Source organism: Camelus ferus, chromosome 23, assembly GCF_009834535.1.
Source record: "Camelus ferus isolate YT-003-E chromosome 23, BCGSAC_Cfer_1.0, whole genome shotgun sequence".
NCBI classification, from domain to species: Eukaryota; Metazoa; Chordata; class Mammalia; order Artiodactyla; family Camelidae; genus Camelus; species Camelus ferus.
Window position 1 is genome coordinate 29508478 of NC_045718.1, and position 109639 is coordinate 29618116.

Sequence of the window (109639 nt, forward strand, 5' to 3'; positions counted from 1 at the left end):
CATCAACGAGGCTCGATGGAGGGGTGGAAAATGGATCGTATATCTTTAACCCGCAAAAGTTAAAAGGCTTTTTTTTTGTTGTTAGCTAACAATGGAAACTTTTTTTTTAAAGTGTTTCCCTCCTTCGGTCTTGCCAAGCAATAGAAAAAAAAAAAAAAAAAAAAGAAGAAAAGAAAAACTTGTTCCGCTGAGTTCAACCCCAGACGGGCTCACAACTTCCTTCCTGCTTTCCTCCCCCAAGCCCCCGCCTTTCTCTCTCCTCCCTCCTCCCCCGCCCCCCCCCCCCTTTTAATCGCACATTGAGCAAACAGTGAAGTAGCCAGGAGCAGACACTGACAGGGGTAGTATCTCCACGGCCCAGAAGGGTGTGCAGGGCCGGCCGGCGTCGCCACCGCCGGGATCGCCGGGATCCACTGCCGAGGAGCTCGCCCCCATCTTTCCCACTCCCCTTTTTTGTCTTCCATCGCTTGGTGAGGAAACCCTTTCTGAGCTTTTTTACTTTTAAAGCCATCTTTCTCCTACGAAGTCTGCGTCCCTGGGCCATGTAGTCTGTACAGGACCCGGGAATCTGAGAAACTGCAGGTAAGTTTGGCGGCTTTTTAATGGCTCTCGCCTCCGAACCCTCTCTCCCCTCACTCTGCTCTGTAGCGAATCTGAGGGTTCCGGCTTCTGAAAAAGCGCCGAGAGGTGGGCCGGAGAGACTGGCAAGGGGGATTTGATTTGGGAGGGTGGCGGGGAGTAGGGGTGCGGGGAGAGGAGGGAGAGACGAGTTTTCGGCGTTTCTGCGGCTCGCCTTCCGGGCCGCTGGCTCCCCGACGCCTCCCCCGGCGCGCTGCAGGCGTCCCCCCGCCTGGGTTGGCGCCGGGCGAGGCTACCCAGGATGCGGAGAAGCTTTGCACTCGGCCGCGCCGCCCCGGGGCTTAGAGCGCGGCGCCGGGAGGTTTGCAGAGCCGGGGTTCCCGCTGGCTGCAGTCACGCACGCCCTGGAGTTACTCGGAGTGGGCGCGGATCCCGAAGCCCACAGAGGCAGTGGCGTCCTCGGGCACAGGGTGTGCGGAGGGTGGACTCGCTGTACGCGTGTGTATACACAAACACACACGCAGTTCTCCGCGCGCGCGCACACACACATACACTCCCATACACACACACACACCCCTCCGCGAGGGGCGACAGCAGGGGGCGGCGAGTATTGGTTCCGGTACAGGGGACGCGCAGCGCCTCGGCCCCGGGCGCGCGCAGGCGCGCCCACACTCACAAAACACACTTGTTTGGGGACCGGCGACAAGGCCAGTGCTGAAAAATGCCTCGGCTGCAGCCCCGCCGCGCTCCCTGGCCATCATAGGCCGAGGGACACAGCCCCACGGCCAGGGTCAAGAAGGTAAACGGCAGGCATGCAGGGGTCCTTCCCAGATCCCGGCGCAGGCAGCGGCCCGGAAAGGCAGGTCCCACTCAGGTTCCTCCGAGTCAGTCCTTGGTGGTCAGAGAGGGTGGAGCGGGGAGATCCTGAGCCCCAAGGGCGGGGGCTGCCCCATCATACCCGATATAACCAGTGTTTGCAAAGCCGAGGGAACCCAGAGTCGGTGGAGCGGGTGTCCTCGCTCTCAGAGAGCTCGGAATCAGCCGCGCCCCGCGCACGGCACGCTTAGGAATCGAGTAGTTGTACATCGTCCCCCGCCCGTCCGCGTGGCTCTGGAGACGAATCTCAGAATTTGGAATTCGAAGGGACTTCCAAGCGCGTCACCATCTGGGGTGAGGGGTGGGAATGCACTCGGAAAACGCATACCCACAGCCGCGCTGGCGACCGACGTCCCCAGGGCTTATGTCCTCGCCGTGCCGCACAGTCCCTGTAGGTGAGACGTCCAGTGCACCCGATCCCCGACAGATTGGGGTCCCGCGGACCGGGGCCGTCCTAGTCCCCTAGCGGTCCCCTGCACTGGCCCTCTGGGGTCCTGACTTTTCTCCTTGTGTCTCCACAGAGGCGCTGTTGTTTATGGAGCTCTGGGCGGGGGCTGAGCCCGTGGTCTTCCCCCCCGCCCCGCGCCCAGGCCATGCCATCCCATCTGCGCGCGGAGCCGCGCCTGCCGGGCCTCCGGGGCTGAGCCGGGAGCCGCGGGAGGAAGAGGCGCCGGCGGCGGAGCCGGAACGGGAGCCGCGGCGGCGGGCAGCGCGGCAGACCCAGTACTATGGCTATGTACTGCTATGCACTTAACAGCCTGGTGATCATGAATAGCGCCAACCAGGTGAAGAGCGGCGGCGGCCCTCGGCCCAGTAGCAGCGAGACGCCCCCGCCGCCGCGGAGGGTCGCGTTGAGCCCTGGCAGCGGCAGCGTTTTCAGCCCCGGGACTGGCACCTCTTTCCTCTTCCCCCCAGCCGAGTCGTTGTCGCCCGAAGAGCCCGGGAGTCCCCCGGGCTGGCGCAGTGGTCGGCGCAGGCTGAATAGTAGCAGCGGCAGCGGCAGCGGCAGCGGCAGCGGCAGCAGCGTGGGCAGCCCGAGTTGGGCGGGTCGCCTGAGAAGAGAAGGGCAGCAGGTGGTGACCACCGGTACCCTTTCCCCTCCCGGGCCAGAGGAGGCCAAGAGGAAGCTTCGAATCCTGCAGCGCGAGTTGCAGAACGTACAGGTGAACCAGAAAGTGGGCATGTTTGAGGCGCACATCCAGGCGCAGAGCTCCGCGGCTCAAGCGCCCCGCAGCCCGCGTCTGGGCAGAGCTCGTTCGCCCTCGCCGTGTCCCTTCCGCAGCATCAGTCAGCCCCCAGGACGGGTCCTGGCCCAGAGCGAGGAGCGGAGGACAAAGTCCTGGGGGGAACAATGTCCAGAGACTTCAGGGGCCGACTCGGGGAGGAGAGGAGGGGCGCCCAGCCTGTGCCTCTCGAAGGACAAGGAGGGAGTGACACCCATGCCCTGCCCGGCCGCCCGGTCAGGATCAGGTGCTCAGGGTCCAGCCGCTTCGGTGAGAATGGAGAAGGGGGTACCTGCCAGATCCCACTGTGGCTCACCCATTGCTGTGGAAGTTGACAAGAGTTTCTCTCCTCCTTTGGGAACTCAGAGCTGCCAGGCTCCCTTGTTAGGGTTGGACCGAGTGAACTTAGCAATGGCCACAGAAGTGGCAGTGAGAGCCACATCCGCTGGGCCACACCATCCTCACGACCCTGCCCTCCTTGAGCAGTCTGAGAGGGCCCAGGAGCTCGGGGGTGTGCACCCCCGGAAGGCCCTGGCTGAGAGTCAGGGGCAGTTTCCGGGCGGTGAGACAAGCCCAGCCCCAGAGAGAGGCGGGCCCCACAGTGGAGACCCCCCAGGGAAGGTGGGGAAAGGAAATCTGCCCTGTGGCCTGCTGGGTTCTGGGGCGCTGGAAACGGACAAAAGGCCAGAGAGGACTGTGGACGTGCAAAGGCTGGAGGAGCCCTCTGAGGCCCAGAGCTGGTTCAGGCAGTCTGGACACCTGGGCTCCATAGGCCCCAAGGGGACCCAGAGTGGGGACGTAGTGGTCAGGGAGTCTCTGCTGCCCTCCAGCAGAGTGGATGAAGGGTCTCAGATGCTGGATTTGCTTGGAGGCAGTGGCTCAGCACAGCCAGGGACTTGGGAGGTGGAGGCGGGGATTGCTTCTGGTGAAATGCTGGAACCTTTGCCCTGTTGGGAAGCAGCAAAAGATCTGAAAGAACCTCAGTGCCTTCCTGGGGACAAGGTGGGTGTGCAGCCTGGGAGCTCCAGGGTTTGGCTGGGCCCCATGGAAGAAGCCAGGCTGGCCTGGACGTGTGGCACAAGGGTGCAATCAGAGGGGACTTGGGGAAGTCTGCCACAGGACAGAGATGTCCACCCCAGCCCAGAGCGGCTTTCGCCAGATCAGAAGGACAAGCCTTCCCTGAGAGAGGCCTGCAGCCGAAGCAATATACCTGCCGTCATAATTACAGACATGGGTGCCCAGGAGGATGGGGCCTTGGAGGAGGCGCAGGGAAGCCCTCAGGGCAGCTTGCCACTGAGGAAACTGTCCTCTTCCTCTGCCTCCTCCACTGGCTTCTCCTCCTCCTATGAAGATTCAGAGGAGGACATCTCCAGTGACCCTGAGCGCTGCCTGGACCCCAACTCTGCCTTCCTACATACTCTAGACCAGCAGAAGCCCAGAGTGGTAAGTCTTGCCCTGAGATTTTTCTAGAACTTGTGGTGCTTTCATACCCCATGTGTCCCCCTCTTTTTTTTTTTTACTTTCTGATTCATGAAGACTCTGATCAGGACCCTGGGGCAGTCACAACCCATAATTCTCTCCAGGTGTGTTTGCTAGGGTTGAGGGGATGTGCCTAGGCACTGGCACTGTATTTTGTAGCTTGGACAGTGAATTCGAGTCACTTCTGTTGCTATTTCCATGTACATTTTTAAAAAAGCATTTTTTTAAAGGTACCTCTGGTAAGTCATCACTCATTTCTTGGGAAGATAATATTTACGAGTATTACCCAAAACTTCCTGATTAATCTCCAAAGATAGTGAACAGAGCTGCTGAGTGTGGCTTTGTCTGCTCAGGTGAAACACTTAATTCTGTGATTCATTTAGGCAGAGGAAAACTGACAACGATGTCATCGAATCAACTCAGCCTCTACTCATAGGCCAGGAAAATGAGTGATGTGATTCTGTGACAGGGCCCTGAAACCTGTAGATGTGGTTGTGGCCGGTCTGTAGGGTAAAGAACCACCTAGCCTCAGTAAATTTTCAGGACGTTGCAATATTTCTGGGGCCAGTTTAACGTATGAATTACAGTGAAAACCATGCTTTGAGCTAATCAGATGTTTCTTTAATAACAGAATGTTATATTAGGTTGAATTACCTGAGATAAGCATCTGGGTGATATCTCTAGGGTAGATACCTCCTAATGAATATGCTTGTTGGCTAGTACAGGTACATTTCAGGTATGTTTTCAAGTGCATCTCTTGTGATTCAGCATCCTGACATCTTGTTCTGGCTATGGCAGTCGATAGGGGTTTACTTCTGTACATGGTTAGTCTCAGTCCTAGGCTGTTTTCACTCTTACGAGGATCAGAGTAGCTTACGGAAGACGTAAGCATTGAAGCTCGTACTTCTGAAAAGGTCTGGACTTTCTCTTAGCTTTTCCAGAGTATGGGGAATTTCCTAGTTCAGTGTATGAGGGGTTCCTGTGCTACCTTGGGGGAAAGTCTGCATTTTATTGTAGTAGGTAGTCTTCTGATTTAATCTTGAATATCAAGTACTGTTCACAGTACCTCAATAACTTATACCACTGAGAACTTTGTATTTCTACTCTACATTCTTCTATGAGGTATTTTGGACTCCAAAGCATGTTTCTGTCAGACGCCCACTTCAGAAATCACATTCTGAATTTTTGAAGACCAGGCATTTCTTTTCACTAGACTGTCCTTTCTGCCGATGATTGGGAGGCAAATGTGTATGCAAAATCTGGCCCCAATCAGCTTGGTATCTTGTGGCTAGCACAGGGCATCTGGCTTGGGCACACCACCTTGAGAGGAGGGATGATCGACCTGGAAGGGGACAATGGTAAAGGGCAGGTGGAAAATGCTTCTCACTGAAGGCATAGCCCAGATTTCTCTGCCTTCTGGCTGGCTGTGAAAGGCCTGGTGAACGAGATGGTCCTCTGTTCCACTCCTCCCATTGGCTTTTTAAACCCTGAAGCAAGCTGCTGCAGCCAAGTTGCTTTAACTTGTTCTCCAACTTTCCATTTGCCCTTTCTAGTGGTGGATTAGCAACTCCTATTAGCTGGTTCTCAAAGCAGTTTGTGTGTCCCACTGTTTGAAAAGGGCTCTTGTCTGGAAGTGAGTTAAAGGGGAGATGAAAAATGACAGGTGATAATATTTTTTTTTTCCATCGGCCAGAGGGATGCCAGCTGAGAAACCAGAGGGTTGAGTGGTGTTCTCAAGTCAGCAGACAGGTCCAGCGGTGGGAACGAGGCCTGTCGGTTGTCCAGCCAACCTCCCTCCTCTAAACAGGGTTTCAGACACCCACAGAGCTGGGCCAGGGAAAAGTCCCCTGCCAGCCTCACTCTGCATCACGTGACACTGATTGGGAGTTTGTATGTGGGGGAAGGGTGGGTAACCAACTGGAAATTATGGGATCCTAGGGACTTTTGAGCTTATGGTTGAGTGCTTGCATGATCAGCCAAATTTTCTTTTTCTTGCACAGATTGTTGCAGTGGAGTCTTGTCTGTGACACCGAAACATCTGCCCATTGGGTCAAAAGTCACTTGATTACCTGAGATTGATATTTTGTCTACAGAAGGCCAGACGTCTTGATCGACTGGGCCTTTTGGCTAGGCTTTTCGGTGTTTTATAGATAAAACTTGAGCTAGTGCTGTCTGAGACTCTAGGACTGGTGCTCTGTTCTCTTCTCTGGATTGTACTGCTCTGTCTACCCGGCTGCACTGCACTAAGGTGCACACGACCTCACACACACTCACCCTCACCGCCCCACGTGCCAATGCACACTCCTAACACAGGTTTGAAATTGCACGTTCAGCCTCACAGTCACACAACTAACCCCTGACCCCCAGACCCACATGGAGGAATATTTCTGTGCTGCTCTGTCTTTCCGCAGGGTTAAACCCTTCATGCCTGGAGTGATAGTTCGTGGAGCAGCGACCCTGTGTGTGATGTGTGCACAGGTGGAGGTGACGGCCTGCAGCCTGGCTGCTCTGTTGGCTCTCCTGATGTCTGGCCTCCCTGCCTGCTTAGTAAGTCCCAGAGCCAGTATAGGGGATGTGAAAACTTCCTTCTAGTTAAAAACTAAGTGAGAAGCAAGTTGTTTGGAAATGCATTCTGAAACTTATTTAGCCACTTAGATTATAGAAAGTAGCAAAGGCCTTTTTTTTACTGAAGGGGTGTGAGAAGGCTGGCCTGCTCTTTTGCTCATTTGTTTCTGTGGGGAGGAGCTGTAAAGACATCCTCAGAAACAGGCAAAGTGCTTCAGGCCTTTCCTACCGCTTCAGGCTTCAGATGAGCTGGACAGATATGCCTGTCCCTGAAATTGAAGGTTGCAAGTTTTTGCACTTGCCTGTCTGTTTATAAAGGATCAGATGCTTGAAGTTTGCTCAGAAGTGGTTGTAGTACACGCCTTGTGTTCAAGGGCTGAAATTCAGGCACGTTCACACTTACTGTTTTCTGAAATTGAACAGAAGTGAATTGCGCTGAGCAAAGATGATGTTCTGTCATTTGTGTTTTGAGACAACTTGAAATTCATCAGCTGTTCTTTACCTCCCCCTGTTATTCCATTTAAGAGTAACAGGGCTTTGAAACACCAGGTTTAGAGTATTAAATTAAAATAAGCATGGACCTTACTTTAAAGAGGAGATTTTATTGAGTGATTCCAAAATTGTAGTATCAATTATGTGTGTAAAAACCAAAACAAAATGCTGGCCTAATTACCTCGGGGACATAAAAAGAAATATAACACAGAATCTTCTTGATTCTACTTTTTAAGGGCCATTAGAGTTTCGTTTCTTTTAATTTTTCTTTTTGTATTGACTAGTTTTGTTGTCTTTTTTTTAAAGTAAAAAACTAATTCTTATGCACAGTAAAAAAAAGAAATTCAAACAGTTTAAAGTGGCTTTCTGTGATTTTTTTTTAAGTGTGAAATTTTTATTTGGTGGTAAACCTAATTAAAATTTAAAAGCCTTAGGATACTTAAAAGAAATGTATCTGGTGGTAAGTACTTAGAAGTGGAAAATTCTTTTCTGGAAGAGAATATTGAAGGCCCAGATTTATGGGGTTATGAGTTTAGGTATGCTGTTTTTTTTAAGATGGCACACCTTCCCCCTCAGGTGTGTGGAGAGGATCTTTCTGGCAAGGCCTCAGTACCTTTCAGATCTGGGAGGACACCTCGTCATTTATGTGAGGTTCTGGGTGTTACCCTGATCTGTTCAGGGAGGAGGAAACTGAGACTCAGGCAAAGGGCTCCAAAGGCTGTGGCTCTGGCTCAAGATTCCTCCTTTTAGAATGTCCATTCTGCATGAGGATGATCTCATAGGGGCCTGTCAAGTTCTAACTCTCGGCGACTATATAATTCCAGACATTTGATTGAAGACCTGGTGTATGTGAAGTGTGTATCAGGGTGTCCAGTAATGTGACAAGATTTCTTTGGGGTGGACCTTGGGCAGTTGAGGCCAAAACTGGTTACATTTAATTGTGTCCTTTTACGTAAGACCCATTAACCAATCTGCCTCTGTTCTCTTTACTGGAAGAACGGTTCTTTGCGATTTCCCATCGAAAAAGCATCATCAAAATAAATCAGGACAAGACCCAAGATTTTCATGAGTAATTAGACTGATATTAGAGGCTGTGCTGGCAGGATGCTGGAACATTAACCTGAAAAATGAAAAATGCATTTTGTTATCTGAGGGCTTTGGCTCCCTCAGCTAGTTCAGTTTGGAAACCAATGCAGAGCCAAAACATCACTTCAAAGACCTTGTTTTATCAAAGATAAAAACAATTCATCCAGCTTAAAATCCTTTCAAATAAAAGGTGGCCTATAGAGAAAAAAGAATGTTTAGGCATTACAAAAACACGGCTCAAGATTTACCTAGCTTTTAGGTTTAGCAAGAAAAAAACGTGTTAAACTGGTGGGCTGCTGCTTTTAGAGAAATGTATTTCTGGTGTTACATAAATCATTTTCAGAACTTTTGCTTTTAGCGAGAGTCACTTTTCTGATTTTGTTGGCACATACCTGTTAAATGTAGCTACAGATTAGATTAGTTCTCTGTAGTTTATTTGTATTCCTGGGAAGGTTGATAACATTGTTTAGGCTTATTTTATTTTGTCAGGTTTCAACTTAGTTATCTAAAGGTAGAATTTTAAAATATTTAATGGAAAGAATTTTATATCCTGGTTGAAAAAACTTTGTAGTTTGCAAGTGATCAGTGATTCTGAATTAACTCAGGAACTCTTCTAAATTGTGTTGTGGACATACCCTCAGTGTGGAAGGTTCTCTGGGTTTTGATAAGAGATGAGATCTTGGCATTGTAGGTTATGCACGTGGTGCCCTCCAATCCGTGATGAGGGTGCCTTGCAATGATTTTTTTTCTGACTAGGTGGAATTGGCATTGTGAATAATATATTTTTCATGAATTGAGGAAGCTCATGTTTACAAAATCACAGCAAACCCAGGCGTGAACTCTTTGGTAACATGAAAAGCCATGTAGAGTGCCAACTGCCATTTTCTCATTGGGATATTTGGGATTTTGTGATTCCCCACCAGACTCCTGGTCATTCATTTTTCCAAGGGTGAAAGACACTATAAATATAAACATGATCTCATTAGGAAGTTAGGCCTCTGTTCTTAGAATTTAAAAAACAAAATCTTTTCTATAGTTTACATAATTATCATAATGCAAATCTCGGTCTGGGAGAGGATTTAGAGCTCATTTCCTCCAAAATCCACCTTTTACAGGTGAGGAAAGTGAGGCCAGAGGGTATTCGATAGAATCACAGGACCTGTGTTTATATTTTTCTTTTAACTTAAAAAACATTAGTGGATAAACTTCTTACTCACCTGGGGAGATCCACCTTGGCTTTAAACATAGGACATGTTTTTAAAACGTTTGTTATAGGAATGGGTGAATGAATGAATGAATGAATGAATGAATGAGACAATATCTCTGCTGCATTGTCTGCACATAAAAAAACTGTTGCGTCATCTGGAAAAGAAGGAACAAAGAAAGGGAAAAAAGAAACAGTCAAGATAAGCTCATTGCTTATTCCTGGCCTTTCTGCCATAGGGTAGGGGTGCCAGACCTGGGTTTAGGAGACCTGGGTAGAATCCCAGTCTGTATGTGGCCTGCAAGCCCTCTGAAAAATGGGGAGAGGAGGCACGACCTTACGGGGTGGGGGATTAAAGTTCAGGGATGCAGTGTTTATAAAAGTGCTTCGACAGGCTCCTAGCACATAGTAGAGGCTCAGTTAACAGTGGAGGTGGAGTTAGGAGACATCTCAAGTACTGGTGAGGCATGTCTTTAGATAATTCATTGGGCCCCTTGGAAGAAATGCTCTGTAGCAACTCTAGGCTTTTGTTTGCATGCCACTTTCATCTCAGTATAATCCCAGAAAACGATGCTGCAACAGCCAAGATGGCTGGAGTGAAATTAATTTATCCAAGACTGATATTCATAGGCTACCTGTGAATTCACCTGCTATTGTGGGACCACAACAGTTTCCTGAGGTGTAGTTCATGGAATATTGAGAAAAAGGCCAGCCTTGCCTTCTGTCTCTGTTTTCTAGTATGGTTTCCTTTGGTTCAGTTGTGGGGCTGGAGATCAGAGACACAGAGGGGACTAGCTTGGTGGCAGAAATACACACCGTTACAGGCCCAAGGAACAAGGTTGTGATGACACCTTCTTGCTGAGTGTTTGTGCTGGGAAGGCCACTCATATTTTCACTTGAAGGTGAGGCCCTTCGGGCTGTCTCTGATGGGGAATGATTCCTGGTCATCATTTCACTGGGAAGCAACACGCAGGCTTTTAGCCACCTTGTCTGGCATGTTTCTCAACAGTTCCATTAAGAATTCACTATTACAGATCCGATCTTTCCCCTCTGTAGAGCTTCACTTGGGCATTTTTTTATTGACTTGTTGGAAACCCATTCAGCAAAAGGTATCTCTTCTGGCCACTAGTCAATACTGCATTTTTTATTTCCTGAATTTTTTACTTCTTTTTGGCTCCAAACCAGCTGATAAGTTGAATAAGTAACCGAAAAGCAGGAGCTTCAGACAGTAAGCGAGCAGAGTGGACCTCTGCAGTTCATAGTTGTGTATGATTTAATGGGGGGGAGTGGAAAGTGTGGAAGGGGAGGATATGTTTTTATTTTTCCATCTCAGGAGAAGTAGAAAAAACTTCTCACTCAACCTGGGGCGGAGGGGTTGGGGCTGGTGAATATTCAGTGGAAGAGAATCCTCCCTCTTGAAGGTCACTGTTATCCTAGCATTTTACCTTTGCAGTAAGATCCTGGGTGGAAAGGGAAAAATAAAATGAGACAGCATCTCAGACAAAGGCCTTGAGATTATTTCCATTGACCCTGGTGACTAAGATTAGGGTTTATCTGACCCAGAGACATGATTGATACGTGAATGACGCAGGGTCAGGCCCTGGCCTTGGCCAAGCAGAACTCGCTGAAAGGGGAGTCGGGTCCATTTGCTCAGGTTTATAAAGTTGGTCTTAATGCATCCGGAGGGCAGGCATGAGGTACTTTTTGCCTTGGGCTTTTGGGGCTTTGACAGCAGTTTTCTTTCTTTACCCCTCTTAATGAGTCCTCGACATCCTGCCCGCCCCCACCAAATCCATTTAATCAGAATGAATAAACTGTACTGTTTCCCAAGAAGCTGTGATATGTTTTATATTAGCAGTGCTTAGTACTTTCATACCCTACAGGGAGTATTCAGCCTGCGGCAGGACAAGGGATTTGGTGCTCCCGTGACCGGCCATCCCCCAGCTCAGTCCGCAATCGCTCTTGGTATGCTGCGAGTTGGTGGGACCCCAGCAGTTACGGGCTGTTGGGGGAGGTCACTGCACCCCCAGGCAGTTCCCAGCAAGTGTTTTTCCAGTTTCGCTGACATTCTTTCCAGGCTCAGCTCAATTTGTTTTCTTCTTCTCTATGGCAATTGATGACTGAGTCGTAAAATGTGTAATTCAGCCAGATCTCGTGTTAAGTGCGTCTTCCACAGTCGTGTAGGAGCTGGTGTTTGGCTAATCCTCTGCTATGCATGGACGTGTAGGATTTTCTTTTTGCAAGTTAGCTATCTGAGGAGTAGGTTTAGTAAAATATACCTCATAAAGATGGGAAGGAATGGGGAGGGACTCAGGAGTATCACTTCTGTAATCCTTATCTAACCTGAACCTATTAGCAGGAAACTGAAAAGGCCTGTGGATGACAATGAGATAAACAGTTTAATCTCTTAACAATGCCAAGTGGAAAATCCAGCTGCAGCCAGGAGTTTAAGACATGGCCAGGTTTTTGTTAGGACAGCAAATCCTGAGACTCAGGTTGCTAAGCCAAGGGTAGGAAATTTGGTTGCTGTGTGTTAAAGCTGGAAGGTTGGGAAGACACTGGTTTGAGAAACTACTGAAAAATCCTTGCAGATATAAAATGTGCTAACGTCAGGGACATTTGAAATGCGTTATAATTGATATTTTAGTCTGTATGAGACCATTGAAACCTTTCCCTCCCTTTCTCCATCATCATCATAGTCAGAGCATTAAGCGCTCATTGGTATCCAGCATCTCACTAATTCCAAGTAAGTTAGGAGACTCAGGGCCTTCTCTGAGAACTTTACTGGGCACGCTCTGGGAGTGCAGTGTGCTGGAAAGACTAGGACTCTCAGATTTGGCACTTGGCCTCTTTGGGTTTTGGTATCCTTATCTGTAAAATGGGTATACTGATAGTCTCCCTACATCATGTGGTCTTTGTGAGTCTCAAATGAGATAGTGTTTGTAGAGTCATTTTGAGAGTATATTCTTTCCTGTCTAAATTTATTATAAGTACTGTGATTTTGCTCCCTCCCATTTTCTCTTTATTTCTTTAGTACCCATTTATTTGTTTCTGTCATGCACACTCTAAGTGTATACGTTGTGTTTTTTATAAACAATAATCTATTTTTTTATTGACTACAGTTGCCTTAGAGCATTATATTTCAAGTGTACAGCTATGACATTGTTTTTAAAGCTTTTCAAAAAGAGGATGGATGGACAAAGGCAGGCACTGCAGCAGTGTGAGATATTCCCACGTCAGTGTTGCTGAAAGCAAAATTACTAAGGATTATGTCAAAAACAACCTTTATGTCCACAGAAGAGTCAGTTCTGACGCAGACATTGCAGCATAGGTCGGGGAGCAGGGATGAGTAGACAGTCTGGATTACATTCCTAGTTCAGCTGCTCAGAGAGTCTTCTCCTGCCTGAGTGACCTGCGCGGGCAGGGTGGACTGTGCATGAAACTTCATGCTCTTGTGGTTTGCTCACTCCCATGTGGGGATGCGAAGGTGATGGACATAAGGAAAGGCTGTCAGCTCCTGAATAATCAAGAGGAGACTACACTCCATCTAGAGTCCAAGGATGCTTAATGGGCACATTGATTTTTCTCTAGTACCATGTCGTGGTTTTCTCTACTATGTCCTGGAAAGTGGAAGAGGGGAACTCAGCAAAGTCTTGAGTTTTTAAAGCAGACATCACGTTCAGCGGATATATACCAGGCACTTCCTAAGCATGGCCGGGCCCTGGGCTAAATCCTGAAATCTGTGCACAGAGCTGGCCTTCCCTTCTGGTGGCCACCCATGTTGAGAGGTGGACGTTGTGCCCCAGTGGCTGCCCAGACAGCAGGCATTCATCTGTCTGCAGGTGCCTGTGCTGAGGAGAATGGCTTAGTTGATGCTGTCCCCGTCCTTGGGGATGTGCCCTCTAAGGCAAAGCTGATGCCAACAGACATACTTGAGATTTGTGAAACTCAAGAACAAGTTGTATAGCCATTAAACAAGCACATTCATTAAATATGAGTTAATAAATAATGAATTGGTGTTGGCGTGGGAAAGGCAGGAAGCTTCAGTGTGTGTTGTGCAACATGTGAATTTGGGCAGCGGCCACTGAAGACAGTAAAGGCCTTGAGGGGTTTGCTATCTGTCTTGGAAGTGGTTAAGCGAAGGGGTTATTCTGGATCCGAAGGCTCTGGGAGATTGGGAAGGAAGATGGCACCCCCCCACCCCTGTAAGCCTTAACATTGTGCATTGAACGCTACACAGATTGGCGCTTAGTGGGTTAAAGATGTGCTTGGACAGCTACACTGTAAATGTGCTCTTTTGAGGGTAAAATGGGGCCTTAGGAGAACCACCCCCCCCCCATTCCCACCTCAACTGATCATTGGGACATGGTCAGGAAAACTTGGGAGGGACTTCTGCTCAGTGAGTGTCTACTGAGACTGCAGCTTTGGAAGAGCCCTGGGAGAGGCTGGGCTAGGGGGTGTATAGAACCCTCCAGGGAGAGAGCCCTGGTGTGGAGTCAGGACAGTCCTGGGTTTGAGACTAAGCTCTGCCATTTCTTGACCGTGTGACCCTAGAGAAATGTCCTACCTTTCCATTCCTCAGTTTCAACAGCTGTGAAATGGGGCTGACAATGCCACCCTTAAGGTTATGAGTCTGAAACAAGGTCCTGCGTGAAGTGCCTGGAATAGTGCCTGGACACACTAAACGCTCAACACACAGCAACCGCGTGGACTTCGAGGCAGCCGCGGTCTCCTTCCTGAGTTGAGCCCGCGCTGTCCTTCCTTTTCTTCAGGTGAAAGTGAGGCGGGTACCTGAGGGAGTGTTGCTTGCTGGTGCCCTTCTTACTCTAGAAGCAGAAATGGGGCCTGGGGGCTCTTTGATGCTGAGGTTAGTAGGAGGTATGTGCTGGAGGAGGAAAGAAGTAAGAAGGTCTGCTGGAGACGGGGTCTCGGGTAGCTACACCTGGAGTCACACCTTCACTCCGTCCCAGACCTTGGTGGGGACCTCACTTCTCTGAGCCTCAGTTCCTTCATGTCCGGTGTGGGGATAATATAATGACCCTCTCTCGCGGGCTGTTGTGAAGATGAACTGAGATCATGGGGCTCAAGGACCTGGCATAGAACAGGCGGGGATAGAGGTGGCCCCTCTTCTGGCCCCTCCTCCCCCAGTTGTTAGGCTGACTTGCCTTCACCAAGTGGCCGGAGTCACCTCGTCCCAAAGTGCAGTGAGTTGTCGAGGATGATGGCAAAACAGGCAGCAGGATTTATTTTTCCAAGAAGGTTTCTCAGTTGCAGGAAAGGCTTCACTTTGTTACCAGGGTTCACAACTTGAAGTTTAAAAAACAATCCACTATATTCAGCTGCTGGCAAGAGGTGTCAGGTTACTCACCTGGGACCAGCCTCTTTTTATTCTGTTTTGGAGGTGGAAACTGGCTGAGGTCAAGCAGGGACAGGAGGCCTAGCATTTGGGGGTGTGGAAGGCTCCATGTCTTCTCTCCCTTCCCCTGGCTCCTCTCCTTTCTTAATGTGTCTTTTAGAGTCACCATCTCTCATAAGGGAGAGAATGAAATTTGCATATGCATATGTAAGAAACACCACCACTTTGTACAGCTGTGGCTCTTCTGGCCAGGGAGGTCTCTGAACACGTGTCTGATTTGATTGGCCGTCATCCCTTCCCTGTGATGTGTCTGGTGGTGGGCTGGGCACCTGCTTATTAAAACAGGATCTGTCTTGGATTAAAGAGATGCTTTCTTCCGCTGAAAGACCCTCCCTGAGGCCTTGAGGACCAGGCCAGTGGTCTTTGTAGCCCGCTTTGCCACAGAGAGTAAGCCACGGAGGGCCTGCCCGGCACTTCCCAGCCACACGGCTGCTTCTGCTGTTGCCCTGAGCAGACCTCGCTTGTCGTACAGTTCTAGGGCTGGGAGAGTGGATGGTGGTGTGGAGGGAGAACCCAGTCAGGTGGCCAGGCTGAGCTGGATTGACCCGGGCATACCCAGTCACTTTGGAGTTCCAGAAAGGCCTGTGGGAGCCTGTGCAGCTCCGGCAGGAGCTGGGCTCTGTGGCAACAAGTCCCACCAGAGCAGCACAGACTGTTCCTGGGCCAGACATCAGCACAGTCTTGGGCACCTAACCTGCCAAACACGGGCTTCTACTTTGCTGCACAGTTGGTGTGTGGTATGGAAATCCCTCTTGGTTGTAATGCAGGGCAGCTGCTTGCAGTGTGAACCCTTGGGGTTTGCATCTTTCCTGACTGCCACTGGTCCACACATCCCAAGATGGCCGTTAGGAGTCTGGGCAGAGTTTCTAGGCCCTGAACTGTTGGCTCCTTCCTGTGACGTTTCTGGGCCACAAAGTTTTCTGAAAAGAAGGGTCTCAGGCCTGGCCGGCACTAACATCTCCCCAACCCCAGGCTCCATTTGCACTTTGCAAGCACAGAGGGGCTGACGTCTGGGAGGAGTAAAACCACGAAAAGAACTTGTTAGTATGCGGCAGCCTTTACCTCAGAGGCGGTCTGGATGGTGAGTGCGTTGGACAGTGACTCCTTTATTGCCCCAACCTGGAAATATACACAGGACGGTAATCAGTTTCGATCTCAGGCTAAGGCCATATGGAGCAGCGTCTGGAATGCTGTTTACATTGTGGTATCACACTGTACATTCAAATCAGCCTGCTCTCTCCGGAGAGCCGCCTCCCGCCTCACTTCAGGCCGCTGGTTCACACTGAGAAGCTGAACAAAGTCTTGCAGGTCACAGGTTCTTCCTGGCATCCTTTCTCTGGCATTAAAGACTGGCCTAGATTTTTTTGGTCTGTCACTATTGGCCTCAAATACCACATTCCCAGGGAAAGGCAGGAGCATCTCTCCCAGAGATATAGCGGCAAAGAGCAGGCCCTAAGGGTCGATGTGGGTTACCCTGGAAGGAAGTGCCCTGAATGTCCCAGGTGGCTCGTTGCTGCAGACCATTTGCCTGGTCTCCGACTATGGTTTGCAGACATGTGACACTGACTTTGGAAAGAAGATTTCAAGAACTTCGGAAAATAGTTTTGTATGACCCCATGACCAGCTATTGTAAAAGAGAAAGTAAGTCCTGAATAGAGGTTTTAAAAAGTCAGTTGCATGAGGAATGGGATGGAGGGGACCTGGCTCAGCAATATTTCTTATGAAATTCACTGGGAGTTAAAATGTTAACAAAATTTCAGCATGAATTAAGTGGTGGTGCAGCTGTTACAAATGCCGAGCAATCTTAGGCTTCACGATAAAAATAAAGTAACAGTGGCTATGATTTCTGAAGTATCTATTATATGCCTGGCACATTCCATAAATTATTTAATTTTTGCAAGGCATATGTATTATTTTCCCCTTTTTACAGTGAGCAGACTGAGGACCAGGCAGATGAGGTTGCCAGTCCCAGGTGCACAGCTAGTCAGTGGCAGAGCTGGGATTTGAACTCATCCATGTCTCCCAAGTCCTTGCCCCTTCCATCATCTGTCACCTGGAGAAGAGTGGAGCCCTGTGCAGAGGGGTGCTGAGTTTAGTTCTGGGCCCTGTGCTTTAGGAAGATGGGACTGTTTGTACTGAGTGTAGAGGAAGATGCTTGGCTGATGAGGGGCCTTGGAGATGGTTGAGGGAACCAGGACTGCTTGTTGCCTCGGACGTATTACATCTGGGAGGCAAGAGAGTTGTCTTCGAATGGTTGCTCTGGAGTAGCATTTAGTCTGGTGGAAGATCAGATTTCTGTTCACAGAGGTGGAACTAAGAGAGGATTCTTTTCCTTCTAAATGAATGGGCCTTTGTACAAAAACACAGACTCAGGAGATGGAATTGCAGCAGAAGTGAGCTTCTGGAGCTGCCTCGCAGCTCCCCAGCCTGGTGGAGAGCAAAGTGGAGAACTCCTAACCCAAAAGGGTAATAAAAAGTGAGGGCTCCTCACTGCTGTGGATGGAGCTGGGCAGGGAGCCCCTGACAGTGGGGGAAGGAGCAGGCATCGGGCATTCGTTCTGAAGCCCGGGCCCTGGGGACTTGCCTGCCTCCTCCTGTAGGAGACAGGGCAGTGCTGCCTGCAGGACATGGGTCTCCGCAGGTACAGAGCAGAGATCTGTACGTGTCCTGTTTCCTCAGTCCACCCAGAGGGAGTGTTACGGGCTCCTGGATTCAGTTATACTGTGCAGCCCCAGGCATTCTGGCCCCTTTTAAATGGCACAGGGAGGAACCTGTACTGGGTTTGTATTTCAAACACAACATTAGCACCTAAATTGAAATTGGGTGCATCAGGTTGCATTACTTGCCTACAGACTTGAGTTCAGTTAGGAGACACCAGACAAGAAAAGGGAGGAAGTTTATTCCAAAGGGGCAGGTGGACGGGAGGCCCAGGCTTTCCAGAGATGATTGCCTTGGGGTTTCTGACCTAAAGGAAGCGACTTTCTCTGTGTGGCCTCAGTGGGCAGAGCTGAGGCTGGAGGGTGTAAGCCCCGAAGATGCCATATGCCTCCTTAGAGAGGAGCACAGCAGTGGCACCACATGAAAGTGCCCTCTGATGAGCACTGTGCAAGTGCCTGGGGAGGGCGGTGAGTCAGGGCTGGAGGGATCCCCCCGGGCTCTCAGGGGTCCCTTAGCCTGGACGTCGGAGGACTCAGCCTCAGCTTTGCCTTTGGAGTCTCTGATTAAACTATTTTAGGAGGGGACATCTGGGTAGTTGCCAGTATTTGGCTATTTAGATAGAGCTGCTGTGAACATTCGTGTACAAGTTTTGGTGTGACCATAAGCTTTCATTTCTCTGGGCTGAACGTCCAGATGTCCAGTTGCTGGGTCATAGGCTTTTGTATATTTATTTAGTGTTTTTTGCTTTTTATTAATTAATTTTTTATTGAGGTATAGTCAGTTTACAATGCTGTGTCAATTTCTGGTGTACAGAATAATGTTTTAGTCATACATATATATACATATATTTCTTTTCATACTCTTTTTCATTATAGGTTATTACAAGATATTGAATAGGGTCCCTGTGCTGTATAGTAGAAACTTGTTGTTTATTGATTTTATATATAGTAGTTAATATCTGCAAATCTCGAACTCCCAGTTTATCCCTCCATACCCACACTTCCCCCCTGGTAACCATGTTTGTTTGTGTTCTATGTTTGTGAGTCTGTTTCTGTTTTGTAAATAAGTTCATTTATGTCTTTTATTTAGATTCCACATGTAAGTGTATTTAGTATTTTAAGAAACTGCCAAACTGTTTCCAGAGTGTCTGCACCATTGTACATTCCCTCCAGCGATGTATGAGTGGTCCACTTTCTCTGCATTCTTACCAGCAAGTGATGGTGTTACTATTTTTTATTTTAGCCACTCTGATAGCAATGTGGACCGTTTCGCTGGGGTTTTATTTGTTTTTCCGAATGGTGTTGAACATCTTTCCATGTGCTTATTTGCTATCTGTATATCTTCTCCCGTGAAATGATCTGGCTTAGGAAAAAAAATTCCACAGGGGTACTGTGAAAACATGGACAGGGTCAAAATCCTTGGGCGTCGATTCCCCCTCCCTTGTGTGAGATTCCCCTTGCAGGGCTTCAGGTGAGGTTGCTTGGTCATCTCTGAGGTCCCTTCCTGCCCCCAAATTGTGTGGTGACCCAGAGCAGCCACCTTCCCGGTGGGACCGTGGTGTGCAGGAGGCCCGGGGCGCCCCCACCCACACTCATCCCTCTCCCAGCTCTGTCTCGTCAGGATCCCACCGAGGCTGACTCATGGGTGCTGTATTTAAGGAAAGGTGTTGTTGGGCCTGGAAGTAAAAGGAAAAACAAAGGAAGAGATGTTGGGTGTCTCCATGCCCCCTCCTCCCCTGGTCTCCCTCTGGGCCTCCTGGAAGGCCCATGGCCCAGCAGGGCCTGTGCTGTGTGGTTTAGTTTTGCAATATGGTCATACTGAAGGTCCCAGAAATGCTTCCCTTTTTATGTTAATTCAACAACAGAAAAAGAAAAGTGTGTGTGTATAATTTAAAACTGCTAAAAACAGTGGCGACGGGAAGTAATTTTTCTCCTTAAAACCAGCCTGCACCGCACCCTTTCACCCTAGGCTGCTTGGCAGTGTTGTTGATTTGTTTGCTTTTTGCCTCCTGTGTCAGGCAGGAAGTGGTCCTGACTGTTGATGGGACTGCCACCCATTTGAGGACCTGCTGGAAAGTTTGGCGTCCACTGGGAAGCAGGGTAGATGACATCTGCTTGAGAATGTATTTATTTTTGTTTTTCTGCCTAATGATGTATGTGGGAATTCACAGCGCATAAGATAAGCATCCTTTGGCCTTCAATTTCAATTTCAAGGCCTGGTTGTTTTCTCCCTTGGTATAATGAAGTATATACTATTTGCAGAATCTCCTTTGGTGCGTTTGTACAATCTGTCACAAAGAAGGAATTGTTTTCCATGTGGGCTTAGAGGACTTTGGGAAAATGAACAGAGGAGTTTTACATGGGTCCTTTGAGCCCGGGCAGTAGAGACAGTCTCCTGAAGGTAGATGGTCACAGGCTTTCCACATGATTCCATGGCCCACTAGAATATTCCAGCACATTTTCGTGGTCATTTGATTGGGCCCAAGACCAAAGATAGAGCTGAATCACATAATGGTTTGGTTCAGAATACTTTTCTGCTTCGGTACTTTTTGAAAACCTAGATTTATTTCTGGTTTGAACTTGTTCAATAGAGTTGAAAGAAAGAAACCTCTTGTTACATTCCTGGTTCAAATTAAAATTTGATATTTGCACTTGGTTTCACGTTGAATAAATAAAATGTATTATGGCTATTGGTGAGTAGTTCATTTTGATTCAGTCACTTCTCCAGATAGCATCACTGTTATAAAATTTATTTCCCATGAACTTGCATTCTTCCAGGATGGTGTGTGTGTTGATCTCATTTCCTAAATATTCTGGTCAATGAGTGATATTATATTTGCATTAATACATTGCAGTGAACTAGAAGTAATAAAATAGTTGACACTAAAACCAGTAGAGGTTTTGCTAAGTGCACAGACTTTGTCTTCTTGGGACCAGGCAGAAGGTTTTGGCTACTATTTGCGACTAGCTAACTTTCAAGGAAGGGTGAACTAACTTTTCTCATACAATCTGGAAACATTTTTTGTGTGCTGACTGTATCAAAGTTATGCTGGCAGGCAGGGATCTGTATATTAGTAAAGCTTAGTCCCCACCCTCTAGAAATTTTCAGTTCAATTGAGGAGGCAAATTGCAATAACCTGACATCTATTATACGTTATGTGTTAGGCACTGAATGAGGAGTTAAGTGATGTGCCTCAAACCATAGTAATATAGGAGTCAGAGTATGAGTCCAGACATTATTACTCTAGAATAGATTTTCTCAACTTTGGCACTATTGACATTTTAGGCCAGATATTTTTTTTTGTTTGTTTGGGGGACTGTTATGTGCACTGCAGGGTGTTTAACAGCATTCGTGACCAGTAGCACCTCCCCCAGGTTGTGACAACCAAAAATGTCTTCAAACATTGCCAATGTCCCCTGAGGGTCAGATTACCTCTGGTTGAAGACCACTGCTGTAAAGCTTGTCCTGGTGACCACAACTCTATACTGCCTTCCCAGGTAATAGGTGCTGAGCACAGTATCCATGTGTTTAGAGGATAAGTCCATTCAGAGTCCTGTTGGAAGCAGAGGACAAATGCCACTCTACCTGGGGTTGTTGGGAAGAGAAATCTTCCAGGTGATGCTGTTTTGAGTTCAATTTTGGAGGGATTCACTTAGGCAGAGAAAGTGAAAGGATGTTCAGAGTAGAAGGACCCACATGCACAAAAGCATGAGAAAACAGTGCAGGTTTAAGGATGACAGACAGTTCACTCTGGACCCTTCACTTCCCTCTCTATTGCCATTTTCTTGTTTCCTTAGCAGCAAAGTGGGTTCACAGCAGTTATGTAATACTTACTTTCAATCAAAGATGTTGTATTAGGATAAGCTAGGTTTTGTTGCAGTAACAAACAGCCCCACAGTCAGCAGCTTAAAACAACGAAGGTTTGTTTCTTGCTCCTGCTACATACCTGAGATTGGTCAGCTGTGGGCTCTGCTATGTGTTGTCCTTCCTCTGTGACCCAGGCTGATGGTGCAGTCACCATCTGGAGCACTGCTGGTCACCAGGGCAGAGGGACTGAGAAAGTGGTGCATCATGTACTGGCTCATAAAGCTTCAGCCCAGAGCTGCATGTATCACTTCTGCTCATTTTTAATTGGCCAAGCAAGTCTTGTCCTCACTTAATTTTAAGGGGGCAGGGGATTCAAGTCCTACCATGTGCCCTAGAGAAGAACTGGAGATGTTTGGGAGAAAGCACTGATGTCTGCCACAGATGTCAAAGGCCCACACCTGGGATGTGTGGTCTATGGGCCTAGAGTCTGGACCGTGATGGACCAGGATGGAGAACTCATCGTCTCTTTGAGGGTCTCCTAGCTTGGCTTTAAAAAAATGGCTTATTGTCAAACCTTGTGTGAAATTGCTGAGCAAAAAGAGAAAATTAGATTATCAAGATTCCAAAAGATTTTAATTCTCTGAATAAGTCAGAGAGGTCCTTGTAGGTTAGGACCAGGTCAAAGGCCCTCATTTTAGAGTTAGGATGTTGTGGGTGGGAGTGGGAGAAAGGATTCAAGTGAATATGGCCTGGATGCAGTGGGTTGTGTGATGGAGGTGGGAGTAGTTGTTCAGGACCCTGGTAGTTACCTTGACACCTGGAATGCCCTCTCTGGCTGTTCCTGTAGTAAAGAGAACGGCTTTTAAGCCCAAGCCAAGTAGCAAGATGGCAGCCCTCGTGAACTATAAACTTACGGGGCTTTTCTGAGAGGGAAGGAAGCACTGGACGTGAGCAGGAGCCACTGAGAGCATTTGGGATGCTTTTAGAAAGCAAGCTCCTTATAAATAACCCAGGAGCATTTTCCTTGTTGGAAACTCACTCAGACCGCCGCCCCGTTCCAGGCCCTGGGGCGAGGAGATAGAGACAGAGGCCGACTGCCATGGATCTAAAATGGGATAAAACCGGAAACCTGTGGGGAGGATGCAGTCCTTGTCACCCCTCAGCAGAGGGGGCACAGAGGTCTTAGAAAAATAGAAATAAAAATAGCAGTTGTTGGCCACTTCCCTCCCCAGTGAATCGCTCTCTCCAAACTTGGTTTCTACTCTGTTTCTGAACTGTTCTCACCATGTAGTGTGGGAGCCAGGGCAAGTGAGGTGGGCAGAAATTGGGGGGTGGGAGTGTGGGGGACACAGGCATCGACTCACAGGGAGACTGATTTAGTCACAGTCTGGGAACTTGGGAGTAGGGGCTCCAGCAGCCAGAAGAGCTGAGAACAACCAGCCAGGCCCAGAGTCTCCTCATCTCTGGGGTCTTGCTGGAGTACCTGTGTGTACGAGTGTATACATGTGTACAGGTGGCCATAGGTGGGCGTGGGCATGCTGTGCCTGAAGGAGGGCTGCAGTGGAGGGTGTGCGGTGAGGGGGTGTAGTGGGCCACCCTGTGGTCTGCTGACAGCTGCCTAACCTAGGTTGTGTGGGTTTCCTCCCTCGGCAGATAGCCCAGGGCGCTCTGTGATGCACCGTGACATTGCCTCCCTGACATTGTCACCCCCCCTCAGCTGGCACTGTTCTTTCTTACTTTGAAGGTATCAGGGCCAGCAGTGTCCTTCAAGCAGGCTATGCAGGACCAGACAGTGTAAGCCCAGAAGGAGCCCTACAGCTCCTGGGCCTGGCAGGCAGGTGGGCCTGCTGAGTGCGGGGCCAGGGCCAGGCCAGCTCTCCCTCTTCCCAGGCTAGTACTCCCTCCACTGTCCCTTCAGCACCTTTTTCTCAGCTGTAAAATGGGTGTGTTGCGGGCTGCTGAGCAGGACCTGTTTACAAATGCACAGGCTCAGGGACTCTGTTTGGGCAGAGGGCTCAGCTGCCTTCACCTTCTTCCTCAGTTGCCCATGTGGTTTTGGAGGCTGTGAACACCTGCTCACCCTTCATTCATCCTGGGACTGGCACTGTGCCCACGGTGACCAGCAGGGCTGGGGACCCAGACTGCTGTAGGCCTCACAAGGGCCCCACAAGGGCTCCACAGTTCCCAGCAGGGCTCTGAGAAAGGCTGCTTCCCATTGAGCTCTGCCCACCCCTAGGGTGGTGGAAGGTGGTGAAACCTGCTCTTACCCGCTCTGAGGTCTCCGGAAGACACAGGTGCTATATATAAAACCCGGCGATTATCTCACTCTTGCTAAGTTTCCACCCTGGAGGCTCACGGTAGCCACCGCAGGGAGATTTCCTGAAGCCCTCCTCCCAGCCCCTGGTGGCCACGGGACCTACTCCCAGGGCGGCCTGTTGTGGGGCTTGCTGGGGAGGGAGGAGGGGAATGAAGGACGTCTAGAAGAATGACCAGCCTCACACTCCAGCGCTCCCTCACTGAGGTGGGGACCAACATGGCCCCAGCCTGCAGTGAAACCCCTGTTTCTTTTTCTTGCCTTTAACGTGGGGCCTCAGGGCCAGGGATGGGACTGGTAGGTGAGGGATGCTAAGTACTGGCAGACACTCCAGTAGGTTCAGCTCAGACCTGAGACAACGGGCAGGACTCTTGAGGGATTTCTGTTGTTGCCTCTGTGACAAAGGAGAGGAGGACCGGATGGGCAGGTTTCCACTGAAGCTGCGGTGACTCGAAATTTCCTTGCGTGGTTTTTCTAAATGGGGCATGACTGGCTTGCTGGGTAGGATTGGTCTCATCGTTTGGAGCTGCCCAGCACACTGTGGGTCACCTAGTATCTTTGGCCCGTGGGCACTATTTGCCAGTAGTTGCCCCTCCCGCCCACGGTGCACCCCTCCCCCCTTGCAGACACCCCCCCCCCCCAGGGCCGGGGCAGGTGCCGTTTCTGGTTAGGAACCACTGCACAGAGTTATTTACTTTGGCAGAATCTCAAGAGGACAGCAAGTGGAGCCAAAGGATTTTGGAGGAGGGAGAAGATGGGTGGGTGGGGTGTTAGGCTGAGAAATCTCTTACTAGCTTGGGCAGGGTGTGAGCCTAATTTCTTGTGAAGTGATAAAGTTTAATTTTTCATCCTATTTGTGAGCATCGGGCACCCTCAGCTAGTTGGAGACTCTTTTGTGTCTGTTTTCCTTTGTTTCATTCCTTCTCTTAATCAGCACTATTACCTCAGAGCTGGCTTCAGGGGTGTGTGACCAGTGCAGTTACACAGGGACTCCCACGCTCCCTCCATGGGCCCCACCCTTGGGTTTAATGCTCTGCAGTCACTGTCTTGAACTTCTTAATAATTCTATCTCTGAGTCGTGATTTGTAAATGAAATTCAGTGAGATAATGGAGCGTGAGTCCCCCACCCCCACCTCTTCTCCCCACCCCCGGCAATTGCTGACGTCCCATCAAGGGCCTAGGGGAGGGCTCAGGGAGGGCCAGGATCTGTGCTAGTGGTGTTGCAAGGTGGGGCATGGTGGCTATCCCCACCCCGGGCTATCAGGGCCACAAAGCAGGCAGCTCAGTGGGCCCAGCCTTGCACTCACTCCCCATCCGGGCATCAAGCATGTCTCACATGGAGGTTGTCATCCCTTGGGGTGTTCCCATCCTGGGGCAGACGGGCCTGTGGGAAGAGGAGAATCCCTGCCCATGACCTGGTGACTGGTGGGAGGGGACCTGGCAGCCCCCTCGGATGGCCAGAGTCCCAGGACAAGGCCCCTGGGCCCCTTGAGGGTCTGGACCAGCCCAGAGATGTTAAACAGCAAAGAATCAACACTACATCAGGTAGAGAGAGATTGTGGAAAAAAGAAAAAAAAGTTTATATTTTACTACCTTTCGTGGCCCCTCCCACTTGTTGAACAAGAAGTGCTGCCCTTTTCACTTTGCACTGGGTCCTGAAAATTACATAGTATTTTTACTTGTAATTTCTGTTTAGTTTTCCTTCCTGTTTCTGGAAAGGAAAAAGATAAGTAATTAAGAGAGATCACAGTGAATGTAGGAGATTCCATGTTTTCTCTCCCTTCTGTCCTTCTGAAGGTCATAGTCACTAGCCCCAGACTTCTCCAATGATACCTGTTGGCACAGCACCTTCTACAGGAGAGAGCAAACCAGGGAAAAGGGGAGATGGGGGGTGGGGAAGGGAAATCTTATCTGTCGCTGGAACGTGGCTGGAGTTTTTAGCTAGATGGTTGCATCTTCCTTAGTCAGTGAGCTGTTACTTAGTACGTACTAGTTCTGGGCCAGTGCTGGCCCTGGGCAGGACCCTGTAGGGATACAAGGCAGGCACCATAAAGCCTGGTTCCAGGAAACGAGGCTCCGCTGCCATCGGCAAACTTTATTAAGGGACTGTTGTGAGCAGCTGTAGCTAGTGCCACACCAAGCAAATTAAACAGACCTTGTCCTTGGCCCTGGAGGACTGTGCTGTAAGACATGGCCTCCTGGAGAAAGACTGCAGCCGACGTGACCACAGATAAGGGAAGTCTATAGACCGTGGACGGGCCAGAGTCAGGGGGGTCATACTTGGACAGGGTAGGCTCAGAGAGATACCATCTTTTTTCCTTCATTGAAGAAGTGCTTCTTGGGGGAAGTTGGACGTCAGGAGTCACTGTGCCCCCTCAGCTGCTCCCACAGTCTGCTGCATAGTTTCCAAACCTCCCAGGACCACAGTGATGCCTGCCCCACCCATACGTTTTAAGTGTCAGCCACGTTTTGTCTGTTACTATGAAGAGCACATCAGACTTTCCTAGACTCATCGGAGACTTCGTGAGGCCAGACACTGGCCATCCTCCTACCTTGGAGGCCAGTGGGCTGGGGGTGGCTACATGGGGCCAGCTGCCAGCTACCTAACCACCCAGCCACCAGCTTTCCACCAAACTGCTTCCTGAGAGTTCAAAAAGGGATTTTCAAAAAAATCTCAGTCTTTACGGGATGAGGCAAAGTTCAGTCCTCTAAAGACCCATCTCAAGGGTTGGCTGCATAATAAAAATTATTAAATACCATTGCCCTCAAGTACCAGGTGGTCCTATTTCCAGGCCAGGACAATTAAGAACAGTTTCACAAGGGGGAAGAAAAGGATCTATTAGACTAAGTCAGAATGAAACGCTGTTGCAAAATAAAGCATGATTTTAAGAGAAAACCACAGCAGTCCAGACAATGGGCAGGGGGTGGGGAGGTCAGTTCCACTTCCAGCGTGCAAACCTTTGTTTCTAGTCTGGTGCCTGGCAGAGACGTGAGAGAGCTGGAGCAGAGGCACGGAGGCCTCACATACGGGACGTGCTTATACTAGAAAGGTACTTAGTCTTGATCTGACTTAAACTTAATGGGGCATCCTGTAATTTTTCTGGCAGCCCTACTCCAGAGGACAGTTTTGTCCAGAGGGCAGTTTTGCCTTTGTGACATGTGTGAATCCAGAAATGTGAGCTGGAGCAGGAAGCCTCTAGAGGTCCCCTCTAAAGGGGCCAGACATGGGGGGCTCTGCTGCCCAGGGCTGTCACTTGCTTGCTGTGCCATCTGGAGTTGTCCTTAAGCCTCTTTTGTACGATGGGGATGGAAAAGCAGGGCCTGTTCTTCTTCCACCTCCCTAGGGCTCGCTCCCCAGATGGGCTACGGTGAGGCGTCCTGGCAGAATCCACGGGGCCCAGGGCTTTGAGGGGCCTGCCAGGCTCTGTCAAAAGGCTGCTCAGGCTCCCAGCCACATTGGTTAGGATGTACTTGCTGCCTGTAACATCAAACTGCAGCTCTGCTGGCTTGAACAATAAGGAAAATATCTTATTTCACCTTAATTAATAAGTCCCAGCAGAGCTGCAGCGTTGGGTAATTCATTACAGCATTAGAGTCACTCAAGTCCTTTGCATCTCTCCGCCCCGTCCTCACAGCAGGTTCTTGCCTCTCTCCTCCGGTGGCAGGACAGCTGCTGCAAGTCCAGGTGTCCCACATGGACACGATAACATCCTGTGGAGGGAAGAGGGGGATGACTCTTCCTTATGTCTCAGCATCTTGCTCAGAAGACAGCCAGCAGATATCCCCTGCGTTTCATTGATCAGAATGTCTCACAAGTCTGTACCCCAGTCAGCCTCTGGAGGGGGAGTGACTTAAAGCAATGAGTAAGATGTTTACTCCTGGAATACACACATTTTCCTGGGTTCCTTAGGGGCAAACAATATTAGGTCCCTCGCTGTGTTCCTTAGCTCATCCTATGAAGCGTTTGAGGCAGTGTTCTTTGTTCTTTTTAAAAGTTATTCATTTATTTTGGGTGGGAGGTTATTTATTTTTAGAGGAGGCACTGGGGATCGAAGGCCTTTGTGCTTGCTAAGCTTGAGCTCTACCACTTGAGCTCTACCTTCCCCCTCTCTTTGTTCTTTTTGATTTTTAACATAAACATTCCAGGGGAAGAATCTAATGATAACTATGACCAAATGAATGATTTATAACTCTTTCCAAGTGTACTTTGATAAACTGCATAACTTTGTTTTACGTAATTGTAATCTGATTATATTCATTTTATCTATTGATTTTATCATTTTAACATCATCTCACATTTTCATTTTCATGAATTGACATGGGGTCATCTGCTTGTCATTTTAAGTGAATATATAATAATAATAGCACCTACCTTTTATCTAGTACGTACTATATGCCAGGCAGTGTTTTAAGTGTTTTCCATGGATGACTTTACTTAATAGCAACCCATTTTCAGGTGAGGAAACTGAGGCACAGATTATCTGGAAATATTCTGCAGCCTGACTCCTGAGCCTGAGCTGTCAACCACTGCGTCATTTACATGGTTAATGCCTTTTCTGTAGCTGTTGCTATATGTAGCAATGAGCATTTTCGTAAAAATTACCCTTTCTCTACTCCCTTTGGTTACTAACTTGGGAAATGTTTGTCTCAGTGGTATTGTCGGTCAGAGCCCAAGAAGAACGAATGGCCGTGTCATCTTCCCACCTTACCTTCTGGAAAGACTGACCCAGTCGCATGGTCATCTGCAAGATCTGGGCACTCCGGCTTCTCTCCCACCATTGGGGTTTCCTTCTAGTTTGGTATTGTTTCATTGCCTCATAAGGTTCTAATTTGTGATCTTTAGTTTTAAAGTGAGACTCTACGTGTTTCCCTGTGATGATGGCCTTTAATCACTCGTGTGCAAACTGCCTGCTTATCCCCATTGAGCAACGGGTAACTGAATTGCAGTATCAATGGCCCATGTTGATAGCATTTTTATATAGTAAGCACTCAGTGATGTTACTTACAAATATTTTTCTATTCTGTGGTTTTCTCTTAAAATCATGCTTTATTTTGCAACAGCGTTTCATTCTGACTTAGTCTAATAGATCCTTTTCTTCCCCCTTGTGAAACTGTTCTTAATTGTCCTGGCCTGGAAATAGGACCACCTGGTACTTGAGGGCAATGGTATTTAATAATTTTTATTATGCAGCCAACCCTTGAGATGGGTCTTTAGAGGACTGAACTTTGCCTCATCCCGTAAAGACTGAGATTTTTTTGAAAATCCCTTTTTGAACTCTCAGGAAGCAGTTTGGTGGAAAGCTGGTGGCTGGGTGGTTAGGTAGCTGGCAGCTGGCCCCATGTAGCCACCCCCAGCCCACTGGCCATCTGTACACCTTGGCAACAGAGTAGTGACCGACACACGCAGGCCCAGAAAGCCAGACAGAGTGGCGGCGGGAGACTTCATGGAATCCTTGTAATTAGAAAGGGGAAAGAGCCTGTTAGCACATGCGGTGTCTTCCTCCCCTCCCACGGGCCCAGCCAGCTTTAGAAGGTGGCATGTAATTTGCTCTGTCACCCAGAACACTCAGTTGAGTTTCTGGGCCTCATCTCTGAAATCCAAGAGTTGGACCAGATCAGTGGTTTTAACCCCTTTTGAGTCTTAGTGCCTTTTGGAAGGTGGCTGAAAGCAGTCCACTCTCTCCCTGAAGAAGTGCACATTTCACAAACCATTTTGCATGCTCTTTCAGAACATTTATAGCTAGAAAGCCGTCTCACCTTCAGTGCACAGTCTACAGGTTTAGAACCCAAAGATTTATTGATCTCTAAGGTCCCTTTTTAGCTCAGAAAGCCCAAGTTTTAGAAAGTTTCCAATCAAGAACTTGGGATTGGAAATGGGCAAAAGGGAGCCTCTTGTAGTTACTGGGAGGAAGCGACTGTCCAGCCCAAAAGATTTCACTATCAGGTTTTTTCTGGTTTTGTTTTGTGTTGTGTTGTTATTTTCCAGGGTTGAGTTCGTGATTTCTTTTCCTGTATCTTATTTTTTAAAAATGTTACGCTGTCTCTGAAACTACTGAAATTTTTCAGGTTTGTGGGGTGGAGGTGGGTTCCTAATGCTGTTTGATATTTACATTACAGGAACAGGGAGAGTGGAACATCTGCCCAGATGTTCCTGGCAACCCCCAGCAGCTGTTAGACTTTGCCTGTTGACCGTTAGCCTTTAGCAGCTTGCAACATGAGAGAATCGGCCGGTTGCGTTTATGTTTTTGTGAGCAGATGGGTCCTTGGGAGTTGGAAGAGAGGGAGAAAAATTTCTTCTGGTTGGTCAGAGAGTGCTTTCCCAGCACCTCTGGGCTTGCTTGGTTAAGAGGCTTTGCTTCAGTTCCCAGGGACTTTTCTAATTCCTCAAATGACCTGTCTGAAAGGAAGCTCAGGCCTCAAAGATCTGTTCTCAGGGGTCAAGCGAAAACTCCCAGGGTAATTTGTTATTAGCTGGAGGGGAGATGCCCACAGCCTCCAGCTGTCCCAGCCAGCCCAGCCTTCTGCAGTGGGATGGGGGCATTCACAGATCCAAGTCTTTCTGGTTGGAGGTTGGAGGCCTTTGCGCTCATATGTGCACACAGCTGCTTCTTAGTGTTTGGATTCAGTCCAGGAAGTTGACAGGGCTTGGGGCAAGAGGGAGCGAATCAGAATCTTTAACCCTGATTTTATGTCTCTAGAATCTCTTCCCTCCCTCTGGCCACCAGAACCTTTCTGTAAAATGTGGGGCAAATGATAAAAGAATTAGGCCATAAATATTTCACAACATTTTAGGGTGATTTTGCTGTGTGGGAGAGTGGCCTGAGTGTGGGGTACCTATGGATCTGGTTCTCCCATAGTTACTGGTGCTCTTCTAGTTTCCTGCCGATTCTGGAACTCACCTCTGAACGTGTAGCATCGCTAACCAAGCAGAAGCAATGCTGTGTTTCTTCTTAAAAGCAAACAAACAATTTTGCCAGTAGTTCTCCCTTCCAGTTCTAAGTTTCATGAGTTCTTTTCACAGTGCAAAGGAGCCTACAACTTTAAGAAAGTTCATTCCAGCTCAAGATTTCAAATAAAGTTGACGTTATGTGAAGTCACAGGTTTTCCCGTATCAGCTGCAGGGTGCAAGCCTCTTACTCCTAGATTGGGCACTGCATTTGTTGAATGTCCATCACTTACTGTTTAAGTAGCCAGTGATCCCTGAAAAAAGCCTGGCTGTAAAGTTGCCAGAACGATGCACTGCTTTGTTTCAAGCCGCTGTAAACTCTCTTTCTCCATGTCATTTTTATCTCCAGTGCTTTTGTCAAGGTCTTTCGTTTGTTTCTCCAGAGTGAGAAAATGTTACATTCCCCAGAAAATCCCCCAAAGACAATTTTCACTGTTGCCTGTTCAGTTCAATTCTTCATAATGACCCAGGAAAGAAACTAGCTGGGTCTTCTTCAGTCTCATACATTTTCATCATCACACACAAATTTAATACAGGAAATTCTCAAAACTTTGACCAGTTGCGGGGTGTGGTGGGAGGTGCCTAGTCTAGGTAATGATTTTTAAAAAGATAAGTCATTTTATTACTTTCTTGGTCATGTGCAATTACACTGAGGATCTAACTTAATAATAGTTAATAATTTGTAACTGATATTTTATGGCATGCTAAATAGATTTTTCTTAAGAGCTTGTACTGTTAATGTTTATTCCACTCTAAACTTAGCTAAGCAGCCTCTGTTTTTTATACTCCAAAGTCTACTGAATTCAGCCTAAGATTGAACTATCAAAAGTTTTGAGGTCTGAGCAAATAGTGTTAGAGTCTGACCCCCCTCAGTGTTTGAGGTCTAGGGAAATAAAGCTCAGGTCTGATGGTTTGGGATACAAACCCTTCACAAACTGTCCGTGGAGTTGGGCACAGTGTTTTCTGAAGAAATTAAGGTTTTTGTTTGTTTTTCGGGTATCAGTCCTTGCACAAAGTTAACTAATAGTGAGACCGAAAGCTGTTGCTCCTGAGGGGTGAGAGGGATGGGGGAAGACATTAGAGCAGGTTAAGTTTGATTAATTCAGCCTAGGCTGAACTCAACATACTTGGCGGTGTGAAAAACCAGGGCTGTTTGACTAATGAGTAGTATAAATACAAACACTTCAGAAATATCTGGCATGCCATAAAATACCAATTACAAGTTATTGCTAACTCTTAATAAATTAGGTCAGCAGACCTAGCTAGTCCTTTTCGGTTCTCACAAAATCCCTACAAAAGAGCTATTCTACCGGTTTTACAAATGCAGAAACCGAGACTTCGATAAATTCTCCCAAGACCACGGAGCTGGCAAATGGGTGCGCTGGGATTCCTTCCGAAACAAGGTGCCGCGGGGGCCCCCGGTCTTCCCCACCAAACAAGCCCGCGGGAGAGGGTCTCCGACCACCTTCCCCGCGGCGGCTGCGGGGAGAAGCGCGGGCCGGCCCCCCCGTCACGTGACCGCCGCGGGCGCGCGCCCCGCCGCCGAGCATGCCGGGAGGCGGCGCCCCCTTCCCGGCCGCGAGCTTCCGCGCGTGGGCGGCGGGAGGGGCGCGCGGGAGGCGCCCGAGCTGTGGGGGTCGGGGGCCGCGGCGCGGGGGGGAAACCGCGGGCAGGCCAGGCCCTTCAGAGAGCCGGCTCTCCTGCGACCTCCCTGACAGGGCCGATAGTGCCGGAGCGGAGGGCGGAAGGCCCGCCGCTCTGTCGGTTAATTGTGAACAGGTCGAGTGAGAAATGAAGTCAGGCGGGTCCCCCGAGTCCCCTGGGTACCCCTTGCAGGCTTCGCTGTTTCTGGGGAGGCTCAGCCCTTCACACCCAGGGTGCTAGCCCTCGCTTTTTCTCATGCTTAGGCCATAGGACTTTGTGTGCAATCTCATTTTCCTAGCAGTATCTGCACCTCTTTCCCCTTCACCTACTCAGACACTCTCATTTATCTTAATGATCACGTTCTCCTACTTAAACATACACACTTAGCCCTTGGCAAGCGAAGTGGAATCTCGGGTCCTTGTCAGACCTCAGTGTTTAAGCTGCTGAAACACAGGGCATATTTGGTTTAGATATTTTACTGTTGTGAAAATAAACCACCTCCTGCAGTTACACCAGCTCAGATTTTCCCTTGATAGGGTCAATGTAGATTATCTACTGGAGAAAAAATGTTTAATTAGGAATAAAATTATTCTAAGTCCTGTTTTCTTGAGATTGGGGGAAGCTGGGGCAAGGAACAGTTATATAAATAAGTACAAAAAAATACCCAGGGCTAAAGAAACCCCTTTGAAATACAATATTTGTTGGCCCCTGGTGACAGATTTTCCTTGAATTTACTTTCTTGCCCTTAACGCTGGGCTCCAGGTTTCCCTGGCTCTGGATTTCCCTGTTCTTACCCCACTCTAGTCTTAGAGAGTTCTAGACTGATGAGCTGGAAAGGCACCCTGTTAATGGATCCACATTACCAGCTGCCCAGTAAAGAGACTGTTGTATGGGCTTCTTAGAGCCAAATGATTGAATTAAATCCATGCTCTTAACTGGGCAAGTGTAGTCACCTCAGCTCACCTCTCTCCAGGCACAGTGCCATTGTTTCCTGCCTTTTTAGCTGAGGTACAGTGAGGCCCTAGGAAGAGCACGGGCAGCCCAGCAGAAGGTAATTCTTTCTCAGGACCTAGCTGTAATGAGACAGGGGAGAGGGGGAGCCTCAAGCCGATCTTTCTGTTGGGGAAATAGTTGCCCTGCTCAAAAAATACCTGATGCAGTTTTCTTGTCTCTGTTCTTTGGTATTTTCTCTGGTCTTAGGCAAGCATTTCCTGCCTTTTCTGATCCTCTCTGTGTGCATGGGTGTTAGAGGAAGGAGGAGGAAGATTTCTGATAAGGGAGCAATTGGTGAGCAGGAAATGGCTATTTGGTACTGGTTGTTCTGCAGAATTAAAGGTTGTTCATGACGCTGATGCATGGTCAGTGAGAAGGATTCAGTTCCTGACAGGGAGTCCTATCATCGTAACCAGGTGGGCTAGTGAGTTCCCCTGAAGTGTGCTCACTTCGGGCCCAGGCAGCAGTGGGAAAACCCCCTCTCCTCTCCCTGCCATGCTGTCAGCTTACTGAGCAGGTCTCCACCTGTCTGTGTCGCTTAAGAGATGAGGTCCTTGGAGAAAACAGGGAGCATCAATTTTTTTAGGACTGTTGTTAAAAGAAATTAGAGCCCTCAGAGCCTAACAGGAATTCTCCTGTTGGGATTGCACTTTATGTTCTGTAGAAATGGTCCTTCCAAAAGCAGGAGTTCCAGCTGATTGAGCAGGGAGCCTCCTCACCTGCAGCTCACAGACCCTGCGTGGCTGGCTTCTGATTAGAGCACCAAGAGCATCTGAAGTTCTTGGAAGTGTGTTCATATGAAGAACTGATGCCGCTGTGTCCGGCCCTGTGTAATCTAACATCCAGAGTCAAAGGGAAAGCTGCAAATGATGACAAACCTAGGCCCAGAAAAAGACACAGGCCTTTACAAGATAGTGAGTTTCTTCTGAGGTCCCCAGCGTCTCTTTTTGTATTCTCTACCTCTCTCTTGCTTGACTTCTGTTTGGGCTTCTGCTCCCTGCTGTCTGGCTCTGTACAGAGAAGGTGGTGTTCAGCAGTCAGGCAGTGTAGCTTGTGGGAAGAACAGGCAGGCTCTGGAGTCAGAGGCTGAGTTTCAATCCCAGCCTGGCCAGTTACTGGTATCATGTTAGGCAAGATACTTATCTTCTGTGAAAATCCTTTCTGGATTGGGTTTATGAGGGGACTGAGCGATGTGAGTCCCTGTGATGCCTACCTGGTAAATGGTACTAATTGTTTTTGGTTTTGTTGTAAACGGACGAGGCTGTGCTGTCCTGGAAGCGAATGGGGAACATCTGAGTAAGGACTGCTCTCAGAAAGCTGATGCTAAGGATGATAATGACTACCTATTGAGGGCTTAATATGTGCCAGGCATTGTTCTAGATGCTTAAAATAGCTTGGCTTATTTAATCCTCATAATGGCCCTGTGTGGTCAGGCTGTTAATATATCTATTTTGCAGATGACGAAACCGAGACACAGGTTAAGTAACTCCTCAGGTGTCAGAGAAAATTCTAGTATATGAGCACAGGCAGAGCCTGACTCCTCGAGTCTGGGCTCTTAACCGCTCTGCTCCACCCTGCCTCTCAGTACGGGCTGTTAGACCAGGGAGTCGGTGTTGTCAGCAGAGGTCATCCTCCAAGAGTCCCATCCGTGTACTTTCCATACTTTGTCACAGAGCCACTGTGACCAAGAGGCCACTTATTCAGCTTTCCTACTGAAGAAACAGCTCACTGAACACTTTCCTTTTGGCTGAGACCTTTCCCTCTCTCTTGGTCTTATTATCTATGTGTTAGATAGGTCCTTATTATATCAATGTGTTAGAAAGCCAAGGCTGTTCTTTATGGGAGATGGTGGGAGTGAGAGGAGGCCAGAGGGCCACGGAGAGTTCAAGGAACCCGAGGAAAACATAAGGCATTGTCCTTGCCCATCAGCTCCTCCCTGAACCCTCCCCAGCAGTTTTTTTAGAGTTTCCAGATGACCCTGGTTTGATACTGGTTTTCCAGCTCTTTCTTGAGCTGCCAGGTTCAACCATCTTAATTTGAGGCAAATAAGTGCACCAGGCTGGAGAGGGCACCAGCCTGAGAAATGACCAGAATAGCAGAGCTGGTGCTGCCCAGGGTTCTTCCTGGAGACCATCAGCAGACCTGCGAGTTCTGAGTCAGCAGGAGGAAAAGCGAGGTGCAGGGCTGAACTCTAGCTCAGTGGCCTGGCAGGGAGAGGGATGCCCCACGGGGATGCAGCCTTCCATTACCTGCTGCAGATGCTGCCTCTCCTCTTCCTACATGCTTAGGATTGGCCTCCTGCAGGAGGAGTCTTTCTTTTCTGTTCTTCTCCAGCTGCTGGAGATAGGGAGTTACGACCCATTCAAATGTCAGTGAACAGTACCTGTTCCCTGGCCTCTGTCCTGCCCGGCGTGGTTTCACTGGGCCCTGATCAGGGTCTGGGGAGAGGCAAAATGAAATGAAAAGGCATACACTTTCCAGCCTTATAAGTCTGAAAGGCGCTCATCCTCTGATTGGCTCAGAGCATCCACACTCTGGGTTGAGAGAGGCTTCTCATCACCCATGCATTCAGTGTCACTCATCCTGCTCCTCTGCCTTAAGGTCAGCCCTGTTCGGTCTAGAAATGAGCTGTATCTGCCGCTTTAGAGGCCTTAGCAAGTCAGTGACCTTTCTCATCTTTGACATCAACAGAGATTTCCAGAACATCCGCCCTATGCCAGGCACTGTGCTAGGTTCTGTGGAAACAGAGAGAAATCCAACAGAGCTGCTGCTGCCCTTAGGAAACTGTCCAATGTGGGTAATTCCCCTTGGCCCCTTGACAGTCACACCTGTGACATTTAGGGGACAGAAAACGAAATTTGAACCAGTTGGACAGACAAACCCAAAGCTGCCTTGCAGCCTGCGGTGCTGTCCTGTCACGGGGCCGTGCTTCATCATCTGTCTGGAGAGCACAGTGCGACAGACCTGCCTGTGGGTCTGGTGGCTGTGACTAGTGCTGCCCTGAGAGGGTGTTCACTCCTCTCTGGGGCCCTTACATCCGGAAGTAAAGGCACCTGTGTTGCTGGCTTCTCTTGGCCCCCCTGCCTGGACCCTTTCCTGGAATGATCTCTGAGCAGACGCTTCAGCCTTTGTGCATGTGGAAAGCCACCTCAGGGGATAATGTGCAGCAGAGGACTGGCTACATCACCTAATTCTGCCTTCCCTTTGTGACTGGATTTTGGCAGTTATTTTTCCCCTTGAGTGCTTGGCTTGGAGAAGGGAGGCTTGGGAGCCTATGGCCCCTGGGTCCTAATCCCTCCGACCTACACCCATCTCTGTGAGGTCTCCCAGGAGACACCAGCTAACCCTAGCTGAGGGCCCTGGCCTGGGGCACGAGTAGGGAAGCTGTCTCTGGGAGAGTCCAGGGTTCTGTGCGGAGGAACCGAGATCTCTGTATCTTTCACTCATGCCATCTGGGCTGGGCTGCCTGTGTCTTCCCCCGTAATCACCCCCATCTCTAGCCCCACAAGTTGACTGAGTGCTGGTCAGATTGCTGGTCAGAAGCCCATTTTCTTGTGGGATGTATTCGATTTCAGCTTCTCCCTCGGCATGGAAATGGTCAGCTCTTTGTAGAGTTTGCTGTTTGCAGAGTTGGAGAATCCGGCACAAAGAGATCTCCCACCTGACGTCCGGGCAGCGGGGGTGCCGAGAAGAGGAGCCAGGGCCCTTCCTGGCTGGTGCCAGAGCTCTGTTTGCTGTGCTGAGCTCGCTCGTCTCCAAGGGGGAGATTCCATTTCTCATGTTTTCTGCACTGTGTGTTTGTGATATTTTCAGATTTACTTATTGGTGGAGAAAGGGGAAAGAAACTTAACCTTTGTTGAATATTTGCCAAACACCGCACCGTGCCCTTACATGCGTCACGCCTCCATCAAGCCTCACAACAATTATTTCCGCCATCTCTCAGACAAGGAAACAGATGCCGAAAGGTTAACCAAGTTGCGACAGGCACGTAGCCTGAATCAGTGGATTTCCTCATGGACCTACCAACTTGTAGTCGACGCTTGCCTGTGTTTTCTGGTCTGGTGAACCACATGGTATTATTCTCAGATAGTTACAGCTCTGCATTAAAGTGAACTAGTTTGTTTCATGGTTGCTGGTATGATTTGTTCCCAAGACGGCTGGATGAATGAACACCAGGGCATGTCCTCTTTTTCATTAGGGCCACCGTATCTGTTCTTCTGGTAGGAAGCTGGCATCCCTGAGTGTGACCCGTGCTGGGGACGTCTCCTGAGAGTGGGAATGGGTTGCATGGAGCCCCCTGCCATCCCTGCAAGGGGGACCACATCCTCTCTGCAGTGTCTCAGTTCTGAGATTCTGTGGCCTTATTAAATGTGATGAAGCACTTAGAAAATATGCAGAGCCCTTGCTGGATGTTAAGGTATTGCGTTGTTGTTTTTCTCATTGCTCATGCCAGCAGTGACTTCTCTGCAGAAAGTCAGTCATCTTAGTGGCCATTTTGTCTCTGAAGGGACCAGGAGAAACAAGGGCAGTTCATACTTCAACTGGAAGACGGTGTCCTCAGGAAACAGATGAGGAAGTACAGGGCCTGGCCTGCCACCGTTTCCTCTCCTAGCTGTGGCCTCGTCAGAGATAGGAGCTGGCATTCAGGGCAGTAGAATAAGGTTACTAGTTATCCTTCAGGGTTGTCAGTTACATGTAATTCTAGCTACCGAGAGCTCTTTCTGTGTGCCAGTTTAATTCTCATTTAATCCTATAGCAGAATTGTGAGCAAAACTATTACCCCATTTCACAGATATGGAGACTGAGGCTTAGAGGGATTAAATAAATGGCCCAAATCACAAAGCTAGAAATTGGTAAACCAGGATTTTAACCAAGTGTATTGAATTCCAAAGACTCCCAAGTAGGGGCATTAGTGAGTGAGTAATGGTCAAAGCTGGGCATCCTGGGTGAGGGGCAGGCAGGAGCTGGAGGGACGAGGAAGAATGAAAGTGGGAATGACAGAAGGAGGGCTGAGGAGGAGCCTGGGGGACATCAGTCTTTCCCTCGCTCTGCTTTTTTCTCTTCCCTTCTCCCTGTTCCTGGGCCTCTGTCCCTTTCTCCCTCTCCCCCCTCCCTCTCTTCTGCCTCATCCTCCTGTGATGCTCCCGTATCACAGCAGGGGTTCACAGGGGTGGTGAGGGCCTTGCTGTGGTTTCTCCGTTCTCTTCCTCCTCTTCTCCTTCCCATCCTCTCACTTTCTTTCCTTCTTGCCATCTTGACTGCACACTGGGCTCCTCAGAAGAGCTGGGAAAGGTTGGGGTGGAGGCGGGTTCTCCAGGGAAGTTTGGGGCTCTGCAGTGTCTCAGGGTTCACTATGGTGGGTGAGGAGGGGAGAGAGGATGGCAGGGCTTGGTGGAGAGTGGGAGACGCATGCACTGCTGCTCACAAGCTTGTGAGCCTGGTCCCCAGTCTGCCAGATATACCTGCTCTTAAACCAGCACCAGCCTCACTGCACAGTGGATGTCTTTTACCCCAAAATATGGACCTTCGTTCTCTTTTATGATTGATTTTGGCCTAGCATTTCATTCAAGATAATTCTGACACTTGATTTCTGTGATTGATCATATTCACTATCCCTCCCAGCTTTTTGAGAGGGTAGGAAGAATGAGGAGACTTCAATTCAAATACAGACCTGGCAACATTTTAACTCTGGAGCTAGAGACATTTTTGTCTGTCACAGCTCTAAGGGGGGACAATAGTTGTGTTTTGTGGGCAGAGGTCAGCAATCGGCTCAACATCCTACAGTGCACAGCAGAGCAAAGAATTACTCCATCCAGAATGTCAGCATGGCAGCAGTTGAGAAACCCCAATGACTGAGTCTGAGTTTCTTCAACTACAAAATGAGTGTCGTGATGCCAGGCTCCCTGACTTGGAAGACTCAAACGAGGCGAGGTGTGTAAAAGTACTTGATGAAGCTATGATGTGCACGGTGAGTATCCAGCTCATCCATTTCTCAGTTATGTTTGAGGGCACTCCAGACCAATCAGTCCTGGTGTAGTCACCAACTAAAGAAGTCGTTGTCTAGGATTAGCCTCAGGAAGAAACCCTCTGGGCTCCTAATAGAAGCCTCCCTCAGGGTTCCTAAAGATCTGTGGTCAATAACCTCCAGGATGTAGTTCAGACAGCTTCAAAACTATTCAGCCGCACTCTGGTGCAGATTTGATATCCCTGGCTTTTCATGCAGCTTGATGAGATCCCAACACATTCTCTGTGGCATTCTTCCACGAGAATCAGCATCAAAAGAAGAAATGAGAGTGACTGGTTGAAATTTTTTTCCTCCTGAACCCATTAGACTGTTAGCAGTTTCTACTTTTCTCTGTAAATGTTCACAAATCACTTGTTCTATAATCCAGCCCTATGTTTGCCAGTCGGAAGCTTCCAGAATCCAAGTTGGCAAAACATTAGGCAAATATTGACCTGTCTTTAGTCCTCTGAACCTTCTCATATTCTCTGTGCTGTCTTAAAGGTTACGAGCAACGGTTCTGTGAACACATAGTTGAGTTCTTTTAGGCCTGTCCCTGAAGACAGGGATAGTAAGCAGAGTGTGCTTGGAGAACCCTCTGTGGTGGGGGCTCTTGAATAACTTGAATTCTCTTAAAAGCACCAGCGTGAGGCTCTATGGGGAAATTTGAGCTACCCAGGAAAGGAGAATAAGATACAAATCAACCCCCTGAAGTATACTTTCTGTGTGATCCATGGTGTCAGCCTGTGATGTTCACGTAGAAGGGTAGGACTGCCTCCTACAAACTACAGTGGTTTTAAAACTACAGATCGTCATCCTGAAGGAGGTCAGTATAGATGGTCACACCCAACATGTTTTAATGAAATAGAATATAATAGACTAGAATAGAAACACCAGAGTGCATCATACAAAGCCATAGTAAGTACTGTTTTGTGAAACTTCTGTTTTCAGTTGTGTGTGTATGTGTGTGTGTGTGATATATATATATACTGGGACATGCTGTAAATTCAGTTGCTCACAAAGGGTCACAATTTAAAAGGTTGGGTGAGCAGCAGGCAGTGGTCTCTAGACCCATATAGGAAGTGGTTCTAAAATCTAGAAATTAAGTTCAAAACCATGACTCTTAGACAAGGGTTTCCCAAATCTCTGTGTGTAAAGAGGTTCTCAGCATTGCTTGATGGGGTTCGGTTTAGACTAGCCAGGAAAAGGAAGGGGGTGATGGAGGTGCGCAACTGCTTCCAGAAGCCCGAGGCAATCTTAGCTCAGTGTCTTCCATGCTCTGCTTTTGGGCTTCTGGTCCTCCCTATTTTCAGCGGTAACTTTCGTGCAGCTTCTGGGAAAGCAGGGTTCTGCATTGTCTGCTCACAGCGGTTAATCAGAGGGTCTGTTGTAACAGTGCTGCCTTGAAGGGCCCCTTGGTCCCTGGACAAAAGCAGTAAATTGGATTGAAGTGCCTGCTTTGTTCCCTGACCAGTGAGCTCTGTGACAGTTGGGACTGAAGCAGCTCCCAGGGCCGAGGGTCTAAAGCCATGGTCTTAGGGCCAGATGTTGAGATTTTATTGCCTGCTGGTTGTTGGTGCATGTTAGGAATAGAAGAAAAGGAGAGATGAGAAACAGCGTTCACATTGGCAGAAATAACTTCCACAAAGTAGTATTGTTGCATGAGAGTTGGCCTTTCTCCTCTTTCTTTCTTTTTTTTAATGGAGGTACTGGGGATTGAACCCAGGACCTCGTGCATGCTAAGAATGCTCTCTACCACTGAGCTATACCCTCCTCACTTTCTTTTTCTTAAAGAAGCTGGCATGCTCCTAGAAGTATTTATCTTCTGGGCATTAACAGTTCTGCATGTGGAGGCTAAGATTCTGAAACGCCATGCACCCTCCAGCTCTTTCTTCGGTGTAAGCCGGGTGGTGGTTTGATATGACTTTCCCTTACAGTGGTGGCTCAGAAACAGCCCACACGCATATGGCCCAGACCCCCAGGCTCTCTGGAGGAGGGCGTGGGCCTTGAAGGCCATGGTCAGCCTCAGCTCCTCTGTGGCAGGGTTGGGTGAGGGTCAGCCCTGCTTTCTGGTGAGATTCCAGGATTGTGGGATGGGGGTGCTTTCTTTAGAAGCTTACCCCTTTAAAAATGGTTTCCACTTTCCTATTTATTTAAAGAGGCTTTTGGACTTGTGTTTATGAACTCTCTTCCTGCCATTTCATGTGACTTGGGACATAGCAGCTGGGATGATGTTCTTTTTACTCAAATGGAAAGTTGGGCTGGACTGGGGCCTACAGAAAATGGGAAAGTTTAGAAGCCAAGCAAGTGAGATTAAAAAAAGAAGAAGGAGGAGGAGAAGGAGAAGAAAAAGTCATTCTGAGAGGCAGCCTAGTGTGATGGAAAGAGAGTAAACTTGGAGTCAGATGACTTAGAGTTGAATTCTAGCTCTGCTCCTGAGTGTTGAATTTCTTCTTTATTAAACTGGACAACTGTAGTGTTGTGAAGGCTCATGAAAAATGAGTCAGTACCTTGCACACAGTAGGCCCTTGATAATTACTGATTCCCTCCCAGGCTTTTATTCATGTTTTCCTCGAGCTGTTATGTTTCATTACTGGCCCTTCATAGGTCACCCATTTGGGCTTCAGCTGGTACCTGGGAGCTGAGAATAGAGAGTTCTTGCTGTGGACTCAGGGAGGGGGGTCTAGGGGGCCTCTGAGAACCCACTGAAACCTTCGGGATTAAGGCTGATACAATCTGGTGCTGCTCCCAGAGCTCTTTTGTGTTTTTAGCTTCGAGTCATTTACAATTGAACCCATCACGTACAATGACTCGATGGGGAGAGGTGGAGGCCACACAGAAGGAAAAATTGGAAGCATCGTGCACAGCTGTTGCAGTGACAGGACAGACTCTTGGGCACTGCAGCAGTATTATTTATAGGAAAAGTTGAAATTGGTCAGAGAACAAAGTTTTCCTTAAGGTATCAATTTTATTACCAGAAGTGTCTCTTCATTGTTCCTGCATTAAAATTATTTGCTCTGCTCTATTTTGGGCAAATGCATGAGCCAAAACACTGTTTTGCAAATTGGGGGGGAGTGTGTGTCTGCTAATTCTGTGTCTTCCCTTTCCTCCCGTTTATTCAGGCTCGGGCTAAGGCATTTATATGTATTTGGGGGAATTTGCTAAGGCTGATTTTAGAGTGTCTTCTTACTGTATTTGGCCACCGCCTGCCTCCTGCCACGGTCATTGGAAGACGTATGGCCTCAGGTTGGGAAGAGAATAGAAGAAACTGATCTTATGAACGCATCTATGGTTAGTTTGAGGAAAAGAATATGTATCCTTACCCCCAAAGAGAATAAACTGGTTTTTAAAAAAATTGCAGTATGTAATAACCTATAATGAAAAAGAATATGAAAAAGAATATATATATGTGTGTGTATGTGTATATATATATGTGTGTGTGTGTGTGTATTTGTGTATATATATATATATAAAACTGAGTCACTTTACTGTATACCTAAAACTAGCACAACACTGTAAATCAACTATACTTCAATAAAAGTTTTTTAAATTGTAAAATATACATAACATAAAATTTACGATTTTAACCATTTTTAAGTGTGTTTTTCTGTGGCCTTAAGTACATTCACATTGTTGTGTAACCAACACCACCATCCACCTCCAAAAGTTACTCATCTTCCCAAACTGAAACTCTGTACCATTAAATACTAACTCCCCATTTCTCCCTCCCAGCCCCCAGCCACCTCCATTCTACTGTCTGTCTACATGAATTGGACCACCCTAGGTCCCTCACATCAGTGGAATCATGTAGCATTTGTCTTTTTGTGACTGACTTATTTCACTTAGCAGCATGTCTTCAAAGTTCATCCACGTGTCAGATTTCCTTCCTTTTTACAGCTGAATAATATTCCATTGTCTGTGTATAGCACATCTTGTTCATGCATTCATCCATCGATGGACACTTGGGTTGTTTCCACCTTTTGGCTGTTGTAAGAAACTAGTTTTGACATGTTGAGATGAAGGCTTGTGTTCTCTGCCGCCTTGTGAGGTAGACAAGTAGCATGGTTCTCTGTATGAGCAAGCGAAGCATGTCTGAGTGTGTCTGAGTGTCCGTCTGTCTGTCTACACTTATGTAAACAGTTAGGGTATAAAGGTCCTGTTTTATATCTGGAGAAACTCTCCCTGCCCACCTGGCTTGTCAAAAACTCCTGATGAAAGGATAAACAGTAGGCGTGTGCGAGGCCAGTTCTTGACGCAAGAGGAGACACACGTGGCAGGCTCCTCCCCTGGGTCCTGGGCACCCAGATCGGGTTTCACTGCTCTGAGCAGCTGCTCCAACCAGCCCCACCTCACCTCCTGTCCGAGGATGACCTGTTTACTGCTGCAGTGGTGAGGGGTCCATCCCGGGATCCCTGGAGCCAGGCAGCCCCGGGGCCAGCACCTGTCCTGTAATTCCTGGGTCGTGTGACTTTGGCTCAATCATTGAACCTCTGAGTCTCAGTCTTTGCATTTAAGATGATTAATTTCTTGGTGGGGGTGGGGTGAGGGTGCGTATTAAAGGCAACACATCAAAAAACTGTTAGCCCAGTCCCTGGTTTATGGTATGCATCCCCCTAAAAATCTTTGTTCCCCTTCTCCTCCCTTCTCCACCAGATAGTGAGCACTTGGCTGGGAGAGGCCTTGTTTTATTTACCTGTATGGCCCTCAGGGCCTAAACAGTGCCTGGCTCAGAGCAGCGGAGGGAGGCTAGTTCAGTGCTCCTTAACATTATACTGGGCCGTATGCGAAACAAAGGCTGTTCTACAACAGGACTTTCCGAAAGTGTTCTGAACAAACACAGCACCAGTGGAATGAAGGCAGGGCCTCCTAAAGAGACCACTTCAAAGAAAATAGTTTTTATTTGGATGAGGAGATTCTGGCTTGACGGAAAGACCGAGAGTCTAATCGTGGTCTCATTGCTTTTTTGGTCGCCTCCTCGTCTGTGTGTAGAGTGCGTTTCAAAGATTATTGGTTGGGACTTTAAAAATAGGCCAGTTGTCAGGTGTCTTGGCAAGAAAACATATCCCAATGGCTTTAGGTATTTTCCTAAAGCTAAACATCTCTCCTTGGAGAGAGCTGTTTGGATCAAGAGTCACTAAATACCCTGAAGAGGCTGGAGAACAAACTCAGTCCGTCCCCAGCTGGTGGCATGGAAGCCGGATGTCAGTACAGTGGGTAGGCTTGTGTGTTGGGGGCAGGGACTGAAGGGTTGGTGACAGAAGCAAAGAGGGTTCAAGTCATTCTTTTCAGACCCCCACCCAAGGGTGTCTGTCTTTAGTTTGACCAGTGAATCATAGCAGCCTCTGTGCGTAGTTTGTGGCTCGGGCAGGGAGGAGGGTGCAAGGATTGTTAGTGGGGTTCCCAATGCTGGATGGAAGGCAGAAGAGAAAGTTCTAGCAGAAAAGCTCTGTCCTGGCCTGGACAGGCTGCTCCCACACCTGGGAATGTTTGCCCCAGCCCTGAGGTCAGGTGGCCCCAAGCAGCCTGCAAATTGTGATGGGCTCTGTTGGCACTGGGCCAAGTGGCATGGCTTTGCCATCAGGGTTGCTTTGATGATGGAGACCTCCTTTGCTCTTTTCTCCTCATGGCCTTGCTGTTACCTGATGCCAAATACAGCAGGATGGGGGTGGCTCTTCTTTTTGTCTTATAGGAGACCCGAAACAGATGGCACTGCCCTGGCAGAGTCGGGGGTTTACATTCTGGGTCTCCAGGAGTAACTCTGCTCAGCACACCACCTGTCACCTCGGGGGCTTTGGTAACAAGATGCGAGCTACACTTTTTCTCTGGGACCCTCAGAGCAGCAGGGATCTTCTTTACGGTAATACCCCCAGCCCGTTTTGTCATTTCAGAGTGACTCAGAATTGGTGCTCAGCCTATCAGAAGGGTTAAGCCCAGTTTTGTTTTGTTTTGTTTTGTTTTTTCTCCTTGCCTTGGACTTGGCATGCTTCCAATTTTGATCTATTTATCCTAAGGAAAACTTGGGGAGATTGGGTGCTTGCTCCTAATTCTTGTTGGAAAAAAACAAAAACAAAAACGGGGGAAAGGCTGTGGCAGATACCCTTGTCTGGTCCTGGTTCACAGGAGCAGCTCTCCCCGCTCCCCAGATGCCTGTGGGAGCCAGTCAGCTCCTTGAGGACCTGTGGGATGATGTCTTTTGACCTGAGCCTCCATTGCCTCGAGCAGAGGGCTGCATATAAGGGGCCCTTCAAAGTGAGGAGCAATCATGGTGCCCAAGCCTGGTTGGTGTCTGCTGGGCCATCTCTGCTCCAGGTGGGGCTGCAGGAGGGTGAGAGGCACTGTGTCTCCAGGTGAGCAGAGCTACTGGGACCAGGATTTCAGGGAACTCCTCAGTGTCACTGCCTTTAAGTTGGCAAGGCCAGCAGCGGGCTTTGTCTCAAAGCTCGCTCACGTTCCTTTACAATGAAGGAAGCTGTTCCCGGGGACAGATGGCAGAGTCTGTTTCCCAGGCTGGCCCCTGAACTGGAGAACAGAAACCAGGGAGCTGGGGGGACATGGGCCATGGCCGATGGCAGCTAACACCCTCGGTGGCCCTTTTTGAGGCCTACTTTTGGCAGCTCAATGTGGGCAGTGGGTGAGGTTTTTGTTTCCATCCAAGGATAGGACCTGTAGACTCATGACTCTGAAAGAGTTCTCTTCACAATAATTTATGGCTCTGTATGTCATGGGCTAAATATTTGGCAGCATTCCTATTTCCTATTCCTATGCCCCTATTTCTGCCTTCCCGTCTTGACCAGTGTTTACTTTGCTCCACCCTGCACTTACTTCAGCCCACGTGTAAATGACGCTATAGTAAGATGCCTTTTTTAGGTATTCCTTTTCGCTCACCTACTACAAAACTGGAAACCCAAGGCAGCAGATGACCAGTGAGGCGAGAGTCGGTCCAAGGTTTCAGCACTCCCTGGAGGTCCAGGCCACAACCAGCCAGGCTGGCCCTCCAGGGGGATTTTGTTGTCACGCGGCCAGAGCCTCCTGAGCAGCACCTTTTCTTTCCCCACGAGCACTTCTGCACATCGAGCTCTGCTCCAGCCCCTCCCATTGCCATAAACCAGCCACAAGTAGCCCCTGGGCATGGCGGCCAGTCCATATTTCCCACACAGAACAATCCTTAGGAAGACTGGAATACACCCTTTGGGTGCCCTTTTCCAACATCGTTCATCGCTAATACTACCTTTCAGAAAGAAACCCTGTGTGGGCAGGAGACACGTGGCCGGGAGTGCCCTTTTAGTGCTGGGTTGGTCTGTGCTGGGTGCAGGGCGTTCACAGCACAGGCTGGAGGAGGCTGGGCCCCTCAGGGGCTGGGGAGAGCCAGTTCTGGAGCTTTGTGTTTTCCCACTGGGCTCAAGGAGGCTTGAATGATCTGATCCTTTTTGAATTTCCCCCATTTTCCCAAAGCCCAAGGTGGACCCCCAGCTCTGGGCTGCAGAATGCTGGAGGGGACCCAAGTCCAAGAAGGGTATCTCTGTGAACCCGAGGGACTCTTTCCCCATCCGTTGGTAACTAACCATGACCTCCTCATCAGTCAATACTAGGAATGCCCAGCAGTGAAATTAGGCCCACTGGGTGGCTAAGGAATTGGAGACATTCTCCAACCAGCCAGAGCCTTGCTGCTGATCCAACGGCAGGTGCATCTGTGGCCTACCCCTTGCTCACCCACCACCAGCTGCCTCATTACAGCAGACAAAACCTGTTGGGAAGCCTTCTGGCCCACATGGCTTTCCCTTGGGTTCTCCTGAAGTTCCCTGGGAGTCCTGCACTTGGGCCTTATTTGCCATGCTGGACGAGCTATTCTCTTCCCTGTGCCTGCTTGCCCTGTTAATCTGGGATGGGTATCTTTATCCTCCCCTGACTCTTTGCCCAGCTGCCCGCACCCATCATCAGCTCCCACGTTGCTCCACATTTATTTGCAGGGGAAAGCCTCTTCCTGAATACTGCCCATCAGTCCACTGCCCTCCTTGCACTTAGAAGCAAGCCACTTCACTTCCCCAGATCTAGAGCTTTATAATCAAGAAGGGGCATTTTTTCCCCTCTGCGGTGTGTTTGGACTTTTCATTAGTTCATTTTATAAACACTGAACTGAACACCTGTTACATACTAAACATTCCAGCTGAGCGAGAGCCAGTGCCTGCTCCAGATGAGCCAGAGGTGTAGCTGGTCACAGAAGTGCAATCAAATCAGATCATGGTGCCTGGGAGGGGCAGGGGCAGGGCCATGGGGCACGCTGGGAAGCCTCCAGCACAGAGCAATCTGTGAAGGCTTCCCGGGCACGGGGACAGTGGAGCCACGTCTTCACTGGTGATCTGGACATCAGTGGCTGGACAGGGAAGGAAGGAAGATTCCATGGCAAAAGATCCAACAGCCAAGAGACTTGAGAGAACGTGGCGGGACCAGGAAATGGTGAGTTGGGCGAGTGACACCAGGACTGAGGGGCAGGGGTGGGGACAAGCTCGAGTGTCTGTACCACTGAATCCTGAGCTCAGCGGGAGCTGAATTTTGACGTGCCACACTCTCAGGAAATTAAAATATCCTGTAGATGATAAGCAGACACATCGAGTTTTGAAAACAGCATCAACACATCCAGGTGTAGAGAGGCAGCTCTGGGCAGGGACTTGTGGATGCCTCTCTGTATTGTTCCCGTTGAAGGACTGTTCCCTCCTGATGCATGGAAGGTCCCCTCCTTCATTCCCCACCTCGGTTTCAATGGACCTGTGAATCTATATTCTGCTGCCCCAAGAATGCTGACCCGTGGTGCCAGCAGTAGAGGGCCAGCGGCAGGGTACCATGATGGAAAGGACAGCACAGTGGCCTCTAACCCACCTGTGTCCCTCTGGGCAAGTGGTTTAGGCCCCGTGCCTGGGTTTTCTTATCTGTAGATGTGACTGACTGCACATACCGTCTGGATTCTCCCTGAAGAGCAGGTGATACCCCTGAATGCATTCATTTGTAGCCTGTAACTGACCACTCCCTACCCCCGGGCTTTCACTGGCTTCCTCCACTGTGGAAGGAGTTTCTGCCCAAGGACAAGGGCTCTTAGAGATCCCAGGTGGGGGACAAGTACGATTTTGGGTTTGTATGAACCATACCTGTGACTGTCCCTTTTTAGTTTAAAAAAAAAGTGCTATCTTTTCTCCACCTCTCCCTGCTCACTGACAGAGGGCTGTGCTGTGAATGCAAATGTAGGCATTCCACATAGGCTTTTGAGAGAGGTTGGTAGGATCTGGCTGCTCATCTCCTTCTGGAAGCCTTGGGCCAGGCAGGCGGGCTGGAGAGGGCTTGGTGACAGATGGGCGAGAGTTTCTCCGGCTCTGAGTTCTTTGGGGGCGAATCTGCGCCTCTCCCACTTTCCCTTCTGGTAATACTTGTGCTGGTCCCGTTTCATCCCCCTGGGTTTTGTTCCTATAGCCTCAACATCAGTTCTTCATGCTAAGGGAGAAAAAATTCTGTCGGTGAGAACTGGGTGCTGTAAAGGGGCTGTTTTTCTACTAATTCAAGTGCATTTACTCTTTGTGTTGGACATTTCCCTGAGACGCAGAGGGCCAGATGTTTTGTCAATACGGAGCACACCTTGAGGAATCAGTAGGATATCTGTGCTTTCTTTGGTGGGAACTTAACATTTCCTGCTTTGAACCAGCAACTAATAAACTCTCTGCAAAATACCTTGCGCTATCCTCATTTCCTTAGTTTTTTAAAACGAGGTTTGGTAAGATGACAGCTCTGCTGTGGGGCATAGATCTTGTAAGGGGCTTGGTGGTTGGTTTTTCTGTCCTCCTTTAATCTGGCCTTGGGTAGGTGGCTTTGCCATTCCTCACACGAGGACAGGAGAGAGGCATAGAAAAGAGGGAATGACATGTTGCCCAAACTCACAGTTTTAGAATTGAAAATGAAACCAATCACCTCTCCTCACCCACTCTGCTTCACAGTTGGGTTATACTGCAGAGCACGTAGGAGGGATTTTGAAATAGGTAGGGACAAGGGGCATAACATGGTGGAAAGAAATGGGTTCTTGGTACACAGACTCAGATTCAAGTCCTGGGATCTGCTGAGCTTCTGCTTTCTTATTGGTGAATCCGGGTAATTTAGTCCCTGCCATCACTTGCCTCACAGGGCTGTTTTGAGCATCATATGACATAATGTAAGCAAAAGTGTTCCATCAGCTGTAGTGTTCCATCAGCTGTATGGATGTGGAGGGAGGAGAGAAGGAAAGGGGAAATAATTGTGTCGGCAGCAGGGTCTTTTATGCTCGGGTACTCAGAGCATGAATAGGGAACTGTTGTTCCAGAGTTGGGATTCCCCCATCCTCTCGGCCTTGAGACACCTGCCACAGATTCCCAAGGTCTGTCTCTTCCACCTAGGTCTGCACACGTTTGTACCGAGCAGGTGACAGGTTGCAGTGCTGTGGCTGCCCACCCTGGGCCTGGCTTCCCTGAGAGTGTCCTGGTGTCAGGTGGGAGGGGGGAGGGAGAGGGGAGACGTGGGTCCTTGGGTGGATAGACCTGTCTTGGGCAGAGCTGCTTTGGGTGACACAATTCAGGGTGACACAATCCAGGCTGATGGCCAAACGCATTTGGACTCTCCCCCTAAATATACACCTCTTCCTGAGGCTGAACTTGGAAGTGAAAAGGGGACTGGAGGTGGGGAACCAAAGCGGGAGGTGTCCTGGAGGCCTGGAGCACTGCCCTGCCTGATTCCCACGCCACTCCTAGCTTCATAAAGCTCCTCCCCAAAGAGTTATGAATACTAAGTGTGAGTTAATCCCAGGTGCAGTTTGTTTGTTAACAGTCATAGGCATCATCTGCTGAGGACCAGCATGTGCCAGGCAGTGTCCTGGTACAGCTAGTTCTTACAACAGCCCTGTGAGGGAAGTAGTAGTATCACCCCCATTTTATAGATGAAGAAACTAAGGCTCAGAACCATTAAGTGGTTTACCTAGGACACACAGTAGGCAGAGTACTGCAGCCAGGATTCAGGTTTCTGCTGGCTCAGCTCCAAAACCTTTACTTTGCCACCTTGCCTTTCACTGTCAGTCAACAGAAGTCCTTAAGAACCCTGAATGGCTTGTTGAATGTTACTTCCATTTTCACAGCTCTTTGGCACCACTATGATCAAACACTAGCCCACCGATTCTTCTCCAGGCTGCCCATTGGACACATATGGGAGCTTTAACCAATCCCTATGCCAGACTGCAAGTCCAAACCAAGTAAATCAGACTCTGAGAGTAGGACCCAGGCAACAGTGGTTGTAAAGCTCTCAGGTGATGCTGTTCAGCCAAGGATAAGGACCACTGCACTATCCCACCAAGCATCCAGCTGGCGATACTCCTTTGGGTAATGGAGATGAGATGGTGGCAGCTGCCTGACATCCTTCAGGTTGCCGAGAAGTTCTTCAGCCAGCCCTTTAGGTGGCCCACATCCATGGCTGCTATACTCTTTCCAGATAGGCTGACTTTTTATTTGATGGAGTCAGTCAGCCTGTAAGCAGCATCTGAATTCCTGGCCTGGGCTTTTCAGAGACAGATGCTGGAATGTGGGTGTTTTGTTTTCAAGGTGGGCAGTGAGAAAAAGTTGTGTTCTGCAGAGATGCCAAAAAGATGGCCAGCTAGGAGACCTGCATTTGCTCCCTTTTTCAGTGCTCAGGCTGAGGCATGTAAATGTTGTTGCAGGTGGGAAAAGATAAGCACAGATCCAGATCTGTACAATGCAAAAATATGCAAATTGGGTTTTAAAATAAAAGACTATATTTAATTTTTAAATCAAATCTTCTACCTTGATGTAGGTGCCCCAGGCAATTGCAGGAAGGCAGCCCGACAGCTGCCAAGCCTGGGTTAGATCTGGCTCTGGATTTATCACAATTTCTTTCTATTTTCTATCACAACTTACCAACCCTGTGCCCCTTCCAGGGTGGCTGTGAGGACTGAGAGGTTGGACACAGTCTCTGTCGCATGGGGCCAGGCACAGAGTGCACACGCAATGCATATGAATTCTTTCCCTTTCTTCCTCTGCCCCATTTTAAAGATGGGGGTGTCTGCTGCTCTGCAGTAATAAACTTGCTGGTCAACCCAATGGTGAGTGAAGTAAAACCTCTCAAGAGCATAAGGGGGTTGGTCTAGGCAGGAGTGTTGTCCACAGGCCGGGAAGAAAGAAGCCATCTGGCTTTTCCCTGGGAACTGGCAGCAGCCCACTACCCGGTGTTAGAGCTTTTCACTGGATGGTGGGTATGACGTGGTATGGAGCCGATGGTTAATATTCTGACCAAAGTGCAGAGCTGAAAGGCCAGCAGAGATAGCACTAATAATTTTGCCATCCCTGTTGAATTTTGGTTTCGGAGGACAGTGCCTCTCAAGGGACTGTCAGGGGCAGTGACTTCACCTCACATGCTAAGCATCTCCTATTTGGGGACTTTTACTCAACATATGAAGAAACACACCACCTAGCTTATTCATAAGATAAATGCGTGCTGGTTCGCGGTTTGCTCTTGCATTCACCCAGCATGAGGAAGAACATTTCCCCGTTTATCCCAGGGACAGGCTAGCTCTCTTGTGCCCAAAGAGCTTCAAGGCAAGAGGAGAGCATACATCCCTCTGGTAAGAGAAGGTATTGTGAGTGTCTCTTGGACAACAGTTCCTGGCTTAGGTCCCTTGATCTGACTTTTCTTCCGCGTGAGTTGCAGTCCTACTAAGCTGAAAAGCCTGGGCCCCCTTTTTGCTTCCTCCCCAAATTGTGAGATTTTGTTTTCCCTTTTAATAAAAATGGTGGATAACTGAATACAATTAATCACGGTAAAGTTACCCGTCCACTAACTCGTCCACCGGCTGTTCTTAGACAAGGACCCTGAAACATTTCAGCCTTTATCTCTTTAGGGGAAGAGTTTCCGTTCCTGCGGCCGGTGTTCAACTGCCCTCGGGCTTTCCTGCCTTCCACTTCGCTGTCAAAAGGGATTAAGAACCTCTGATGCTGCCTTTCAAATCTCAAGGAATGCGAGTTAAATTTCTAGAAGCGTGGCGCTCTTTCGGGGTCGCGCAGACTTGGGCGGCTCCGAGCGCCCACTGCGGGGGTCGATGCGCTCCGCCTCCGTTCTCCCGCGCCCTGCCCTCCAGCGCTGCGGCTCGGCGAGACGGGGGCGGGGCGCGTCACGTGGTCGCCGCGAGGCTGGGTGGCTAGGCCCTTCGACTTATGGACTAACTTTCAACCCCCTGCAGTGTCTGGGGCTGGTTCTTGAGGTGATTACCTGCTCAGAGATCTGTGTTAGGTTTGGAGGTGGTCTCCGCAAGCAGGTCAGAGGCGCAGATGCGGGGCTGACGTGTCAATATCAACAGAAAAGCAGTAAGGTTTTGGGGGCTTTTCGCATTTCCCTTTCTCCCACGCGTGGCATCGCTTTAACACTCTGGTTTCTGCTTGGTTGGGTGTGAGGGCAGTTGACACTGGGGAAGAGGGGGATTTCTGAAGTCAGATTCTTCTTAACCCTCTCTCCAGAAAAACCTAATTTAGAGCAATAACTTTTACGTTTATTTAAAATGTTATACGTCCATTGTAGACAATTGGATAAACCCAGGAAACTATAAAGAAATGAAAATCACCTATACTCACCTTGTTAGACATTTTTAAGCATTTAAGAAAGTTGATTTCGTATTGTGAAAATGCAATTTTAAGTATACTCTTTTGGGTTACTCTGATAAGAAAGAAAATTTCCATTCTCTTATTTGCTTTTTCGCTTAAAAACCACTTCAAAAGGGAAAGCAGAATATTAACGCAGGTCAGTAAACCACAGTTCAGCCTTTTTTTAGATTATCCCAAGATCACGGAATTTCAGAGCCAGCTATTATTTTTGAGTTTATGTGGTTTAATCCTTCCGTTTTGTGGACTGAAACTCAGAACTGACTGGCTTGGGGTTGCTAAATTCTATGCAAATCTGGGACCAGAAGAATCCAGCGTTCTCATTCTGCCTTCCAGTTTAGGCCCCTCCCCAAACTCCAAAGAGCATGGAGTATGAGAACTCATTTTCAGAGAAGGGTAGAGGGGAAATAGGCAGTCACATTAGAAAGGGACAATTTTCTTTGGAATTTTCATACATTCTAATTTCTTTTTTCAAATGGAAATAAAGTGACATTTTCTAAAATTCTAAATAGATGCTGTCCCTATTGGAAGAAAACACCAGCCAGGAGATAGCTAGATAGACAGAGGACTCTGTCTTAGAGAGGCACTCATTTTTTGGGACACATGGACCAGTCTATGGAGAAGTAGGCCCCAAACTCATCTAGCCTGAGTCCTGATAGCTGTATGCCTTCTGCTGGTCGGTCTCCTGGCTGCCACTGTTCTCCCTTCCCCCATTCCTAGCACCCATTCTGGGTCCTGCCCCTTGGGGATGCTCTTCTTCCTGCTGTGCCTGCCCTGTTTCTCTTGCTGGGAGAATTAACTGACACCTGCTGTCACTTCCTGGGAGGCCTTGCTCATCACATAGGAAACCTCCTTCCTGCAAGCAACCTAGAGTATGCCTGTTGCGGACAGTGTTGTCAAGACCATGTAAAAATCTGACCAACGCCTTACTCTAGCTTGGCTCTTTTGGAAATAGATAATTCACCCTGTATCTCTCTGACTGAGAGATTATTATTAATGATAATAAAAATGAACACCTAGAGAGCATTTAATGCTATCTCACAGTGTCCCAAGCCCATTTTACAGATGAGGAAATGGATGAGGCACAGACAAGATTGCCTGAAGCCATACAGCTAGTGAGTGGCAGAGCCAGAATTCATACTTAGCCTGGCTCCAGAGATCATGTTTCTAACCACTAGACTAGACTCATTGGTTTCCTACGGGGGCTCGGCCCTTTTCTTTGTGTGGCAGTGTCCTATAAGAGGTCTGCAACCAGCAGGGATTTCATTTGTTTCTCTCCTAAGGTCTTGCAACACTAGGAAGAAGCCTTGGTTCCTAGTGGTTCCTTGGTTCCCTGTCTTCAGTTTGTATGGCAGCCAGTTTTCATTTCGTGTCATTTTATTTTCTTTTCCATGGGTCATTTTGGTTATGTTTAATTACAAATTGTCATTTAGTATCTGGCTCTTTCATAAAAATTTTCATATAAACAGTGTTAGAAAAATAATCTTTGTCAGCCTCCATGTCCTGGTTTGGGTTTGGACAAGTGTAGATGTTGTTAGAGAGCATATCCTGGACGTGGAAAAATCTGTTAAAATACAGACCCCAGCACTGACTGGCAACATACCTTTTAAAAAAATTCCTTCATTTGATGCTTTTCAGACTATTCAAGTAATGCCCATACAAGCTTGATAATAGCACACGAGATAATACAAGTGAAATACCTGTACGAGTAGAATAATACATTATTAGAAGATGTAGAAAAGTGAAGTTAATCGTTTCCCCCTTCACTCCCTCCCTCTTGATCAGCGTTAGTCACTTTATTCTCCTGGGCAGGTATTCAGCCCCTCCAAGGTTGTCTTCTTGTCTGTGATGCCAGCATGACGCCCCACTTTGTGAAGGACTGAGCATGATGTATATAGAAGATGCTCTTTATAGATGTGTTGTGTGATGGGAACTTACGTACCCGAGGGCTGCGGTGAGTTGCATTTTTGCCGTGGAATGAGGGGCCTGCCAGCTTCACCGTGCACTTTGTTTCTCCAAGCTCCTCAGTCTTGCAACCTCTGGCACAGCCCAGAGCTCAGTGGAGTAGGCAGTGGCTGCTGGTGACTCCCAGCCAGGCTCGCCTCCCCCACCTTGAGCCACAGCCAGGGTGAGTCTGGGTCTGAGTTCCAGGCCTTCAGATCCTGAGGCCTGGCTTGTCTGAGAGTCAGATGAGGCTAGAGAACTGAGGAGAAAGGAGACTGCTTTAAACTACTACCCTCTCCCCCAACCTCAAACAGCTTCTCTCGTGCACACACACCTCTTCCTACCTTTTCCACCTTGATGCACAGGTCTCTTCCCAGCCAGGTGGCATCCAGCCTGGGTGCTAATAATAGAGGGGTAAATCTGCCAGGCAGTGCATTCAGGAGGCTGTCCCAGCTCCACTCTTTAACCGGGATCCTGGCAAACTTGCGTGGCTGACTTGGTAAATACCCTTTATGAGCAGAATAAGCCTTTGTGTGTCCTGGAAACTCCTGCTGTCTCTCCCTGAGGGCAACACCCTCCTGGAAAGGGTGATGGGGATGCCTTTGGCCTGGAGATCTTAGAAAAAGCAAACTTTCAAATAGCCGTAGGCTTCCAACCCAGCTGGGGGCTGGGAAGGGAGGTTTTGCAGGTTTGGCCAAGTTGCTGTGCCAGGTGCTGGGGAAGAAGTGGAAACATGGAGGGAGGGGTGCGGGTGGTTAAGTGTGAGGAGGCTACACTGCATAATTCTACCTAAAAGGCAACATGGTATGCTTTTCATGGCTCTAAAGCAGAAATCAGAATGAAAGAAGAAAAGTAAAAGAACTACAGGTTTCCTAAAAACAAAACAAAACAAAACAAAATCAAAAGCCTGCTACCCAGGTCAGTGAGTAGTTTTTATAACTTGCTTATATAAACTTTTTTAGAAATTGTTTAAGCACCTCTCTGAACAGCTACCTTAAATTCTTTTTAAATCAAGGTAGGATATATGTTTATTAATGGATTAAATAAAACACTTCCAGATATATGGGTTATTCTCAATGCACTTCTGCTAGATAATACCTTGCACTGGGATGATGTTTTGTGGTTTACAAAGCACTTTCACATCTGTTTTCTCACTTGGTTGTCACAATAACCTTGGGAGCAGGGCAGGGCTTGTCTTGTTATTATCCCTGTTTCACAGATGAGGAAGCCATGGTTTTGGAAGGTTGAGCTGCCTGCTCAAGGTCACATGGAGGCAGAGAGAGAGCTGGAACTCAGGCTTTCCTTAACTGTCCTGCCTCCCACTTGAGATGAAACAGCAGGATGGTTCCTGGGACCCAAGATGGGGGAGGGGGTGATTCTTGGATTAAATTAAGTCACAGTTCTTCTTTATGAGTATATGTAGACCTGCTGCTTGTGGCTTTTCTTTGTTAGAATTTGCATGTGAGACTGAAACCAAGATGGCTGGGTTTCACTGTGCCAGCCCTAGCCTGCTTTTGCAAGGTGCACAGCGGCGTGGATTAGCATGGGGGTGTCCATGATTCTTCTTTCTGCATTGCTTTACACATCAGAATTACCTTGCAAGTAATTGTAAGTTAAAAGACTGCATGCAAAAGGCATCAGGCAGCAGCCAGATGTTCATTTTAATAAATGGAAAATATGACTCAGAACTAGAGCCACTCTGACCCTCTAAGCAGGCAAATTAGCCATTGAGGGTGACGTCTTTGTCTTTGGATGGGTTGTAGAGAACGTGGGAGCACGAGCCCCATGGCCAGATAGTTTTGTTTATTTCTCCCCACTTCTATCTACTCTTGCTGAGGCCCCTCTGACCAGACTCTGCAGGATATTCTACCGAAATTCTGCAGAACTGTGGGCAGAATAGTAAATAAGGCTCAGGAGGATGAATTGGGAGCAGTACTCAAGTGGAAATGTAGCTGAGGGGATGAATTGGAGGAGCCAGAGGTCAGCGCTCAAGAAGGCTTTGTGAAGATGTCAGCCTTGTTGATGGTAACAGCCTGCATCGGCACAGCACAGTGGGGTGTCCAGAGAATCTTCATCTTTATGCCTTATTCCGTGTCAGTCTCATGACCACGAAGGATATAAGCAGAGCAGTTCATCACATCCCCGTTTTATAGGGGAAGTAGACACCGAGCTGCAGGGAGGAGGAGTAATTTGCCCAAGGTTCCACAGCTAGTAAATGGCAGAGCTGGGACTAAACCCAGGTCTTCTGACCTCTGCTTATTTTAGTGTTCTTTCCAATCCACCATCCAGCCATCTTCCCCTTTGTCCTTCCCTCAGCCCTCCCAGGGGGCTCCTGGCCATCAGTCTGCTTAGAGGGAAGGGAAGTGATCATGATAATTTTTCCAGTGCTGAGATGTTTCTGGAAAAAAAAAAATGGACCTGTCTCTGGGTCCTGATCTGTGCTTTTTTAGGGTTTGAGGTAACAGGACTGAATCTTTGACACTCCGCTCTGGAGAGTGCTTGTGCAAGCATTTCCAAGTGGGGTTGGCTTCTTGCATGCTGCTAGTGGAAAGTAGTAAGAGTTCCATTTTCCTGTTTCAAGCGAGTGTTTCCCCCTTGGGGTTATAGTAACCACTTCCTCCTCAGCACCCAGTGGAACATGGTAAACACCAGTTACAGCAGAGTATTCCCTTTTGAGTGCCTCATTGGGTTCCTTTTTTTCCTCTTGTCTTTACACACACAGGGCTCTGAAGGATAGATCTCCTTCCTCTTGGGTGTAGGGTTTTCAGTGGCCTTGACATAGGTCAGATGCAGGTTGAGGTGTTTGTCATCCTGCTTTATTTTGGAGGGAACTGGGTTGGAGTCAACTTAGTAGGACTGTGGAGCCGTTAATTATGGAGGGCAGGCGCGTGGGGCGGGGGGTGGGGGGGTGTCACTGTATCACGGTTGCAGACTCAGTGGGCAGTCCTTAGGAATGGTAGAGAATAGACCCTGCAGTGGTTCTTTTGAAAGTGGCAAGGGTTGCAGAGCAGGACTGGGTGGTTAGGTAATGACCACAAAAAAGCAAATAGGGATTCTAGAGAAATTAAAAGGGGGTGGGGCATATAAGGAGAAGATCAGTAAAGGAGGAGTAAAATGTTTAAAGAGAGGCTGTTAATTTTAGATATTTAAAAAACACTTTAATACTTTAAAATATTTGCAGTTGCTGGTGTTGGGTTAAGAACTTTGGAATCCACCCCAGTTTTTCTTAGAGCCTCAAGACCACAGAATTCTATAACCAGAAAATGCTTGTGATGTAGGGCTGATCACCCCTAACTTTGGAGGGTGACAACTGAGATCGAGTGGAAAGTGGAGGAGTTTGAGGTGCACAGGGGCTGTAAAACTTCCTGATTCTGTCCTCCAGTTATGCTGTGACTGAGCCAAAGAAGGGGAGAAAAGTAAAGCCACTCTGTGTGTTCATCTTGATGCATTATTAAATAGAACAATAAAAGAGCAGATCTCTGAGCCTGTCTGGAGGAGATCTCCCCGCAGAATAAGCGGGAGCTTCCTGCAACTCTGGCAGGTTTGCAGGACAGTCCACATAGAGACACTTAAATTGCGAACAGGCTTGTAACATTTCCCACTTTGTGCAGATAGATAATAAAGCTGAAAGGCCAAGAAATAGAAATATATGACCTACATCTGAGATATGTGATGTCTTATGTATCTGTCTATAGCTGTGCTATACTCTGTGCTCCGTATCTATAGGCTCCAGAAGATCTAGCAAAGATTTCCATACATCTAGAGAATTTAGGAGGATCCCCTAATAGGTAAGAGTGGAGACTGGCTACAGGTTGAGAGTTGGCTGAACTGGTTACTGGTACTACCATTGGTTGCTATGATCGTCTTTAGACCAATGTAGGCCTCTGTGTTGGCCTTCCTTAAATTCTTAAATTATCCCCACCCCTAAGCAAGACAGAATCTAATTCCACAATTTCTCAAATGCATCAATGCATCCTTGTTTAAGATGGGAATATCTAGAAGAGCATCCTTGTCAGACACTTGGTACACTTAGTTTAAAGCATGGTCCCCATTTGTCAGAAACAGGATTCTGATTAGGAAGGGCCAGTGTTCTGAGTGTGGCAGGTGTTTTTAAGAACTGGAATTGGGGTGCGGAAACCAAGTGCGTGGGGGCTTTGTACCTGGGACCTTCTTCTTGTTTGTCTGCCCAGGTTCACACCTCACTTAGAGGCTGCAGTCTGAAGAGAGTGGGATTATTGCACCCCCTTATCAAACCTGGAATTCCTTCTAGGCCCCTCCTCCCACCGAGGCACAAGGCTATCTCTGGCACAAGATTCCTTCACATTCCCGAGGGCTGAGGTGCCTTCTGTGAACAGGAATCTGGCCTCCAGGTTAGAGTGGGCGTGTAAGGAGCTGTGCTCTCACACCCAGAGACAGTCATGAGCCAAAGCTTAGAGCTGTTGTTTTTTTTTAATCCATTTTCCTTGCTTACCTGGATGATTACAACAGCCTCAAAACTGATCTCTCTTGTTTTCACCTTTTCTTCCCTGATTTCTGTTCCCCAGATCCACCTTTCCTTCATACAGGTTGAGGGATCCTTTTAAAAACCCAGCCTGATTATGATCCTCCTCCCTCAGAACCCTCACATGCCTTCCCATCTCACCACTAAAATCCAAGACCCTAAATGCAGCTTCAAGAGCTCTGCCTGAGTGGCTCTGGTTTCATTCCATGCCCTGCTCTGCTCACTCCGTTCGGCCACTTTGCTGCTTTTGCCCACCTTTGAACCTACCCAGCGTGCCCTGTCTCGGGCCTTTGTACTTGGCTGTCCCCTTGACCGGGACCTGGACGTGTGTCTGGCTCAGCTGCTCAATTCCTACAGGAAGGCCTTCCCCCAGCCGCCCAGCTGAGATAACACACCCTCCCCTGCCCTCGGCCACACCCTTTCCTCCACCTTGCTTTGTCTTTCTTCAAAACATTTGCTGCCATCCGATGTACTGGGTTTTGATTTATATGATGCACTATATATACATTTATGCCTTTTTCCACTTGGACACATGTGGTAGGAACTCTATAAATATTTGTCCAACAGTGAGGGAAGAAATTCATCCACCAGCAGTGCTCTCGACTGAGCGTCGTGGTTGTAGCAAGAGGTACAAAGATGAATCTCACCGCCCTGTGTGTGCATTTTGATCTCTTCTCTGTGGGAGGGTTTCACACATAATTCTCTTCACCACGCCTGTTCTTGCCTGTGCTCTTTGAGCATCAGGAAGGCCGTGTGTTCCTAGCTTTTACCCTCCACTGATGTTCCTGGACTTCCGGAGTCCCACAGAGTCCCAGTGAGGGAGCAGTGTTTGGTCCCAACCTTGAGGAGCCTACACCGAGGGGAAGAGGGGCTGTTTCTCCCTCAGATGAAGGGGTGTTTGGAGGTTTCTCAGATCCAGTGCAGGGGGAAGCACTGAAGATGCTGGAGGAGATATGGCAGCAATTTACTCATGTCACCTGTCTTGTGTGTGTGTGTGTGTGTGTGTGTGTGTGTGTGTGTGTGTGTGTGTGATCTGTGCATTTTTAAAAATTGTAAAAGCAAACTAACCACATTAAGAGATTCTGAAAATAAAGCAAAAAGATGTCTATCATCATAACCCTATCATCATAGCTAAATATATTGATTCTGTTGATTATTAATTGGTTAACTTACATATAAAAGGATTTGAGGATGCTTCCAAACTTGTATGCAGTACAATAGAATATAATAGAGAGCTAAGAAATCAGAGCAAAGGGTTAAACAGTTTTATGGAAGTCAGTATAAACTTAATATGCAGAATGCATACCAATACAGCTATTCATATAAATTGGTATATTTCCTCCCAGCCTTTTAAATATGTACCTTCTTTATAGACTGTCCTGCTTTTTTCCCCTCATTTAATGTTGTACCAAAATTTCCATGTTTCCTTCTAACTCTTATTGTTCAGGACTGAATGATCAATCCCAAGGATGTGCCCCCAGTTTATTTAATCATTGCTCTATTGTTGGATCTTGGGTTATTTTCAATGCTATTGTTAACTAAACAATGGCCTAATTAACATCTTTGTGCTTGTAATTTTTTCCATATTTTAGAGTATTTCCTTAAGTAGATTTCCAGAAGTAAAATAGCTACTGAAAGACTCAGACATTTTTTTGTGGCCTTTGAAACCTGTTCCTGGGCTCATTTCCACCAAGGGTTGTGTGCACTTGGGATGCCTTCATTCAGCAGCGCACGAGCACGCTTTCCACCCTGGCCTGCTCCTCACAAGCACTTGTATTGATGATTTTTCTGATTTTTGCGAATTTAGTCGGGAAACCATATAGTGTTAATTTATCTATTGGCATCTTAGAGGCTTTTTTCACCCACTTATTTGAGTTCTTTATGTTCAAAATGTGTTAGCCCTTCTACTATAATGTAGTCTGTAGAATATTTTCTCTAGTTCATGTGACTTTTACTTTGGTTTGGAGGTTTCTTTGCCTTTAATACTTAGACGTGTTACATTTTGGATAGTCAAACCTCTTGGTAATTTCTTCTGTCATTTCTACCCATTTCTCTAGAGACGCTAGTCCAGGTTCATTAGCCAGGCCATCAAGGCCTTGGTAATCTTGGCTTGGTTCCCCTTTCCCAAAGCCTCACCTTCTGTTGTCCTCTTGAACCCTCTTGTCAGGAAGCTGAACCAGTGGCATATCTGGCATATTTGGCACCTGGCGTGGATTTTTTTAAGAAAACACTCATCTGTATGACAAAATTATTTTCAGTAATAATTAAGAAATAAAACAAATAATGAAAATGGCTGGAAAAGAATTACAGACAGTGTAACTTTTCTGTTATTGGATTTTGTGTATATGATCTTGCCAGTAAATAAAAAGTGTGTGTGCGTGGCAAGGGGGAGGTGTAGGGAGTGGATTTAATACTTAAATACATCAATGCCTGTTTTAGAAAAAGGGAAAATTTGCACTTACATATTGGTCTCTAGCTGCAATGAATAATAACATTACAGCTTCTACTTTTGAGTCTTGTGTAACTTTGTCAGGCTTCATAAAAACTCACCTCATTTGCATATTTGTGCTCAAATGATTCTGAATTCTGTGAACTTGTTCTTGAAACGTGTAGCTGCGTCTCCGTGTGTGTTGGGGCTGGCTTTATAACTGTGAGTTCTCTGAATTAACTTCTGTGTAGAATGCAATAAATTGATTAAAGGTAAGGAATAAGTCTGAATTTGAAGCTTACGTATGCTGCTAAAATTAAACAGCAAGCGACTGTTTAAAATTACATGAGACTTGAAGGAATTAGACAAAATGTTAGGTAGGAGTGTCTTCAATCAGAATTGCCAGCTTGTGGTGGTAATAAAAAGCTGATCAATTTTATTATTGCTGTAAATTCCCTGCAGACAGCCCTCAGTTGCTTGCCTCTGAGGCAAACTGCTCGCCTTGCCCAGCCTTGGTGCTGAGCTGAGCTGTTTGCTGTTCTGTATGTGTATCTGCTTTTGCTCTTGCTTTTCTCAGGGCTGAAATCCTACCCCCACTGCTCAGATACACACACGCACACGCACACACACAGGCTACTCATCATGCTCATCTTTTAAGATTTAGCTTAAATGCCTTTTACCTGAAGCTTCTCTAATTTATTTCCCCTGTCTCCCAAAGAAGCGAGCTTCCTGTAGCCCAGAATCTGTGCCTCTATAAAGTCACAGACATTTTCTACCCTCTGTTGTAGTATTTTAGGCCCATGCTTCTCCCCCTCAGTGGACTGTGGGCTTCCCAAGACAGCACTGAAACTAAGACATAGTATAGACGGTTGGTAAGTGTTGCTGAATTTGAGTGGTACAAATTATCCTGGGTGGTAGAGGGCAAAACAAGAGAGAAATAAGCAGCAGGGGCCACCGGATTTCGGATTTCACAGACAGGAGAGATGAGGGGAGGCTGTTTTGGTCAGAAAAGTCAGGGAATGGGGAGCAGGGGGCTGGGGCATGGAGAGAGCGCGGCTGGACTATGCGCTCTCAGTAAGGACAGACCTGTCTGGAGAGAGGAGGGCTGACAAAGGAGGAGACATGTTTGTGGAACCTGCAGTGGCCTCGGTGTGGGGAGACCTGAATTCTCTGCTGAGCATATGATCTGGGCGAGTCCCTTCCCCTCTGAGTATTCTCTGCGATGATGAATCTGGGCCGAGTGATCTGAACTCCAGCCGCTTCTTGCTCCAATGTTCAGAGCATCACACAAGGTGCTTGGGAGCTCTGCCTTCCTCATGTGTCCAAGCCCGTGGCCAGGCCAGCATCTGACCAGGGAGTCCAGGGAGCCCACCCAGGGTTACCTGCCTGAGTCCTGGTTCTGGGGCTGTCCCTGTCTGCCTCTCTCCCTGAGGGGCTGGCCCTGGTGGCAGAACCTCATGTAGAGCCTCAGAGGCTACTGCCTCTGGTTCCTGACCTCTACGTGTGTGAGAGGCTCCCCTTCCGGGTTCAGGAATCCCAGCCTTAAGCCAGGCTCTACAGGGGTGGCTGAGGATTCTGGGCGAGACTTCCTCCTGCCTTCCCAACCAGGCTCTGAATCTAGGGGACTCCCAGCCATTTAGCGTTTTTTTTTTTCTGATCCTGGGAAAGGAGGATGCTTGGGCCTAGGGATTCAGCTCTTCGCTGCCCTCAAGGAATGCTCACTGCAGTAGGGGTGACACCCGTGGTCCAACCAGATGATTTGAATATGTTGTAAGGGGAGGGAGTGTGAATGTGCAAGGTATGGAGGAACAGTTCTGCAGAGGAGGAAGCGATGAGCTTTTTCATGCATTGGGCAAGGGGAAGTGGGGTCCGGGGAAGGGTGAGGAGGAGGTGATAACTGAGATGGTTTCAGAGAATGGAGAAGAGTTTTCTGGGCAGGTTTTCAGGAGGGCTATCCAGCCAGAGGGAACAACACAGGAGGCCTGGGAGCAAGAAGCAGCATGATGTGTTTTGGCGAAGAGGTCAGGTTTTCTTCAGCAGACAGGTTGAAGGGGCATGGCCTGGCAGGAGCCCTTGAGAGTCTGTCTGAAGGAGTTTGGTCTTAGTCCTGAAGGCTTTGGGGAAGCTACTGAAGGTTTAAAGCAAGGGAGGGATCTGCTGGAATTGGCATGATGCGCTTTACCTTTCAGAAAGATCTCTAAGGCGGAGGTGCAGGATGGGACACCTGGAGAAAGGGAAGGCTGTCCTAATCCAGGAGAGAAAGGAGAAGCAAGAGGTGGTGCGGATAAGGGTGGGGGAGTTGTCAGGGTGGTAGAATCAGGGGCTTTGGCGATCTGCTGGATGTCCTGGAAACACCGTGCCAGAGTCTCCTTAGCTCCCCCGAAGGGAGATCCCAGGGTCTCCCACATAGTTTGTGATCCTCATGAGCTCAGCACGATCCTATCAGGCCTGCTGGGCAGGGCCAGAAGTCTGGGTGTCGGTGTTGACTCCGCACTTGCGCGCTCTGCCCAGAGCCCCTCAGGCTCCTGGCCACCAGGAAACCAGTTGAGTGTGATGACAAGCCATGGGGCTCTGGATGCTCTGCTAGGGAGCAGATAATCCCAAGAGCATTGAGCACTTAGGCTCTGCCCTGAGTGCCTCTGGCTTTGTGGGAGGTGCCCTGTTGGGCAGCCCGGTCAGTCATCACTGCCTCCCCGAGCCACGGGCCACAGGCACCACGTCCCACGGGAGCCCATCTCGTGCTCCCTGTTCTTGTTTCACGGCTGCTCTGTCCCCAGCCCTCCCTGCAGAAAGCCCGTGCCCTCTTGCCTTGCCTTCAGGAAGACTTTAGGGTGGATGTGCGATGGGGGCATTTATCACTTAATTCTCTCCTTGTCTGTGAGGCATTTCTGTCATTTCTTTCTCATTTTCGGCAGATTTTGGGGGGAAGAGAGAAGATGGGCAGGGGCTTTGAGTCTGGTATGGGTGCACCCTTGAAGTGCAATTGGTGACTGCCCTGCGAAGTACTCAGAGGTTCTGGGACCCTCTGGTTTTTCCCTAGCATTTTGAGTGTTAAGTTTCATGGCCAAGATGTGTTAGGCTTCTGGCCCACCTCAGATGCCATGGTGAGTGTCTCCTCTCCAAGACTGGGCCACGACTGACAATCCTAAAGGCACTCCCAGTTCTAAATCCTGCCAATTTAGAGGCCCGTCAGGGCCTATTCTATTCGGCTGTGACCGAGTGATGTCCCACCTCTCTAGTGAGCAGGCAGGACCAGCCTGCCCGGTGGGCAGTTCAGAAGTCATTCTGGGTTCTATTCCAGCTCCCGCAGGCGACCACCGAGCCACCTCTTGCCTCTGCATCCCCAGCTACTAATCTAATCAGAAGCCAACTTTCTTTGGGAATTTTATTTTATCCTTTAGACCCGAATGGCCATGTCTTAACCTTGTATATGGTGTGGGTAGGTGTTCAGAGCACTCTCCTTGTTTCCCCACATCATCCTCCCTATAGTCTTAGAGGCAGGGGTGATGCTGTGCACGTTCTGTCTGCAGGGAAGTAGGTGATTTGACCACGTTACAGGGCAGTGAGTAGCCTGCTTACCAGCAGTCGAGTTCCTAAAGCCGTCCTTGGCCCTCCTTTCTCTAATCCAGGGGCTCAGTTGGGATGCCGTTGGGGGCCAGGTGTATGAACAGGGCCTGGTGATGGGGGAGGGAAGGCCTATCTCAAGGTGTGTGGCTTAGCTCCAGACCACAAACGGATGCCACCAGGAATGTGGGCCCACTATTTCAAAGAAAGTGGGAAATTTGGATTTTTGTGTGAAATGTCCTGATTTAATTTATAACAACAACTAATTTAGAACAACAACAAAAAAATTGTTGCCAAAGAAAATGAGTCTGCTGGCCCCTGGCTGGAACCTCTGCCCTGCATCATCTGGTCACTCAGTGGCTTTCCTCTGGGTCTGATTCCGGGTTGAGGGGGAACTTCATGGACGGACTTCCCTGCAAAGGGCAAGAGAGAAGTAAGTTTGGGAAGTGAGGAAGAGGAGATGGCCTGGGGAGCTGCTGGTTCCTCTGTCCGCGTCATGCTGGCCAAGCGCTGTGTACATAGCTCGGCTGCTTGCATTCCCAGGGCAAATACTTTCCGTTTTCCTCTCTGGTCACCCTGAATTCTGGGGTTCTTTGGCAGTTTATCATCTCGCTTCCTTTTCCAAAGATTGAAATGATGACGGCTTGAAAATATTTTTTTCTTCATTTGTGTTTTTCCTTGATGACCTCACTCAGAGACAGATGTGCCCTAATAATAGCATTGAAAGTTGAGGGGAATTAATCAGCCAGCTGGTTCTGTTCCCTAGAAGTGATGTTGCAGTTCCTAAATGGGGGCCGTCCCCAGAGACCTGGGGGTGGAGGCGGAGCCTGCAGCAGGGCTGTGGTCCCCATGAGACTCCGGAGTCCTTATCTCTCGGACAGAGTCCCTGCTGCTCTGTTCACCCAGGAGAGCAGCTCTCACACCTCATCCAGGCTCCCAGCTCAGCCGCCACTCTCGGACTCCCATTGGGACGCACATATCACCCGGCACATGGCAGGCGGACATCGCAAAGGAGGTTTGCTGTTGTCACAGGTTGGCAGACAAGGCACTCCTCAACTCGTGCCTTTTCCCTGTGCCCAGAGGCCCGGAGCTTGGTGAGACCTAAACCCAGTCTGCCTTGAGCAGCCCAGTCCTCCAAGGGTCTCTAGTTCCCTTGGTTTGGGGCCACTGGCTGGAAGGACTTAAGTCATCAAGCCCATCCTCAGGCCCTGCTATTCCAGAATATATTTTTTAGATAACCCACTTGCATCTCTCAGTGATGTTTCATTTCCCCTGACTCAGTAGGGAGGACATGAAATGCATCTAAGAGAACCAGAAGCATTCCGTAAGCTTTGCAGGCAAGAGGGGGACTGGCGTGGGTCAGGCTTTGAGGCAGAGGGTGGTGTGTACCTTGGATAGAAAACCTATCTGCCGTCCATTCACAGATGCTGGTGCTAGGTTTGTTGGTTACTTCTCTGTAAATCTGAGAGAGAAGATGGGAGGGATTGGAAGCCTTCTTTGCCCCATCTCTAACCTAGGAGATAGATTGCCCACCACAGTGTTATGAAGATCCGGCCCATCTGTAATTATCCCAAGAGCTGCTGTAAAATACCTCAATGTAAAATAAATGTTAATTCGTTGGAGCCTAAAGCCAAAGAAAAGTGAAGGGAGTAGTTGTGGGATGTCTTGCTTCCACTGTATGGGAGACACCCCCCGCCGCTGCAGTTGGGTATGCAGGCTGCCAGGGGTAGGAGTTGGGGCAGTACCCCCAGGTCTGCCCCCTGGTTGGGACACAAGCCTGGCTGGGCCCCTCGGCCCCTTTGTGCTTCTCTGGGAATGAGAGGGGAGTCCATTGCCCGCCTCCTGGGGCCCTGGGAGGCTCCTGCTACATGGGAAAGTGCTAAGTAAGCACTCGGGCCCCAATTGACAGAGATGCCCGGGGAAGGGCGATGAGTCAGTCTGTTTATGAAAATCACACATACCGACACAGACGTCAGGATGACCCTGGGGACAGCTGCATTCTGAGAGCTGACAAGTCTTGCTCATGCATGGGGGTTCACTGGTATGTCTTTCTGGCAACCCCATTTCCTGTGCCTCCAGCAGTCTACACGTGAACAGATGCATGACCGCCTCTCTGAGACAGGCCTCTGCCCTGAACAGCCCTGGTCGGGAGAGGGAAGCTGGGTGACTCAGAGCCCAAGTCAGGGCTGTGCATCAGCCTCTGGTGGGCAGGGCTGTAGCGGCTCAGTTTCTGATCTTCTCTGCAAGTCTGCGTTCCCATTTGCCAAGCGCCTCTGAGCCACAGGCAAATCCGTGTCATCTGTCAGAAATATGAATTGCACCAGTGTATCTTGCTGGGGAGTATTTTCTAAATATAGCTAAATATTTGATACTGCTTGTAAATTCTCATGTACTATTCAAGCTTTTCCTGAAGAATTTCCTTGTTAGAGATTCCTTACGTGGGAGTTCCCCTAAAATCTGACTTTGGAGTTAGTCCAGAGTAGCCCCCTTACCAGATCTTTTACAAGTGCTTTCTGGGTTCTTAGAAACTACTTAAAAGGTAGTATTTGTCTGTGAATGTTCTTGGCCTAGAGAAGTAAACTTTTAACAAGCTGGAGGTTAAGGAAATCTTGTCCCTCAGGTTCTTAAATTTATAACCAGAAAATTTTTAATCTCAGGGCATGTCTGAGAAACTACAAGAGCTGCTGGCACAGGAGAAATTGTTTCCACAAGCAGGGCTGTGCTTGAGAGCTGGAGGCAGAGAAGAGGCCATTTTAGATTCTTCCACGTTTTGCAGAAAACTTCCTTTCAGATTTCTGGCTTTTTAAATGTTATCTTCCAGCAGGGGATAAAGAAGTCTGTTTCCACATGGGCCACCTGGCGGAGCTGCCCGGATCCTGTTGCCTGGTCAGACTTCCTGGGAACCAGCAGAATTACTTCTTTCCGACCATAAGTCCCTTGGGGAGGCCTGGGGTGGGAGGGGAGGGTCTGCAGGAAATAGAAGAGCTGCTGGTGGCTTCTATGCGAGGCTGCCTGCTCACAAGCTGCCTTTCTCACCCGTCCTAGAAGTGTCTCCCGGGCATTCTGGACTCCCAGAACGATGCTGTTTAAAGCCAGCCCCAAACTCTTCCAGGGTTGTTTTTATGGTGAGAATTAATCCCGTTGTTGGAGACCCACTGCCTGCCAGCTGTGGCCTTTCCTTTCCCTCTTGGAAAAGTGGGATTCAAGGGCAACAGCTGGGACAGAGGAGGAGGTGATCAGACCAGGCTGCTAATTCTGCAGAACCAGTGCAGAGCCCCCTCCCACGTGTTTCATCCCACAGACAGGCTCCTGTCCTCAGGGGGTGACAGATCAGACTGAACACATGAGGGGTATGCAGTACTCACCTCTACTGAGGGCTTCTGTGTGTGTAGCAGGTGCTGCTCAGAGAGACTTTAATCCTGAAACCACCCTGCAGGATAGATGGTATTCCCATTTTACAGATAATGAGGAAACTGAAGAAACTCAGAGAGGTTTGCTAACTTGCCTAATCCCACTAGCCAGGAATAACAGGATCTAAATCTGGGTTTATAAAGTTACATGTTATAAATTCCCAATGAGGTAGCCTAGCAGAGTGATAAAGAGATTGGACCCCGGAGCCAGACTGTCTGGGGTCAAATCTCGGCTTTGCCACTTACTGTCTTTAGAACTTTGGGCAAGTTGTTTAATCCCTCTGTGCCTTGGTGTCCCCATCTGTCAAATGGGATAATGAGATGACCTATGTGATAAGTTGAGATCTTCGTGTCATGCATACTTAGCACTTAGCATTGTATCTGGCTCTGGTAAGCACTCAAGACTCATCACCTGTTTATTACTGTTCCTAGAACAGTTCACATGCTGTGGGCTCCATGCTACTGCCTGCCTGGCCCTCCATCTTGTCTCGGTGCTAAGAAGGAGGGATTGAGCACCCTGAGCCACTCCGGCCAGGGAAACTGGAGGAGGTGTGTTGGGGCTGGGGATGGGCATGGGGCCAGTGTCCTGACTGGCCCCTGTGAAGGAGGGGCCCGTGGTGGGTGGTGCTCAACGGTCCCAGGCCTTCAGTGCCAATTGTCCGCTGACCAGTAAGATCTTCAGTAAATTTCCACCCTCTGTAACTTGGCCTTGTTTTTTTGCATTTTAACCAAAGTAAAAATAAAATCTCTGGGGAGGGGTGGATGAGGCACAGGGAGGGAAGGGACCTGGTGTGTGTCGCAAGGGCGGCCCCACTAGCTGGACAGAGCCCCGGATGCCCTTTCCCAGAGGAAAGGCTGAGCCTTTCTGTCTTGTGAGCTTGGTCCATTAGGAAGTCAGCTGCTAGAGGCTGCCAGCCCCCACCCCCAGGGCTCTTCCCTGGCCCCCTGGCCACTCCCTGTTTCCTCCTATTGTTGGCTCCCCCAGCCTCTGCTCCCGCAGCCCCAGCAGGCCCCTGGCGGCCTGAGAGGTATGCTAGGCCTCTGTGCACCAAAGCATTTCCTACGCTTTCAGCTGCTTCCCATCTCTCGCCTCTTTCCTCTAGTGCTCCATTATTTTTAGTTCTTAAGAGGATGGAATCCAGGAGGGAGAAGGCAGGAGGAGCCAAGTCAGTGACCTTCTACATGAGAGATGGAGCATTCCCCAGGCCCTGCCTGGTAGGGAGTATTAGGAGCATTTCCATTTTGGGTGAAGGATACCTCCATTCTCGGGTAACCCAAAAAAAGGCTGGTTTGGCAAGATCGTGAGCCCCTTTGTTGCCAGCTCCTGTAGAGTTAGGAAGAGGGAAGGAGGGTAGATCTGGAACAGTCATTAGTGGTAGTGCTTTCCTTGCTGGGTTGACTAACCGGAGTGAAAGAGCATCTTCCAAGCCCTCACGTGTGCATGTGAAAAGGTCCCTGGGGTCTGGTGGAGTGAGAGAACCCCAGGGAGACTGAACAGAACATCCCCACAAATAGGCCACCTGGAGATGTCTCTGGAAAACTCCAGACTTGAGCAGGTGAGCATAAAGAGGTATGAGCTGGTTTAGGTGTATTTCAACTTCTAGGAGATGGGATGCAGCAGGGCCTGAGCCTCTGCTGTTTGTGGAGCCTAGGAAATTTTCTTACAGGTCACAGGACTGGTAGCATTGGCCTTCCACTGTGTGTCCAGTGGGAGGCATACAGCAATGTTAGGACGAATTCCCAGTTCTTAAGAAGCTCACCCTTTGATGGGAAACACAATACAAGACACAAGAATCACGAAGCTCTCAAACCCTATCCTACGATGGGGAGGATTCCAGGAATGGCATGTGGCGGGTCTGAGACTCAGCTTTATGGAGAGGGTAGGGCCAGCTCACAAATTCCAGTGCCATCAGCTGGAGGAATAGGTGGGATGTGGGTCCAAGGAAAGGAGGAGGGAGAAGACTGCAGGCAGAGCACCTGCATGAGCAGGGACCTGGGGGTGGGGCAGGCTTGGGACAAGAAGATGGCCAGTCCTGCTGGATCAGGGAGGGCACCTGAGAGAGTGAGCATGGGGAAGGAGAGCAGGAAGGTACCTGGGCCAGCCCTGTGTCCCTGGTGGGGCCTCATTCCCGCCTGTAGGTGGTCAGGGAGCATTGGTTGGCCCCCGCCCTTGCCAGAAGCCTCCTCTGGCAGGGATTCTGGATGATGGTGGGGGAGGGAGCGTGGCCATGAGGGAAGACCCCCGTGTGCAAGGCTGGGTGCTCCCCTTTTCCTAGAAACGGGGCTCTAGTCGCAATAGGAAGAAGACAGCTGATTAGGAGAGGGACAGCTGGGCTATCACACAGGTTTTCCTGGCTTGGGCCAGAAGATGCTGCTAGGAGTTGACTGACCAAGGTGGCATCCCTCAGGAAGGGTCAGCCCGAGCTGAATGCTTGCATCAAGAGCTCCCATTTTTGAACAGGAGCTCCAGGTCCTGACCAGGTCCTACCCTCCCAACCCGGAGCAGAGCAGCCCTCTGATCCGATCAGAAGTGGAGAGGACAGAGCTCTCACCCTGAGAATAGAGCCGGTTCCTGCCTCCCACACCTGCAGGAGCCAAGGGTTCCGGACCACAGGGGAAGGTGGGGATCCACCATTCTCCTCCTGCTCTGGACCAGCTGTTGATCCTGGGGGGTGGGTACCTCACCCATCCCACCACTCCCAGCCGGTAGGTTCTCTACAGCACAGGTGAGGAGATGCCGCGCTCAGCCATAGACTCTGTGGAAGGTATTCTGAACCACCCAACTTGTGGGGACATCACATGGGGGGGGGGTAGTGTTTAAATTCAACGTTTACTCTGGTCTTTCTCAAAAAGTGTTTTTGCATTTGGCTTTTAGGAGAGTTTTCTTCTTTGTTAAAGGGAGAAGATGGTTAGTCTTAAAATCCAGATTCTTATTTTTAGCCCAGAGCTACCTGCCCTGCCAAGTCCTTGGGCTTAATTTTTCCGATCCTCGGTGTCTTGGTTTTGAAAGGCCTTCCCCCCTCCCCTCCAGGCTCCCAGCGCACTCTTGGCAGGGGCAGGTTTCGCCTTCGGCCCCAGCCAGGTTTCTGACCGGGGCTCCCGGGCCGAGCTGCTGAGCCAGGGGCCCCTACCTGCCTGGGCTTGCACGCAGCTGCTGTCACAGGCGCGCTCTGCCGGGGCAAGTACAATGAACAAAGCTGGCCGGCTGTGGCTCGGCCTCCTGGGAGAAGCACCAGGCCTTCCCCCAGCAAAGGAAAGAATGATTACTAGGGAAACCCTAACTGCTTTTTTAGAAAGACCAAAAGGAGAAAAAGGAAGGAAAAAACACATTTTTCCCAAACATGGACAACTCAATGCCTTTTGCTCAGACTTCTGCAAGAGCAGAACAAAGGCACTGACACAGAACGAACCTTCCCAGGCAGGAGTGTCTTCTCCCACTTCCAGTGCTTTGTTAGTGTGCCTCCTTGAACTGTGTGTCAGTGAAGCTGTTGTGGGAACCACTTGGAAGGAAGGCAAGGCAGGTCTTTATTCAGGCCTCCCCATCTGAATGGTTACTCTGTTGACAAAGCACTTGCTGTTTGTCTGAGGCTATTTTTTACCTGAGGGAGAGATGATGGGGGCCTAGTTATCCCAATGGCTGAAACAAAACACAATCCTCAGAGCAAAGCAGGAAGCTGTGTGACCTTGGGCAAGTTACTTAACCTCTCTGAACATGTTTCATCATTTGCAGAATGGAGATAACTATATCGGTGTTGTGAGTGAGGATTACATGAAATATTAGCATAGTACCTAGTGCGTGTTAAGTGTTTAATATGTGATTTTTCTGCCTTTTTCCCTGGTTAAGCCAGGTTATTACCACTAACCAACACACATACACACCTGCATACACACATGCACGCGTGTGCAGCAAAGCAAAGGATTCTGGCAATATTGTTTTCGAGAGTCAGAGGGTCCAGAGATAATTTCCCTTTTCTGGTATTTTAGAGATTTCGCCTCATTTCTTTTACTCAGAAAAATAGAGGAGACTCTTTCTGGTTATCTACAAATAAAAGTTAGCCAAGTGATCTATTTAAGTACAAAGGTAAGTACTGGAGGAAAGAACAGAATATTGGGGGAACAGCTCAGGTGGAAAAGGGGTTAAGAAGAGTGTGTAAACCCCCTTTAAAAAAGAAAATGTGTTCAGCAAGCTCGCTTTTTACCCCTGAAGTACTGTTCTTCATTGGTGTCTAGCAGAGTTCCACATATGTGAGATGGGGTGATTTGGTAAGCTCTTCTTTCTCCTTTTGGCAACGTGAGTGAACTTCTGAACCAGAAACTGGTGTGGAGACACCTGGGCGCTGACTGGCTCTGCTCTCCCTGAGTCACAGAGCTTGGGGGCCTCAGGAGCCGCCCCGCGGGTTCCCAGCTGCCGTGAACATCCAAGGGGCAGCTTTGTAAGCATTTAATCACACAATTAGCTCATCTTCTTGCCACTGGCAGTAATTGACCCTCTGGAAATGCGCAGTGGATTTTTGCCAGTCTCCTGTACCTTGGAGGAGAAAACTATTTCAATTAAAAAAGAACAAAAAAAAGAACAGACAGAAGTGAAAACAAAGTGAACATCTGAGGTTCGCCTGTCCCATGAAGTATACAGAGCACCCGTGTACATGTATTGCCACCTCATCCATCCTTTCTGTAACCTGTCGGGGCGGGTAGTGCATGTGTGATGTTGCGGTGCCCAGTTTACAGATGAGAACACTGAGGTGGGGGACAGGTTCAAAGGCTCGCTCACAGATGCAGCTGGGAAGTGGCAGAGAAAGGGATCATTCTAACTCCAGAACCTGAATTGGGCTCCATTTTGTGTGCTGTCTTCTGGAAATGAAATCTAGCACTCAGCTCGGAGGCAGAGGATTTCAGACAGGCTTCAGACAGAGGGGGAAGAGTGTGTCGCTCCAGCCTTGATCGGCAGGGCGGTGAAACAGCGGCAGGCCTGGCAAAGTCAGCGGGAAGGGAAGCTGCAGGAAGGGCCGGCTGCCTTGGGGTAAAGTGGGATTGTGAGTAACTGTCTTCAGGAGGCCAGCTTCTCTGAGACAGTCCAGGCATTGCTGTGGCTGACGGGTGAGGAGCAGAGCCTGCGCAGGCCTGGAAGCTCCAGCTTGCTTCCGGAGGCTCTCCCTCCACCTGAACCATGTGAGGCTCGGCTCGGCTCGGCCCGGCCTGCAGGCCCAGCTGGCAGAGGTGGCCTCTCAGGGACCCCAGCAAGGGTATGCTGAGTGCCTGGTGGGGCAGGTGCTGGGGGTCTGGCTCTTGGGAGGTGAGAACTGGGACGCAGGGTACCCAGGAGGGACAGCTGAAGCAGAGGAAGGGCTTCCGGGGAAAGGGGCATCTGAGCAGCCTAGGTAGGCTTAGCTGAGTCCTTGTTCTCTGTACACATTATTGTGAAAAATTCCTGATGGCAGAAAGTGTCACCCTTGCAGTGTCTGAGGGTTGGTGGGGAAGGATAGATGGGGCCCGGAGATGCCTGCAGAACCTCACAGGCCTGAGAGAACCTGTGTTCAGTGAGCTGCAAACACCTCCACATGTGGGCAGGAGAGGGGCACTAGCCCCTCTGGACATCCTACAGCCCCCACGTCACTACCCTTTCTTCCTCTACCCATCCCAAATTGTGTGCAGAAGCACAACATTGGTTTGGAGGGAAAGGCAGTGGCTAGACAGGAGACAGGAAGCGGGCCCCAGAGGGCACTGTGGGCTGAGCTGAGGAGAGGACGGGGTTGGCCCTGGGCAGCTCGCCCTCCTGTGGGGAAACTGGGCTGCTACTCAGACACCACCTCGGGGCCCACTCTCCCCTCAGAGGGTGAGAAGGAGGCCGCCAGTGAGGAGAGAGCATGGCCAGACCCTGAAGAACATGCAGAGGGTGGATGAGTGGAGGGCACAGGGCTGGTGACCATCTTTGCTCCTCCTGCAGTTTTCAGGGTGCTGCTGGACACACCCCCAAGGAAAGCCTCAGGCACTTGCCACCTCTGGCCCTCCCCTCCCCCAAGTCAGTGGTCATTGGCAGAGAGGTCGCAGGTCAGGAACCAGAAGGCCCTGCAGGCCCAGGGTCACCTGCCACCACCAAACAGCAGGGCTCTTTTCCACCCCAGGAGTCAGGGCCCGTTTCCTGGGGGTGAGAGCCATGCAGTCACCAAGGCCCTTGAAGGGGCCCACACTTGGTGTGGGCTCCTGCTGTCCCCATCCTGGCATTCTTACCAAGTTTTGGACAAGAGGCCCACATTTTAATTTTGCACTGGGCCCCGTATATTATGCAGCTGATCCTGACAGTAGTGAAAGCGTCCTGTGAGTGGGTCGGCTGGAGGCCCCTCATTCCCCAGCCCAGGCTCTGGGTCCCTGATTCTCCGCCTTCCTCCTTCTTCCCTTCCTCCTCCCCCTCCTTCTTCCCTTCCTCCTCCCCCTCCTTCTCTGCTTTCTCCTCCTCTTCCACCAGTCCTTTTTGCCTGTGTGATGGAAGACAAAGGCCTGGCTTTGAGGTCATCTCAGTTAGCCTTTTTTATTTGTTTAATAAAGGCAGTGTTCCCTGCAGTATGAGTGTGGATGCCTGACTCAGGGAACCAGCCGGAGGGTGGCGTTTACCCAGGAGCCATTAGCATCACGGGGAGACTTGGTGTCTGGTTTAGATAAACACTCAGAATCAGAGATGCTGCCCAGTCTTCCCCTTGGGGCCCAGCCTGGGCCCTGGCAGCCCTCCTGGCGGGTGGATTGTTTCTGAGCTGGGCTCTCAAGGGCTCTGGGTGACTCGAGTCCAGGCCAGAGGCACGTGAAGAGATGCCTTCCTCCCAGGGCTGCCCTGTGTGCTCTGAGGCTCCACATGCCGAGTGGAGGGGTCACCCCACATCAGTACTGGCCTTCAGGGAAGAGATTCATACCTGCTGTGATTCCAGAGGTCTTTGGGCAAAGAGGAGGAGGGAAAAGTGAGGCGGAATGTGTTCCGCCCTGAGCCTCCCAAAGGCACCGGTTCCCACCCACAGGTTGTGCAGGGTGGGTGGAGCCTGAGCCGCTGAGACCCGCTGCCTGTGGCTGGTGTTTGCCAGGTTCTGAAACTCCATCTCCCGGGGACTTCTGTCACCTCAAGCATGAAGAGGGTTGGGGTTTTGTTGCTATTAAGTTTTTTTCCCTCCTACTAAAGCCTCTCTCCACATTCTCTGAATATTTTAGCTCCTGTCAAGTCAGGTACAAAGGGAGGGAACTGCCCAGAGCAGCTTCAGAGCACCAGACCCTTCCAGCCACTCTAAGCCTTAAAGGACCAGCTCCCACCTCGCCACTGGGTCTGGCTATTTTCTGATCCTTCTAAACTCTGAATGAACTGGGGTCCTACCCTTCCCTGTGCAGCCAGAATAGAGAACAAGACCCCACCTGTTACAGACAGAGGGCACTGCCCTGCACTCAGGTAGGAAACAGCAAAACCAAAACTAGTGCAGGAGTTCAGTCATCTAGGGATTTGTGTAGCTGGGTCATCCAAGCCCATAAACCCAAGGTGTTACCTGAAAAACCTCACTTCTGGTCTGCAGTTGGCTTAACCCAGAACAAAGATGAAAGCTCTGTGTCTCCAGCCCACCCTGTGGCCCCTTCCCTGCTCAACAGATAATCAGCTTTATGGGGTTTCCTTTCCCTTGAAGTACTCCTAAGACTATCCCAAGTGCAGAGTTCCAGCCACAGTGTAAGAGTGTTTAGCTGATCTGATCTGACTCATGGGAGAGCCTTGTGTCACCAGCTAAGCTGGAAGTGGCACCTGCCCAGCCCCGGGATGGGACCTGTCTGGGGTTTTGGTGGCCAACTATTCAGTATCTTCCCAAAGCTCTGGGCTCCTCCGCTAAGGAGCAGCCAGTGCCCTGGCCGCCCAGGGGAACTGCCTTGAAGAAATCTCTGTGTCCTTCCTGCCCAGTCCTCTGTCTCTGTCACCTCGTCTGGCGTGCTCTGGGCTGGAAGGAGTGCTCATGGACAGGGGCCCTGCTTGTTGATGGGCATAGCATTTGGTGAATCAGTTTGAGGTTCCCAGTGTGAGCTGGCATCTGCTGGCAGGGAGGAGAATGGAATGACTTTGAGGAAGCAACTCAACTTAACAAGATTCTTCATCTTACAGAGACCATACTCCTGTCTACCATCAGGTTGTTCGAAGATGAGAAATGAGGTTGTAAAGCACCTGGTCAGCTCCTGTCACATTTGAGAGCCCATATGTGTTAAGAGTCATGAATACACACTCCAGGCCCAGTGCTGATGCAGGGGGGCTGGGGGTGGTGGGCTGGCCTTCCTGTTGCACATCTAGGGAAATGTGCCCTCCCAGCTCCCAGGGAGATGACAGAATGACACCAGCCTGCAGGGAGATGCTCAGCAGTCTTAGGAAGAGCACCCCAGCTTATCTGTTAGGTAGGCCGGTCCCCTGTGTGTCAGTAAGTAACGTGTCAAGAGTAGAGCTTGCTGGAGTCAGCTGCTGACTCTTGTGAGGACCCTGCGGCCCAGAGAGGCCAGGGGTCCTTTCAGGCATGTGGAGCTTTGGGGGCATTCCAGAAAGGGTCAGCTGAGGGTGTCCAGATGGCCCTGGTGATCGGGAGGTGATGAGAGAACCTGGCCAGTGAAATCAGTAGGCAGCCAGCGCTGCCCCGGGGGAGGGAGCAGGTGCCCTTCGCCTCACAGTGTTCAAGGCATCTGAGAGCTGCCTGTTTGACAAAGCTCAGCTCAAGAAGTTAGAGACCCAAGACTGATCAGCTTTCAGAGAAGTGATTGAGGCTCTTGAAAATCTCCCAGGAGGGAAAAGGTGCTAAGTTCCTCTGGATGGAATTCCTCCAGCTTGTCAGGCTGCCCTCCTTTCTTGCCTCGTCACCTGTCTTAGGCAGGGGAAGAGGCCTGGCATCCACTTTGAGGACTGTGGCTTCCTCCAGCGAGGGGCTTGGAGGGAGACTAGTGGCCCAGCCTGCCCTCTGGAATCCACCACCTGGAAAGCAGCTTCCGCCTAGAGTAGGTGTTTCCTGAATGGGTGCTGTGATCTGCCGGGCATTGTGAGGAAATCGATTCTCCATCATCCCCTCTCACCCTCCCTTTCGTTCTTTCTGCTCCTATGGGCTGGGGGTGGGGAGCAGTGGTCACCCTTTCGCCTTTTTTCCTGGGCCTGGACTTGGACCTGGACCTGCTTTTCTGTTTAATGTTCAGCACCGCCTGGGTGTTGCTATTTAAAAACCACAGGAAAATCCCCTGCGTGCTGCTGCCAGCACAGGCGAGAAATCCCCTGGTGTGCAAACATGCGCCAGTGGAATATTCTACCTTGGAAGGGGAGGACTTTCTGGCCCTGGCCATGTGGGGCCCATTTTTATGTTGAAGAAGTACTTCCTCGTGGAGGAGGTGGGGAAAGGAGAAGCTGCACAAAAAAATGCCCCGTTCGCTCGGAGCTCAGCGATGTTGGGAGGCTCTTGGATCCTGCGAGCCGCCAGAGGACCCCCCCACCCTGGAGTACTCATCTCCATCCTGGACCCCTGATGTGTGGTCTGGGAATGAGAGGTTTCACAGCCCAAGCACCCGTGCTGGGCTCAGGCCTCACTGTTCTCACCCAGTGTCTGTTGCCTCCTGCCTCCTGGGTCCCAGGTCCACTGCCCAGTGTGTCCCCATGGGTCTCCAGAGAGCTACATCCCAACTGGGTGGGTCTGGCCCAGCCCCAGACTGTGGCCTTTATTCTTTAGAAACCACGGAAACACCTCCACTTAACTCCAGACTGACTGTCCCTGGGGGAACTTCAGGGACACCACCCTTGACCACAGCCCACTAAGACTTCCACATACACCCCAGTGACCGTGGTATTCTGATGGCTTTACCTTCTAGGATCAAAGAAATCTTCATGTTATTCCCATTTTACAGGTAAGATAATAGGGCCTCAAGGAGGGTCAGGAACTTGTCCCAGGCCTGTCACTGATGAGCGGACACCCAGGATCCAGGCCCAGGTTGGCCTGCCTTCCCCACACCACGATGCCCAGAGCCCAGGTTTCTCTGCCTGGCATCCAGAGCCCGCCTTATCTGCTCACCCTGACCTCCCATTGCTTCCAGCTCCTGTTCCCAGCAGATCTGGCCCCACCTGCTCCAAATCCCAGTCCCAGGCCTCTGTTCCCACAGGCCCTGCTGCCTGCAGTAGGTTTCTCCTTCTTCCTTGAGTCTGCCCCCAAATTGCCCCTGTGGTGCAGCCTCTGCTACGGCCTTCCTTCCCAGCAGGCATCAGTCTTTGCATCCCCCTTACCATCCCCTTCCCCCAGCAGCAGGACCTGACCTCCCTGGGTCCTCTGTTGCCACCACATCTGCAGATACCATGTGAAATGACATGCTGCGGCTGGGTGACTGTGGCCTCTCTCATCTTCCTCTGAGGGGCCCTTGCTGTTGGGATGCGAGAGGTCATTTTCCAGGGTCCTGGAGTGTCTACCAGTCCATATAGTGGACTAGCTGTCCATCCCTCCCTAGACAGATGAGGAATCTGAGGCCCTGAGATGGGGTACACAGAAGGGTAGTGTGGGTTTAGCTGTCCCCTGATGGGGAAGTGGCGTGGGATGGGGTCAACCCTGGACTGAGAACACTGCCCTCCCCCTCCTCCCACTCTGCTCTGGACCTGTCAGACCCTCGTCCCCTCTGAGCTCTGTTGCAGGGGCGTGGTCAGCAGGTGGTGATGGGCTGTGCACTTTTCTTCTGGACCCACCTTAATGTCCTCCCCATCAGTCGGACAGCCACCACTTGGTCATGTCATGTAATTAGGTTTTCCCATTGCTGCTTTCACGCATCGTCTGCCCTGCGTATTTATGCAGCCTTCCAGGTGCTTGGATAAGGAATGCTGGCCTTCCGTAGCCTTCTTTGGTGATCTCCATCAGAACGATCTTGGAAAAACTCTGTTGTCGGTGAGGCTGGCCTTGTCACGTGGCCTGGCAGAGCATTGTCCTCGCTTGGGATAGACTAGGTCTTGGCGGTAGAGTGAGGGTTTCTGGGATGGGGTAAATGTTGCCAGGTTCGGTGGGGAAGAATTCTTCTTCTTAAGCAGATTTGAACTTGAAAACCTGATGACAGAAGCAGCTGAGTCTCAGCAGAGAGGAAAAAAACAAGGGAGGCTGATTTAACCTTGGGTTCCAACAGCTGGAGTCCGCCCAGCATCCCCAGGGTGGCTGTGGCGGGCGCTGAGGGACAGGGAATGAGGAGCCGCCTTCCCAGGGGTCCCCTGTCCAGGCAGGGCCACTCCTCACCTCCCTCTTCTGCGGAATTCCCGGCTCCTCCTTCCCAGAGCAGAACCTGGAGGTTTTACTCCCTCAGGTTTCGCTGGTCAGGGATCCGCTTCTCAGGAACTTGAAATGCTTCTCAGTTCAACTTCTCATCACCCTCTTCAGGGGCTTGCGTTTGGGGACATTCGATCTTCATCTCCACAGCCCGTTCTTATTAAAGTTAACTTAGGGATTTTTTTTTTTCTAGAGAAATGCTTATTACTGGGGGTAAAAAGAATTTTTTTAAAGTAGTCATGTAGGTGAGGGTTTAAATGCAGCTTTAGCACTTAAACTTGTCTGAGGCTCTGATTCTGCAAATGGAAGTAACAATAACTGCCTTGCATGCTTGTTGTGAAAATAAAATAAGAAGATGCTCAATAAATAATATCAGTTCTCCTTTCTGCCTAAGGAGCCCCTCCTGTGTGCGCACACACACACAGACACATACATACACATTCAACGCAGACACACACACATATGCAGACACACACATACAGACACACACAGACACAGACACACACACACAGACGCACACACACACACATACACACACAGACACAGTTTTTACTTAAGAAACATCCTGAGAAGAAGTACAGTGGAGAGATAGACCTGTGGTTTGCTCACCCCTGGGTACACCAGAGTCTTGGAGGCACTGCTGTCCCCGGGGAACTCCCTGCTACGTCTCCTCAAACCACTCGCAGGCAAGAGGTGCGTCTGTTGCCACCATGCCTGCAGATACCATGTGAAATGACACACTGTGGCTGGGTGACTGTGGCTGCTCTCGTCTTCCTCTGAGGGGCCCTTGCTGTTGGGATGCGAGAGGTCATTTTCCAGGGTCCTGGAGTGGCCACCAGTCTAAAGAGCTTGGGGGACCAGCTGTCTGTCCCTCCCTAGGCAGATGAGGAAACTGAGGCCCCGAGACAGGGCATGCAGAAGGGCAGCGTGGGTTTAGCTGTCCCCTGATGGGGAAGTGGTGTGGGATGGGGTCAACCCTGGACTGAGAACACTGTCCCCTTTCTTGGTTCCCAGAGCCTGTCAGATCCTCGTCCCCTTGATTCTGGGAGTTTTGCTCGGCCTGTCTGTAGAACAGGCAAAGCCCACAGATGTATCCGACATAGGTGATGGCAGTGAGGTCCTCGGAGCACCAAGGATGCCTGAGCTGTGGGCATGACACTCACCTCTCATCCTGTGGCCACAGGCAGCGGGTTACCTTGTTTTGCATTCATCTTAACCGGAAAGTAGTAGTTCTGTTTCTAATGTAGAGCTTTTCATTTGCTTGTTTCTAGAGCAAATCATGGAGGAAAATAAAAAACATGGTGCACTGGTCTCCCTTTGTCATGTCCTTCAAGAAGAAGTACCCCTGGATCCAGCTGGCAGGACATGCAGGTAGCCGCAGCACTCCCGGACTCTCCGACGGGATGTCCGGCTCCTTGGTGGGGGTGTCCAGCATACGTGGCGGGCAGGCCTGGCCCTAGACGCTCGTGGGGATGAAGCGTCTGTACAGGTGCTCTCTGAGAGACTTTGCGGTGTGCAGTCAAGGCTGCACTTGAGGGATGGGGCCTTAACACTGCCTTGAAAATGCACACGGACGACCGTCCTCCGCATAGTCTGTGCCACCTCTGCCCCAAACACACACAAGCCCCCATCTGGTGTCTATCTCTTTCAGTCTCTTTCTTTCTCTCAGTCTCTCTTCCAGTTTAACTCAATAAAACAGATGAAAACACCCATCTTTTTAGCTTGCCCACCCTTTGTCACCCTGGAAGTGATGAAGTGCTTCACTGGTGCCTGTCGTATGCCTGCATCACTGTGTTCCTCAGGGTGACAGCGCTGATGGAGATGTAGCATCTGCCCCGAAGGAACCCATAGCTGGCGGGTGATGCGGGCGGGTCACTCCATGAGTATAAGGCAGTGTGGAGTGCTGGATGCAGTGGCCAGGCCCTGGGCTAGCCATGAGTCTCCAGGTGGCCCCTCAGTGACGAGAGGAGGGACATCTAGGGCTGTCTAGCCCCCTCTTGGTGGCCCTTTGTTATGCATCATCCTCGGGGGCATTTCAGTGGCCGCCCATGGACTTGGCCTTCATGAGTTTAGGCTAGCACAGGGTCTGACATTTCTTTTATATCCTCAACCACAGTGGCTCAGCCTAAGGCAGGTGGATGGACACCCTTCTCATTACTTACCTGAGGGTGTGGTGCCCAGATGGGCCGAGCCTCGGATCCCCACTTCTCAGCCCATCTCCCTGTTCTGGCACTAAATCTGGTCCTATCAGGACTTCTCCTCTACTGAGACCAGAGACAACTTCGTGGCTAAGAAGCAGGGTTGACAGTGGGGTTGGGGGACAGTAGTCACACAGAGATGGGTGAATCGGTCCTGGCACAGACCTCTCACTTAGCCCTGCCCACTCTCCAACAGTGAGCACTGGAGTGCCTCCATCTTCAGAGGAGGAGCCTGGGGTCTGGGAGGTCAGGGAACCCTGAGTTGCTGTCAGGGACTGAGGGGACTGGGACTTGTACCCACTCCCCTTAAAGGGCTCAGTCCACCAGCAGGGACGTGGGCACCCCTTCAGCCCTGTGGTTGGCAAGCCCCACAGCCTCCCCGAGAGGCCGGGGCACTGAGATGGAGGGCCAAGGGGTGGTCAGAGCAGGGAGGGCCAAGGCTGGGGACCCAGGGCCTCCTTCCACCTTGCTCTGCAGGGAGCTTCAAGGCAGCTGCCAACGGCAGGATTCTGAAGAAGCACTGTGAGTCGGAACAGCGCTGCCTGGACCGGCTGATGGCTGACGTGCTGAAGCCCTTCGTGCCTGCCTACCACGGGGACGTGGTGAAGGACGGGGAGCGCTACAACCAGATGGATGACCTGCTGGCCGACTTCGACTCGCCCTGTGTGATGGACTGCAAGATGGGCATCAGGTGAGTCAGGCTCCTCGGACAGAGCACACTCGCTCCTCAGCACCCAGCCCGGCCAGGCGGCAGGTGCCGGGTACGGCATCCAAGGCTTCCAGGAGGCCAAGCTTTCTGGGCTGTTTCTGAGGCCTCGTGTGTGCAAGGCCAGGCTAGGGGGCTGGTTGGACTCCACCCAGGTCATCTCACATATGTGCAGAGGGGACAGGGATGCTGGCTTTGCCCACGACGGCCCCTTCCCTTCTCTGGTGAGCTGGGGTGGGGCAGGAGCCAATAGCTGGTGGGGCCAGAATGGGTGGGAGCAGAGCCTCCCCAGGGAGAGGGCAGAGAGACCCACCAGGTCAGGTGGGCTTGCTGGGGGGCAGCAGGGTGGGGGAGACTTCTCATCCCACGCCTCCCACCCCCACATCCCCACCCAGCCAGTGAGTGGGAAGAGGAAGCTGGTTAGTAGATCATGTTGGTTTGCCAAAAAAGGCCTTTGCCTGTCATAAGAGTATAACGGAGGAGGGAATCCAGGCGCACGAGAGGCCCTGACCACAGGTACTGGCTCACCTGCATTCTGGACTGGTGCTGGGGGTGGCCCCAGCTTGACGGCTGCGTACTCCCAGGCCCAGGGCAGGGCCCAGAGGCTGGAGAGGTCCATGGGCCCGTGTGTGGAATTGGGTCCCCCTAAGGCTCTGTCCTTCATCTCAAGAGTCACGGAGTAGCTCCTTCTTCCCTGTGGGACAGGGGACAGTGAAGTTCTCTAAGGCCTAAGATCGCTGCCTGGCTGCTGGTGCCCAGATGGACGGCCAGATGCTGGCCTTCTCCCTCCCAGCCCGCCGCTTACGGGGGAGACCAGGCTCCGAGAAACAGAGCTCAGAGTTAGAGCCTGCATTTGCTCTGGATGGTTTAAACAGTTTAATTTCTTCTAAGAGGAGATGGAGAAAGAGGAGTATGTGTGAATATATGTGTGTATGTTCAAGAGAGACAGCGGTCAAGAGAGAAGCAGGCCAAGCCAGTCAGTTTTCCTTCCCTCCTCATTCCTCCTGGGAGCTGTGTCATAAAATCACACCCTGCAGGCTGCCCCACTATGTTTCCTGGCATTGCCTGCAGGGCAAGGACGAAGGGGTGGGGAAGTATAGGTCCTACTCTTAGCTCTGGCACTGTCCCCAGCCTCCCTCTCTCTCTATCCAGGGCTCTCACCATCTCCAACCCACAGAGTGGAGACAGAATGTCCCTCCAGCCACCACCTGGGCACGGCTCTTCCCCAGAGTCTTATTTCTGTCCCTGGAAGGCCCTCGCGGGTGCAGCAGGATGAGCCCTTTCCAGGGGAGACACATAAATGTTCTGATTGGTATTCGCTCAGACCATGGACAAGAAAGCACACCCTGTGGGAAGAACGCATGGCCAGTCAGTCCTGAAACGCTGCTCCCTGTGCCTGTCTGCTCCTGGGAGTCTGCTGGGGATAGGAGCCCCCCCTTACCAAGGCTGTCCTTAATCCCCTGTCACCTGCAGCCTCTGTCCCACTGCACCCCAGGGCTCTCAGGAGAGACCCAGAGTGACCAGCAAAGCTGGGACAGGTTTAACCCAGTCCTGGGCAGGGCCTGGAGGCTGAGGGAATGGGTGGGTGAGGATCCTGGGTGGAGGGAAAGAGGTAGGTCTCACCCCAGCCCCGCCGTCCCTGTCTCACAGGACCTGAGGATGGGCCCTTCTACGCTCTGAGTGCTGGGTGCTCCTTACGGCCACCCTGGCAGATGGGCCATAGTCTAGTCTGAGCTGGAGGACTTTGACACCAGAGGTTAAGGGACTCACCAGGGCACACTGCCAGGCAGCTGCACAGCCCACGTCTGCACCAGGTAGATCGAGCCTGGGCTGCAGTTGGGTGCTTCCTGGGGACTCCGTGCTGGCCAGAGGGAGGACGGCCAGAGGGAGGACGTCAGAGCCAAGGGCCCCACAATCACTGAGTTCCCAGCAGGAGGGGTTTAGACTCATCGCAGTGGTGGAAGGGCTGATCAGCAGACCCCGTCTCGGCCATGGTGGGGCTTGAGGAAAAGGTGATGCAGGCACAGTAATGTCATAACTAGGGGTGTCTTGGGAACCCCAGTTCACGGACCTATGCTCACCTTGCTCTGGGAGTTTCCTTAGACCTGACCCTGCAAATCCATGTGTTATGTGACCTTCCTTGGAGAATCAGAAGTGTCTTCCTGACATCTGGACCAGGGGCTGGTGGGTGGAGACCAGAATTGTCTGTAGCACCTCTGCCCTTTTGGAAGAGGTTGGAGAAGATGTGGTGGGAAGTGGGTGACTTTGGTGTGCCACATGTTGGTTCCCTGTAGGCTGGCTGGCTGCCTTCCCTAGAGGAACACTCCCTTTTCTTGGTCTTGTGGCTTCACCCAGCAGGCTTCACCCCCCATGTGACAAGGTTTGGCCTTCATGCTGGGGTGGGTGTGGGCTGGGCCAGTGCTGGGTCTTTATGGAGAGACTTTGTGGCTTGTGTCCCAGTGGACCCCTGGCCCCACCATCTGGCTGGTGACCCCATAGGCATCTCTGCCCAACCCCTTTCCTCTCCCAAGATTGAGCAACTCTGCCCAGATTGAGCTGCGGGGGCCCTTTTTGGAGAATGCCCTGTGTTGGAAGGGATTTGACAGCAAGGCCTGCTTCCTGTTTAAGGAGATACTGAGAGCTCTTTACAGAGGTGCAGCCACCCACCACCCTGCAGTCCCCTGCAGTGCACTTAGGAGCATTTGGGGTGGCAGCCCCTTCCCCAGCCACACAGCACACGAACAAATAACACACATGCAAAAGCCTCCTGCCTCACAGCCTCTACCCTGAAGCTCTCATCCTCTCTGGCCTGGCTCTGCACGCACAGTAGTGTGTGTACATGTATGTGTGGGTGCAACATGCATATAGTAGCGTGTGCATACACATGTGTGTACGTGGGTGTGCGTGCAAGGGTACGACCAAGGGCAGACCACCTCCTTATGGTCTTCATCACCCCTGGAAGGTCCTAAATGACCAGGCTTAAGTTCACACCCAAGGATTTGCTTTTTTCTTGGAAGAGTTGGTCCAGTGGTTTCTGGAAGCTTATCTTTTAAGGGCATCATGGATTTGAAGTTCAGTCTGTTCTGGATCCCAAACCGGCAGGTTGGAGGTGTGGTGGGATGCGATGGAGTCAGGCCCCAGAGACAGATAGGGGAGAGTGGAGGCCAGGCTGGTTGTCACAACTTCCACCCACGCAGGCCCCGGGAGAAAACTTCCCTCTGCTCAACTGACACTGCAGATTTCTGTTTCAGGAAGGATCACAGGCAGCAGCTAAGCCGGTTGTAGGGGGAGAAGGGAAATTTAAAGGAGAAGTAAGGGAGAGGGTGGGCGTTTGTGATGTGCAGCAGTGGGGACTCACCCCTCTTTTGGCGATGGGGGTCAAGGAGGCAGCCTGGGGCCAGGAATTGTCTCAGGCTGCTCAGATCCTGTACTGTCCCCATCCCTGTTTCCTCCGCCAGTTTCTAGGGGACTCTGGTCAGTTCATCCTGCAGGCCGGGCCTGCCTGTGCAGAGGGCAGGGCGGTGAACGGTTTCATTGACTGCATTCTCTTGAATCCTGGTGTCTCAGGAAAGGGGCAGGAAGAGACGGGCACGTTATGGGTTTTGCCCTCCAACACTGGCCCCTTCAGAGGCCCCTGACCTTTGTTCTCAACAAGGTGTCCCCTCTTTGGTGAGAGCCTTCAGGCTGCTGCAACACTGGGGAGATGGGTGGGGTGGGGACAGAACACGCTTCCCGACCCACACAGGTGCTAGCTTCCAAAGCCCTTGCTTTGAGGGAGGGTCCCAGGCAGCCACGGGGGCACAGCTGTCACCCTGAGTGGATGCTGCCCTCAGCCCCCTCTCCCACCCTCACCCCAGCAGGATGAGGGGAGGGACAGAAGGACAAGCCACCAAGCTGCCCTGCCTCCTCCTACCTCTTCTGCTGGCCCCTGAAGGAAGAGCTCCTTGGGCTTTGTCAGTAGTCTTGGAAGGAGGTTGCTCCCATTGGGCCACGCTGCTTTGTTCTCAGTCAAGAGCCAGGCCCGGTCCAACCAAGCATGTGCCCATCCTGGATGAGCCTGACTTGACTACGTTGACAGCAGTCCTCAGGCAAGGCACCAGGGGGCTGAGGTCCAGCCCACAGCCCTCACATGGCCTCCCCTCCCTCTCAGGACCTACCTGGAGGAGGAGCTCACCAAGGCCCGCAAGAAGCCCAGCCTCCGGAAGGATATGTATCAGAAGATGATTGAGGTGGACCCTGAGGCCCCAACCGAGGAGGAGAAAGCCCAGCGGGCCGTGACCAAGCCGCGGTACATGCAGTGGAGGGAGACCATCAGCTCCACGGCCACCCTGGGGTTCAGGATCGAGGGCATTAAGGTGAGGACAGCCAGGTGTGGCCTGAGTGCCCAGCTCCTGGATGGGGAAGTCATTGGGTTTGGGGGGCCCCACCAGCATCCACCCCTGGGGTCCTGGCTGCTCTCAGGACCCTTCAGAGGTGGTAAGATTCCTCTCTGCACAGGCCCAGGGTGTGGGCAGCCAGCCTCAGAGACAGATATTTGGGGAAACTGGCCTACTCCTTGGTCTGGGTCTGGGTGGGATGACCATGTAGGGGCCTGGGGCCCAGAAGCAGGGATGGTTTCTAGCCCTGCCCAGTGATGAGTCCTCTGCCAGGAACCCTACATTTACCCTAGACCATGCCCGGCACTGAGAACCCACCCAGGAGCCAGCTCACTGGATGCCAGTGCTAGGCGCTGCCTTGTTCTGCCCATGAGCAGAAAATCAGGACTGACAATGAGATGCAGGCAAGGGAGGGAGCATGCTGGCTGCCTTTGACATTCGCGCCATCTTCCCTGGACAGGTGGGACTAGGCACTGCTCCTCCAGGTCGCCAGACACCTCTGCACTGAGGCCACCTCCAACTTCTGGGCCACCTCATTCTCTTTTCTTTCCCCTTCACTCTCCCGAGAAGGGCCTGGGGATGCTCTCCCTGTATCCACGCCTCCTCTGCTGGTAGATTTGAAAGCAGGCTCAGACATGTGCTTCACCCCAAGGAGCGAGGTTGCAGGCACCGGCCCCCGCGGTCTCAGGCAGCCGTCCATCCTGAGCGGAGGGCAGTCCTAGAGCCTTCCTGGGTTTCCATTCTCTGTCCATTCTTGGCCCGCGTTGGCCAGCCCTGGAGTCAGAGTTGGGCAGCGCGGAGCCCTGACTCATAAGCGAGCGAGGCCAGAGCGGCTCCCGCAGCCTCCTCGCAGATGGCATTGGGTGGAAGTTTCTGCAGGCAGTGCCTCGCTGCCAATGGTTTTGAGTGGGGGAAAGTTTTCACCTTCCCCTGGGACTGCTGCTTTGTGAGCTCTGAGCTGAGAAAGTCATCTGCCCCTCCCCTGTCTTCTGAAATCAGGCTTTCGCTCTTTTTTGCGTTTAGTGTGAAAGCAAATTATATGTTCATCCTCCTCCTCCCAGTGCTCCTTTTCCTTTCTGTATCTGTTTGAAACAACCTTCTTTTCCCTTTACCTCTCTTCCCCTCTCAAGCTGGATCTTCTGGTCTCTGTCCGTTGTCTGCCCATCTTCTGGGACTGAGGGCCACCAGCTCTGAGAGGAGCCAGCTGCCCCCAACAGCACTCCACCAGCCTCTCCCTCCCTTGGTCCAGGAAATGCCCCCTCAGAGAACCCCTGTGGGAAAGGTCCAGCCCAAGATGTGCCGTCCACCTACCCCTCTGCTCTCTCCTCCTGCCCAGGATCCCGCCTGTTGGTCGTCTTCACCCTGGTGGTGCACAGACGCAAGTCTGGGGGCTCCTAGTGGACTCATCCTTTCTCACCCTTTGTCCTTAAAGAACAGATGTCCTCATAGAAATGCTAAGCCCCGTGTGCTGCCTGAACAGCCTGGAGCAGGCGTAGTACTGCGCTCAGGAAATGGAGCCTTTTCTTGGGCTGGGTGGGCTGGCAGTGTTATATCTTGGCTCTCGGGGAACCTAAATAAGAGGCCTTAAATTACAAAGGGAATCTTACTTGAGGCAAGGAGCGCCTCTTTCCTGTCTGTGGGGAGGGAGGGCGTCCCTGGAAAGCAGGGAACTTGAGGCACCCAGTTTCCAGGGCCCAGGCCCCTAGTGGCAACTGAGGCCCACGCATCTCCCTCAGCCTCTGCTGCTCACATTCAGGACACTCAGGACGGGCTCCGGCAGCCTCGCACCTCCATTCTTGGCCCAAGCTCGCCTCCTGCCTCTAGGCCTTCCGAATGCCTTCCACTCTGCCGGGGACGCTGGTGCCACCCCTCTGTTCTCCTCAGCCAGGGCCAGGGCAGCCTGTCCTCTGCTGTGCCCATGCAATTGACCTCCCTGTGCCTGGACAGATCGGCGCCGGCCTCTTTGTACCACACATGGGCACCTGGCCACCGGGGTGTCAGGCTGGGGCCCATGGCTCTGAGGTTGGCGCGGTGACCCCCGGGGATGAGCCCAGCACCAGCCTGGGGGCCCTCTGCTGACCCCTCCTGGACGGGATGCCATTCTCCTTAGAAAGAAGACGGCTCTGTGAACCGGGACTTCAAAAAGACTAAAACGAGGGAGCAGGTGACCGAGGCCTTCAGAGAATTCACTAAAGGAAACCGTAACATCCTGGTGAGTCGGGTGCCCCCTGCCAAGGGGCTGGCTGTATGTTCCCCGGGCAGGGGTAGCTGCTGCCTCTCTGGAGGCTCTTGCCTAGCCTGAGGCTGAGCCAGGCTGGCAGCCGTGGTTCCCACGCAGAAAACCCTGGCCCCAAACTTCTGCTTGGAAGGTGAAAGGAAAGTGGCGTGGTTATCAGCCCCGTCGGGGGGTAAACAGGGAAGCTCGGTGAACACTCACACATCTTTCCCTTAATCAGCAGCGTCTGCTCCCGAGAACATTTCCGCCCTCTTCAGAGCAGTCCTTTCCACTGCTGTATGCCTTTAGCACCCGCTGCCTGCCAAGTGTGTGTTCAGTGCTCACCGAATCCTCACAGCAGCCCCCTGCAGCGGGTGGGCAGTCTTGTCCCTATTTTACAGATGGTGAGACTGAGAGGTCAAGGACACGCAGCTAGGAAAGGGCAGAGGTGGAACTCACACCCAGGTGGGCCGGCCGCCTGCCGGTCCCTGCACTTCTAGGCCCGGCCGGGCCTCTTCCAAGCTGAGACCAAGTGAGGGAACTGTGCTGGGGAAGTTGGGGGTTGCTATTTACATCACCCTCCCCAGAAAGAACTGACTGGCTTTCTGAGACTAGAGGTGTGGGCGGCAGAAGTTTATGACAAAGTGACTTTATTTTCCACTGTGGCAGCAGGCAGGCTGGACAGATTCTCTGACCACTGGGATCAGCTGAGGTAGCGTGTGTTGAGCCTCCACACCCCAAGTGCAGGGGGCCCTGGGACAGCCAGAGCCTTGGGTACAGCAGGGACGTGGGCCTTCTTCTGCCCAGCCTCCCAGGCTGCTGAGTGGGGAGGGCTGGACCCAGGCAGCCTTTCTCCAAGGAGCCTCAGCGCTGGCTGGAACTGGGGACTCTCCCTCCCCTCCTTTTCCGGCTGGGGAAACTTCGCTTGGCCCCTGGCAAGAGCTGAGGCTTTGGTCATGGGACATGCACCCAAACGCTTCCATACCTGAGGCTCTGGTTCCTGGGTCACCTGCCCGAGAGGGTGTCTGCTCCTTGGCAAAGCCTGCCGCCGAATGCAGTCTTCCCGCGCCTAGGCGAGAAGGGCTTGCTCCTGGTGCTGAGCCCCGGGCTGGCGCTGCTGCACACGGGCATGGAGGGACCGTATGTGCCTGGGCCACAGGCTTCCCTCGCGGCCCCTGGGGAGGGTGGGTGCCCCCAGAGCCAGCACAGCTCAAGCTGGGGTCTGGAGGCTCCGTGGAGAGGCCCCTGGCAGAGATGTTTGTGGCTCCAGCTCTTACTTAGTGTGTCCTTTCAAAAGTCAGGGCACTGAAGTTTCTATCAGGAAGACACACACCAGGGCAACTAGGCTCTCTGGGTGCTGCCTCTACTGCCAGCATTCCAGAATAGACTTAACTTTCCTGTGAGGAGCTCCTGGAAGCTGCAAGGCTGTTCGGGAACTGTCCCTCCCGGCACCTCTGGTCACAAAGCCATGTGGAGGGGAGGAAGCTTGGGACCAGGGCCCCAGCTGCCCTGCCTTCTCTGGGCCTGTTTCTTTGCTTCTAGATGAGGAGGTTGGAATAATCGGGGTGGAAGCCCCCTCCCACACTGACACTCAGTGACTCCAATGACCCAAATCAGGCTTAAAATCCTCCCCTACCTCCAAGTGTTTAAATCTGATCATCTTTCTTTTCCCACCCAGATCGCCTACCGGGACCGACTGAAGGACATTCGGGCCACCCTAGAAGTCTCTCCCTTCTTCAAGTGCCATGAGGTAGGTGTTAAGCTTTTGTCATTGTGGGCAGAGAGCAGTGCCCCGTGTGGTTGGCCACGACCCTCGGGCATGCCTGCCTGAGCTGTGGGCCGGCCTCCGTGCTGGCAGACCCGCTTGCTCTGAAAACCCTGGGTTTTTAGGGTGCATACAGCCTGCAGGCCGTCAGTTCGGGCACCTTGTGCCACACAGGAACCATGTCGTAGCACGTCTGGGTCCGGCTCCCCATCCTGCCTGAGACTGTCGCCGTTGCCCTCTTTCTTCTCCCTCTCCCTCCAGGCCACTGAGGCTCATGCGCACCAAGTGGCGGTGGCAGGACTTGTCCCAAGCACCCAAGGGGCTCAGGGCAGAAGTTCTCTGAGCTGCTGGAGTAGCCCAGCAGCCCCCCACATCACCACCCGGAGATCTTTAGGAGGGGGAGGCAGGTGTTTGGGTACTGCTCTGGGAGTAGTACTGCTGGAACTTTGCCTTCTCCTGCCTTTGTCTGCAGAGGCAGTAGGCAGCAGACAGGGAACGGAGACAGCTGGGAGAGAGGATTTGGGAATTGTCTGTGGTTCTGTGGAGGGGTTTATAAGATCCTGACATCGGGGAACCCAGGGCCCCCAGCCCCATGTGCGGACACACACACAGACATACCTACAGCCTCTAAAATGGTTATTGCTGCAGCTGGTGCATGTGAAGCAGGTATCCCACCACTTCCTGCCGACTAGCAGCTCTCTCAGGAAGGCAGCCCCTGAGCGATCTTGTATGGAGGCAGCCTCTGCCAAGCCCTGCCCGCAGAGAGGGCTGTGGATCCAGCAGGAGAAATTTGAGACAGCTGGTCCCAGGGCGCCAGGCAGGAGAGCTTCCCCAGAGGCAGTAGGCCAGACCCACAGAGAACCATTGTGCAGATTACATGCCCGCCTTTCTCTGGGCAGACAGCCGGCCTTGCCCTTGGGTTTTATCCCGAACCTATCCCTCGGCCAGGGTGCACATGTCCTACTATATGAGGTGGCCCTGACAGAGGTGCCTGGACAGGGCCACCCATGAGGAAGGTGTAAGGTGTCTGGAGGGGAGGCTCAGCGTGGCTCAGCCCTGAGTAGCTGTGCTGGGTCTAGCCGATCTCGAAATGCCCTTTTTTCCATCCTCACTGAAGCTCAGTGTCCCTGGGGTGTCTTTGGCTCATCCTGGAGTCTCTGTGTTCCCAGCTTTGTGCAGCCTGCGTTGCCTCCTCCAGCCGGCCCGCTTCCTCTGGAGGAAGGACTCAGGCCGTAGGGCCGCCCATGACCCCCTGGTGGACGGAAGGACCCACTGCTGCCCACTCGGCAGCCCCAGGCTGCCTCCTGCAGCTTTGCGCTCCCTCCTTCAGCACTTTGCTGTAATTTCCTGAAAAATTGTTTTGCTGTGCTCTTTCTGGAGGCTCACTCAGAAATCTCAGGTCTAGAAAGAGGCCAGCTAGGAACAGAATGCCCCTTCACTGGGCTCAGCTTTTCCAGAGGGTTTTCCCTGTCCTGCCCGAGGCCCTGGGAGCTATAATGGCACCCCAGCCCCTCCCCATCCCCCCTTGTCTCCTCTGGGACTCACACGGTGATCCAGCAGTTCTGGGATGTGTTTATATTTGGGAAAGCACCTTACCCCATGCAGGTGCTCTGATCTGGCCCAGAGCAGGAAGGGTGCTTGGCGCCTGCTGTCCCCGGCAGAGACCATGAGCGCGAACCCGCCTTAGAGCCCGTCTGCCCAGGACTTACAGGGGGTGTGCTGTGGGGCTAGAGATGACCTGGAAAACTGCCCACCCTCCTCAGGAGCTGTGAGTGTCTTTTGGACAGTGTCCTTTCCCCTGCCCTCTACAGGTAGGAGGGTGGCATCTCCCCTTGGGGTGTTAGGTTTGAGTCAAAATCTCCAAAGGGAGGGGCAAGCCCCATGGTTAGCTGTGGTCTAGAAATAGGGAAAGTGTGCAGGTCAGAGCAGAGTCAGAGAGGAGGGGTCTGCCACCCTGGACTCCTCCCTGCTGCCAACCACACAGAGGGTGGTCAGGGTTCTGGATCCCACGTCCTCTGCCCCTGGCATCGCCACTCTCGGGCTCTGCTTGCTGCCCAGGTGAGAATGGGGGCCAGAGCTGCGGGCAAAGCTCTCACCACTTCACGGAGGCCTCAGGCTTTTCCGAGTCCCCTCAAGTGCCAGGTCGCACAGTGTGGAGGGCAGGGTGGGGGCCCCGGGCTGTCCCGTCTCATCCCCCTGCTCCCCTGCAGGTCATCGGCAGCTCCCTCCTCTTCATCCACGACAAGAAGGAACAGGCCAAGGTGTGGATGATCGACTTTGGAAAAACCACACCCCTGCCTGAGGGCCAGACCCTGCAGCACGATGTTCCGTGGCAGGAAGGGAACCGGGAGGATGGCTACCTCTCGGGCCTGAACAACCTCATCGACATCCTGACGGAAATGTGCCCGGACGCCCCGCTCGCCTGAGGCTGCCCCGCGCCCCACCTCGCCGTGTCCTGGCCTCTTCTCCCCTCTTACTTCCCTCCTCCTTCTGAATTTTTTCTTCACTTTTACCTGGGTGCGAGCCCCAGAACTGACCCTCCCAAACGTCACTACAAGACACTGTGCAGAAGAGGAGATAAGATTTTCTAGTTACTTCCTAATTGAAGGGCTTGGCATTTGTCCATAGGATCTCCTGCTAGCAGAGAGGCCCAAACCCAGGCTCAGCTGCCTGCAGGGAGGTCAGTTGGGTTTAGATCTGGAGGGAGGTACAGGAAGCTGTGGGGTCCCTGACTCCAGAGGGGATTCTAGTAGATGAGCCCCCTCAGCCTTTGGGCAGGCTACCTGTGGGGGCCTGCTGCCCCCTGGTGGCTAGTGCTGTTAGCGCCACTGCTGGGCACAGCTCATTCTGCTCCATCCTCTCAGCCTGGGTTGGGGGTCGGGAGGGTTGCTGTAAGAATAGGTCCCTGGTGCCTTTCTGGTAGTTGGGGCACAAAACCACTGGGAACAGCATGTAGGCCATGAATCAAGTATCCTCTGCTTAGCAGCCCAGGGACTCCCAGAGATGCTGTGGTGGCTTTTGTAGGGCTGCTAAACCAGGGACCCCACCCACCCGGGATTGAAACCCTCCAGCACTGGGACAGACCCAGGAGTAGGAGGAGTCCAGATCCAAATTGGCTGTGTTCTCCAACACTGGCCTTCCCAGGAGGGGGCAGGCAGGAGCTGTGTTGCTCCATCTCTGATTTCCGCCCATGGATTCAGAGGGACACTCTGCAGACCTGAGCTTCCAAGGATGCCACCCAATCCCCAGAGCTGCTTGTGCCTCCCGCTCCTCACCTTGCTGTGCTGGGGGCTGGGTGGCAGTGGGCCAGGGCACAGGCAGCCCCCAGGGGAAGAACAGAACCTGCAGGGGACACTTCTCTTCCGTCCCCTCACCTGCCCCACCTCCTGGTGCCAGGCGGTCTGCCTGCTGCACACCCAGGGCTCCCATGAGGTCCAGGGTCCTCAGCCATTACAGGGCAGAGCTTCAGGCCTGCGCTGAGCAGGGAGGTAGCAGGAGGCTGGCTTCCTGGCATCATTTTCCCCCTGAAATAAGTCTTAACAGCCTGAGGAACTTAGGCCTGTGTCCCAGACACGGTGTGGGCAGCTTCCAGAGTATGTGATGGGTGCCAGGCATCTCCTCCTGGAGTGTCTTGGTTGCTTGAAGATTCACAGAGAACCAGCTGTAAGCCTTATTTTAACTGTAAAGCAAGTAGGTCTGTATTATTGAGAAGAATGTAAATTTTGCGTGACTTCTAAGGAACAAAACTCTGGCTCTATGACCATTTGGAGCTGTGGCCCAGGTGCTCTCCTTTGCGGTTGGGGGTACAGGAGAGCAGAGTTGAGGAGCTCCGGCCGGGCGCCAGGCCAGCAGCACTGGGCCCGTTGCTCTGCGGGGAGCTTCTCCAGGGACACATGGAGGTAGTGTGTCCCCAGGTGCGTGTGCCTGGAGGACCAGTCCAGAGGGAGGGCTTCCTGGGCTGCCCCCCATTACCCCAGGGTCTCTGGGGGAACTGTCAACTTGCCCATGTGACACGTACATTTTCCCTTTTCATGCTGGGTGAGTGACAGTTGGTGGGGGTGGAGGGTGGGACACATGAGAATGTGTAAGTACAGATTTTAAAAAAGGAAATCACTTTCAAACTTCCTGGCTCTTGTTCAAAACAGCAATGAGCTCCTGTGTGGGCTGACTTGCTAAAGGTCACACCCCCGCCCTGCTGAGCACAAGAGATCTTGTGACAGCACGTGACCTTAGAAGGCAAAGCCAGCTCGGGGTCTCGGGAGCTGTAGTCATTTATGGGGCAGGAGAGACTCCAGGTGTCTCTGCTGCAGCTGTCTGCGGGGAAGGGACATCATTAATTCAGATGTAAAGGTTCTACCACTATGGGCTGGCCAAATCACCCTGTGAAAAAAGTTTGCTAAAGCAGATCAATGCTATGAACAAAAATTACAGGGGACCAGCCTAACTGATTTAAGAGAACAAACATTCTAAGCACTTTAAGCAGACACCAGTTGTCTGCAAACAATGTGCTAATATGCAGACGATTTGTTTAGTAAAGGGGGCCCAAAGGGCCTCTTACTGGCAATCCTTTGCTTTGGGTTACATTATATATGTGAATGGTAGAAAGTGGCATCTTGTAGGGTAATTCTAGGGGCTTGGGACTTTTCTATTTCCCGTGCTGGTTCTCCTCCTCCACACCTACTCTCTTTCTCCCCTCTATCCCCCACCCTTCTGTCTGAGCGGCATTGAACAATCCTGGAATGGGATTTCCCAAAGCCCCTGCCCAGGCGATCTGAAACCTTCCCCAGCCAGCCCGGTCCGGGCAGGGACTCCTTGGGTCCTGGCCGCTCAGGTGCCAGGAGGGTGGGATGAGCTGGGCGTGCCTGCGCACAGGTGAGTGTGTGCCCTTCCAGCCGTGTCCCTGCTGGGCCCCAGGCGCTTGGTGTCCAGCCTGCTTAACAGTGGAGGGAGGTTTCTCAACTGCTTGTCCCAGATGTGCCTTTAGTGTCATGTAAGAAGTTTTTAAGTTATATTTATTTTGTCGGGTTTTTTAATTGCACAAAACACTAAGATTGAGAGGCTGGATTCTGTTTCTCCTTTAAAAGCTTTGCCTTGTTCCTGAACTTGCTTTCCTGCTGGTGGAAAGGACCCAGATGCAGCCCTGGCCACCATCCCACCTCCCACGCCCCACCATGGACTCTTTGCCCTGTTAGCTGTATTTAGCTTTGAGTTTCTCTGCATCCAGTCAACCCCCGTGTGTATATGACCCAGGCCCTTGCTTGGGAAGAAGCAGGGTGCTCACCCCCGCCAGTGCCTTTTGCTGAAGGAGAGGACTCCCCTGAGTGTTCTCCTTCCCTCTGAACCCCTCTCCCCGCCACACCTTTGGAGAAAACTGAGCTGTTACAAACCCCCGCACAGTGCCTGCCGGACTGACTACAGACGCTCTGTACCTCCCTGAATAAAGGCCCTGGGGACCGCGGTGCTGGGTGCTGTCTGCGTGTGGTCCTTCTGACCCCAAGCCCTCAAGGAGTGTCTGGGGGGTGGACGATGGGGGGTGGGGGTCTTTGGAAGCTGGAAGATCCACTTGGGGCTCTGACAACCCCCTGGGTATGGGGGTCAGATTGAGTAACATTTTAATCAGCAAAGGATTTAAAATACTCTTCAAATGTGGGATTTTAGTTTTGAATCCTCTATAAAATAATTGCTAAGACCTTAAAAAACACAAAAACCACTCTTCAAAGCTACTCCTTTCTACTCTCTCCACGAAAATTTTTACACAGTAGCTCAGGGACCACAAAATTAGCCACAAAGTGCTCCCCACCCCCTGGGGCTGGGGGAGAACCTCGGTCTTTCTGTGTGAGGCCCTGGGTGCGTGAATCTGTAGGCCCCTTTGATCCCTGTATCACCTCCATGAATAAGGCTGTGTAGCCTCCATTTTACAAACAGGGAAGCTGAGGCTGGGACCAAACACTTTGACCTGGTAGCAAGAGGGAAGGCAGGGATTTAGATCCAGAATTTGCCCGATTTCAAAACCAAGTCTGTCTTCCTCCCTCCCGGGGAAGCATTTAAAGAACAGAGAGCTTTTGTCTTTGCCCCAGTCCCAGGTGCTAAGCACCAGGCTTGGCACATAGTAGCAGCCCAGCGAGGTTTTGGTGGACCGATGTGTCTGGGTGGCCGAGGAAGACAGCTGAGAGCAGGAGCCCCAGCAGCACATTGAGGATTCACCATGCACTTCCCTTCAGGCCTTTCCCAGCTCTGGATTGCTGGCGGCTTCACTTGCAGAACTCAGAATTCTTTATCTGCGGGTTGATAACATCCTTTATCATTTTGAAAAATTATAGGACAGAAGTACCAAAAAAGCCACAGGGCCTTTGCACCTTCTGTCCGATCTGCTCTCCCCAGGTTATCATGTGTTAACTATGCTCACTTCAGATTCTCACACCTGTATCTCATTCCTGTTCGTTCCCCACAACTACAACTGGCTGTGGGCTGCAACCATTGTCTACATAGGTTCACCTGAGTTGCTTCCTGCCCTTCCTTCCCTGTCAGCCCAGAGCCCTGGGATGTGCCCAGACCCTGCCTGTGTAACCTTGGAGTCTGGAGCACTTTAAACCACCCCCCGCCCCTAGTACAAACCTTTCACCAACAGGAGACGGGAACAGGTCACTGGATCCCTCCTCCTTCCCATCCACCTCACTGATGGATGCAGCCTGACTGGCTTCCCAGAAGGTGGTCCATGAGATCCAGCAAGCTGCTGCACTTCGTGGGGCTTGCACTCTGACAGAGCAGCAGGAAATAAGCCTCCTGCTCAGGCTTTGCTCCCTGGGGAACCTGAAAAGGGATATCATTGCTTAGATCTCTGCTCAAATGTTGCCTCCTTGGAAAGGTCTCTGAACCCCAACTGTGTTCTCGCAGTGCCCAGTCTTATCTCCCACACGCCCCTCGGGGTTCAGAACTGACGTGGATTCATGGCCCCGGTCCTCTACTGCCATCTTGTCTGCACTCCTTTCAGCCATCCGTCTTCAGTATCTTTCTCTAGACCTTGTCTTTGCCAATAATCGACCAGCAGAGTCACGCAACAAGGGCTTTCTGGAATGCGTGAGTGTCACCTTGTCTTCTCACCATCCTTCTGCTGTGGTTACCTCTCAGGGCTTTGTGATCACCTCCAATCCATGTGCAACCCCTGTGGCCATGAAACACCAGCCTCTGTGTCCCCCCCCGGGGTTTCCCTGCTCAGCCTCCTGTGCCTGTTGCACAGACTGACCAAGACGCTGCTATGAACCTTCATCCCCTGCGCCTCTGCCCACCCCCTTCCTGCCTGGGACTGGGCCACTCACTGGATGGGAGCTCCTCTCCAGCACTGCAGTTAGGGGACCAGGAGCATCCAGGCCTTCTCAGCTTGTGGACCCCTCATTCTTGCTAACCTGGAATGGACCCCACATGTTCCACAGAGGCTCTGGCCAGGCAGAAAGGACCAGACCTGAGGCCATGGGAATAGGCTTTGAGGAGCCTGGGCACCACCAGAGGGCATGGGCCCCAGATGGGGAAGAGCTGTCCTCTGGCTCAATTAATGGGATCCCGAGTCTTTCTGTCTGTTTCAAACTTCAGTGGCCAAGGCGGCTCGTAGAACCCTGCCTGCCCTGGGAAGAGGGAGTCAGCGTGTGAACCAGTGGAGCTCAGGGAGCCTGCTGCCACCAGGCCCCCATGTCCTGGGTGCAGACCTCGGGTGGGGTCTTTGTCACTCCAGTGTGGCCCCACAGCCTGGCTGGGGGTTTGCAGAAAACAACCTGAAGCAGCTGCTCACGTGCATTCACTTCACTGGAAGTGTCTACTCTGACCAAGAAGCGAATGTAAGATTCCATCCACTGCAGGTTAAACATTCCAGTTATACATCTGGGAACCAGGGAAATAACCACTGCATGGCTCTGTGGACCCAGTGGACTCACTGAGAGGTGGATTTGAGCCCAAACCCCTTCATCTCAGGGACTCAAAAACCCCCTCTCTACCCAGAGGCCCCCAGTGGCTTTTCTGGTTGCAGGCAGCACTGTCAGCACAGACCCCAGAAGACTGATGTTGGCTGGTGCAGTGGGAAAGTGCAGACCCTTCCAGAACCAAGTTAGCTCTCAGACCCGGCCAGTGATGGAGGCCTGCCCTGTCCCCCTCCCCCTGCCCCTCACTCTACCTGACCACAGGGGAAACCTGGGGCCACTGGCATGGCCACCTTACTGCCTCTGACTTGGGGACAAACCAACTTCAGAACTTCACCCTGAGGTTCTGCTTTCTAGGGTGACCAACTGTCTGGGACAGCCCTGTGTCGTGGGGAACCCGAGGGTCAGAAACCCTGCTGCTTCCCAGGACACTTCTGGCACGAGCCACCTTGGTTGGGTCCCCTGAATCATGGAACAGGAGATAAAGCTTCTAAGCTAACACTTCACTGAGGGGAACAGTCCCCAGGGGCAGGAGGGGAGGTGGGGGAAGTGAGGCAGGGACGAAGGCAACAGAAGCACGAGGGGATGAGTCAGAGAGGCCTACGCACTAGTGTCAAGGGTAGGTCTTGGGGGAGGGAGGGGTCGGAACAGACACACCCCGGCCATCTGCACCTATCTCTGGGGTGCCACCATCCGTGCGCAGGTACTCGTCCCCAGCAGGTCAGTGTGGTGGTGGCAGTGGGGCAGTGGCAGCATAGGGCTGTGCTGAGTTGCCCCGGTCTGGGGTGCTGGGTGAACCAAGTTTGAGAGGAGCTTTTCCAGTACATACCAGTAGGGCAGTGCCCATCTGACCCCCACCCTCAGGGCTGTCCTGCATTCTGCCCCTTGCATTTCCTTGACTCGGGGCCTCACCCCCTCAGCCAGCTGGGTTGGAAGCTGGTCACCACATCAAACTGCCCCCCAGTTCTGCCGGGTCTGGGGAGGGGAGAGAAACTGAAAATAACAGAGCTCCCTGGGGGCCCGCAAGGGGTTGGCTGGGGAGCACTCGGCTGTCTTGGTAACAAGGAGGCCAGGGAGCTGCAGGAAAACCTCCTTGAGCCATTTTGAGAACCAGTGGTCAGGGGAAGGCCTCTAGGGGAAAGGCTGGGAGACCCCATCTGCCTGTAAGCAGCTGTGGGCTGTCGGGGACCTCTCCTCCCACATCTGTCATGGCCCTGAGGTCTCCCAGGGAATTTCACTGAAGTCTGAGGAGTCCCTTGGCTTAACACAGTGGTTTTTCACCTTTTAAGGATCATGGATGCCTGAGATAATATAGAGGAAGTTATGTACCCTCTTCCCAGAAAAATGCCCATGTGCATATACACAAATCCATATACAAACTCAGGGACTCCTAGACAGCCCCCAAAGCCCCTTGAAAAATTCCCAGATGGTGTATGGCCCCTAGTTTGAGAACTGTTGGCTTGTAATAGCCCTTTCCAGTAATACATTACGGACATGTGGCCCCCTCCCCTCACTGCATGGACATCTCTGTGCATCAGAGACCTGCCTGGCCTCTGACCCCAACTTTCCCCTCCCTTAACCGTCCTGCCTTCTGAATAGGCATCACCTTGGAACTATGTTCCACCTGTTTCTAAGTAGAGCTTTATTGGAAACAACCGCACCCATTCCTTTATGTACTGCTGCTTTGTAAAACAGAAGAGTTGAGTAGTTGCCAGGGGCTGAATGGCTGCAAAGCCTAAAACATTTCCTATCTGGCCCTTTAGTGAAACATCCTCCACCTGCTACCTTAGAATAGCCGTGACTACTGATGAAGGATTGCTACCTGTCAGGTGCCATACCAGGTGATTGAAAGCTAAGTAGTTTAATCCTTACAAAAACTTTGTGAGATGAGCTTTATTGACCACATTTTGCACATAGGAAAGCAGAGGCACAGAGAGGGTGAGTAACTTCTCTAAGATCACACAGCTGATAAGCAGCAGATCAGGCTTTGAACCAAAGCTCAAGATCTTCCCATAACCCTGCATGACTGAGTCTCCCAAGCAGCAGGGTTTGTCCGCACACCTGGTTGCATCTCAGGATTGCTGGGACAGCCTGCTGTCAAGCCGTGAGTCCTGACAAGAACTTGGGAGTGTTAATCTCAAGCATGGCCTTCTCCTGAGGGTGGGAGCGGAGCCGCAGAGGCTGGGGGTTTGGGGTTGAGGGGAGACCCTGGATCAGGAGATCTCTGACGAGACACTGTTTGTTCTAGACTCTGTGCGACCCTGCAGGGAAGTGCAGCCTACGCCTCTCATTGCCCGAGCACCACAACACCCAACCCCCAGGTTCACCGCTGCTCCCCCCACCGCACCCGCAGCAGACGGTGCAGAGCCAAGTTCACTTGCCAATTCACAGGCTGGTGCACTTGCCTTTCCACAGAAAAACACATCCTAACTTTCACAAACACCAGGAAACAGAGTGCGTGCCGTTCTCCTGTCTTTGCTGTGACAGCTGTGGCCCGCTCCCAGCATACAGTGCACTGTGTGCGGGCCGGAGATGACAAATTCAACAGAGACGTGAGGAAGGGAGTGGAAAGTGCTGAGTGAGGAGAGGCCTTTCACACTTTAGCAAGAGGTGAGGGCTTGTGGTTTTGTTTTTTTTTTTAAACAAGAAAATAACTAGTTTGGTATAATACTAACAATATGAGAAAGGGAAGTGCTTCCCTGAATAGGTGTCTGTCTCAAAACATAACAAAAAGCCACAGACTGGGTGGCCTAAATAACAGAATCTTATTTCCTCCCCGTTCTGGGGGCTGGAAATCCAGGGTCAAGGTCTTGCCAGGTCTGGGTTCTGGTAAAGGCTCTCTCCCTGGCCTGCAGATGGTGACTTCATAGTGCATCCTCATATGAGGTTGTGGGTGGGTGGTGCGTGGCGGGGAGCCAGCCCTGGTGTCTCTTCTTCCTCTTCCACGGACACCAGCCCCATCCAATTGGGGCCCCACCATTACAATTTCACTTAACCTTTATCAGGTCCTCACAGGCCTCATCTCCAAGTCCAGTCACATTGTGGGGTTAGGGCTCCAACGAATGGGGGCAGGAAACAGACATTCAGTCCATAACAGACTCCCTTTTCTAACCAACTTTAGGGACTGTTTCCAGCTCCACCTTCCTGCCCTGTACCTTCCAAACTTGTGAATGAGTAACGCAGTTCAGGGGTGGGGGTGGGGCGTGCAATGCTAATTTCCGTGGCTTGCAATGTGGTAACATGTATTTGGGTTATTTTAAAAATAGCTTCTGCAAATCATGGACCAACAGTATCTTACTGAGACAATTTGCTGTCGACAGCAACCCTGTTTTATTTCAATGGGGGAAAAAATGCCCAATTTTAGTCATGCTTTCTGAGAACACGTGCTGGAGTGAAATCAAGACCACAGTCTATAGAGACTGCTGAAATAGCGGGGCAGCGTCAGGGGAGGCTGCCTCCTACTGGATGGTCATGTGCATTACAAGGCACTTGAAGAAAAGGAAAATGGATGGAGAGTTCTTCTAACTTAACAAGTCTGGAAGCCCCGCTGCTCAGGGAGACTTCTTCCTCACGTGTCCCCCACGAATGCCCTGGGGAAGAGAAAGTTCCCTTCCTTTTATGGCTCCTCCTAGCCTAGTGACATCTTTAACTAACAGGGATGCAGTGGCCGTGGCAATGATGAAAGAATCACCAACAGCCATTACGGAGGGTTCACCGTGCGGGGCACATGGTGGGGAGGATGGGGACACGTTACCTCACTTAATCCTCACAACACCCAGTTGAGGGAGGTACTGTTAGTGTTATTACCTGTGTTGTCTTAATTAGAAAACTGATGCTTAGAGAGGTTAAGTAATCTGACCAAGGTCACACTGCAGGTGAATGCCAGAGCCAGGATGTGAACCCAGGTGTAAGGCGTGGCATGGAGGTGGACAGGTAAGCAGGCAGGTGCAATGCAGTGTGAAGAGGGCCATGTGGGTTCAACATGGGACCCCAGGGGGGCACAGAGGAGGGCGCCTGACCCAGGAGAGGGACCAGAAGCCACTGGAGAGAGGCTTAGCAGAGCAGGTGCCACCAAAAGTCAGTTTATAGGCTGAGTAGGAATTATCCAGAAGGCTTGGGGGTGGATAGAGGAAACAGAACTGCAGACCCATAGAGGCACATGGAAAGACTCAGGGTCAGCTCCAGGTGGCCAGAGCAGAGGGTCTGTGTGGGGCTGGAGGGTGGACAGGGCCCTATCACGGGTATGGTGAGCCTGGGGAGGTGCGTGGACTTTCTCCCAGTGACATGCGGCCATCCTGGTAGTCTCCTAGGCCAGGACATGACGAGATTGCCCTAGTATGTGGTAGATTGCTCTGGCTGCCAGGGGCCTGGGGATGGAGTTGGGGGGTGGGTGGGGGGAGACGGACAAGGTGAGGGGACTCATTAGGAGAAGGTTAGGATAAGCCAGAGGAGAAATGCTGGGGTCCTGAATGAGGTCAAGCCGTGGGCCGCAGAGATGTGAGAGACATAGTGTGCGTGCCCCTCCGCACGTGGCCGTGGGAGGGCTGGGCCTGAGTGCCCGAGGGTGACCGGCTGGTAGACGGGGGCAGGGGGGCACCACTCCCCCAGGGGAAAGGTGAGAGGAGAAGCAGGATCAGGGGTGGGTGAGGAGGGGAAGCTAGTAAGTTTGTTTGGATGCCTTGAGTTACCTCAAGGTGCCTGGGGGACAGCCAGAGGCAGCTGGCCTCAGCAGCTGGATACGTGGGCCTGAAATTCAAGAGCAAGCCTTGGGTGGGAAACAACACTTCCAGTGTCTTCGGGATAGACCTGTAGGCTTCCCCAGGGAGGCTGGATTGAGGAGAATGCTCACAATATCACGGTAAGTGAGAGAAGCCGCATTCAGAGTTGTGTGTGCAATTTAGAGTTAAAAGGAAAAGATCAGACTATTAACAGTGGGGTTTTTTGAGTGATGGCTCACGAGTATTTTTTATTTCCTTCCTTATGGTTTGCTGCTTAATCAAAAATTTCCCAGCAAGCATAGTTTGCTTTCATAATCAGACATATGTACATATGTAATTATTTTGTTTTAGTCACCACCTCTGTAACCAAATCATCTGAAACCCTCCCGGCAGAGGTGGGTGCCCCCTTCCAAGTCTCTTTGGGTGCTTATCACACACTGTTGTTAAGTATTAGTTTAACTGTGGGAGGGTCCAAGTCCTGGTCATCCCAGTGACCTTAGCTCCAGCCGAGGGTTGGCACACAGAGGTGGTACAATAAATGTTTGCTACATGAGTGGAAAAATGAAACTTCGTGGCCTACTACAAAGCATGTACCGCAGTGGGTGGGCAAGATCTGGGACCCCCAGGGGCCCTGACAGTATCCTTGTCAGGATCACAGGCTGGGCAGGGGACAGGAACTTAACTGTTTACGGAGCTCCCAATCCTTGGCAAAATCTGTTTATGAAAAAAATCTAGCTATCTGTAAGTGCTAATGAAATACTAATATGAAATAAGGATTGGTAATGAATAATACATCAACTCATAAATAAGCTCATAAAAAGCAACACTAACTTCTACAGGGGACAGTTTGGCGATAAATAGTCCCAACTTTTTAAAGCACATACCTGCTGACCAAGCAAAAGTACGCGGGTATCTATCTACAGATACCATAGCCCATATGTCCAGTGATTTTGGTACAAGGATATTCATTCCGGGACAGCAGACAGCTGCAAATGCCCTCCGCGTCATCATGGGACTGGCTGAGTGCATCCATTCTACTGCATCTGTTACAGAGAGTGAAACCACTCTGTCAGCACTGAGAAAACACACTCCGGAACATCCTGTTAATTGGAAAAAAGCTAGATTGATAGCAGTATATGTTTGTTGCCATGTGGGATCTCTAGCAACAATACTTGCTTCCCGGGAAGAGAGCTGTGGGTGGGATCGGATGGGAGGGGGGCGTTCTCATCGCAGTATGTCTTTTTGTTACTTTGAGTTTTGCACCCTGCTTAGATACCCCCATATGAAAAATTTAGTAAGATAAATAAATATTTAGTGAGGCACAACTGATCACAGACTAGAGCAAGTACGTATTTTAAACCACAGCATGTCAGTTATATTTTGTTTTCCTTTTTTCAAAGTTCTGCTCAGAGGCACTAACCTCTCTGGTTTTCAGGCAGCAGCACAACTCTCTTTGGTATCTTAACAGGTTCTCTTGAAAAAAGTTGAGATGAAAAACCTGTTTTTTGTTGTTGTTGTTTTTAAAGGAGGTTGGATGTGCCGTATCTGACGTCTCTATCCTTTTCTCACTGCCAGCCCCTTGAAGGGGTGGCTCCAGGAGCTAATGGAGGGCCCCGAGGGGTTGCGTGTGGACCACGTGGGGTTGCCGGTGGCCCCTGAGGATGATGGCAGGCCTACTGGGAAGGTAGGGTGGGCTGGAGGAGCCTGGGGAAGCCCTGACCCTCATCCCCCCAAGTCCACTGACCCCTTCACTCGCTGACTTGAGTGAAAGGATCCATGCAGGGTCCCGAGGTGGGCTCGAGCCTCAGTTTCCTTCCCTATGTCCCAGACATAACCTCAGGCTCAGAGGATCTCCAAGGAAGGAAACCCCTGCACCTGCCAAGCGGGATAGAAGCCCTTGGCAAACACAGCACCCCCCACCTCGGCAAAGTATGGCTCTGGTATAAGTTTCCAGACTCCCCTCCAAATGACCTGGGGCCTCAGGGCTCGGGGCTGCCACATGGCCATGGTGAACGATGCCTCTTGGGTCTGACAACAAAGACAGAATAGAGCCTGATGGTTAATGCTTTTGCTGAAATTGCAAGACATTTTGGAAATCCTTGTCAGGCCACCAAAGTGTCACACCGCTTCCCGAGGCTTGGCTGTTCACCTTCCATACGCTTGCTCTCTCTCGGCCTAGCTTCTTTCCGGTCCAAATAAAACCCTTTGAGCCCCTAGGCCTGTTGGCTTGTGCTTACTTTCACAGCTAGTAACTAGCACTTCAGATGAGCAGGAAGCCAATGGACACAAACTTTGCTTTTCTACTAGGTTCGGAGAGGATTCTTTGCACAGAGTATTTCCCATTTAGGTAGAAGGTGGGAAGTGGGGAGAGGGGCCAATATGCAGGTGTGCTTCATGGCAGTTAGCAACTCGCTGCTTCTCATTCCACCTTCCTCATGCAACGACGTTTGCCTGGAACAGGGCCAGACGTGGCAGGAGGGAAATAAAAACATTATTGGAGATGGTGCTATTTGGGGGAGAGTTTCATGTCTGAGAAACCTAGTTCCCTCTGTGAAGTGATTTGGGCCATTGGCCTTGCTTTGGGGAGAATTTATTGGGGCCTGGCCAATGGCAGGACACTGGTTGAGGGTCCAGAATCACAGAGAATTCCCAAGGACTTTGGAAAGCTAACCTCTGGGATCGGTTTTCACAAGAGCTAAACAGGAGAAACAGATTTTGGTCTTAGCCTTCAGCCTTAGTTTCTTATTCTGTTACTGGCCCCTCATTAAGGTAGAAACCCCAGCATGCCTTTGGTACCTTGCCATCTGCCTGAAGTCCCTGCACCAACCTGGAATGGCCACACTTACAGTCTTTTCTTGATGGGATAAGAAAAGGGTTTTGCATGCATGTTAACCTTTTCTGGAAATTTTTAAAATAAATAAAGTTTTCACTGAAATCACTGGGCATATATATACCTACATTTTTCCTTCTAAATACTGTTCTCTACTACTGTCATTTGAGACAGGAGGCATTGGGGGACTGGGAAGTTGGGAGGGTGGGCTGTAAGAGATGAAGACTTGTAACACATTCGTACACGACAGATGCATCACTTGTGACATGTGGGAAACAGTCACACAGGTGCCCCGGCCTCGCGCGTGCACACGTGTGCGTGTGTGTGTGATGTACGTAGGATCTAGTCTGTGTCTGACACACTGCAGAAGCTCCGTAGATGGTGGCTATTATTTGTAGGCGGGAAGAGCAGTGAAGACAGGATGAGTCAGAGGAGGCTTTGGGAGCAAATATTTACTTAGGATTTTTTCTTGTTAGTGAGAGAGTCTCAACTTGAACCAGTTTAGGAAAAGGAAAGAAAGAAGAAGAGGGAGGGAGGTGGGGAGGGAGGGGCAGGGGGAGCACAGATGGCTTATGCATTTCAACTGTGGGACAGGCAGGGCTGGAACTGGCCTTGGGGCCGACGCGAATGACATCCTCCCTCCGTCTCTCATCCACTCCTCTCTGTGTTCTGGTGTCTTGTTCGATCCTCATGTTTCCATGAGGGGGGACCATGTCTATTGGTAGCTTTGGGCTGACAAACCACAGCCTCGGGACCAAGGAGGAAAAACAGCTTTCCCGTACTTTACTTAGAAAGATTTCAGGACCTTTGCAGTTTAGCGCAACGAAAGGGACGTGCTATTGGCCTGGCTGGGATGGGGTGGGTTCTTACCCAGAACCCCATGGGCCCAGTAGGGGAGATGCTGCCCCTGGGAAAGGGGGAGGGAGAGCAGAGCAAACAAGATCATGGTCCTGTCTTAGGTTGGCAGGTGCAGTTCCTGAGCTGGGCCCAGGAGCCAGGAAGGATTTGAATAAGGAGTGGGGAGGGCTGCCCTCTGCTCCGGGAGAGGGAATAGGGTACCAACTCTGGGGGCACTGCAATGCTGGGAGACAGGAACGTCAAGGCCACAGCACTGATCTCTTTGTAATAAAATCTAAACATCACTGCCTCAGCTTCTTTAAAACCTTCTGGATGTGTTTCAAGTTTCCCCAGAAGCCAACAGCGGAGGTGTCCTGACTGTTGGGTTCCCCTCCTGGCCTGGAACCTCCGGAGATGGGGACAGCTTCTAAGTGTTTGGAAAGTGCTTACTTCCTCCACTGATGACATTCCTAGTTTTAAAAGTTTCTTAGCTTTCTAGAGTCTTTTTTTTTTTTTTTAACATAGCTATTTTTGACAAAAATATAAATATCCACCACCCTGACAGGAAAGACAGCTGCAGGCTCCTGCTCTGAGCACAGGCCCCTGTTCCTCGGATTACACTCCATGGAGCCAGAGCCTGTCTGGAGGAGGAGGCAATAACTTGGGGCTGTCAGGTCTCCAAGTTTTCCACAAGGACAACAGAGCCACAGGCCATAGGAGCAGCTGCACAGCTGTGCCTACGGAAACTGGGAAGCATCCAAAGCCCCTGGGCCCAGGACACACGGCTGCCCCTGAGCCGTGAAAGTGTACCCCATTCATGTGGCCGGATGTCACTCTGGCTCCTCTTTCTGGGGGGATCCCCCTCCTCCTTCTGCTACTGGCCAAGTGCTAACTTCATCTCCCCTTGTGCCTCCCCCCCCCCAGCCCGTAGGAAGCTGGAACACTGCAGGAAGAATTCTCCGGCCAAGAGCATTCCTGGCATAATCTGAGCCCAGTAAGTACTTGGAAGATGCACCTGGTCAAGAAATGCTCCCTGGGGTGTCTGGGTGACCACGATGTGTCTTAGGTCATTAAGTGCCTTAGGTTTTGCGTCCTGGTTTTAGCAGTGACTAAAGTCAACTCGTAGGCACAGATGCCATTTCTGGGGCCTTGAAGGGGTCCCTGAGGTTGAGCCTGAAGTCTCACTGGAAGGTTGATTCACTCTTGGGGACAGCAGCAGCATCAAGGTCCCCGGACAGCAGCATCTCTCAGTAGACACACTGGGACACCCCTGGTAAGCGGACAAGGATGGCGGCCCCCATGGGTCCTGGGCTGATGTGAGGGAACAGTGAGAGGCAGGGCCTTTCCCTTGGGGTGTGAGCATCAGGGCCATACCTGGGGACTCCCCTCCCACAGTCCTTGGTGCTCAGTGCAGTGCTGCAGATGTGGCCTCGTGCCGGCCTCCAGCCTCTGCTCCTAATGCATCTGAAATCAAACGGTCTGTCCTGGCACACACACTGCAGCGCTGCCAAAAGCTGAGCTGCCTGGCAGATAACTCCCTGGGCCCAACAGAGCACCTGGAGGTTTCTTAATTCCAAGCACTTTTTCATTTAATGCTATCAGACTTCATCTTGTTAGACGGCCTCTGCCTGTCAAGAGCTTTTTGAATTCTGATTTGTCCATATTTAGTTCCCTTCATCCACAAATTTGATCAGCTCTTTAAGTCTTCATCCAATTATTAAAGAGAGTGTTTGGCTGGACCACAGGCCATGGCCTGAAATTCCCTCCAATGTGACATATGTTCAACCAGTCCCTCGTTACAGGTGAACAGCTAGTTCTAAGGTCTCCTAACCACCAGCTTCTCATTTACACCAGAGACTTCAACAAATGAGTACACCGCACACATTTCCCTCATCACCCGCCAAGCGGTCAAGAGAAAGAAGTGAGTTTCACCTGTACGCGTGTTTGTGGTGAACATACTCTGGGCTTTGACACTTGATTTAGTGCACAAACCCTGGTTGCAAAGGGATCAGATAACCAAACG

The 109639-nt window shown here is 50.8% G+C and overlaps 1 protein-coding gene across 3 annotated transcripts; it reads left to right on the top strand.

The window, feature by feature from the left end:
• The first annotated feature begins 272 nt into the window (after positions 1-272).
• On the top strand, positions 273-96786 carry ITPKB (inositol-trisphosphate 3-kinase B). 3 transcript variants are annotated; one of them, XM_032466579.1, is made up of 8 exons: positions 276-582; positions 1977-4121; positions 81336-81435; positions 82740-82953; positions 87119-87323; positions 89455-89556; positions 91238-91309; positions 93535-96786. In XM_032466579.1, the coding sequence occupies exons 2-8, from the start codon at positions 2184-2186 to the stop codon at positions 93748-93750; spliced, it is 2847 nt and encodes a 948-aa protein (XP_032322470.1). In that variant the 5' UTR covers positions 276-582; positions 1977-2183; the 3' UTR covers positions 93751-96786. The 3 variants fall into 3 exon arrangements, with proteins under 3 accessions (XP_032322472.1, XP_032322470.1, XP_032322471.1); XM_032466580.1 differs by lacking the exon at positions 276-582 and adding an exon at positions 1193-1378; XM_032466581.1 differs by lacking the exons at positions 89455-89556; positions 91238-91309; positions 93535-96786 and adding an exon at positions 89101-89436 and having other exon boundaries at positions 273-582.
• Positions 96787-109639: the final 12853 nt, after the last annotated feature.

Excerpts from the sequence above, each read along its gene's own strand:
- ITPKB (XM_032466579.1), top strand. The coding sequence starts at position 2,184 with ATGGCTATGTACTGCTATGCACTTAACAGCCTGGTGATCATGAATAGC. Across the intron at positions 4,122-81,335 it reads ACCAGCAGAAGCCCAGAGTG|AGCAAATCATGGAGGAAAAT; the intron begins GTAAGTCTTGCC and ends GCTTGTTTCTAG. Across the intron at positions 89,557-91,237 it reads AAGGAAACCGTAACATCCTG|ATCGCCTACCGGGACCGACT; the intron begins GTGAGTCGGGTG and ends TTTCCCACCCAG.